The sequence below is a fragment of the Apus apus genome, chromosome 2 (assembly GCF_020740795.1).
Source record: "Apus apus isolate bApuApu2 chromosome 2, bApuApu2.pri.cur, whole genome shotgun sequence".
Lineage (NCBI taxonomy): Eukaryota > Metazoa > Chordata > Aves > Apodiformes > Apodidae > Apus > Apus apus.
In genome coordinates this window covers 71,808,198-71,946,683 of record NC_067283.1, presented here as the reverse complement: position 1 = coordinate 71,946,683, position 138,486 = coordinate 71,808,198, and the positions used below count along the sequence as shown (strand labels likewise).

Sequence of the window (138,486 nt, the reverse complement as noted above, 5' to 3'; positions counted from 1 at the left end):
TCAAGAAAAGGGGGAAATGGGGAGGGGGTGGTGATGGGGGGGGGGGGGGGGGGTTGGAAAGGCGGCGGGGGGGAGGCGAGCAGCCCCGCGCAGCCCGGGCCCGCCCTCCACCGCGGCGCGGGGCTGGGGCCGGCGGCGGGGCGGCGGCGGAGGGGCGGCACTCGGGCCGCGGGGGCTGCTGGCGCCGCCGCCGCCTGCGCGGAGGAAGCGGGCGGGCGGGGGGGGGGGGGGGCGGAGGGATGGCTGCGGGGCGGCGGGCCCGCTCCGCGCCTGTGGGAGGGGAGAGGCTGCTGCTGCAGGCGGCCAGAATGTATGTAAAAAAAAAGCACTAATAGTATTTATTTATTTATTTATTTTAATGGAGGGGTGAAGAGAAGAATAAAGCCCGCATCGGGCTTTTAAAACGAAAAGTGGCCCGACCTAGGAGGACAGGGGCGCCAGGCGGGGTGGTCTGCTCTGGCGGCGGCTCCTGCGCGGCCGCGGAGGCCCTGCGGGGCGGGGGACAGTCGGGGCCCCGCCGGCCGCCTGTGCGGGTGGTCCCCCCGGCGGCGCGGGGTCCCGCACACCTGCTCCGCACACGCCGCCCGCGAGGTTTTCAGGAGGGTCCGTGCGACGTGCGGGGACTTGGATTTTAGGCTTTTTTTGCAGTAACGGGACTCAGTTGTGTCCTCGCGCCAGGCCTGAAGAGCTTTTTTCTTACTTTCTTTCTTTTTTTTCTTTTTTTTTTTTAGATCGAAGAAGGGAGAACCGATCTGCTTGGAGATTAGGTTAATCTGGAGCTTGACCAAAGAAGCAGAGTTAACCTTCAAAGTAGGTTAAACCCACAGCGCTGGGCAACAGTGATGGCTCAGCCCCCCTGCTCCCCCGACAAGTGACATCAGGGCAGGGATGAGTGATGCCGGGACAGCCCCGGCTGAAATGGGGAGCGATCCCAGGGTAAAGCCAAGCGAAACGGGGGTGGGACCTTTCTCTGCTTAATATGAGGGGGGAGAAGAAGAGAAGGCTGCTAAATTGTCTCATGTTTTTTATTTACCTGAGAGTGAGTGGGATGATCATCTCATACATAAACTACCCTGTGAACCTCAAAGGAAGACGAGGCATGAATTAAGGGACACAGGGACTGAATGCTGTCCTTCACATCTCTCTTTCCAGGGTCACATTTCCTTCACACCCGGACCCGTCAAGCGGGGTTCACAGGCTGGCAGCTCCCCTGCTTGCGAAGGCGCCGGAGTGGGGAAGGTGGAGCTCAGAAAGAAGGGGAGCTCCCGGCATCCCAACGGGAAGGATTCCCCGTGCCCTCCTCTCCTCTCCCCTGCCCGCCGGCGAGCCGCGCACACGCAGCCCCCTCCAGGAGCGGCGCTGCCGCCGGCCGAGGCGAGCGGTGCGGGGCGGTGCGGAGCTGCGCGGAGCTGCGCGGGGGCCGGCAGCGCGTTCGCGGCGGGCTGCGGTTGCCCCCCAGCGGCCGCTGCTCGCCCCCGGCGCGGCCACTCACCGTGCCGCGGCAGCCCGGGCTCCCCCGCCCCGTCCCTGGAGCGAGGGGCTCTCCCGCCTCCGGCACCTGCGGGGATTTCGGGGAGTCAGGCGGCGCCCCCTCCTCCTCCGACTGGCGTTCACTGCCGCCTGCTGCCGGGTGAGACCGGGCTGGCGGCGGTGGGCTGTGCTCTCCGGGGTTAAGAGGGACAGGGGTTGCAGGGCAGCAGGTGAAGTGAGGTCAAAAGGAGATGGACGATGCTCTCTCTAAGCAGCCACGGGCTAAGGGCTGCACCCCACCGGGGCATGGGAGTAGCTCACGGCATGGTTTAAAACACACACCTCATTCCCTTAAAAGACTTGGGTGTTAGCAGGCAGCTGAGGGATTGCATCTGCTTGCAGAAATGTAGACAAAGGACCTGTCAGCCAAGTAAAAATCATTGCCTTTACATTCTTGCACCAAAAGAGAAAGAAGAAAAAAAGGTCTCCTCGGAATACAGAAAGTAACCTGACATTTCCATGTAACATGCTATGGTTTAAATGGAGCAAGTGGTACAGAACAGCCAAAGCCAACCAGGCTGCTGATGCAGTCTGTCTGTGCTAGTGACTGAATCTAATGTCGTTGGTCCTGCAACTGAAAATGCATCAGGCACAGATCTTAAGTAACACAGAAAACACTGCCTGGGTAAGCTGCACAACAACGTTATAGCAAGATCGGTTTTAAAGCCAGTTTGAGACTGATGCAGAAAACAAAGATACATATGAAATCAATGGGCTGTTGTAAGGAGAAATTGAAAACATCACTGAAATTGCTTAGGGTATTCAAATGTATTTTGTATGCAGAAATGGAAGTAAGACCAACTAAACCAAAAGAGCATATAAGCAGTAAAATAAAACCGTTTCAGAATTCATAACTGATTATTGATAGAAAGGGGTAGAGCAAAACTTTATGAGATACTCCATTTGGAATGGATTTAGTAATGATGCTTTTTTCCCCACCAGCTCTACATTCAGCACTTCTCTATAGGAATTATAGATCCCAGCTTTTTTAGAAGATTAATAGGAAAATAGTGGTTATGGTTCACAAAAAATGCTTGTTAATGCCAAACACAGCTGAGACTATACAAAAAAACCAACCCAACCAACCAACCAAAAAAACACAAGGGAAAATCCTAGGAGCTTTAAGCAAGGGTACTAGGGATGAGTCATGGGAAACAAAAACTGTGCCTTGAAGAATGACAAATGTGGACTCTGTAAAAAAGTAAAACAAAATTATGTGCATTCAAACAGTCGTTCTTAATGTGTCAAATGCATTGTATCTGACCTGCATATATGGCTGTAATTGCAGACAGCATCATCTTAAAACAATTATAAAGCTACCAGAGTTGAGGATTAACATCTATTAAAGAGTCACAAGTTTGCATCACAGTACTGCTTTCTATCTTGCTTGTTTGAGTTCAGTGGGATGAAACAGCAGTAGTTAAAAAGACATCCAAAATAAAGGCAACATGTTTTGGGGGACAGATAGAAGAAATCAGCAAGAGAGGCTCAAGATTTATCAAAGAGCATGGCATGAGCATGTAAAGTCAGCTAAGAAATCATTACAGTGCTTGCAGGTAGGAGAATAACATGCCAGCTTCTCAGGATCTGATCCTGCAAATCCCTCTGCATGCACATTTACCTTGATGTAAGCTGGCCCACCAGAGTTGATCAGACTAATAGGAATAATTTGCTGTCTAAAGAACCGGAATTATATAATATAATTAGGAATACAAACAGAAGCTCGCATGAAGAAAGCTCCCTTGGCAACTACAGAGGCAGGCGCATTGACAACAGGCAGCGGTCAGGTCTGGCAGCATAAATGATAGATTATTTTCTTGAGATGGTTTACTTGCCCATACTTGGGCAACTGACCAAACAGGCAGGATCCTGCAAAGCCTGCTGTTTCTTTGATAGCTTCCCAGATGCTTGATGTACAGCAGATGCGTTATTAACAAATGATCTAGAAAAGTTTGCAATGCCTGGCAACAGTGAACTTCCTGACAATCTGAAAGTGGACACCTTTTCCCTGTACCTTTTTTTTTTTCTTTCCCAATCTACAAAGATTTTCTATTCAAGAACAAATCAAAACAAACAAACACATCAACAAAAACCTAAATTTGAGCAACACAAAAGTAGCATTTAAAGTGGTATAGGTAAATACAACTATGACCACTAAAGAGGTGATTTGCCTTTTGATGTTCTAGCACAGCTTAAACACTGGCTTTATTGATAGAGCCCCCTAAGATTGTGGGGAATTTACACATATACAAATCAGCCGGCTGCTCCTCGTGCAGCCAATGGCTCTGTAAATGCCTGTAAATGCCTGTAATGCCTGTAGATGCTTGCTGGCACTCTGTCCAGTGAGATGTTTGTGCCATCCATGGCTGTGTCTCCCTCTGTTCCAGGCATTCAGAGCTGCTCCTTTCCACACCAGTGTGTATTTGCTCTGCATGCCTTTGTGCCTGCAAGAGCTTTCTAACTTGCCCTGATTAACCAAGCGCATGATCTTCCATGTTCGCTTCTGTCCATGAGGCCACAACACCCACAGACCTACAGTGTCTCTGCCACCCTGCATGAAAACAATGTTCTTCTTGAGACTTGTAAGCAGGAGTGCGATTCTCTGCTACCAACTGCACCCCCCCCCATTTACTGCTAAGACTCTTATCTGTTTTGCTCAATATGTTGCCCAACATTGCTACTTAGGCAGCCGTGGGCATCTGTCATATACAGTGCTTTAAAAAAAGTTTTCTGTGTATAAAAAATAGAGGGAAAAATAGCATCCATGAAGCCTGGATGTGCATTTTCCTCATTTTTAACCAGGACAGTAGCAGGTTAACCTGAACAGGCTTCCTCGCTTCTTCGGAGTGCATTCCTGAAATGGGAGATTGCCTTTCATCTTGCCAGCACTGCAAATGTCACAGGTGTGGAGTGGATCCTTTTATGGCTGGAATTGCTTGCAGAGCAGAGAATGCTACTATAAAACACTTTAAAGCATGCTCAACCTGCAATTATGGTTTGTTTCATGGAACTTTATTGTATTCATCAGGAAAGGCAGCTGGATGAGATACTCAGATAATATCCTTAGGGTCCCACCTAGCAAACAGCTCCTGACTTTCAGACTCCTTTTACTGCACTCTTCCCTCAACCATCTTCACTTCTTGTCAAGATACAGAGGCCCCCAGTTTGCACTGAAAGGAGGCAAAGCAACTGCACCCAGCTCTGAAAATCCTTCTTTTTGCCACCTCTGCTTTGCCATGTGGCAACCAGGTCTGGTCTTCACAGTATGAGAGCTCCCTCGCCACGTTTTGCAAGATACCAACCTAGTCTTGCAATTTGGGCAATGCTACCTGTGCCCTTTCTCCCTTCTTTCTGCTATGGAGAGAGGAACTGGAGACAAGTTTCAGCATGGACGAACAGAAAATGGCAAGAGTCTGCTGAATAAATAGCAACATCCATCTCTGACCCCTAATCTTTTATTACATAGTATTTCTCCATGCAAAAACGGGGAAAATTTTCTGAGTAAATGCTTTCTAATAAAAAACTACAGACTTCATTTAAACTACTTTCTTTGAGGCACCTGTTAGCTTTGAGAAGGATATTCCCCTCAGTTGCAAGTTACTTAGAACATTTACAAATTTATTTTAGATTTATTTTTATAAACATGATTTACAGCCGTTATCTTTACAGATTTAACACCGTATTTTGGCCAAGGGAGTTGATTCTCAGTGCTTGGTAGCATGACTTAAGTGTTAGTCACGTATATTTTGCTTTCGGCCCTTGTGTTTATCTACATTGCTCTAGCAGCACTATGACAGAACCAGCTTCAGAGTTAGAACTTGAAAGTTTTAAAATTAACACGGGGATTCCCCTCCAAGCTGAAAACAAATTTGTTTTTAACTTAGAAAAGTAAAATTTCAGGCTGGCTCGGTGGCATTCTACCACAGAGGAGGTTTGGCATTACATTCCTTCATCAAGGTTTCCCCCAAGCAGCAAACTTTCTCAATCGGCTTTAAGAAATGCTTCCCCCAGCCCCCTCCATCAAATTAGATATGCATATTTGGAGGTTAAAAAAAGTATTTGCACTTTCCACTTCCTTCAGTGCAAGTTTCTGTCCAAAAGCTTAACACCATCATTCACCCCCCAACCACAGACCCCCACCACTGAAAGATAGGCAAGGTCTTGTTTTTCACCAATTCAGTGCACCTAGGTTGAGAGAAAGGAAGTAGGAGAAAGAGGATGGGAGGTGTCGCAAGACAGGGACCTCATTCAAGGTCTAGAAATTACTTCAAGGGGTTTTACTCCCAGCTTTGACAGACAAACACACCCCTGTTCCTCAGTCTGCTTGGTACTGGCTGCGCACGAAAAAGTTAAAAATGGAGCTACCAGATAATTTAGCCTTGTAGCTGAAATCCAGTTACCAGAAGGAATGAAGAGCAGTCTGCTTTGGCCTGCTACTTTTACTGAAAAGGAAAAATCAGCAACATGGCGTTTACATTCTCCAACATTCTAAGAGTAACATCAGCCTCTCAGCTTTTAAGCAGTTTAGATAGGATATACCTTCCTCAATCCTTCTCTGATTTGGCCCTCTGGTAATTTAATAAGAATGTCTTTCTAAAAGATTTGACTTCAACAATTTTGGATTTACTTTAAGAATAAGTATCTTAGGGCTATTTCTCCCCTACTATTATCTTGGACTTAGTTATCCCCTCAAGCCCTCCTACCACAGAGCTGAAACATAATACAGTAATTTTCTATACAGCTGCATGCTCAGCGGTGGTACAGAAAGACAGCTACCATAACTATTATTTCTATTGTTTCCCATTAGAAAGAATGAGCATCACTTGGCTCATCAGGATTCCCAAGCACTAGTTACATACTGGCAAGCCCCTCCCGCAATAAAGGCAGATCTTGTCAATTTAATCCCACTTTCATGGATGACACTGGATCTGCTCACAATATTCAGTTTAATTCTTTACATCCCTTCACCTGCTGTACACCTCTCTGCCTTAAGCTGCTACATGGAGTGATACACTGCCCCCTCTGCTGTCCTACAAAATTAAGAGGATCCCGCTAAACTAATCCTAGACTTAACAAAAAGGAAACAAACGAATAAAAAAAACCCCACCAAGCCCTGTGAATTAATTTATCCATTGCTCTTCACCCCATCAAAGAACTTAGAATTTACAGGCTTTATTGATTCTCCATTTATTTTGAGAAATATAAAATATGAAAACCAGTTTACAGTTCTGGCACAAAAAATGATGAAGCAATAAGCACAAAGTTTCTTTTTACAAATAATGCTAGATATTTTTTACCATTCAAAAGTGCCTAGAGTTTTTCACAGCAAATAAAGTTTATTTACCTATATATTTTTCTTAGTAAAATATTAAATCTGTTTAAATTGCACATGAACACCTTGGTGAAGTAAACTATATGTAAAGTTTAAATACAGATTTATTATAAGCAGACAGTCATTAGAAACTATATGGAATGGAAAAGACTATCAAAGCTTAAATCAAAGATTGACCAAGAAAACAAGAGACATCACCTGATATGGCACAAGTGATTAAATTATTGACGGTTTGACAAAAAGTACTAAAGCCTGTTTGAAGTTCTTCATGGATCTAATACACTGCTAAAAACATTTCAATGCAGAGGTTTTGTAACATTTAAACTGGCAAAATAGTTTTTCGGCTGCTGAACATTTTTCCACAAGATTACAAGGCATCTCCTTCACTTAATATTTGAACTTAATATGAGTACATTGGTAGACAGGGAACGTGCATAAGAAAAAAATTACACCAAAGGTTGCTCTAGTTGACAATTTACTGTTTTGACAATAAAACAGTTGACAAAATTATCAGTTAAAATTAACTGCATTAACTTGCAACAGCAGAAGCTAGAACATTTTAAAATATTGTTCTTTAGTTGTTCCTTCAAAAAACTTGCCTTGCTCCAATTTCCACAATTGCTGAGGGGTTCAACCTACAGTTTTACTGTCAATACTATGCAAATTTAGGTGTAAACATAAGACTCCATAGATCAGGGCCGTAACTTTCACCCAGTATTCTTACTCCTCCATCAGACACTTGCACTGAATTTTATCAGTCATTATTGGGAGGACTCTTCAGTCAAGAAAGTGTGACTCGTGACCTAAGGTGTCCAACCTGAAATATTTTAGAGACCCTGCTGCCGTAGTGTCCTGCATCTGCTCTAACCTTTTGGATTATGTTTCTTAAACACAACCCCCTTAACATTCCAAGCTGAAGATACAAAAATTCATGTATCCGAAGGCTTACTGATTTTAATTCCTGACCTTCAAGCTTGCATTGATGTAATTTACATAAGCATTTTTTTTCAAGCTACAACACAACTGATTCACTCATTTTTGGTATCTTTTGCAAGTGGGCAAAGGAAGCTTTGATTTGTATCAGAAATCAACATAGATAGTAGGGTCCAAATAGAAATGTTATGTTGCTTTAAGAAAGAGAGCAGCGTTGACAATGGATCTACGATAAATTTTCCATTATGTCATTTACTTGAAGCAGCAGAGGAAACACATATGCACACTAGATTTCTTTGCACTGAAGCCCAGCTGTTTAAAAAATGCAGGAATATACTCTCAAAATTAGTAATATATTATAGGCATGCACAACTTCACATACCTAAACAACATCAAGGGACAGGACCTAAAACATAGGCTTTGTGAAGAATTCAGCAATGCCTCATCGTTTTCAATCTAATGAAAACCCAACCACTTTAAATGAGAGTGCCAATGTGACCCTACCCCAAAAGTATGTTTGTAAATCAGGTTTTAAACAAACCAAGTATTAAAGCAAGTTCAGCCTATGTGAAGAAAATTTAAATCGTGATCAACCAAATTCAGAAAGGGAAAACCAAAAGACTTTAAAATTACTTTTTAAAGGTTCTCCAGCTAAACACTTATTATTGTTCATCTCAGTTTAATTGAATACCCCTTCTTAAATAGATGTAGAGAATATTACAACAAAAACAGTCCATTAGTGCCCAGTTTTATGAGTAATTTTAGACTTAGAGTACTGATTGAAATGGAAAATATGGTATTGCAAACACAGCAGTGCTAACAAATACAAAATATGCAGCTTTTGAAAATAAAGCAGCTCACAAGGCACTTGCTATAGTGGTCCATTACATGAACAGTATATATAGTGCACCCTTAAAATATCATTGTTATGTAGTAAGCTTTTCCAGTGTCAAACTTAAGATTTATTAGAAACAACCACTGGGTTCTGCATATCCTGAAGTAGTTATTGAGCAGCATTGCTTCATATAATGTAAATGAAACAAATTAGAAGTGGGGTATAGAAGGAGAATACTTTAAATAATTTCTTGGCATGTGAAAGTTTTTCCGTGTAGCGATAAAATTAAGCATGGAATGTCATTCTGACACACATCTCTCCCCCTCTCGACCTCTCCGCCCCAAAAGCTACATTCCTACTACTGGAAGAGCCCAACATTTTAATTACAATTGATTCTATCATCAACTACTGGTTTGGCTCATCATTTGCAGCTTTGAAAAATAATGTGCATAAAAGTAGCATTAAGCTACTTTCCTTTCTAGAGCAAAAACTGGCAGATAAGGAAAAGTAAGTACCTGCAAAAATTGTAGATTATTTCAATGGCTTAAAGTGGTGAAAGTCATCATCAACACAGTTGATACTAGCTTGATATTTCTTTTGTTCACAACATACTTCAAAGGCCAGAAGAGTTACAGACCTGATCACATCTCCTAGCATTTCTCTGTGGGAATGGGTTCTTCATCTCCCTTTAGAAAGCATGCATATATTAAACCATACTTTTTAATTACTCCCAGACTGAGAAAGCTTGGATCATACAAATGTATCTCCCATCTTAAGGTTTCCACAGTTGCATGTTGGCTAGAATAAGGAAAACTGTCATTGATGGAAGGATCTGTAGATGGGCCAAAGGAAAAGTTAACATTCTAAATTAAAAACAGTCCCAAACATTAGCAAGAGGTACCAACTTATTCAGGGGACTTCAATCTACTTCAGCCCAGTTATGGTACTTATTTTGTCCATAAGCCTTAGAGTGAGAAAACGTAAGCACTTGTCCAGAATTACTGCACATAGTCCATTTTTACATTCTACTCTGCAGAGCACTTCAAATTTCCTCAAATTCTCTCCAACTCAAATCAGCAAACCCCAAATCTAATCCTCATTCACACTTTTGCATAGTTTGGCATTTTCTGGAGTTGTACTTTTGTTTTCTTTCATAGCTTTTGAGGGACTCATCTGCCACATGTGCAAGTACTTCCAGTCTAAATCCTTCAGGAAAAAAACTTGAGTCCCACTTAAGCAGCAAGCTGTCCAGGACCGTTTGAAATTCTTCTTTCAATTCAAAGTAAAGATTACTCAGTTTTATCTACACTTTCAGATTTTTCCCTTTGCATCATGCAGCGACGAACTATGCTGTCAAAGCTTCCTAGGTAAAACAGGCCAACGATGCGAAAAATGCCCATGCAAACAACCTGGAAACAGAGAAAAATATCTTTAAATTAAAGATCCCAGATTGCAGCATATGACTTATTCGTGAAATAAAAAAAGTTCCAGGCAGGTATGTTATATAATTTCAAGAAAACAAACTCAGGAAAACCATTTTAACTATGTAACAGTTCAAGACTGAGTAGCGGGTAGTAATCTTAGCTTTCCAGCCAACTTGCTGCTTCAGCTTGAAAATACCACTTCAGTTTCCTAAACTCAAGAGCAATTTGATGAAAAAAACATTTGTATAAATGTTCTACATTTCGAAGTATTACAAACAATAAGAAATTGAAAGAGTGGGGCTTTCCCAAATCTTACCTGCTGAAGGCCTTCAGTAATAGAAGTGACTGGTGACATTCCACTTGTCAATATTGATAGCATGTAACCATCTGATCCAACCCAGCTGTTAAAGTTCCCTTGCTGGATGGAAGGAAAACAGCAATTAAGAAAAAAGTAATTTACCCATTGTGGCAAATCATGACGTGTCTTATCTCAACAGCTATTCTTGATGAACATAGCTGACTGATGTCACTAACAGCAAATATTTCTATGTTAAAAAAAGCAACACCAAGTAAGATTCAAAATATTAAAAAATATTTTGTGCTATAAGGTAATATTCCAGAAGGTATTCACTTAAAAACAGACAAGGAAGCCAACCTCTCTTTAAAGAGAGGTGTGCTAAGTAACTGCAGATTTCTTTACAAGGTAGAAAGTCTCTAAATGCTTTATTGAAGCAGGCTTAAGGGTGGAGAAAATGCATGATGGTCTCATCTGTAAATATATTTCTAAAATAGAATTACACCTTAACTCTGTCAGATCACCAACCACTGCTATATTTGGAGAATACTGCTTGCCATTTGTTAAAATTAGTTTGCTATCACATGAGATTTGGCAGGGGGAGTGAATTTCAAATGCTAGGTAACAAGTCCTCCTTCATTCGCATCAAGGACTTTTAACTTGCCCTCCTCAACACCGTGCAGCCCACAGCCTGCTAAGCAATTCAGCTGGTGGGAGGACAGGAGCCAGGAAAAGGTTGTTTTTTGACTGCTCATCAGCAACACTGCAACTCTCTAGCTCTGACTCCCAGAACTGTTCCCATTTGTTTCCAGCAGACTGGAAAACACTGAAACACTGCAGGACTAAACCTGTGGACTGCAGAAGTCAAGGAAGAAGCTGGTGTTCCTGAATCAGTGTTAGCAGTGAATCTATGCAAAATGGTAGAGGATATGAGATTTGGTTATTTTCCAACACACATCTGAGAGGACAGTGAGTTCCTAGAGTACAGAGCTACCTCTCAATTTCTGTTTTAGACTCTCAGCTGATGGCTTGAGTGCGTTAAGACCATGTCTGAACTAATACACCACCCAAAATGATGGAAAGCATGGTGTGGAAACAGTAGATGCTTAAGATTAGAAAGGAGTTTAGTTCTCCTTAAGCCCCAAAGCAGAATGTAAGCTGTACTTGCTTTTAAAACTCACCACCCCAAAAACAGACATAATTTTGTGGTTATGTGCTGTATTTGTGAAAATACTGTAAAAACTTCCCAACTGAACACCTGCTGTAGATGTAAATAATGTTGAAGATCAAGAGTATTTGGAACTGCAAAATATTTAAATTTTAGCATTCAATCACTGTGCTTTATGAACATGAAATGTCATGTTTGTTTCCATTCTAAGGTGCTTTATTAGCATGCAAACATTCTATAGCCCAAAACATTAACAATTCCTCAGAAAAAGCAATACACCTTGAACCACTAAGAGCAGCATTTTATGTACTTTCATCACTCGTAAATCACAAAAGACATTAAAAGCCAACAAGACTAGACTGACTTCATTTATTGTAAAATTATTTTTATACTAACTTGTCTTGAAGAAAAATAAGACAGTCCAACAAGCTTTTGAGGTCAGACAAATGGTATTTGATACATAAAAAGCCAATAGAGTTCAGAGCTTTAAAGTCAGCCATAATCTGCCTTTGAGACATTGCATCATACTGATGTATTACTTTGTTCTGTCTGATGTGCAATTTCAGATACTTTTTAGTTCCAAGACATTGTATAAAATCATTTGTGGGCACAAGGGCAAAAGAAGAATAAAAAAGAAAATGCTTCTTATTCAAACTAACCAGCAAGGATTACTACTTCATGTAAACTGATCTTGCATTTAGCTTAGCCATTGTCTTACAGTCTACAACAAGCATTACATGCAAACTTAGTTTCTCTAACAAAGAACATACTTTTAAAAGATGATTTACTTACAATGGCATCTTTGACTATAACTCTGGCGACTTGTTCTGCTTGGCAAACAGATGACGTTTCAGAAATTAGCTTCGTCTCTAAGGGCTTTAGTAGAAAAACACCAATGTAAGTTTGACTATCAACACACAAGAGAGAAATATATGAAGGTCAAATTTTTGTTTTGGGTCTTCTGTCATGGATGACAATCGTTAGCAATTGGTATCACACTGTCACCTAAAAAAATCCATTAAAGAAAGGTAAAAGCACCTTCATATAGAATAGTCTAATTTTATGAAGGTAAATGCCAAGTTTTCATTGTTTTTTTTTAATTTATTACTAATAAAATATTAAAAAGTGTTTTTTCCAAGTATTTTATTTTCATGGGAAGCTACCAAAATGCTTAAACTATGTCTTAACAATTGTATTAGTTCATTTATGTTTTTTGTCAGAAATGAAGATAAGCCTGAAATATTGTAAGATCCCACGAAATAGTCTTTTTTCTTAAAAATTTTCTCACAACTCCACAACCTGGTATACACCAAAATGCATCACTGCACTTCATTTCTTGGTGTTTTAGAGCATGGATGCTACTTTAGCTCACTAGAAGCAAGCAATTACGGCAGTTATTTTAGCAATCACAATTTCTTTCACAAAAAAAAACCCAACCCAACCCAAACCCAGCCCCCCAAAACAAAACAAGTCTGGTCTGTTACAGAAACAAATGGCAAAAATATGCTTTGAAGTATGCAGAACCATGTCTGTCATTCATATCCTTTTAGCAAATAAAACAACAATGGAGCTAACTGCACAGCAAGCTCAATGTTAAAATGGTTCTCTTGATGAAGAAAAAACAGTGCTAAATTAGGTAGAAAGAGTACTTGGTCACAAGTTGACTTGTTGCAATGGCCGATTCAGTTGTATTTCATAACACTTCAAGAATTCAAGCCTAGCCAAACACTGGGACTACTTTAATTCCAAGATGAATACGTAAAAAAAAAAAAGTATAGGGAATAGGTGAGCAGCTACAGGTTTTTCTCTCATTATCAATCCAAAGTACTACAGAAAATAAATTTCACAGAAACTGGCCTATTTCCAAATATTTTTACCATTCTGAATTCCAAATTCACTGGCAAGGCTCAGTGAAAACTTTTTTCTTTCTGTTTTTTTTTTTTTCCCTAAACTATGTGTATTTTAAGGAGGGGCTGGGGGGAAATCGGTGTCTTTGCCAGCAGAAATCACATACAAACACCTTTTACATGTTTTCCTATAATGATATGGCTTATGTCAGCAGATCTCCATTTCATAACCCCTATGCCCTTTTCAGCTTACTGGCCAGTATCAACCAAATCTGACAGAGACACAGGGATGTCAACAGGAATTAAAATACTGGAAACTGGGCGGGGGAGGGGGGGAAATTCAGGTGGTCAGGAGCTGTAGCAGAAGTTAATGACAGGTTGAGAAAAAGACAGGCAGAAATCAGCCATTGAATACTTCATCTGGCTACTCAGCCAGACAAAGCACAGTTGTCATTTGTAAAGCAGTCACCTCAAAAAACCCACAGCCAATCAAAAAAACCCCATCACCAAACAAAACTTAATGATTAAACAACGAAAAGCTGTATCCTAGTTCCTGATATTTTCTTTCACTGAATTCAGTGATTACAAAGGAAAATAGCCTAGTCCTGAAGAGGTGCAAACCACAGAGACAGATGTCCTAAATGGAGTAATATTAAATAAATGCAACAATAATAAGCAAATATCTGAACTGTCATAGTAGTGCAATATTGCAGAGATTTAAGTTGTACTAACATGACAGGAGCGAGTCACCTGAAGACTTCATGTAGGCTAAAACAAAGCGTAAGTCTTTGCTTGAAATACACCTTTTGACAAATAAGTTAAATCTCACTGAGTCTCTTTTCAAGAGAAATCTTAAGATGAAGAGTGCACTTTGCTGGTGACTATTTCCCTAAAAAGGCTACTACAAAGAAAAAAAATCCCAGAGAATATGCAAACTCTACAAGAATCTGCAGATGTTTAATTCTGACACTTCATATGGATGCACAGGAGTACACATTTAATAGAGCATATCCGCATCAAGAAATGAGGAGGTAAGAAGTGTGTTATACAATCCCTACTGATTCCTACACAAAAGGTGAAAGACAATATGGAGTTCAACCCTAATTTCCTATTATACATAATGGGGCATCTTGAAAAGTCTGATCTGCTTAGATAGGAGGTTTCTAGTTCACAGCATGCAAATAACAACTAGACACATTTTTCTCTGGTTACCTGAGACTTCAGTCTGAACAGGGGGCCTGAATGTAGGTCTTGGAATTATACTTCCCATGGAAGGACATGTGAAATGATGAGAGGAGACTAACATTTTTGAAGGTCAAAACTTTCACTTTCAAGGTAAGCCAACTGAAAAAAACCTACTGCTGACACACCCTTCTGAAAAGAGATACTGTCATTTGCACTACAAACACACTGCAAGAGTTTCCTTCCTACTTTAATACTAGACAAGAGCCACTATTAAAAGCTGTGTAATGACATATATGCATGAAGTGTGTTTAGTTTGCAGACTTCTTTGAAGTTAACTGAGGTTTATGTTGATCTGTCACATCTATGAGAACAACTGCTGATTATCAAAGATCCAAATAGGGTTATTATTTCTAGTGAAAGTAAAGTGAAGCTTTAAAAACATCACAGTATAATTGAAGAACAGTTTACCTTTGTTTTACTTTCTTCTGCAAAGCCAGGTGTGTCAGTATCTGGAGGATAGGCCACCGTTATGTAGATATTATAAGGTTTTACCTGTATTTTACAAAAGGAAGTGTTATCTTAATACTGACAGAGAGTTTACATGTCCCTCAACCTCATTAGTTTCTCTTGTATCATCAAAGAAATAGAACAAGCATTAATTGAAATTGCTTCAAGTGTAAAGTCACCCTCATGTTCAGCATTTTCAAGACTCAGGAGCTTTGTCAAATGAGAAAGCAAAACAGCAAAGACTTTAGAGATGGTTGTGATGTTTTGTTCAACAAAAATATTAAAAAACTTTGCGTTGGGACATAAATTATTTGATGAATCTAGGCGGCTTTTAAGACATTTAGGAGGAATATTAAAGTAGATTAGCTCCCCAATTTTACCAATTTCAATTTAAAAATAAGACAAGACTATTGCCGAACACCAATAGCCAGCATTCCTAAACACAAGGCCGAAAAGGCTTTCACTGAGGCTCATCAGCATGCTTTTTTGTTGTTGTTTATGTCAACATACTATATTTTTGTTCTGGGACAAGTATGAGTAAAACAAACAAAATTACAATTCAAATTTGATCTCTTTAAGAGGTATACTCAAGTCACAAGGCTTTTCAACCCATGGGATAAACTTGCAAGGGGTCAAAATCTAAGGAGACAAAAAATAAGTAGATAGTGTGAAGAAAAATTGAAGGTGTCATGTCAAGGATTGCATTTAGTTTTGTATTTGTATGCATGTGTCATAGAATTACATCACTTATTGCACTGCTATTCATAAACTACTACACTGCAAATCTGCACCAACATTCTATACTGAAAACACTGAAATATCGTTTATCACAGGTCCACAAACACCTTACTTTTAGTTTTGAATAATTCAGTCTTCAAAAAATATCTGTCATCAGTCTGAAGAAAGACCCTGCAGTCACACTGTTCTATTTGGCAGGCCAGAAGTGATTAGAGGCAGTTTTACCCCCCATTCTTACTCTGTTCAAGGTAGTTGTGTGCCTTGATCAGGGTAACAACAGGGACCATGCAAGGGTCTAGAACCAAACACAGACACCTAATATATAAACACTTAACTAAAATATATGTTCTTAATGGAAGAATAGGAAGTAACTTTCAAATAGCTTTTACCTGTCTTACTACAATGTTTGGTTTTTAGTCTTGAATTAAGCATAAGCTTAGATCACAGTACTATAAAAGGCTCATCTATATCAACAACTGGAAAGGTGAACCACTGTCAACACAATTATTTTTTGTGTGGACAAGCCTCAAATTCTAGCTTGCAAGTTTTACTGTTTCATATGGTTCACATACCACTTACCATTGCCTCACAAACAAGTTAGGAATCACTGGCCTGCCCTTAATGCATTCAGGACATCTTTAGCATCAGTATGCACTTAGAGCCTTGAAAAATACTTTTACTCAAAAGACTTAAAATCCAAGACCTTTTAATTAAAATAAAAGAGTAAAAAGATGTCTGCACATGCGGTCATCTTCAATTCTATGGAACAGATTCAATCTATTCCTTCTTAGGCAACTGAAATCAGCTTAGTTTCTGCAACCCCATGCAGAGCAACAGGATTGTGCTGCTGCCAAAAAAGGGCCAACACAGCACATAGACATCAGCGAGGCTGCACAAGAGCAAAAGAGAACCAATTTAATGAAAATGTGCTGTGCTGCTAGTTAAAAAAAAAAAGGGGGGTATTTTTGTTTACAATAGAAAATACTTCAATTATTGCAGACATACCTCCATCTGCAGGGCTTCAGCCAACCCTCGAAGGGCAAACTTTGTTGGAGAATAAGCTGTATAACCAAACAGGCCTAATTGCCCAGCCTGAGATGATACAAACACAATCCGTCCCATTCTTCGTTCCTTCATGGTAGCGATTACTGCTCGACTGGGGTAAACACTACCCAGATAATTGACTGCCATTAATCTCTGTACAAACGATATGAATATGGTATTTGAGCCACAGATTCAGAATCCTTCAGCTGTTTGGTAGTATTTATAAAAAATCCCTGTTTCAGTCTGCATTAACAATGAAGTTCACTAGATCCGTAGTTCTATCAGCTGGCAAGAGAAACCATTGTTGTCTATTCTACAGCTTCACAAACTGTTTTATAACTAAAAATCTCACTCCAAGCCAAAAGAAATCCAGTCTATCTACAAGTCTTAATAGCATCCAGGATACTGATAATACTGTGAACCATATGGCCTTCAAGGAAAAGAGAATATTTGAGGGAAAATCTAACCTAAACAGTGTCCAGGAAGCAATCAATTTATACATGATATATGAAAACATACTGAAATGAAAGTTTAAAGAGCTTTCTAAAACAGGAAATAGGAACAATTCTATGTATTTATGCATTTTAGATATTTTAATCTTTGGCAGGATAAGGGCAAGTCTTTCATGTTACTCTCTAGAAGACCTAAACCACAACTGATAGCCTATAAAAGCAACAGAATGGACGATTCAAATTTATTATAGAAGTCACATCTATTCCCTATTTTCAGATGATTCAATGTTATCTGTAGATGACTGGGGGCTGGAGGGCTGTGGGCATAAAGTAACCAAAATACAGGGGTTTGTTTGGTTTTTTTTGTCTTTTCATCAGAGCAGCAGCTACTCAAGCTGCAAACAATTTGTGCAGCTCAGAGCTGAACACTGTTAACAGTCACATTTTTCCTAGACATGTTATTAATATAAAAAAAAAATCTTCAGAAAAAACTGAGACCATGTGAAATTCAGTGCCTTTCACAGTGCATTAAACAATAAAAATATATGCCAGGCTTTTTGCTATACTGAAGACTCACTTTATCTCCGAGCAACAATTAACTGTTCTGACCCATCAATGGACAGATAGTTAGGTGAAAAATTAGAGGCAATCCTCACAAATCTCAAGGTAGATTTTAATTCTACAACAAACAGCTACCACAAATCAGGTGCACCACTATTCATACGAAGTCTGCAAAGACACAGGAATGCAATCTAATTGTTAGAATGGTTGAATAAGAAAACATCATAAAATAAAAAAAGGATGCTCACTCACTTCAAAAGAATTAACTTCAATATCCTCAAATTTTCCTGTAACTGATGTTCCTGCACAATTTACAAGCATGTCAACTGGCCCCAGCTTCTCCTGAGCCTGGAAGAGGAGAAAGAGGTTAATATGTATTATAGGAAGTTGTTTTTTTCCCTGCTAAAGAACATTATCATTATAAGAAACTATTTCCATGAGAAATACATCATACATAGATAAGCTTAAGATACACAGATGAAGCCATTAGTTCCTCACCTGCTTTAGAACATTCTCCACCTGTTCGTAGTCTTTAGATACATCAACAGAAATACACAGAACGACCTAGAAAAGGAAAATGAAACAATGTTGTTATAACACAGTTAAGTCCAGTAACTGTTGACTCTCAGCCTTTCAAAATGAAACAAAACCCCTAGACCTATCTTTTCCAGGGAAACAAAAACTCTTTTTGACAGGACAGCTCTCACTTCTCCCCCACTGGAGAAAAAAAATCCCTGTCCCCTCTGAGCTCCTCCCCCTCGCATATACACATTCTCATACAACAAAAATTATATTAAGAACAAAAAAGCACTTAAGGATCTTCAAAGCATACATAAAGATGTGCAATGTATAATTTCCAATTTACTGTAATAAGACATTCCATTACTTGAGTTACTTACATAAAGTTTAGTAAAAACTACTCTAACTAAGGCTGCCAAAATTCCACAGTGCTACATTTAACTTTCATCAGTGCTAGACACAAGTCAAACCACTGGTGTGGCTTAAGCTCATCTTTAAAACTTTTTTTTTCCACATCATATAAAGTCACAGTTGCAGAGCATTGCTCTGAAACTGCACTATCAGGGCTGCAAAAAAACTCTTCGAAAAAACATGAAGTGTTAAAAACCTGCTAACTTTGGTACTGGCCATACACGCTACTCTTTATTTATTTATTTTTTATTTTAATATCAGTAATAAACTTAGTTGCATACTGTTTATTTGGGACATGTGAAGGAAAAAAATAAAATAAAAATTATATGAGAAACTGACTAGCTGCACAGTGTCATAAATGCCTAAAAAGTGAAGTAATGTGCGTATGTTTACTCCTTGTCTGGACACTAGAGATTATGGGGTTTAGCTTGAAAGATACAGAAAAATTAAAATAAGCATTGGCCTGGGGTGGGAGGTTTGGGGGAGCAGAGGCAGGACAGAACAACAAAAAACAGATGTCAGTGATATCTAAGCTTCATTGCAGCTAAAAGTAGGGCCCTGTTTTACTTAAAATCACAAATTACTTTCAGCAAAATTATCTCAGAATCTACACTTTGAAGCACCTTCAAATCAAGTTCTAGCCAAAGGCAGCACTGCCTTTGGGTTACCACTTACAAACTGTAAGATCGCCACCAACTCCTGCTTGGGCAGGTATTGACATGAGCTACCCTCTCTGCTGAGCAACCAGCATAGCTCCAGGGCAATTAATCTTGTTGAAAGGAAAAGCAATCTCATCTTGCAATAAAAGGAGAGACTCCTGTATTGGTGTTCCAATTCCTATCCTTCCTGTCAGTTGTCAGTTCTGCCTCTGCAACACTTCTTAGCTGCATAAACAGAATCTGCTTGCCATTCCTGTACAGCAGCTTGGCTTTCCTGCCTCCCGGCATTGTGTGTAGTTGGACATCAGAGTAAACTTGTGGTGTAAGTTATTGGCAGATTTGCATGTATCTCCCTTTAAGGCTTTTATTACATTTTGGAAATATTTATGTTCAAGAACAAAGTAGCAGTTGAACAAAAATGACATTGATTTATTATCTGGATGTCTTTGCAAGATCAGTGAGGAGCTTAAAAATCACAGTTCTCTATCAAAATTGGAACAATTGGTTAATACATCAGATTGCATAATTAGATATTCACACTGTGAACAACACACTCGAGAAATACTACAGCTTTTATTGACTACTATCACATGATACAATTCACCTCTTTGCTTCCATTATCATACATTCCTTCTACTAAAATATACCAATTACCCTTCACTCCAAAGCATGTACTACAGATCCACACCTAGGACACAGAATATGCTGCTAGAAACAGTCTAGTATCCTCAGTTCTATTCCTCACCTTTTGTTTGAAATACTGTATGGTGTTGGATCATTAACAAAGCCTTCACAATAAAAGATCAATTCAACTCCCAGTGAAGCAACTGGGAATATTAGGTGTTAGGAAAGGGCTTAAAAAATACTGCAAAAACCCCAAGGGTTTTGTTCCATTGCACACCTATACCCATAAAGGCTGCACTGTCAGCACTCTGAATAAATTGCATGCAAACATCTTTAAAAGAACATTTGCCAAGTTGAATGCTAAAATGTATATAGATGCCAGACCCTAACAACCTGGTTTCATGTATATATCCAAGAGATAAACAAGAGCTAAACAGTGACAGCAAATGCTCACGTAAAAAATCATCTTTCCTGGCTATTTCTTCGCCTGATATCTAGTAAATCTAAGTCTCTCTGTGTACATAATCCAGATGAGACAGCATCTTCTTTCAGCACTTACACTTTCAGTAATCCTTTTATACAACTTCTCTTGGTTCAGCTACCTTCAATTCCCAGCTTCTGATCTGCAGTTCCAGTGTGAGCTCTGCCTTCGACTCTCTGCTTTTTCCAGTTCTGTTCTTTGCATTAAGACCAGGTGGGCTTCCCTGTGACCTTGTCTACAACCCAAAAACAGCTACAGAAGAGCCAAATGACCTGTCACTGCCTCTGCTTCACCTGGCTGCAAGTCTACAGCTGCTTCTGCAACAGCAGTCCTGTTCAGCCCTCACTGGAGCTTACTCAACCTTGAAGGCACTTCCAGCAATTTTAACTGAAGCTCTCATGAACATGCACCAAGTAATAGCCTTTTTAGAAGTCTGCATCTATCAAGCTTGGACAGATTTTAACAAGAACATCCTGACACAGTGTTTGACAAGGGATTAACTTTAATGCTAAGCCTGGGAAACTACTAGAGCAGCTAAAAGAAAATGGTTATTTGGATTATTTTTTCTTTATGGGCAAAATACAGTTTCTCCTGACCTCAAATGGCTTAGTTTTTCAAATAAAGTTGATCTGCAGCATGCACAGATAAAAAAAAATCAGCTTGAGCCATTTGACAAATACATAAGTAAGCTAAGTGAAAATCTTAACTAATAAATGGAAGTCTTAAGAAAATTTTGTATCAGCTAGTACTGACATTATTGCCTCCACGTATCTGGCTTTTTCCACTGCTTCTTTTCAACAGAATATCTGATTTATCAACTCAAATCCCTTTTCACAGACAAATACATTGCTTGAATTTGTAATTATGAGAGTAACAAAAAAGTTCAGGAACACAAGAAAGGAGAAGTCAAAGATGTTAACTGCCTCAATACTGTTTCCCCTCTCCCCTTGATTATTAGTCTGTGAAAAACTGATTTTAGCATTTCATCTTGAAGGTGTATATTTTGAACATAGCAAGCTTCCCTATTCTAAGTTAGTACCTCCAGAAGCTCTAAAAGAGTGCCTTTATGCATGAGGGCACTATCTAATTACCAAAAAACCTTCAGGGTTTAGAAGTCTGAGAATTTCAACAACTATCTGAACTTATTTCCCAAGACAATCATTGCATCTATGAATTGCAAAAAAAGATTTGAAAAAAATCTGGCTCTTCTACTCCATCTTTAAGAATACAAATGCTTATTGATGGACAGTAAATTGCAGCTATCCCAGAAAGCATATCACACCTACAGCTGAAGACATCAATCTTTTTTGAAAAGCAGCAGGCTAATGCACTAGCTAGACAACATCAAATGTAGCAGAGTTCAGAACATCTCAGGTAAGCAGATTGGTATCTTTTAATTCAAATACCGAGTTCTCACTCTTTTGTTGAACAGTTAAACATGACTAATGAAGTATGTTGCAGAGACTAACTTAAACAATACACACAACCACAATAGCTACTGTTATCAGTGATCTTACCTGCTTGTCATTAACTGAATACTTTTCTATTTCCTTCTTTGTCTGCAACAGCTTGTTCTGAAATGGATAAAAGAACAGCTAAAGCACTGCAGCTCAGAGTAGTTAGTCTTTAGTAAGGCTTAAAAACATGCCCTAAAACCCAGAAAAGGTATCTTCAACTAGTTATAACACTTCACAATTGTAATTTTACAAGTTCATGAATATATGATGAAAACATGAAACCCATCAAGCTATGAAAACTTGCTTATCTGTTTTTTACTTCATCTTCTAAAGCCAGTACTAACTTCCGTAGTAGATGTCATGCTTTTGTTTCATACAAGTACACAAAGCACTTAAGAGACTGTAGGTATTAATTTTTCTCCTGCATTTTGGCAGAGGTTTCTATTTTATATTTTTGTAATACTACAGAAATTATTCTGAGGAGCAATCACTGTAACGAAATGATCATAAAATTAAACTAAAATTTGGTAAATTCAAATTGTCATGCTCCTTTCCAGGAAAAAAAAAAAAAGTGCTAGTTCTGGCTGCATTCAAGGTTATGCAAAGTAAGTTCTCAAGTGTAAGTTACCAAAACCAGCTGCGACTCAGGCCCCCCGAAAAAGTTAACTACTTTCATTTCCTGAATATGTAGGGTTTTTTTCTCTACAAATAAAATAACAACCCACTATGAAAACAGAGTCATTCCAACTAAATTCTGAATATGTCTTACTCAAATAAAACCAATGCAGCTCTCCTCCAAAGCTGTCTTGATGAACAGTTTTTCACTAGTAAAAAGTATGATGTAATGCTGATTAGACATCAAAATATTCTGGGGATTGTCTTTAATCCCCCAGTTGTCACTTACTGTACGGAAATTTTTCAGTTTTAAAGAATACAGGATTTTTCCTGCTTTTGTTCTCTGCCACAGATCTAGACAGTGAAATAATAAGTGTCATGATAGTACTGGCAGAATTTTAAGGCAAGCTACTAACAAATCCATGTTGGGGTACACTCCTTTAAAAGGCAGACACCTCTGCTATTCAAATGCAACAATTTGAAATGCTTAGGATCCCCCTAAAATATATGCTGAAGAAAATATGAAAAATTATTAATTTCAAAATTATCCCCCACCTATATGGACAGTTTAGCTAGTAAAAATAAACACACAACTTACCTCGTCCCTTGCAATCAGTGTTATGAAAGCACCTTGCTTATAACATTCAATAGCAATACATTTTCCAATTCCACTGGAGCCTCCAGTTACCTAAAAGTTATTTTAAAATGGAAGTGTTAGTCCACTGTTCTCATCCGTCTTCCCATACAGTTCAAGTTAAATCAAATTAAAATTATAAAAATTTACTAAGGTTAAAATATCACCCAATATAGTATGAATAAAGAAGGTACACTAACGTTAGTTTACTTACTCAGTATGAATGAAAAGTAAGATGCCAATAGACTGATGAGCGTTTTTTTCCTACCCCAAAACCAGTTTAACCTCGGTGGTTTTTGGTCATTTTTTACAAATCAGGCACACTCAGACCCACTCCCACATTCTGAATGTTATTTCTAAAAGCAGAAGTAGGTAAGAGTTTGAAATCATTATTAGAGTTAGCCACAATAATACAATTACATACTGGCCCTCCATACTTGGTCACCATAGATATTGTTTCTGGAATTAACAATTTTAGATTGCCTGCTGAAGATAACACCACATAAACATAAAATATCTTTTTTCCTATTAAAAAAATCTGGCCAGGGACACTGAGAGTAACAAGAAAAGCATCTAGAGGTACATCAGTGATAAAAGGAAGGGCCACATTGTGGGCCCTCTCCAGAAGGAAACATGAGACCCGGTCATGTGGAACCTAGAGAAGGCTGAAGTAGTCAATTACTTTTTTGCCTCAGTCTTCACCAGCAAGGGTTCTAGCCACACAGCCCAAATTGCAGAAGGTGAAGGCAAATGCAGGGACTGTAAGAAGAAAGATCTGCCCATTGTAGGAGAAGAGCAGGTCCAAGACCATCTAAAGAACATGAAAGTGCACCAGTCCATGGAACTGACAAGATCTATCCATGGCTCCTGAGGAAACTGGCGGATGATGCTGCAAAGCTGCTTGCAATCATATTTAAAGTCATAGCAGTCTGGTGATTCCCACTAAGTGGAGAAAGTGGAACATAACCTCCATTTTCAAAAAGGGGAAAAAAAGGAAGACCTGGGGAAGTACAGGCCAGTCAGCCTCACTTCTGTGCCTGGTAAGATCAGGGAGCAGATCCTCCTGAAGGCTCTGCTAAGGCAGATGGAAAATGTGGAGGTGTTGGTGGCAATCAGCATGGCTTCACCAAGGACAAATCATGCCCGTGACAAATTTGGTGACCTTTTACAATTACTTCATAGCATTGGTGAATAATAGAAGAGCAACTGATGTCATCTACCTGGACTCATGCAAAGCATTCAATGCTGTCACGCAGGACATCGTGGTCTCTGAACTGTAAAGATTTGATGGATGGACCACTCAGTGGATAAGGAGTGGCTCAAAGTTGTGGTCAACAGCTCAATGTTCAAATGAAGACCAGTGACAAGTGGCATTCCTCAACGGTCAGTCCTGGTCAGTGCTTTTCATCATCTTTGTGGCAACATGGACACTGGAACTGAGTGCAGTCTCAGCCAGTCTGCTGATGACACCAAGCTGTGTGGTCTACACACTGGAAAGAAGCGATGCCATCCAGAGGGACCCTAACAGGCTTGAGTGATGGGCCCATGCCAACCTCATGGAGTTCAACAAGGCCAAGTGCAAGGTCCTGCATCTGAGTCAGGGGCAATCCCAACCACAAATACAGGCTGAGGGGAGAATGGACTGAGAACATACACGAGGAGAAGGACTTCAGGGTGTTGGTTGATGAGAAGCTCAACAAGAGCTGGCAATGCATGCTTGCAGCCCAGAAAGCCAACCATGTCCTAGCTGCATCAAAAGAAGTGTGGCCAGCAGGTCGAGGGAGGATGATTCTGCCCCTCTACTCCTCTCTCATGAGATCCTACCTGGAGTACTGCACCCAGTTCTGGAGCCCCCAACACAAGAAGGACATGGAGCTGTTGGAGCAAGTCCAGAGGAGGGATACAAAGTTGACCAGAGGGCTGGAGCACCTCTCCTATGAAGACAGGCTGAGAGAGTTGGGGTTGTTGAGCCTGGAGATGAGAAGGATCCAGGGGGACCTTATAGTGGCCTTCCAGTACCTGAAGGGGCTACAGGGAGGGACTTTTTACAAGCGTGTGTAATCATAGAATCATAGGGGTTGGAAGGGACCTCGAAAGATCATCTAGTCCAACCCCCCCTGCCAGAGCAGGGTCACCTAGAGTACATCACATAGGAACGCATCCAGGTGGGTTTTGAATGTCTCCAGTGAAGGAGACTCCACAACCTCCCTGGGCAGCCTGTTCCAGTGCTCTGTCACTCTTACAGTAAAAAAATTTTTTCGGATATTCACCTTGAACCTCCTATGCTCCAATTTACACCCATTACCCCTTGTCCTATCACTGGTCATCACTGAGAAGAGCCTAACTCCATCTCCCTGACACTCACCCCTTACATATTTGTAAACATTGATGAGGTCACCCCTCAGCCTCCTCTTCTCCAAGCTAAAGAGACCCAGCTCCCTCAACCTTTCCTCATCAGGGAGATGTTCCACTCCCTTAATCATCTTTGTGGCTCTGCGCTGGACTCTTTCCAGCAGTTCCCTGTCCTTCTTGAACTGAGGGGCCCAGAACTGGACACAATACTCCAGATGCGGCCTCACCAATGCAGAATAGAGGGGGAGGAGAACCTCTCTTGACCTACTAACCACACCCTTTCTAATGCACCCCAGGATGCCATTGGCCTTCTTGGCCACAAGGGCACATTGCTGGCTCATGGTCATCCTCCTGTCTACCAGGACCCCCAGGTCTCTTTCACCTACACTACTCTCCAGCAGGTCAGCCCCCAACCTATACTGGGACATCGTGTTGTTCTTCCCCAAATGCAAAACTCTACACTTCCCCTTGTTGAATTTCATCATGTTTCTCCCCGCCCAACTCTCCAGCCTGTCTAAGTCTCTCTGAATGGCAGCACAGCCTTCTGGTGTGTCAGCCACTCCTCCCAGCTTGGTGTCATCAGCAAACTTGCTGAGGGTACATTCTGTACCCTCATCCAGGTCGTTGATGAAGATGTTGAACAACACCGGTCCCAGTACCGACCCCTGAGGGACTCCACTAGTAATGACAGGACAAGGGGTAATGGCTATGGCTGGAAGAGGGTAGATTTAAATTAGACATTAGGAAGAAATTCTTCAGTGTAAGATACTGGAACAGGTCACCCAGGGAAGTTGTGGAAGCCCCATGCCTAGAAGTGTTCAAGGCCAGGTTAAGTGGAGCTCTGACCAACCTGATCTAGTGGGAGGTGTCCCTGCCCATGACAGGGCAATTAGAACTAGATGATCTTTAAGGTCCCTTCGAACCCAAACTATTCTATGATTAAGAGGCTGTAATTGAGAAAATGCTGGAACAAAAAGGCTAGAAGTAATTATTGTAATAATATTCTGCTAATGAAATTAGTTCTGAAATACAGATTTCTTAATAATTGGAAAAATAAGTGATTCAGATTGCTCTGGAAATGGTAATTTTTTTCCTTATCAAAACCTTTCAAAAGACTCCAGAGAAATCAAGTTACCATCACCATTTTAAGTACAAGAAAATGAAGGCACTGAACTCATTAGTGGAAGAACAAAGATTCCCAAAATCTAACTACACACCCTATCAAAAGCCTTGTGTTGTCTCCTCATCTGCCAACACTTCAGTTTTGTTTTCAGAGATGCATTATCCTTAAATTTCTTCCCACTCCTGGAGCCAGTAAAGTCAGTCAAGTCAAAAGAACATTCCCATGAGTCATTAAACTCTTCTTTCATATGAGCATTTTATCACTAACCTTTGAAAATAACACAGTGCAAGTCAAATAATCCCAGCAAACAAAGACATACAATATGGTCCAGGGTTTCTGACTTTTACAGTTTCTGTCTGCAGTCACAAATAGGCCAAGAATGGCCATAACATTCACAAAGACTGATTTCAGCTCTTTAGGCTTCCTCTATTATTAGAGGTAGCTACTGCAGATCAGCTTCAGACTACCCTAACCTTTGGGGAAGGCTCCAAGATCCATGTCCTGTTCTAGAAATGTGAAACCTGGTCTGTAGTGTTCTGAACCAAGGATACTGCTTTCAAAGTTAACAGAGTCCCTAAGAGTGCAAGTGTTAGTTAACGATTTGGGACTTTAGAAGAACCCCAGAATTGATTTAATGCTTTATTATGGAAAGAAGTTAAGAATTTAGGTGTATTTGCAAAATAGCTTGCAAAGATTTCAATACATCTCTGAAAACATTAAAAGACTCTGTTTGATACATTCAGGCAGACCTCATTGCACAGCATTTGTGAGCTGCTTCTACGTATTTTCAACAGCAGCAGGTATAACAGCACACAAACTAATCAATGTGCTTGGGAGACTGCTCCAATTCCCATTTTTGGCACAGCCCTGGGAGACAGCTCATTACTACCTGCACAAACTGCTGAGTATCATGGTCAACAACATTTAACAGGTCAACTGCACCAGCGCTTGAGGAATTATTTGAAGATGAAGGTACTGGCACTCAAACTCCGGCTTTTCAGACAACACTAACACACTGCAGAAAGACAAGGTCTGAAGTCAGACAAGAAATGGAAAAAGGAAGTTTTTATTCACAGTCACACCCAAGAGCACTGGATAGGGCTCATGTCAGATAGATCGGTGACAGAAGACAATCTCGGTTAGCAGGAACTTTAGTGTTTAGGTGGGAGGCTGTTACCACTATGTGGAAGCCTGTAAATAATAAATGCATCTTTCAGGAACATGCACCACAAATGCCAATATAACAGAAAAAACAAACCCTAACACTACTGAAAACTGACTTACCCTTGTGAACAATAATTCTACAGTGCTACTGCATTTCATTAGCTCTAAACATCTGAATTGCCACTGATCCCTAAATCCCACTGATTTCTAAATTTCAGTGTAACCCAGCATCAGAGAGGTTAGCAAAAATAAAAATCTGGTCACAGCAATTTCAAACGCAGAGTAATTTCTGGACAGGAAGGGACAATGAAATCCTAGTATGAATTCAGATGTTCGGAATGCAATACCACCAGCCCTCGAGAAGTGTAACTGAGCTGCTTCTGTGTTTGAGAACACCAGGTACCAAATTAGCCATTCAAAAAAGGGTCTAGCTCCAACTTCTCAAGCTATGATCCTTGATAACAGAGTTCATCTTCATAGAATGATAGAATCATCCTGGTTGGAAGGGACCCTGAAGATCATCAAATCCAACCATAACCTAAACCCCCCTATCATAACCTAATTTACCCATTCAGTGCTTAAATCATGTCACTACGCACTATATCTACATTTATTTTAAATACTTCAAGGGAAGGTGACTCTACCACTTCCCTGGGCAGCCTGTTCCACTGTCCAACCATTCTTTTGGTAAAGCAGTGCTTTCTAATATCCACTCTAGACCTCCCCTGGCACAGCTTCTAAGGAGCATAGGGTTTATTTCCCCCTTGATAAATGGAAATGGGGTGAGGTACAGAGAATTTATATGTTTGACTTTCAAATTTGAGACACTGGAAATACACTTTACCTGATGAGGCAGTCCAGTTCCGAATTAAGAGAACTGTGATGGGGAATGACCAAAATCAAGACTTGACTGATATGGTTTATTGACTGTGACCTAGCACCAGATGCAAGCCAGCTTCATGCTTTTAGACAGTGCTCTGACAGAAGGTACTTAGTTCCACGGGAACAGAACATCCCTGTAATCTGCTCTAAGCGGTTAGTATGCCTGACTAGGCTCAAAATCTCTCTTGTCAAACTATTTGGATACATCCAAGCCACAGATCCTATCACTCCCAACACAAGAGCTATGATGCTGAGACACCAAGATTGGCTGTCCTTAAAGTTGACCACAGTTATCATGTTGGGATATGTAAATAAGTGGTGAAACTACCTCTAAACTAGAGGTGGTCCTTATGCATGTGGATTTGGCAGGATGATCCTGAACTATGTCCAAGCAAAAGGCCCTTTTCAATCTCAATGGGAGACAGTCCCAAGCAGAGAGCATCTTTACATTTCCTGCCATTGGTAGTCTACCAACTTTGATAAACTGCATTCATATTACCAAGATCTCAGGGTTTGTTTTTTTTCACAGACATTTAAACTTGGCTTTAGAAAGATTAAGGCTGAAACAAGAAGGGGAAGGTTAGCGTTGGTACTTCAGCAAGGATAGCTTCTAAACATCACTCATGAAATTTACAGAAGGCTGCTTTTGCCCTAATATCTGAAGTTTGTGTTGCATTCTGCTCCAACAAGGCACGTATTAAACAGATTTTGGTCTTTTTCTGTGAGAAGACATCAGTGTAGTCCTTACATAGTGTTATGGTCCTTAAATATTTTCACAAGTCCCTCAGTCATTTCAGCAGCAGAGAACTCTTACTCCCAGTAGAAGACCATAGAATGGTTAAGGTTGAAGGAATCTTAAAGATTATCAGGTTCTAACCTCACTGCTATGAGTAGGGACACCCCACACTAGATCAAGCTGCACAAAGCCTCATCCCACCTGGCCTTAAACACCTCCAGGGAGGGGGCATCCACAACCTCCCTAGGTAACCTGTTCCAGCACCTTACTACCCTCAGAGTGAAGAATTTCCTCCTGATGTCTTACCTAAATCTCTCCTCTTTCAGTTTAGAATCATTATGCCTTGTCCTACCATCACTGCCCTCTCTGGTGAAAAGTCCCTCCTCAGCTTTTCTGTAGCCCCTTCAGGTACTGAAAGGTGACAAGAAGGTCTCCCTGGAGTCTTCTCATCTCCAGGCTGAACAGCCCCAACTCTCTCAGCCAGTCTTCATAGCAGAGGTGCTCCAGCCTTTTGATCATCTTGGTGGCCCTTCTCTGGACCCTCTCCAACAGCTCCAAGTCTTTCTTATGCTGAGGGCTCCAGAACTGTACACAGTACTCCAGGTGGGGTCTCACCAGAGCAGAGCGGGAGAATCACCTAAGAATTCACTTTACACACCCAATGTGGAATGCCTCCCTGAATTAAATTTCTGATTTACCGTACAATCATCCAATATTTTTCCTTATGCATTATGCTAGAACATTTGAAATTCAAATGTACAGCTGTCCAGTGCTATTAACAGCATATACATATCTAAGACACAGTGAACTCTGAAACAATTGCTCTGTAATCCCTTAGCATGAATACTTTAAGAGCATAAGTCAAAATAAAACAAGCAGTGTTCTGCCAGTGGTAACACAAATAAAATCGTTTACCAGTAGATGTTTGTTTGTATCATCGAGTTAAATATATTTACAGCCTTTTCCTCCATTAATAGATTAATACAGTGATTTCTCCAGCTGGATTTCTGATTTTATGACTTGCAGGAAAATTCTTTTTGAGGCTTCCACCAGTATAAAACTGAGCTTAAACTGCTAATGTCAGCAGCAGCAGCAGTTAATACAGGGAGGTTTCTCCAACAAGACTACTCTCATCATTTTCAGTATGAACTTTTAGAAATGAACTGTTCGGATTAGAAGAACCAGCACCAATACCTTTTCAAGAGTTTAATCACATAAAGAACAGACACAACTTGAGATAATCAAAATAGAATACAAAACCAAAAATAAACCAGCATTTTTAAAAAATAAAATCCATTAAGCGTTTTATTGTTTGCCATTCTACTTCTGCAGAAACATCACAGACAGATCTTAAATCTGCTTCACCTTTGCTTTTACACGGTATTGAAGGGTTCCTAAAATCTTACTGAAGTGTAACTCATTAACAAGCATTATTTCTGTGGGAAGAGCCACAAGCAGAGAACCTTAATGCAAGTTCAAACACACCTCGCACAGCATATGATGCTGTAAAGCCAGTTACAGCACCCAAGTAACAGCTATTGCATAAAGCAAATTGGGAATACTGTTGCAACTTGGAGAGATCTAAATTGCTCTGAGGACAGCTCCATCCTCCAAAGAGGAGCTCCAATAATAATAACCCCAGAACAAAAAGGCATCATATAGACCTCAAAAACAAAACAAACAAACAAAAACCCAAACAAACAAACAAACAACTCAGAGTAGCTGAAAATTTACCTGCATGTAAAAGGTCTAACATGTGGATTATCCCGAACTCCCACTGTAATAAAGAGCATCTGCAAGCGTTACTCACCCCCTTCAAACCAAACTACAGCTTCTCTGTAGAAAACACAACTTAGGGATTTAAACTTCAGTTAAAGGGACTTAGGATTCTAAAATTTAAAAAGGATTCCAGGACCCCAGTTCTTTGAACTGTTTAACTCATTTGCTCTGATGCATCCAAATTCCCTATTTTGTGATCCACCGGTAAGTACCTGGGTACTGTTCCCCTTCCTCCACCCCCAAACAACACAGACACACACACACAACTATTAGCGATGTACTTAATTCATGAACTGTTTCAACAGCATGTTCTTCCGAAGGCTTCCTTCTAAAGACTTATTTCTACCATCTTGCCTACAGACTGTCAAAACATGGCTCATGGACATCAACATCTATGTACTTAATGGCGAAAAGGTTGATGAGTACCATCTGATCGCTTCCTTTATATTAGTCCTCCCACTTCCTCAGCTCTGACGTGTTTGTTTAGAGCATGGAAACCACGGATTCTGCCTTTTGCTCACTGAGCGCACATGCCCCTTAAATACCTTGGGAGATGCTGAAAGAAAACAAAACTCGAGGCAACCGGTAACAAAAGGACATGTCGCAAAAAGTCATCGTTCGGGCTGAAGGCGGCTCGCATTCCTGGGGACTCAGGTGATCGCCCTAAGCCACCCGAGACCGAGAGCGGCTGCCCGAGCCGCCAACACGGGTCATTTTCTTACCACCCGGACTTGTGGCCACCGCGTGCTGGCAGCTGGGGGTGCTGCAGCCCCCGGCCAGGATTCCTCGCCAACCGGCGCCGGGGCAGCCCGCACGCTCCCCCTCCCCAGAGCCGGCCCTCGCCACCAGCCCCCGCCGCTGCCGCCGAACACCGGCCCAGAGGCGCTGCCCGCCCCGCCACGGCCCCCCCCGGGCCCCGACACCGACGGGCTCTCCCCGCCGGCCGCCCGGGGCCTAAGGCCGCCGTCCCTCCCGCAGCCCTGCGCGCCCACCCGGGGGGCAGCGGCCTCCCCTGGCCGCAGAGCCCGCCGCCGTCCCGGGGCAGAGGGAGGCAGCGGCGGGACTCCCCGCCTCGCTCGCTCGCTCGCTCACTCACCACGACGTGCGCGCCGGGCAGCTTGAGCGACTTGGGGCTGATGAGCGGCGACACCATGTAGAGGAGGAGGACGAAGGCCACGAGGAAGGCGGCCGCCAAGAGCAGCATGGCTCGGGCTGCGCCGGCGGAACGGGGTCGCGGCGAGCGAGGGGCAAGGCCCGGCCCCACCCGGCCCGGCCCGGCGGCGGCGGCGGCTGCACAGAGGACGAGCGGAAGGGATGGGGGCCGAGGGCGGGCGGCAGGGGACGGCGGCAGGGCGGGAAGGGAAGGCGGGCAGGGGAAGGCGGCAGGGCAGGTGTCCCCGGGCGCGCCCGCCTCCGCCGCGGCGACCGGCGGGAGGGGGAAGGCGCCGCCAAGGGCCCCGCCGGGAGGAGGGGAGCGGGGTCGCCACGCTGCCACCTGATTGGCTGCCGTAGGCGGGGAGGGGGGGGTGGGGGGGGGAGGGTCCGCGCCCTCGGATTGGCCGAAGGGCGGGGAAGCGTGCCCGCCGATTGGCCGAGGGGCGGGGCGGTGCTGGCGGATTGGTGCCCGGCGGCCGCTTCGCGGGCCGGCGTTGGAGTCGAAGGGCGGCAGGGAAAAGAGGCTCCTTCCCCGGGTCGGGGGGGAGGGCGGCGGCGGCCGCCGGGAGGTCGCCCCCTGGGGGCGAGGCGGGAGCGCTGCGCTCGGCGCCCCGCGGGGTCCCGGAGCCGCCGCACGGGGCGGGAGACGCTTCCCGCCGAAAGGAGGGTCCGTGCGGGGCCGTGCGGCGGGGGGTGGGCGGCGGGGAGCGCTGGCAGCCCGCGGCCGGCTGGGAGCTGAGGGGCCGGCTGCCCCGCCAGCCCGGCTGCCGGGGCTCGGGAAGGCTTCTCCGGGGAGGAGGCGGTCGAAGAGCTTCGGGGAGGAGAGCTCGGCCCCTTGTGGAGGTGTCGGGAGAAGCGGGGCGGCTCGGGCTGGCGGGAGGGAAGGCTGCGGGGGGGGAGACCGGGTGGCGGCCTTCCAGGGCCCGACGGGGCTGCGGGGCGGCTGGGGGGTGACATCCTGCGGGGTCGTGCGGTGAGAGAATGGCTTTAAACCTCACGGGGCTAGAGCTCGGTGAGACCTGAGGAATGCATTCTTCAGGGTGCGGGTGGTGGGACGGCGGCACAGGTGGCTGCCCCGTCCCTGGAAGTGTCCCAGGGCAGGCTGGAGGGGGCTCTGAGCAGCCTGCTGGGACGTGTCCCTGGGGTCGGAGCTGGGCGATCCGTGGGGTCCCTTCCCACCCAAGCCGCCCCTTCCGTGGGGTGACAAGTGCTGGTTTGTGGGGGAAATGAAAAAAAAAAAACCAACAACCCGAGCAAACCCCGTCATTGGTGAAGTATGACAATGTTAAGCACTTATCCGGGCTTCCTTATCTGCTTACAAAGATGTCTTGACTACTAGGCACCTGTTTGAATCCCAAGGTTTTAATATGTTGCCTGGGGGTACCGGCGGATGCGATTAAAATGTCAGAGATGTGTCAGACCATCCCAGGGACATGCACTCGGAAAGAGACAAGTGCAGGGAGTGCTCCCTTGCATGGGAAGCATCATGGGACAGTGACATAGAAAACATGGATGTTTCATGAAGGGTAATTAAATGACTTTATCATGGGTGGGTTTTGAAACCTATTTTACATCATCACCTCCAGTAAAACCAGAGGTAGATTCCGCGAGACATGGGTTTCCAAACAGTTGAGCTCCTCTGGTTTGTGGTGGCTGCAGTGGGGTTAATGCTGCTCCCTTGTTCTAAAACATAAAGCTGAATTTTTTTTTCAGCATTCTGTTCCCTGCTGGGTAAAGCTACAGGGGTTTCATATTATTTGCATGGGAAAAAAAAAAAAAAAGATAAAAGCATGGTTTTCAGCTTCAAGGCATGATAGTAGAACAGAGATCAAAACAAAGAAAGAAATGAAAATAACTTCCAGAGCTGTCCAAATAAAATATTTCCATATATTGGGCTTAGATATTTAGATACTTACTCAATGTAAGTGCCTGCATTTGATATTTTTTTTCATTTATGGTGTAATTATTTGTAACTGAAAAAAATCCCGCAGATTACTTTTTCTCACTGGTAATTATGCAACTGTTGACTTGTACAAAATAGAAGTGTTTACAAAAAAAAAAAAACAACAACCCAAACTTCCCCAGGCAAGAGGGTGTGCAGAAGGGTGTGAAAATAATATCGGAGAGGAGGAGATTAGAACTAGTGAGTAGGCGGAAATGGGAACAGAGATGTGGGCAGGGATTATGCAGTTATCAAGGTGAGAACAAAGAACCTGAATTTGGTGGAGTACAAAGGTGAAAACCCAAGATTTAGCCCTGAAATGGGATTGACTTGGAATATGTCTTTGGTGGTGTTTCGAGTTCAGTGATGCAGAGATATGAGGAAGTGATAGGAGGAAATAATGGATGATAAGGTGCTAGTTGCTGCAGTGACAACAACAGAAGTTGATTAGCGACCCAGGAACAGACAGTACATGAATGATACTTTTAGCAGAAGTCAAAGAAGATGTGGCCTGGGAAAAAGCAGCCATCAGGTATGATAATTTCCTCTTTTACATGTAGGACAGTCTATTAAATGAACACAAAAGAGGAGATTAGTCAGGTAATAACTCGTGTTGGGTCGGTTTGGCAGGGCTTTGGTAGTGGGGGAGCGGCGGCAGGAGTGGCTCCTGTGAGAAGATGCTGGAAGCTTCCCTGGCTCCAAAATCCAAACCCGCCGCTGGCCAAGGGTGAGCTACTCAGTGATGATAGTAGCACCTCTGTGATAACCTATGTAAGAAGAGGTAAAGAACTGCTAGGAAGACCTGCAGCAGAGAGGGGAGTGGAATGTGACAGAAACAGCTGTGGCCATGCCAAGGCCATTGAAAAAGTTCATGGAGGACTGTCTCCCATGGGAGGAACCCCACACTGGAGCAGGGTAAGAGTGTGAGAAGTCCTCTCCCTGAGGAGGAAGGAGCGACAGAGCCAGCGTGTGGTGAACAGACCACAACCCCCATTCCCCTGCATTGCAGGGGATAGGAGGGGGAGAAATCAGGAGTAAAGTAATTTGGGCCAGGGAAGAAAGGGAGTCGTGTGGGGAGGGTTTTTAAGATCTGTTTTTATATCTCATTATCCTACTTTGATTTGATTGGTAAACAAATTAAATTTATTTTTTCCCCCAATTTTAATCTGTTCTGCCCCTGACCATAGTTGGTGAGTGAATCCTCCCTGTCCTTGTCTCAACCCACCAGCTTTTCATTATATTTTCTCCTCCCCACCCCCCCAGGAGAGAGGAGTGAGCAAGTGGTCTCTGGTTCTTGCTGGCTGGGCCTAAACCACGACATGACTATAAGTAGACCTCCACCCAAGAAGACAGTGAGACTGTCAAAGCTCAAAGGATGGAGATAAAGAAAAGCAGACAGAGATAAATTTGTCTTTCACAATGCAGTATCACTCTCCACATCAAGGTGAGATGAGGGCATGGTTGCAAGAAATAGTCTGCTGTCAAGTTCTAGTAAAATGAAAGTGAAACATTGGTAGGGGGCCTTTAAAAGCCTTGAACACATGATATGGTCCTGATCAGTCACAATTATGATCACCTCTTGACAGATTTTAAAATCCCTTCTAGACTAGTGTGGAGGTCCCTTGTAGGAGATTTAATGGAGAAATCTGTATTGTTTTTTCCTTATGGCTAAGAGGCCACCTTATAACCTTCAGGTTGACAATGCAGCTCTGATAATGTCTGATCTTGTTGATCTTGTTGTGTTCCCTGGATTGCAAAGTGTTGTGTATTTCTGTGTGAAAAGTATATTCAAAGGTGAAGATCTTATGGGAGTGGCTCTATATGTTAGGGAGTAAAAAACTGGCAGGATGGCCAGGCCCAAAGAGTTGTGGTCTATGGAGTTAAATCCAGCTGGCAGCCAGTCATGACTGAATATCTGGCATCATGGAGATGTGATGGGGTGGCTCCTGTTACTGGGGCATCAGATTGGAGGGTTATAAACTCTTTAGAAAGGACAGACAGGGGAGACAAGGTGGGGGTTTTGCCCTCTATATGAAAGACCAGTTGAATGCATGGAGCTCTCCCTGGGGATGGATGAGGAACCAACAGAGAGCTTATGGGTTAAGATTAAAGGGAAAGCAGGGACAGGTGACATTACAGTGGGGGTCTGGTACAAGCCACCTGGCCAGGAGGACAGTATAGACCTGGCAGTCTACAAACAGATAGGAGCAGTTTCACGTTCACAAGCCATGGTACTCATGGGGGACTTCAACCATCCCGATACCTGTTAGAGGGACAACTCTGCAAAGCACAAACAATCCAGAACATTCCTAGAGTGTGTTGATGACAACTTCCTTTTCCAAGTAACTGAGGAACCAACAAGGACAGGTGCTATGCTGGACCTTGTTCTCACCAGCAAGGAAGGGCTGGTGAGGGCTAAGCTCAAGGGCAGCCTAGGTTGTAGCAACCATGAAATGGTGGAGTTCAAGATCCTTAGGGCAGCAAGGAGGGCTCAGAGTAGGCTTACTACCCTTGACTTCAGGAGGGCAGATTTCAGCCACTTCAGGGATCTGCTCAAGAAAAGTTCAGCAAGGCCAAGTGCAAGGTCCTGCACCTGGGAAGGTGCAGCCTCAGGCACAAATACAGGTTGGGGTGAGAATGGCTAGAGAGCAGTCCTGAGGAAAAGGACTTGGGGGTGATAGTAGATGAGAAGCTCGACATGAGCCGCCAGTGTGTGCTGGAGCCCAGAGAGCCAAACACATCCTGGGCTGCATGAAAAGAAGTGTGGCCAGCAGGGCCAGCGAGGTGATTCTCCCCTCTGTTCGGCTCTGGTGAGGCCACACCTGGAGTACTGCATACAGTTCTGAAGCCCTCAGCGCAAGAAAGACCTGGAGCTGTTGGAGAAGGGCCACCAAGATGATCAAAAGGCTGGAGCACCTCTGCTATGAAGACTGGCTGAGAGAGTTGGGGCTGTTCAGCCTGGAGATGAGAAGACTCCAGGGAGACCTTCTTGTCACCTTTCAGTACCTGAAGGGGCTACAGAAAAGCTGAGGAGGGACTTTTCACCAGAGAGGGCAGTGATGATAGAACAAGGGGTAATGATTTTAAACTGAAAGAGGAGAGATTTAGGTAAGACATCAGGAGGAAATTCTTCACTCTGAGGGTAGTAAGGTGCTGGAACAGGTTACCTAGGGAGGTTGTGGATGCCCCCTCCCTGGAGGTGTTTAAGGCCAGGTGGGATGAGGCTTTGTGCAGCTTGATCTAGTGTGGGGTGTCCCTACTCATAGCAGTGAGGTTAGAACCTGATAATCTTTAAGATTCCTTCAACCTTAACCATTCTGTGATCTTCTACTGGGAGTAAGTGTTCTCTGCTGCTGAAATGACTGAGGGACTTTGTGTATGTAAAAGGTCTGACTGAGCAGGACCAGCCTGATTGATGGGCCCCTGGTATTAACTAACCAGGTGGCCTTTGCCAAATTTTTGTCCCAGTTTTTGAAAGTTCCACCACCCATTGCCTTCAGGGTAGCTTTCATCAGACCATTTCAGCTTTCCCTGAGGCTTGTGCATAGTATGGGATGTGATATATCCACTCAATACCATGCTCTTTAGCCCAGTCAGTCACAAGACTGTTTCTGAAATGAGTTCTATTGTCTGACTCAGTTCTTTCTGGAGTACCATATCTCCACAAGATTTACTTCTCAAGGCCCAGGATAGTATTCTAGGCATGACATGAGGCACAGGATGTTTCCAGCCATCCTGTACTTGTTTCCACCATTGTAAGCATGTAGCGCTTACCCTGGCGGCTCTGAGGAAGTGTGATGTAGTCAATTTGCCAGGCCTCTCCAAATCTGTACTTTGACCACCTCCCCTCATACCACAAAGATTTCAACTGTTTCACCTGCTTAATTGCAGCGCACGTCTCACAGTCATGGATCACCTGTGCAATAGTGTCCATGGTTAAGTCCACCCCTTGGTCATGAGTCCATTAGTATGTTGCATCTCTGCCCTGATGACCTGAAGTGTCATGGGCCCATTGAGCTAGAAAGAGCTCACCCTTATGTTCCCAGTCTAAGTCTACTTGGAACACTTGAGCAGCCTCATCTGCTCGTTGGTTGTGTTGATGTTCCTCAGTGGCTCGACTCAGAGGCACGTGTGCATCCACATGACGCACTTTTACCTCCACTTTCTCTATTTGAGTTGCAATGTCCTTCCACAGCTCAGCAATCCAAATAGGTTTACCCTTTCGCTGCCAGTTGTTTTGCTGCCACTGCTTTAGCAAACCCCACAAGGCATTTGCTGCCATCCACGAGTCAGCGTAAAGATAGAGTCTCGGCCACCCCTCTCACTCAGCAATGTCCAAAGCCAGCTGGATGGCTTTGACCTCTGCAAACAGACTTGATTCACCTTCTCCTTCAGCTGCTTGTGCAACCAGTCATGTAGGACTCCACACGGCAGCTTTCCACTTCCGGTGGTTCCCTACAAGACGACAGGAGCCATCGGTGAAAAGGGCAAATTGTTTCTCAGTCTCTGGTAGATGATCATATGGTGGAGCTCCTTGAGCCCTTCTCACCACTTCTTGTGGTGGCATTCCAAAGTGGGTGCCTTCTGGCCAGTTTGTAATTGCTTCCACAATACCTGGATGATTAGTTCTTCCTATTCAGGCTCACTGGGTGATTAAGGCAGTCCATTTACTCCAAGTCACATTGGTGGCATGATGGATAGGAGAAGGGTTACTCTGGAACATGAATCTGGTAATCTCGGTGCCAGGAGGAGCTGCGCTTCAGTGCTGATCACTTCTGAAGTGGCTCTAACTCCTTCATATGCTGCAAGTATCTCCTTCTCAGCTGTTGTGTAGTTGGCCTCGGAACCTCTGTAGGTCCGGCTCCAGAATCTCAAGGGTTGACCTCGAGTCTCCCCTGGTGCCCAGGTTACCAGTGCTGAGATTCATGTTCCAGAGTAAGGACCATAACACTATGTAAGGACTACACTGATGTCTTCTCACAGAAAAAGACCAAGATCTGTTTAATACGTGCCTTGTTGGAGCAGAATGCAACACAAACTTCAGATGTTAGGGCAAAAGCAGCCTTCTGTAAATTTTGTGAGTGATGTTTAGAAGCTATCCTTGCTGAAATACCAACCCTAACCTTCCCCTTCTTGTTTCAGCCTTAATCTTTCTAAAGCCAAGTTTAAATGTCTGTGAAAAAAAACAAACCCTGAGATCTTGGTAATATGAATACAGCTTATTAAAGTTGGTAGACTACCAATGGCAGGAAATGTAAAGATGTAAAGAAATGATGGCCTGCAGATGGTGGTGGTTAATGTAGTGTGACTGAAATATGTATCACATCCTGTTGTCTTCCAGGCTGTGCTTCCCCAGACGAAAAACGAGACCCACTCTAGCAAGACAACAGCTTGTGTGCTGGTCATTGCGATGGGCAGAGATCGTACAGTTGTCCTTGTATTGCAAGGCCAAACAGCTCCCTGAGCACTACCCAGGCCAGAACACCCTGTCTAGATACCCTGTCTGCTGGAGAGCCATTGGGGTGATCACAGGAATCTTCCTAGATGATTTCCAATGCTCCCATACTCAGCATGTCATCCAGGAGGCGTTTGCTTGCAGCAGGGACAGATCCCAGTTCTTTCACCACCTCCAGCTACTCCAGGTGCCATAAACTTGGGCAGGGCTGGTGGCCCAGGGCCTCCCACAGAATCGCTTCCCAAGGTTGACAGCACAGAGACAGGTGGTATTTGTAGGCAGGCAGGCAGGGCTCAGGCGGATGCAAGGCTGCCTGCTGGGAGCAGGGGAGGCTGTTGATGGCCAGTCGTGTGGTACAAAAGCAGATAATGCACACATGTATAGTCCAGCCACTCAACTAGTTTCCCAGAGCTTCTACAGGTATTTTAGGATGAACACATTGGAAGCAAGCATGCTGTTTAAATCTGATTATTGTCTTCATACTGTTCTTCAAGCTTGTTTAACTGTTTAATGTGTTTGCCATAATTGTTTAAAAATAAAAGGCAAAACAATATTCAAAATTATCCATTCTTCAATTACAAACCATTTTCTGTTATTTTTTTTTTAATTTATGTTGAAGAAATAGCTGTACTGATATCTCACATATTGAGCAACAGATCTAATGAAATAAAATTAAAGTCAAGCCACTAGTAAAAGGAAATCTCTACTGTCTAGTTTTAAAAAACAGAAATTATACTTGGGACCAACATCACCTTGAATTTCTTTCAGTGTCTTTGTTTCTTTTAATTTGTTACACCTACTTGTACCAGATTTCACACTGAAAGAACTTTTGGTTCACCCTTGGACAAGAGAGACACCTTTAGTTTGCTAAATGTTCCTAGGGATGCTGTGGAATATGGGTTGGAGGAGAAGGCTGAGTGGCTTCCCTCTTGGGTGGCGCAGAAATCACATGGAAAGCAGGCAGGAACTGGCACAAGAGGGAAGAGGCTAGGGATGTCCTTTGCTCTGGAAGGCTCAGTGCTAAAACTTGTAGGTATCTATAAGTGAACACAGGCTTTTCACACAGGGACATCCACTTTGGCTCTTGATGTAAGAGCACCCTTTCTCAATTGTTTGTATTGCCTCAAAAATTATATTTAAGCAGATGCTTACAGTGGCAGTTCATGTTTCAAGACAGAACAAAGTTTGTGTTTGCCTGTCCCAGAAGCCATGACAGCTGCACCACAACCCCACTGCCTCACTGCTCGTCCAACCCTGTCGCACACAGCCCCTGGGAACCTACTGCTGGGTCACCCTGATTTAACACATACAGGGAAATGCATTATGAGTAGATGCAACACACTTGTAAGTTTGAAAATGAAGTTCCACTAAAACAATCTTCTTCTTGGGTGTAGTAAGTATTATTTTCTCCACTACTTGTTCTACCTTTAATACCGGGGAGGAGGATGTTTTGGTTCCTAATAAAATGTGACAGTTTTTCTAAGAGCAAACATGCTGTAGTCTTTATTACAGAAAGCTTAGTCCTTGTATATTGAAGGTCTTCATCCTAAAATGGTCTGTGGAATCATTCTTGCACTAACAGTATTTCAAGGTGACATGTATCTTTTCTGGAGTTGCTCTGGCTTTCCGTACCTTCTTCCTGCAACCTTCCACTTCTCAGCGCTGCAATACAGTCTTTCGTCCTTTGCCAGATGGATCAGATGCTGAGACTCCTACCCTGCCTCACAGTTCTCCATCCTGGTGGCAGCTGTCCCCTTCACTCAGTGTCCTAGGGAAGAGCTGAACTGCTGAGTGCATACAGCAAGGATCTGCTGTCCAGACACAGCAAAGAAGTTGTGCTTCAACCAGGAGTGTATGCTTCAGGGGGATGGAAGAGGAGAAGACAGCAGTGCTGTTCTTACTGTGGGGCGGCACCTACCTCCCACTAGGAAACTGGATAATGAAAAAGGGAAGAGCCTTGCAGACCTAGGAAACCCCACTGAGCCCCTTGTTTAACAAACCTGCAGTGCATGTGAATATAATTTATTTTATTTTAATTTGTTTTCTTGAAACAGTAAGATTGCCATGGTTTCAGCTGCTCTTGCTCCCTGCGTATCCAGGAAATTCACTGTGGGTTGCTGTTACCATCCCTAACCTCACGTTTGATACAGTGACAGGGGGAGAGCTTTAATACAGAATTTCACCTGTGGAGAAATTAGCTTCTTGGTCACTATACAATTTTAGATTTTCAAATAGTAATTTGGTAATAGGTGGACATCTGAGGGAGGAAGCCTTTCCTGACTGTTCAATTAAGTCCTTCAGGAATTACCTGTTGTGCTTTATATCACCCTTTTGGAAACACATGCCTCTAGGTAATCTTTGAAGATTGGCAGGTTCTAAACTTTTGTGAGTTTGTTCTGCTTTGGTCTGAAGCTGCTAGTTCTACCATCCCAAGTCATTCACTCAAGCCGTGTCTATTATGCACCATATGACCCAATTTTTTCACAAAAGATCAAGTTGATGATTTGCAGTCTTGGTAGACATCCCACGCAGCGACGTGGGGTATGGCAAGCAGCTCTAGAAATACGAAATGTTGTTCAAGGAAAGGCATGATGATCTGGAGAGCAATGTGGTAGCTTCACAAGCACAGAAACTACCTAAGATGATCACATACAAAAGATATTTTTTTTTGAGGAACATTTCATGTTTCTAGAGCTGCTTGCCCTACCCCGCATCACTGCGTGGGAGAGCTTTGTACTCTTCCATTGCTCTTTGCTTTGTAGCTGCACTCTTAAAAATACTGGAAGAGCTGAAATAACCTCCTCCAGGTTCATCCAAGGTTGTCTTTCAAAGCAGTCTAGAGAACTTTATTTGCTTAATCTTTAACATGAATTAAATCTGCTTTCAGTTCCAGGTAACACACTGGATAGACACAGGACTGGCAAGAGGCTGGTGTTTATTTCTTGGATGGAATGACACAACATCTGCCCTTGTTATCAGTCCCTCATAAATCATCTTTGGCATGCTCTCCAGAGAAGCTGCTGTTACACAATGGAAATTTGGAAGATCTCTTGTATGTAGCCCTGTTCTCCTCTAACCCAAGAAACAATTACAAAATAGCTTGCTCAAAACAAGCAATTCAACCTTTTCTCTCCCTTGCATTGCTGTGAAATACATCGGAGCTCCTTGCTTCTCCAAGTCTGTCTCCATTCTTTAACAGCACACCCCACTGCCAGCCTGCTGTCAGCCAGGGAAAGGACCGTGGTAGGTCCTGTTGCTTTGAAGGGAAAAAAGGGCAATCAGAGACACACTGTCAGCTTTTGCTTTGCTGCAGATAGGCTTGCTTTGGTATCAACACTAGACAAACAGAGGAACTTAAAGAGCTTTGAAACAGGATTTTAAGAGGAATCGGTGCCTTATGTTCCATTTGAGGAAAAAGAAATGGTGTGAAGGACAGAAGGTAAGTCAGACAAGAAAAGAAATAAACTGAAACTAGGGAGAACAGTGAAAAAAGAGAATACTACTGATTGCCAACTGACATTTCCTATCAAAGGAAAATTCTAATAAAAAGCTATTTCTTCTTCTAAGAAGCATAATGCATTTCCAGTGTCTACTGCAATGAAGCAAATTACTTACAGAAAAGACGACCTAAGAGAATAAGCCTGTAGTCACAAAGCTTATGGAAACGATTTTACGCGGCTGACAGCTAGGACAAAACCAGGACAAAACCCCCTAGGAGCCTAGAGCATCAGCATTGCTGCCCTTGTTCACCAGACAATTTCCACCCCATGCCAGCAACAGGAGACCTGAGGAACAGACCAGTGTCTTTCTCCCCATACACGTCTCTGTAGATGCCTTTACCCCATCTAGAGTCTCAGACTGCCCAGGAAGAACACCACCACTGTGCTCTCCCCAAGAAATTATCCTGAAATGCTGGACTGAGCCCATCTAAATCTGGAAGGAGGAAGAACCTCACAGTGCTACAAGTGCTGGGGGAAGATAACTTTGCAGTGACTACTTGTTAGGCATTTGGTGGGTTGCCGCAGAGGTACACACACCTTCTTGAGGTGTTTGTAACCAGCGTTCACATATAAGGCTGTGCATGCGTATCACAGCTTTCTGTGTGCACTTAGGCAATGAGAGCATCTGTTTATATGAGCATCCCTGCTCTGTCCTGAAGCTGGGGAAGGGACAGTGAAGGACAGAAGATTTTAGGCTCTGCCAGCAGGCTCTGTGGCTCCCAGGGAAACTATTGCTATGCTGCAACTGCATAAGGTTTGCTGTCAGGCAGACAAACCACCTGCTTGTTTCCATACTGACAGTCGACACATGTATCATGGGCATGAGGTTTTCAGGCAGGTAAAAACATACTAAAAAACAAAACATGTTTAAATTATAGGGACAGAATAAGGTTGGACACAAACACACAAGCCCACATCAAAACAACAGCAGGTACAAAGATTTAAAAAAAATAAATTGTTTTGTTGTTCAGTTCTGTACAGAGCAATTCATGGCTGTGATTAATTCATTAAAACTTCATTACATCTCCAAGTGAGCTCAGGCTCAGCTAGGCAAGAGCATGAACATTTTAACTGCCATTTTAAATGCCACATTTGAAACCAGCAGTCAGCTACTTTTCCAGATTTTCTAAAATCTTACCTTTAAAAAAAAACCAACACAAGTCATTGAGAGGTCAGTCTCCCTGTTACAGCCCGTGCTCTAGCCTTCAAGGAGGGGAGGAAGGGGAAATGATCATTTGAGTTGGTATATTTTAATTTTCATTTTTTCCTAGCTTTCTATTAGGCAAATAACCCACTTGACTCTTCCAGAACCCAAGTCACAGCTGTAACAATGCTCCTTTGCCCTTGTATTTGCTGTGTGAGGTGACAATGTTTGTAGCAACTTTCTCAGTCCCCTGCCTAGCCAACTCATTATTGAAGAAACATTGACAGCACAGTAGCAGAAGGCTACTACTCCAGCTGATACTTTTTGTAACAAATTACCCACAAACAGTCATCAGCCAACAACAGTGAGTCAGAGGAAATTATTGTTTATAGTTTACAGAGCGCATGTGACACCAAGCATGTTTGAAAGTGAAGTCCTGGCCGTGAATAGCTTAGATTTAAATTAGCTGAGGCAGCAGAGGAGGAGGGAGGGCAAGCAAAAGCAAGTCTTGCCAATTCATGGTGCAGTACCTGGTTATAGGTCACTAAACAGGAAAGAAAACCCTGGCTTCATTGTCAACATCAGGTCTGCACTCAGGTGTCGATAACTTACTTTCTGGGGATGTCTCAAAACACAACCAAAGCCTTTGTAGAAGAGATGCAGATAGGATGTTTTTTGTTGTTTTCATGACTAATGGTTGAGAAGTCCAGATAAATGAAGCCTGAAATGTTGAGTATTTCAGTGAAAGACCAGCAGATTGTACACGTGGTAGGTATTGTGCACAGATGGTATGGACAGATGGACTCTGGCGTCCCCAGACAGAGCTGATGCAATGAAAGGAAGATGTATCCTTGAGTGTTCATTCATCAAGTTGGAGCCTCTTACATGGGATAAAAGATATTAAGGTGAGTAAACAGAAAATGGCACAGAAGAGTGACCTAGCCAAAAAGCTACCATCAGAAGGGTGTGTGTGTGTGTCTGTGTATATGTAAAGGTAGGGAGGGAGAGGAAGAATTGTAATTAGGTCACAGGGACCAAAAGACAACAGAACAGGCTTATCTAATAACCTGGGCTGTCAGTACGTTAATGGCAGGATGAAGAATGAATGAACAATTAAGAGTTTTTAAACAGCTCATGATGACAACAGATTTATGGAATAAAATCCCTGGATTTAAATATTATTAATAAAAAGCTAAAGAAAAATCAGAGGGTAAAACAGTGGAGCTATGCCAGAAGAGATAAAACAAAAGCTACCTGCTCAAGAATAAAAAGAACAGTGTTTTGATCAGAGTTAAGTATCTATTGGAAAATCAGCACAGTAGGAAACAAACAATCCACCAAGTTCTTGCAATAGTTTATGTAACCATGATTACTAGGATGAATCTGGTTAAGACCAAAAACATGCATGGAAGCCACTAATGAAATAAACCTGTCATCCCAGAGGAAGGAAAGAGTAAACAGCAAATAAAGATGTTCTTGCACAGTTCAAAAAAATTCAGAACTATGAGAAAGTTTCCTGTCAAGATAATCCTTAGAAATAACATGGAAAAAAAATAAAATCAGAATATATTCTTGTTAGGAAGAAGGCTAAAGAAACATAGGAAGCCTGATCAGGAACATTTACCAGCTTTTTTGCTTCAGCTGAAAAAAAGCTAATTACAGTTGACATCCCTGAGACAGAACATGAACAAAAGCTGATTGAAGAGGATCTCCCTAAACTACATGTGTTCTGCTCCACTAATTAAACCAAAAGCATATGTAAAGACCAGCAGATAATGTGGAAAACAAAACCAATCAAACAAAAAACAAAGGAGAATTGTACAATTTTGTTATGCTAGAGAATGACAAAACAAAGCTGACAGGTAAATCAGGGAAGAAATAAGACTCTGGAATCTGGCCAGTCAGGCAACATGGGAAAAAAATACAAGTTAATTTACCGAGCTTTTCTAACCACCCTATGAGTATATGCATAGAGATGTACATAAATGACAGGAAAAACAAAGTTTAGTGTCAGTGTGAAGAAACCACCTCTGACAAAAAGGCACATAGACAACTGATTTAATTGAAAAACTATTTTACCTACAGGAAGGAAAGAAAATGGCATTTTTTTATATTGCAGTCAGAATAAGCAGTAACACCAGAAGTTAGTAAAAAAAAATTTAAGATAGCTAGCTAAAGATGAGTCATCCATCAGACCTTACAAAAAATGTGCAATTAATTTATCCAGTATTTACAGACATTTTGATTATGTAAAGCAAGTATAACCTTCCATAAATTCTTTAATTTAGTATTTTCAATTAGCACTGAAAATTACAAAGTGATCTTGCAGCCTCCTTACCCCCTGCATTTGGCTATAAATACTCTGGGATAACTTAGCTAGGAAGATCTGTGATATATATTATTCACATTTTACAAAGACAGCAAACCAAAAAGTTGTCCTGGTAGCTGCAATTCTAAGCAGCAATGTTTATTTGGAATACATTTTTAAAAACAACTTTAAACATCAAACATTAATGGTTCTGTAACAGATGTCATCCCACAACTGAGCAAGCAGCAAGATGTAAATTTAAAACATACAGTATACTTTTCTTCTACATTAAAGATAGGAGATTACACAGTTAAGCTTACGGAGAATCTATTGGACACATCAGCCAGCCACAAAAAAAACCAAAACACGTTCCTGAGAATTTTGAAGATTGCAGTAGGGACTCTCCTTTCAAAAAAGGTCAAGAGACAAGTACTTCAGACAGTAGCTTCAGTCCTCAAGAGTGAGAGCCCTGCCCGTATGTGGCTCATTTCTAAAGCGTTCACAAGAGACAACTGCAAGAAAGCAATCCTGTTGCCACAAGTTTACTAACCATAGTTGCCTGCAACTAGACTGGAACTCCTGCTGCACACACCTCCTCTTCCCTCCCCCCCTCAAAGCTCCAGGGAAAGATTTGCAGCCCACTGATTCACATTTACACCTTCCAACAAAAGACAAAGGTAAAGCTGTGTGTAACTGTACAATTTGGGAAAGAATGTTTCATCATGTTAGTAAACAAAAGCTCAGCACCTTGCAGGTCAAATAATTTTTAACTAAATATTTTGTTAAGGTGATAAACATAGAAACCGAAGTCTAAAAAAAACCCAAACTACCAAAAACATAGCACTGAAGAAATACTCAAAGAACACAGCTGATGTTATACTGCAATGTTTTACTTCATTTAAGTACAGCAAATTTCACCCATCCTATGATTTATACAGTACATAAAATATGTACATAAAGGAAACCAAACCCCATCAAAAGATGATCATACATGTGTATATGTACATATAACATACACAAAATGTGCAAATTTCTTTTAATGCAAGTTAAACAAAGCATATGCAGGATGAAGTTGTACAATTATAATGGAACATAGGGTATTCTAGGTAATGATGTTTTGAATCTACAGCCAGTGCAAACTTACAAGGCACAAACTCAGCACTGACACTGTAGTGTTGTAAGTTACATTCAGGCACATCTTAATGTGTAGTTCTTCAGAGAGAGACCAATGAAGTCCCACTGTACTAAAGTGCCAGCCTTCTCTTACAGTTTAAGCTAAATTGAAGTAACCTATATGCAAGAGTTACCTGAAGGGTTCAGAGTGAATTTATCACTGGAAAGTCTGTGGCTAAAACATCTGTTACAGTCTCCTTGCATATGAAAGTATGCTTTTCCCCAAAAGACCTCCTTTGGAGACCTTTTTCTCCAAAGACTATACCTTGCCAGCCTTGACATGTGGCATCTTACAGGATATTACTAATGCTTTTTTCTAATGTTAGTCAAACTCCCACAAAAAGTAAATCCAGATTTAAAAAAACAACAAAACAACCCAAGACCAGTCAGCAAAACACCTTCTGAAATACTTGAATTTAACCATCTCTTTCCAGATTGCATAGTGACAGTGTGTAACAGCTAATAAAGAGTTAAAAACAAATGCTTGCTGTCTAAGGCAAAATTTTAACACAGCGGAGCAGAAACAGCCAAATACTAGTTCCATTAGTATTTAAACAAAGTACTGGCCCATGTAGTCATATCCTCACACTATGTTTTCTTACTTTAATAGCATACCCACACTTGCAGTATGTTTGATTAGCAAACTGTGTTGCATTTTTCTAAATGAAATGAGAGCAATTAATATGTAGGCTGATTGACACTGAAAACACCTGACAAATACATTATGTTCTCTTCCACCCTTCAAAAAAGGGTTTTATGAGCCTACTGGGAGTTTAAAACTCACTTGTACCCAGGTTTAATGCAATACCTAAAATTGACCTAATAATTTAAAGTTTTCTAGTATTTAATAGACGTTACCACATCACTTTTCTGTCTTGCCCTAAAACTGCATTTTCATATTATTTTTCAGTAGAAGACAATTCACAGACATCTGAGGAAAACAATACAATATAAAAGCTTAAGGGTCTTTGCAAAAGTACCTTCTATTCCTTCTGCAAAGGAAGAAGGGAGTGATTCCATTGGCATTTAGTTGAAGTGCCATCCATAAAGACAAGATTTCTTAAGAAAGACAAAAAAAGTTCTAATGATCCACGTATCTCTTTGGTTTAGCCTTCCTGACCAAAGTCTTCTGTAAACTTCCTTAACTTCTCCAGGTCCTGTTCATTAACTGTTGGTTTTGTGCTAGCAAGTGAACTGAGCATATCCGCCTGTCAGACAAAATAGACAAGTGTTTTCAGAAACAAGTATAGTACCACTGCTAAGAATCTTGTTGCCAAGACAAATGTGTGTTAAAAAGCCCAGTAAAACAAGAGGAGCATCGGAGCTCCTATTTACACAAAACTTTAAGCTAGCCTAAACAAGAGACAACTGCTAATGAGCTTCCCTAATAATGAAACCACAACCTCAGGTTTAGGTTTAAATGACTCACCCATTCAAGTTTTATCAATCTCTTCTTACTGATAAGAACCGAACTTCCCTAGTTTTTTTGTCAGTTACTATTTTCAATCCCTCTTTAACTAACTACAGGAGTTTAAAAGTGGAAAATAATCCGATGTTCCCGTGCACTCTTCATAGTCCAACAACATGGAAAAATAGTTTGTCATTAATCTCTAACAAAGTTTTGCTGCTCATGACCAGTAATTTCTCTCTCTTCAATTCAGTAGTTTCCTAGAGACATATTTAGATACTAGGAAAAGGAGTTCAGAAAAACTTAAGGTCTGTGAAGTTGAAAGCAGCAGTTACAACACCCTATTGAATAAAAAGGGGCAAGAAAACTAATCAAGACCATGCCAATGGCAGCTGAAAAAATGAGATGCCCAACACCCCATATTACTATAAAATTATGGGTAAACCCAAAAGTTACTATAACGATTTTCTAGTCTTGGGAGTTGTCTCATCAGACTAAAGAAACCCTGCTTAGAAAGAATTTAAGTCTGATCAGGAAAATAACTGATTTTGGACACTGAAACAACTACCAATGCAACTATAGAGCATTAAAGCCCAGGTACCATTAGAAGCACACAAGGAATTGTTATGTCTAATTCCAGGAAAGACTGATTAACAATCTGCTTAGACCATGCAGGCAGAAGTATTAGGGCAGACTTGCACCTGCAGGCATTCTTTTGTGCTTCCTCAGTATGCAAATACGCACAGAAAATTATCTTCTGAAATCTAGTGATGGTTATATTTACAAAGCAGTGCCTACTGTTTTAGAGAGTTGTGATCCCCGTGAAATACACCAATTTCTTTCATTCATTACAGGACTGTTTCACATGACTGCCCACAAGAAATGACAGCAGCACAGATTTCTTATTGAGTCCTTCCCTCAAACATTACACTTAAATTCAGAATCTTCTTTTTTGCTCTTGGGGAAAAATACAGAATGAGTGTCCAGCAACTATTATTTTTTTAAGCAGTGAACTAAGATTTCAATGTGTCTTAAAATGACATATTCTGTTCTCTAGACCAAAATAAGTATTTTAACATGAACCAAGAAAATAGCTGAAAGAGCTGTACCACCTGTGATGAAATTGAAACCAAACTACCATTACATCCACTATCTTTTCACTTTTAGTATTTATGCTTGTATTTATTTCATGGGCAATATTTACTACAGCACATTACTTCCAATTTATACTGAATATAATTTTCCACTTCCCAGTATTAGTATTAATGCTATAGAGTGATGGGAAGGAAGCCTATCATAGGGCAGGGGATCCCAAAGGTTTTAAATAAAAGATGAGTGCAAGAGCAGTCAAAGAACCAGATGCTGTCTGTGGATAAAAGGACAGCAGCTGCATAGCAGCAGACAAGAACAATAAGAAATGCTTATCAGGAATAGAGAGCTGGCTTTTTCACAAGCATGCTGTACTGTAATGGTGTATGTTGTGAATTCAAATGTTATCTGCCATGTCCAGCATTTCTGAAATCAAACAACACAGTCAATTGCCTTGCATAACTATTTGAAAGAGTTTTTTCCTAAAGTCTTTCCAGAGTTCTGCAAAGCAGGAAAGAAATGTTACCAAAAAATGCCTACCATGGAAACTTTAGGCTCCATTAATTTATCACCTGGAACCTCCATCCATGTCATTTCGATGGCTGCAGGATCACCTGGAGAGCAAGGGGTGAACAAATCTACCATCATGTTTGGATTAGACAATGATGGTCCTTTTACCTAAAAATAAAAAAATAATTTATAGGAGTTACAAATTTAAAAACAAAAGACAGAAGCTGAACAGCATTTTTAGAGCAAAAACATTCCTCAGTTATACGCAGATGTCACTTTGGCAGTTCATTCATCACTGATTACCAGCTTTCTAAAAACTTATCAATAATTATCCTTGAGTGCCCCTCAAGTTAGGAAGCCAGAAATGGCTTTTCAATCTTAAAACAGAATGCACTCCGAAGCCCCGAGCACTTTTTCTGACGCCTCCTCAGTACTCGATAGAAAGCAGGGCCATCTAGTGGGAGAACAGAAAACATTCTTTTTTTCCAGACACACGGACAGACTCCAAAAAAGCTGCACCAGTTCCCTTTCTGCAACACATTATCTAGGACCCACAGTTTTATTTTCCTTTGTCGTTACCTGAAGCATCACATCCACAGAAACTCAAACCATATGCAAAGAATGAAAGACAACACACTCACTGGCTATTTTTAACAGCAGGGAACTGGACTGCTGTTCCAAACTGCATTTAAAGCACGACATTGGGAGAGCAGACTGCAATATTCAAAATCAACTCTGACAAACTTGTATTATCATACAGAGCAAGGGATGGTCTGCAATGAATTAGTAGTAGTTGAGGAAACTACTGTTTAACAGGGACAAGTTGTCATGATGCAAATAATTGACAAAGCTAAGATTTTGCTCATAAAAACAGGAAAATATGTCCAATTGAGGTACTAACAAAAGAGGAATCAACTTGGCTTATGCCAGGGCCCTCAAAGTACTGCAGTTACGGGGTTTTTTCCCTTCCTTTTTTGGGGGCAATAGAAGGTAAGAATTTATTTTGGGTTGCTCCACAAACTGTGACAACTGAGGTTATTTCATTGTTCCATGGTAGTCTTGAGACATGCCTTAGGTTCTTCTAAATCTGAACAATAGGCTAAAAGGTAACAGCCCTTCAGCCAGAAATGTCAATGTCACTTAAAGTCAACAACTTCAGGCAGCACTGCTTAAGGGTAGGAAGCATCTGGAAAATCCTTGATACATCAAAATAGCTGCCTATTTTTAAACAAGTATAGTTTATATCAGTGTCACTGCTGAGTTGCCCCCAGAAGAAACTTAACCAAATCAGTATTTCAAAATACTTGTTTTGTTTTTAAACTGGGAAAAGCTCTTCAGAAACCCTTTAAGATGTTTTGGGGGTTTTGGTCTGGCTTTCCCCTCCCACCAAAATGACTGGCTGCAGGTTTATTTTACCAAGTTTTCCTAAACACAGACTCTGGGAACTTACGGATTCCTCTCATATTCTGGACCGTATTGGATTTAAGTGTTCCTTTCTCTTTGAATTTTAAGCTCAATGTGTTCCTTGAAAGAAACTACATGGAACAAAAGAGCCTATCTTCAACTGAAAGTAACTGTAGATGTTCAGTTTAGGGCCCTTAATCCTTTTATGTCAGGCTGAGTTACTGGTAGAAAAATTGCAACTGTAACTGAGATGACAACTCAGTTGTCAACTGCTGCCCACACAAGTTACATGGTATGTATCTCTTGACAGCTTAGGATTTAAATTTTTTCCTACCATTTCGAACAAATGAAAACTTCCCCTTACAGCAAGCAATACCTTGACCTTCACCCAACATACATTATTTTCTGTAACATCAAAGTCTGCAGTAAAAATGAAACAAAAAATACTCTTTTGTATTTTTTGTATAAAATAGTCTGGTTTACCCTAAAAAAAGCACACAGGGAAAATATAATTTTATTTAAGCAATATACATTGTATGTATTTGGAACTTTGTTTATAGCCATTGATAACATCATCATACTTTCTTTTTTCTCTCCATTGAAGAGCTTAATAGTTTATAGAGAACAATTAAGTTGATTGAACAAGACCCATATGTGCAAATTCTCCAAGGGAAAAAAAGCATTCCCAGATGTAATGGATTTAGATTAGTGCTAAAGAACTCTACTTGGTTCTTTGTCAGATAAAAGTTTCTGAGATCCAAACACTTAGAAGACATGTTTCTTACGTCAGTACACAGCATGTAGAGATGACTACAAGATAAGCCAAACAATACAGACCAAGTGTCTCTTTAGAGTGCACCTAAGTAAGTGTAAACTAGTTTTCATATTATGGCAGCACCCAGAGGTTGCTGCATGCTGCCCAAGCAATGAAACACAGACCTTGCTCAGTTGTCTTGCATCTTTACTACTGTCACAAGTAACAATGACTCCCTGTTTTTACCAGAACTTTATAAGAATCTTAATTTTTCAGTTTGAAAAACACACCACATAAGCAGAATGTCCATTCCCATGTGGATGACAGATACATTCATTTAAACATGCTAGAAAAAACATGAAGATTCTCATAACTCAATCCAGGAAAAAAGCACAAGCCTTTTGAGAAGCATCTGGAAGAACCGGAGAAAAGGAGGCTGAGGGGAAATCTCATCACTCTCTATAACTACCTGAAAGGAAACTAGTGAGGTGGGGGATTGATCTGCTCTCCCAAGTAACAAGGAACAGAACAAGAGGAAATGGGCTCAAGTCATACCAGGAGAGGTTTAGATTGGATATAAAGAAAAAAAGTCTTCACTGAAAGGGTAATCAAACACTGGAAGAGGCTGCCCAGGGAGGTGGTTGAGTCTCTATCCCTGGACGTGTTCAAGAGGCGTGTAGATGTGGTCCTTAGGAGCATGGTTTAAGCACTGGACTTAGTAGAGTTAAGTTAATGGTTGGTAGAGTTGGGCTATGGTTGGACTTGATAATTTTAAAGGTCTTTTCCAACCAAAATGATTCTGTGAAAGAGCACTTTAAATGTTCCCATTTAAATTACATTTTGAACTGAATGCTTTTAACACTACCTAAAGATATGAAGCGTCATCAGATCTTGGATTACACAGCATGAATATCCAGAAGGTAGCTCCACCAGACTTATGGCAGGACTGGGCTTGGGGGTGGGGGGGCAAGGAATAGGGGAAGGGGGAAAAAAAAAAAAAAGGGATGAATACCCAAGTTCTTCTCTGGTCAATAAAATGGACATTCATAAATGTGCAGTGTTACCACAAACCAAACTCAGTTGACTTGCAAGGAATTTTCAAATTAAGGTAATTCTCAGAGATTAAATAACTTGAAAAAGTTTTGATTCCTACTTACTTTTTTAAAGTGAGTTGCTGATTGCACCTTTCTTACAGGCTGCATCAGTGCATCACGTACAATGATGCTTATATCTGCCCCAGAATAGCCATCAGTTTTCTTTCCAAGCTCTCGATAATCTGATTCTGATAGGAGATTTGGAGTTGACCCAAGGTGAAGTTTGAACATTGCAGCCCTGGCATGGTCTTCAGGTAAAGGAATATAAATACGCTTCTCAAACCTGGTTTAAAAAAGAGAAAACAAGATGTTCCACAGATGCTAGCTCATGCAGGTGCACAGTGGAAAGAAACTTATGCAAATAAGTATGCAGTTTGTTCCTAACAACACCAGAAAGAAGCAGTTTCAGTATTATAAACCTTAAAAAAATATATCTAAGGCAAATATTCAACAACCTGTTCTCATAAATAATACTGTAGCTACATAAGCTGACATCCGGAATATAGCAACTACTTCCTTTTCATGACAAAGACCTTATCTTCAGACTGAAGTTTTTCCAGATTCTCTCCAGCAGAGTTTGTGTTTTGAAAGAAAAAAAATCAAGGGGGGAAAAAAGCCTTTAAGTGTTGAAGTATATTTGAACAGTTTCCACACTCAAAGAAAGAATTGCCTGATAACAAGCTAACACAACTACTTCCTACAGTCTGCAACTAAGTTAAAGAAAACCTCATAGTCAGAAGCAAATTTGAAGTCATATTCTCAAAACAGTTGTCAGTAGAAAATGTTGGTAACTGCAGTTCTTCCTTTGAAGCAGCATCTGTTCTCACAGTGGGGATTACCCCCCACCAACCAAGTAAGAGTAACTCCAAAATCTGTAGAAAGTAATTAATTTGATATAAATGACAAAGTGGGCCAAATTAATGAAAAAAAAAAAAATTCTGCCATTGTTGCACAGGTTCCTTTAAGTCTTACGGACAGGAATTAGAGACCTCCTCTTTCACACTGCAGAGAATCAGAAAATGGTTTGGGCTGGAAGGGACCTTACCTTCAAAGGTCATCTAGTCCAACCCCCCCTGCCATGGGCATGGACACCTTCCACTAGACCTGGTTGCTCCAAGCCCCATCCAACCTGGCCTCGAACACTTCCAGGGAGGGGATATCCACAATTTCTCCAGGCAACCTGTGTTAGCGTCTCACCACAGGAAGCCAAGAAATTGCTTCCTTATGTCCAGTCTAAACACACTCTCAGTTTAAAACCACTGCCCGGCATCCTGTCACTACAAGCCTTGGTAAACAAATACACAACATCTCTCAGTCTTTCTTATAAGCCCCCTTTTTATACTGAAAGGCACAACAAGGCTGGTGCAGAGCCTTTTCTTCTCCAGGCTGAACAATCTCAACTCTCTCAGCCTTTCTTCACAGAAGAGGTATTTTGACCCACTTCTGGACCCACTCTATCATGTCCATGTCTGTCTTGTACAGTGGACCCCAGAGCCAGAATTTAAAGAATTACCTGAAATTTTAAGCAATACATTCACCTTTAAAGCTGTCTCACACAAAACTATGGTTGTACAGGTTGGAAGCAACCTCCGGCGGTTGGTCCAGCCCCCAAAGTATGGCCAGTTTGAATTAAGTGTAGAAGTAAGTCAGTGACAGACAAAAAAAGGTAATGTTTCTCTAGCCAACAAAAATAACCATCATCCAAGCTGTGTCCTCATCATAACAGTAATATTTGTCACATGGCTGTATTTGTCCTGTGCTGCTTCACAGCTCGAAGAAAGATCCAGCTACTCAGATCTACAAAACAGCAGTTAAAACATACACTGAAAGATCACATATTATGCCTCACCAGTAGGAAAACATGGTGTTTCTGTGTAACATAAGGCTACATTTCCATGAGGGAAGCTACTCAACAATTTGTTAACAGCTGAAAAGCAAAGCTCTACCCCCTCTTGCCATTCTGAATTGTGTATTTTGTAACTCACCCTGCATGCCCACCAGAAAACCAACCAACACAAAACCAGAATGATTTTCTGCTTTCTCAAGCACAATCATAAAACCAAGACATCAAACGAACTACAGAGCAAACAGAAGAGTGAAAAACCTACCTCTTTAAAGGGGCAAGGGGCTACTAGTTTGGCTCACTCCATCTCATGGAATTGAGTCGTAGAACAATAGCCACGTCTGCAAACACGAGCTGGATTACTACCTCAAATAGTCTCAGATTGAACCCTCACAATAGTTGCACACTTCCTACCATGAAAAAAAATGGTATCATACCTTCTCCTGATAGCAGAATCCAAAACCCAGGGTATGTTTGTCGCTCCTAAGACCAAGATTCCTTCATTGTCAACACCAACCCCTACAGCAGGGCAGAAATCATTTCACTGTTCAGATGATACAAACTGTTTTAAAATGTCAACATCTAACAGGATGGAACTGCAGATATTTTTAATGTTCTCATGCAAGCTATGCTTAAAATACGAATCTTAATTCCTTTGAATGAATGTGAAAACCAAGTAAATTTACCTTGCATCTGGACTAGAAATTCTGTTTTTATCCGTCTAGCAGCCTCACTTTCATTTTCACTTCTTGACCCGCAGAGAGAATCTATCTCATCAATGAAGATAATAGAAGGCTTGTTTTCTCTGGCCAACTGGAACAAACTTTTCACTAATCTTAAAAAAGAAAATAGCTTCAGTTATCTTGATGATTACACCAGGAAAAACACAAGATTATGATACAATCACTTCCTTTAGAGAAAGCTAACAAAGTAGAAGGATTAACGTAGAGCTACTCAACATTCTTCTAGCTTCAAGACTCAGTACATACTGAGTGAGATAGCCCAGCATAAAGGGAGCTGAAACCTCTTCAAGCACTCCAGGCATTGTTTTGCAAAAGCAAGAAATTTTTTGGTTTACCTTTCTACAAGACAGCCTGGCATATACAAAACCACCACTCCAGACAGATTCAAAGAACATGGATTTCTCTTATTTCATATTTGTAACCTAGTGAGATTAACTCTAGAGATTTTCTAAGAAATAACATGTACATTTGCTTCACATGACTTTAAATACTTTATATTACAAGAAAAGTTGGTTTGCAAAAATAATAATAAAAAAAATAGCCTAGCCTTATTAACACATTTTATTAAGTTAGAAAGGAAAATAAATAGGAATATGCTGGGAAAATCTTCACAGTACCAGTACTAAATCTCAAGCAATAGCTTCAAGTGAAGTGAAACAGAAAAAATGCCAAGGTGGACTCCAGTTCTGTATTCCTTTTGCAACAGAAGAAAAGCAGCTAAAGGTTTCCAGCTTTTGGGGGAAAAAAAAATCCAGCTCAAACACTTTATCTAACGGTCTTTCTTACTCATTCTATCAGCTTTAAATAGTGTTGCTCACTTGTCCCACACTTCAAACTGTTAAAGCGTGGTTTTGACAAGGATTATAATCACACGAAAATCCTTCCTGTACAAACCCAGAGCTTTTTCTTAATTTGGGAAATCTTCACTGGAAGCCTAAATGGACAAATTCCTGCACTTCTAGACTACACAAGTGTCAGTTCAGGCTTCCTAGTTTTCTTCACGTACCAAAGAGTAACAGATTAAGAGTTAGCATGGAGAACTATGAAGTTTCATGGTTGCTCCTCTCCTTCAGCCTCTTTTTCAAGGTTCTTAAGTCTTCCTGATTTTTGGTTGAAATCAGGATAAAGAAAGAACACCTCCATATGGACAAAGAAATGCCACATGCCAAAAGCCAAAGTCTCCCAACAGTTCAGACTGATGGAGCGTGCTGTCACAGCTGATTTCAGTAGGGGAATAAGCAGTATGGTAGTCCCAAAAGCTTTCTGAGCTAGTTTTGAAAACTATCTTGAACACCGAAGAGAGGTCCAGCTGCACAGAACACAACACAAGATGATATTTTCATGTGGCACTGTAGCATGAAGCTTAGAAATGCCAGAAATTTACTTTTAAAATAGACATGACCCTTCCCTCAAATTCACTTTCTTTACAGCAACTTATCTAGCTCTGAATTATTTTTTTCTTGCCAGTGTTTTCCTGGAACTCTGGCAACTCCAACTTACTTTTCACTTTCGCCTAACCACTTTGAGACAAGGTCAGAGGAAGATACTGAGAAGAAGGTAGAGTTGTTTGCTTCTGTCGCCACAGCTTTTGCTAAATAAGATTTTCCTGTTCCTGGTGGTCCAAATAGGAGAATCCCTCTCCAGGGTGTTCTCTTTCCTGCAAGACAAAAAGCAGCAGTCATCAAAATACTGTAGAAAGGAAGACTGAACCTATTGTTCTGATTAAGTCCCTCTCATTTCTTCAGAGGTTTTCCCCATCTACCCATGAAACTTCCGTCAGATGGGATCAGTGTCTCTTTGTTGAGAGCTCAGCTTGAATCTCATACATTGGCATCACACTCTTCTCAGACCCTAGGGCCCGTCCTGACTGGCCAATAGCAAATAAATGCTGTAATTCTGACCTGTAAACAGGTGTGGAAATTTAATGGGCAAGATCACTGCTTCTTTCAGTGCTTCTTTGGCACCTTCGAGGCCAGCAACATCACTCCATTTGACATTTGGTCGCTCCATAACAATTGCTCCTGTAAGAAAAGATTACTAAGTTAGTGATGCACCAATCTTTTTCACAACTTCAATAAATTCCATTTGGAGAAAAAAGATAAATTAAAAAACTAATGCCCATGTCCATACTGCATAAAACCAAAGCATTTTTAAATAGATCTAAGCATGGAATACTGTTAGACACATGGATGTTATTTCTATAGAAATCTGTCACATTGTTTTACCATAGTAAGCCGTGGAAAACCAGTATACTTGAAAGTTAGTGGAAGTCCTGCAATGGTCAACGCTAGTCCATAACTGATCAGGAAGTGTGCATGTAGTAGTCACAGATGAGTACCTTCCATAATAGGTATTCGGGCACTATCTCCTCATTAAACCACCATTATGGGTTCTGAAAAATTTGAAATTTCATTTTAAACTGCACTAGTCCAGGATTTAAAAGACTCTCCAGCAGATTAAGTAACTTGTTGGGTATCTCCAGATGTGCAGCAAACAATCGGATCATCTAATGGTAAAGCACTTTAAGAGTTAGGGTTGAAAGCATCAGAAAAGTTACATGGAGCCTGCTTAGCTGCAGAAGTATCTTCTTAGTCTAGCTACATTCTCTCAAAAATTTATCAAGTCTCATCATGCTCAGTCAACAAGTTCATCTTGATTTTAGCTGAGTTGTAATTTAGCCTTCTCTTTAGACTTCAAAATGGTTAGTCTGACAGGCTAAAAATGATTTTGTGTTGACTGCTTTTAGAGGAGACGACTCTAGTTGTTGATCTGAGCTAGTAATTGAATATCAGATCTTGTCATCCTAGCCAAGCCAAATCCTAAAGGTAAGATAACTCAGATGAATAAATGCCAACCAATCCAATGCTTATCCAAGTACTGGAACATACTGTAGAGAAATAGGGCAACCAAAACTTTCAAAGGGATTTCTATAACTTCAGAATTAGCTTTCACCTGCTATTTTTTTGACACTTTCACCTTACGCCTTCAGTGCTCTGTGAAGTAATTTAAGGCTTTTTTTCTTTTGCAGGATTAAAAGTTTACTGTTACTCACAGGCTAATGAATAAAGCAATTAAGTCTGGCTTACTTTCAAAGTATCTCATTTGAGATTTTTTCTTTGCTGCATTCCTTTTCTATCAGATCAAAACGAGCAGTATCTGTTCACAACTGCAAGTGTTAACAATTTGGAATTTAGACTCCAAAAGCAACATCATATTGTCAAATGTGTTAAAAATGTTATAGAGAAAGCTGATGGCAAACTGTCTTAGCTTACCATCTATATGCTCGAATTAATGCAATCACTCACTTCCAATGCACTAAATTCTTTTGCTGGATTGATTACACTTCAGCTTTTCTTAAAGTAAGCAGAACTATGGGCTCCATCACTAAAATAATTAGCAGAACAAGTAACAGTTCAGATAAGAACAGGAGATTATTTCAAAGTTGAAATATCAGTTATCTGCACCAGACATACCATAGTAACTGAAATCACTGCACTGTAAGATATTACCTGTACCAAGAAAACAAATGGAACTGGAATAGCAGGCTTCCTAATTTTGTAGGTGTAAATTAATAGCTGGAAGCTTAAGCAAAAGAATGCACAACGCCTTTAAATTTCTAAACAAGAATACACGACAATAAACCACTACTATACAGTAGACAGCTGGATAGCAGAACTACTAGGCAACTACTATCCAGCCTGAAAGCTACCAGCAACTTCTTCCACAATGAGCCAAGTTGTTATTATAATTAAATATTTATAAGTAGCCCCAGACTTGGGAAAGTTCCATAAGATCAAGTCAACTAGGAATAACAAGGCAGCGAAATTAAATACAGGAAATTTTTGTGGCTGTTGTGGGAAGCAAAACGAAAATGACTAATCTGGAGGCTGCCCAGAGCTTGTATTATCTGAGTAAAGGATTCCTGTGTTAAGTTTAAAAGGCCCAAGGATCTCACTCCTTAGATTTTCAAGCAATTCAACGTTTAAGCAAGAACACTATAATTTTGTAGAAAGTATCAAAGAAGTGGTGGATGCATTAAACTATTTCTTAATTCACGTGGGAGGAAGCAAACTCCTCATAGTGACAGACAGGATAAGAGTCCAGTGCTCATCATTCTGTTATTTTAAATAGAAGAAACTGTCCCATATAATTGTGCATAGGACTAAATAGAAGTGCAGAGAAGCAGAAGTAGTATGGTGCAGTTTCCAAAGATCATGCAATAGCTCCTGAAATTACACAGGTAGAGTGATCTGGTAAATACGTTTTGTCTCTGTTACACTAAAAAACAGGAGGAGAACAAAGAAGTTTTTTCAGATCCTTAAGCACCTCTTGGCAGGGAAGCTCTTAACGATTCTTCACCCTTAAAGGATAATAAATATCAAACAAACCCTCTGTTTTACCACATAGAGAACTACTGGTAGCTGCTATATGTTTATCACTGACTGTATTCAGCATCTAAGTTCAAAAATGCAAACTATAATGTTACTCAGCTGGGAGAACATCACCACTGCATATGAGAAAATGCTGCCTGTTATTACAAACAAGGAAGAATCTGTGTTCCCAACTCCTGAACTTGAGCACAAACTTTTTTTGTGAAAATGGTCCTGCTCACACCAGGTGTTCATATGAGGTCTGTTACCTTAGCCTCTAGGCAATACTATAACGTACTTACGAGTAAAAAAAAATACTGATTCGGTTTAGCTACCTGTGATCTTGCAACTTATTTTGCTGGAAAATTCTATCCTGATAAATGGTACAATTTCAACATGAAGCACAGGGTACAGGAGATAACATTTCAAAATAGTCAGGGCATAATTTCTTGGCACACAAAGCACGACTTCCATAAGGAAGTCGTATGTGAAAAGTAAAGAGTAGTTGAGCCGCTTACAGACAGTATCTTATTCCATAAGTTTAGGTGGCAAAAACATGGGAAATTGCTTGCCTGAAGTCATCCCTACTTAAAGGAAAGGACACTTGAAGATTACCTTGAATTTGATTCTGTAGCTTCTTTTTTTCAGGATCCTCTGACTCCGCTTCCCCATCACTGTCATTCCTGATTTGGAAACAAGAAAAAATGCTGAAATACAATAAAAGAGACTGCTGTCTTAGGATAAAAATCAGAACGCAAGAAGCAGATAAATCACCAGTCTGAGTAATGAAAGAAATGCTGAGATGCTTTCAGACCTCTACAAGTTTACACCATTGTACTTCTGCTTTTCTACACCACATTATTTTTAATTCACCCTCCCCACCATTTCAACTTCTTATGGGTCTGAGCCCTCTTAACACACTTGTACATGCTTTGAGCCAATCTCTAGGAAATAAAAACCCTTGTATCAAGAGCAACACAGAAACAATAAAATGGTTTATTTGTAGACACTGGCACTCATTCCCTATCTGGAATTGCAACAGGACTTGGTCAATTCCATCTAGTACTACGAAACTCTACACTCTCATCTTGCAGGAGCAAAGGAAACTAGAAGTTACAGAAGGAAAAAAAGAGACTAGATAGTGAGAAACTGGAGTGGACATCATGAAAATACATGTAGCCTCTGTGATATTACCAGTTTCTTCTATTACAAGCCAGCAGAAGACAGTGAGACAAATAGACAATGAAGGAGATTGAAAATTAGGCGAGGTTTCAAGAGACAACTGAGCAACTCTAGCTGTTCAGGACTGCTAAAAAGGGCAATTCTATAAGAAGGTATCATTCTGAACTCTTCCTCCCTCCTACCCCCATAAAAGCAGTAGCAAGTGCAGAACAGGCTCGGCTTGTTCAGGTGTCTCTGTTTGTTCAGCTCTCTGATACACAAAATGAAAACCAAGACTAATAAAAGGAAAGCAGTGGAGCGACTAGGCAGCCGCAAGGCATTAGAGGGATTCAGCCCATCTTACAGAACTTCACCCTTCATATAGCTTTGCACCTCTTTTCAAGCATGAGAGAGATCAACCTTGGGCCTCGATAATCAGTCTGAACTTATTTTCTAGTTAGTAAGTATTTAAATGTGGAAAAAATTTGAAGGTTAATTGGGCTCCTTGCCATTAAATCTGATCATCACACATTAGTCTGAAACAGCTTTCATTCTTCAGTGAATTTCCCATGCAAATTTTAGCACATTTTAGTAAACAACCAGAGATATGCCTGTGATCCTAATAAATCTGATTTTTCCTTTATTAGCCACTGTATTTTAGCATCAGTAGTCGTTCAAAGCATTTAAAAAACACCAGTTAAAATAATCTTTGAAGAGTGGAATTTTAGAATAAGCCGAGTTCAGGAAGTATTTTGCTTTACCTTCTCCAAAAACATACCCTTTTCCATCAGCAGGACCAGACTCTTTAACTGGTTTTGGTGCAGTTTTCTCTTTTTTTTTCAGATATTCTTTCAGCTTTTCTGCTCTGTCCAAGTATTCTGCACATTTCACTCTAATACTGTGTTTTGCTTTATCACTCTGTGTATCATCTAAGAGTTTGAAGAGAAAAAATGCTTTGGTAACACGTGCACTGTAAAACAAGACTAAATTTGTCTTCTTTATATCTTATCAACATACATCTCACAGGACTCACGACATAACCAAACACCTCAAGTACTTAGTATTCCACTATAGCATGGAAAGAAGTGACTGGAAGTCACCACCTACCAGAAATAAAATATACACCTGAACACTGCTTGGGCTTAAAATTTGACTGTACAGGATTAAGGACAATGGCACTGGAAGGTTTTCTGTCAGCCTTTCAAGCAGCTATACACGGTCTTGATAAATCCTTTTCTAAAATAGCTCATCAAGAAACTCCTTGTGCTAAGTGATTTTTATTTGGAAGCATAGATTATTTTTCCATAGCCTGCTAATTTTAAAATAAGTACACATCATAAAGAAAAAATAATGTAAAATGTCTGAAAGAGTTAGGTGTGGTTCAACAGCCACTGTTCTGTTAGTCACTATTACAGTGCTTCAAACCAGCAATCAAAACTTAACACATTAGGCTTACTTGCTAAGTTTCCAAAAGTACATCAGTATTGTTAAAAGCACAGAAAGTGCAGCAATATTCTGACAAAGTCCGTATGATATAAATGGATAAGAATTGATAAACACAAACAATCCTAAATGCCTATAAAGAAAATAGTGTTTTTTTCAAATTGTGGTAACCTCCAAGTGCATGTCAGGTGAGCAACCCTAGCCCACTGAGATGAAGGCTGCACCTAGGTTAAGAAAGCCCCCCCCTTGCATACAAATGCTGGACATGACACAGAAGTGGGAAAAAGCATAAAATAATGAGAACATGGAAACTGAAGAAAAACTACAATGTACAGATCTATCTCATACGTTTTGTTGGCCAACATGAACAGCCAGACTATGGCATTAAGGAGCACAAAAATTGCAGCAGAGGTTGTAGAAAGTTAAGTGGTGTGAGTTAAGGAGACACACACGCTCTGCAGGTACAAAGACTTTCTGTTTAACAGATGGTTTTCAGCACAACAGAAATACAAGGATCCCTTCTCTTATAGTCACATTTCCTCATGCAGTGGCCAGCTTGAAACAACGCTACAGAAGTTCAGAGGAGAGACAGCAAAACCTCCCTGTCTTAAAAAACCCTAAGACAAAACACAAGTTCAAAATAATCTGGTTTCTTAAGAGAATGGAGCAGCACAGAACACAGTAAAGGCAAGAGCTGCAAACTACACGACCTCAACTAAAATCAGCAAGTATTACCTGACTATAAAAGTAAAAATTTAAATAGTGATGTCAACACGAGAGATCACTCTGTGCAATTTGACTACTACACTCTATTTAATCATCCAATACACTTACATTTAACAACATGGAGGAAATACTCGACAGCATGTTGGTACAAGAGGAAGGCTTCCTCATAGTTTCCTGCTTTATCTTCTTGTGCTGCCTTGGTAGCAAGGTCTATTGCTTTCTGTAACATAAGCAAATAATTAAGTGCTGCATAAGAGCATCTTGCACAACCAAAGAGGCATTTTAAGCTGCTGCTCTGTTTTTTGACGGCCAGTTTTTCTGTTCTTCAACGTTTACCCCAAAAAGTTGAAAGCCGTTGATTGCAAGTCTTGGGTGGTGCTTTGTACACGACAAAATATTTCTATCCTTTTATGAGCAACAATTAACAAACTGCTGAAATTTACTAGCACAGAAAAAAAGTGTGAGAAGAACAAGTTTCTACGTACTAAGCTGGAACTCCTACTTGTTTGTCTATGCCGGTTTTCCTACCAATCTCTTGCATTTCTTATGGAAAGATTGGGAAATCCATTCAAAGTGTATTTTGCTTGTTTGGTTTTTTTGTTGTTGTTTTTTTTTTTTTTATATCCAGACCAAGACACTTTCAACTATGACTAGTGACATCAGGAATCCCAATCAACAGCAGAGTCAATAGAGGAAGCATGTGATTACAATGCACTGCAACCAACACTATCACTTTTCCAACCATATGCTGGGAAACATCTTCCAAGACTGACTGGCAATTATTTGACTTCTCTAGAAGGATTTAGGTTCTCTGTATCCAAATGGGAAATTCTAATTATGACTCCAATGGAAGGGGAGAAAAATACCCCAACAAACAGAGACTGTACCCAAATTATGAACATCAACAAATGTTCTAGAAGTTATGGATGATTTTTAACTTGTTGAGCTAATTTCAAATAAAATTGATATTTCAGGCATTGTATTGCATACACTGGATTTATTGGTACCATCATTATTCCTTTGCTGTAAAGTACTTACTACCTTTTATTACACTTTGGTCCTTGGAAATCCCTATATCCCTTCAGGACAATTAAAACAACTAGTTCATGCAAGTTTAAAAAAGGCGGATGGTTAGCCAGAATTAACCAACATTAAGTTTTCTGTGGCCCCACATGTACTTTTCCACATTCAGTCAAGTTCTTTTCCTAAACATTGTTAGTATGTTCAGGCCAAGTATGGTGACATCAGGGAGCAAAGTGCAGAAGCTCCAGCAGCATGGAGCTTTCATGAGACATCCCAGTACAGACACTCTTGTCTCTATCCAGACACTGACATGTTCCAGGCAAAACAAAGCTACTAAACACTAGCCATGAAAGAAGAAAGGGCAACATCTTGCATTCTGTTGCTTTGTGTTGCTGTCTCAGAAGCAAAGACCACCTCAACAGACCTACCCAAAATAAAAGTGTAATTTATTTTAAAAAAATGATCCAATAAAGCAGACTCTACAGCTCTGTTGTGGCAAGTGTTGGAACACTGTAAGAATCTGGTTCTTTGGAACAGAAATTAGTCTTCCCTTTCTGGAGCAGCCATGAGCTGATCAGCAGTTTCCCATGTATGAACGGTCAGTCCCCTCCTTTCTGCTCACCTTGTGCTGGCTCTGTTAGGCCTCTCTATGCACCATTCAAATCCAGCAAAAGAGCAAAAATTAACCCCCAAAAGAAGTTCCATTCTTCTTAAAGTTAAGTCCCTTCAGTGGCTTAAATTACCACAGAACAGTCCAATGATTCCTGGATCCAGTATAACAAAGAGTGATGCAGGCAACAGTAAATCCAAAGAATAAATGGCAAAGACCACCTGCTGCAACAGAACTGTGAGAAAACAGGGCATGTTGCAGCCCTGCTCCGCTGAAGTAGGAAAAACTCTACATCATGTATTAGCGGGTTTTGGTATAACCTGTTTTTGTAAACACCCAGAAGACTATTAATTGGATATTGGATTCTAAGCTCTAGGACTTCATTACATCAGCAGGCATCTTAGCCTCTTACTGCAATGAAGAACACCAGCATCAAACAGGAAATAATTTATTAGAAAGTTGTGTGAACTAGGGCATAGATGGTCAGTTCTAACTACCCTTGAGGCTGTATTTATCAGGCTACAGTTTGATGAACATCACCCTCAGGAAAACCATCAGCTTTAACAGGTTTCTTTCTCCTTCTGCATATTCCAGACCCTGTGACAGCTCCCCTAGCTTTGCCAGCATAAGCAACACTTGGCCATGATGAGCTTACAGAAATGATCGCGGTTCAAAACAGCTGCAAAGAAAACGGCTGTTATTAACAACTTCTGGATCCGTTCTGCCGACCAGCCACGAACCCGACTGTACAGCCCCAACGGAAGGTTAACGCGAACAGCAGCACAGCGCAGATGGAGCCTCCCCGCAGTCAGCCGTCTCGGAAGAGACCCGAGCCGAACTGCGCGCCGGGGCCACAAGAGGAGGCAACACAGCGCCCCGGGAGAACCCCAGACCCCGCGGGGCCGGCGGGGCTGCCCGCCTGGCAGGTCCCCGGCCCATCCCCAGGGCCTCGGCGCCCGCCGCCAGCAGCGGCCGGTGCTGACGAGGGGACTGACCTGCGGCCTCCGACGCTTCCCAGACCCCGGCCAAGGCCCCTCGCCGCGCCACAGGCCGCCCCGGGCCGCCACAGGCCGCCCCGCCCTGCCCGCCGCTGCCCCGGCCCCTCCGGCTGCCCTCCCTGCCCCCCCCAGGCCGTCGGCAGGCCCGGCCCCCCCGGCCGCAGCCGCCGCCGCCTCCCGGCCTTCGGGTCCCGGTCGCCCTACCTGCAGGTTGCCGTTGCTGCCCGCCATGGTGGAGCGGTGGGGGAAGAAGACTGAGGAAGAGAGCGCGGGCCCGCAGCTGCCAGCGCTGGAACCGAACCGAACCGAACGGAACCGAAGGGAACTCGCTCCGCTCCCGCCGCCGCCGCCGCCACCGACCCGACACGGCGGCCTCCAGCGGCACTTCCGCACCACCGCCGAGCAGCTTCCGCTTCCGGGCGCCGCCCCGGGTCGGGGCTGGGCCGGGCGGCGGGCAAGGGCGGGACCGGGGGGGCCGGGGCGGGCCCTGCGCCCCGGGGAGCCTCCCCATCCGCCCGCACGGCCGGGGGACGCGGTGCTCCGCTTCGTGTGGCGCGGGCAGCGGCAGCTGCTGCCCTCGGGCCTGCTGCGGGGCTGGGAGGAGACGAGGGTGCCGGGGGTTCCGCCACGGCAGCCGGGCTGTGGGGAGCGGGGCGGTGCGGAGGGGCTGCGGCGGAGGCGGCTGCAGGAGCCTTGTCAGGCCCCGCAGAATGAATCCTGTATCCGTTTCCTTCTAGTTCCGTCTTCAGGCAAAACCATCCTTTTCGCCCTTTGGCAGCTGCTGCCGCAGCGCCGCTGGGCTGCTTTCAGCCTCCCTTTTATTTAAGGTGCCCCGCCGCATTGGGGGTATGTTTTCCCTTCTGTTTTTTACCTTCTCCTTCCGGTCAGTGTCGCAGAGTATTCTCAGATACGCTCCTGCTGCTAACGTTTCTGGCTACGTCGTTTGTCCCTATGATTCTTAAATCCGTAACGTTCCATTTAGCTTTTAGACCTAGGTCTAAACCAACAAATACGTCAAAGAAGCGTCAGTAGTTAACGAGTCTCCAGTTGCACTGAAATAGCTTCTGAAACTCCAGAAAGAACAGCTGGTGGGTGAGACTGCTGGCAATGACCTGACAAATGTGAATGAGATAAAATAAATAAATCAGAAAGGGCACTTGTGTCTTTACAGGTAACAGGCTAAATCATGCACTCCTTAAGTTTCACTCGTGCAGTATTCCTACTATAATTGGACCTTGCAGCTAGTTTTGCCTGAGGAGAGACTGGCTGAATGCATAGTAATGACATCAAGATCAATTCCTGAGAAGGTAATGAAGTGTCACATCAAGGATATTACTTCAATCTGTGACGGACCAGTTTGGTCACATTATCTAATACTTCCCAGAGCTGAAGTTCCTGTGTTACCATATTCTAAGAATCCATATTATAGTGATGGTGTACAACGAAGTGTAATGAAAATAAAACATACTAAAGATGTTAAGGCAGGTGCCTGTTTGCCTCAGCTAAGCTCATCTTCTAATTCCTGGGGCGTTGTTCATCCGGTGGCTAGGGTGTTAGATGGCACAGGCACTCGTGATCTCCCGTGTTTCTTAAGGCTGAGTGAGCTGTCCTGGAGAGCACGTCGTGCTGCCGCCTCTTGGTATGGAAGGAAGGGGTTCACACGGCGTGTTGTGTGAACACACCTTGGGCCAAGAGTGGTTGGGTATGTCAATAAAACAAGTCATGCCTACAGCACAGCCTGGCCTTGTATCTGTGGTTCTTCTCTGCGGTGGCAGCTGAGAGGTAGCTAGAGATGAGTGGTGTTACTATCCGAGTGAGACTGTGGTGTTAAGTAGATGACTGGTGAGCTATGCAGCTGGGGGAAGTCACTGCCTTCTTGAACTTCATGGTGCAGGCAGACAAGGAAGAGAAGAAAGGTAGGAAAAAAGGGACTGGAGCATCTCTCTTGTGAGGAAGGGCTAATATACCTGGGTCTGTTTAGCCTGGAGAAGAGATGACTGAAAGGGGATCTTACCTAAAGGGCAGGTGTCAAGAGGATGGATTCAGGCTCTTTTCAGTGGTGCTCATTTAAGATTTCCTATTTTGCCAGTTGGAACTGCCAGCTGTTCTACCCATATATGAGTTCAGGGAGGGATTTTGTGCTGTGCATTGTTGAGTTTGGTGTGGCAGACTTTTTCTTTGGAACATCTTCACAATCTCAGCATTAAACAGGCTTACTTATCTCTCACTTCAGAGATTTTATTGTTAAAAAAAAAAAAAAATGTTTCCCAGCCAGTGTTTCTTCAAGTTTAGAAAGCTTTGAGTTTGGACTGTGCACTTTTGATTACTTCACATTGCTTTCATTTGAGATTTTGATGATCTGTAGAACCTTTGGAACAACTCCTATGGATATTGTAGATGTGCTCTTCACCTGGGAGTCTTTTTTAATCACTGCAAGTTTTTTCAAAAATGTATGCTGTAATCCAAAGAGAAATATCACAGGTCCCATAAAATTGGTAGATCAGGTTCTACAGCCTGTGTTATGCAAGGGTTCAAGCCAGCCTTGTCACAGTTTGTGTCTCATTGTCTTTAAAAGACACAAATCTGTGAGTTGATTCAAATTTTCTTTCTGGGAATCTGATATCCTAGGCAATAAAAAGTTGGTAGTGTTTACTGTTGCCAGAGTACCAGAAATCTAAATTGTGTTGGGCAGTGAGAAGCAGAAAAGCAGTCCCACTCCAGTAATTACTTTGAAAATGATTACCAGGTTCCTATACAGGGCTGACAGGGGAATAACTTTTGCCATTCCAGTATACAGCAGAATAAGTGAATTTAGCTGTTGCAAAACAGAGATTCACAGTGCATGAGTAAGTTTGAAAACCAACGTGTTACCTCTGATGCTTCCAGCAGATTTTACTCTCCTGTTAAATTCCAAGTGTTTTTTGTCTGTGTGACTGTAGAGAGCAGTGTTTACAACGTTACTGAATGACTTGCAGTCTGGATGGGGAAGGAGTTAAAGAGGGAGAGAACTGGTCTGGGACTAGACCAAACCACAGCTCCTTCAAATAATTGTTCTTCTAAATGGCAGTTTCTTCAGAATGGTATTTTGAGAAGTAAGAGTTTAAACGTACTCTCTGCTTCAAAACCACAGAAGATCTTAAATACAGAAAAACTCTTGCAGTTCTTTAACTCATGGGTAGGTAGGAAGAAATGGGGCCATTCGAGGTGTCTTTGGTGGAAGATGCAATGGTGGTGTACTGGTTGATGTCCACTGCAGTGGTAAGACACTTGCTGCTGCACCTCTCACTTAGGAAGGCTCAGGGGAGCACGAGGAAGTCCCACAGCCACCACAGGCCATCAGCTGTACTAGGAGTAGCAGGCTGTGCAGCTGCTGCAGTCTGGTTTACACTAGATTTCTGGGCTAGCATTTCCCTCCTAAATCACTCTTTAATAATCCCTAAGCCTTTTAATTAGGTCTTCTATGGAAAGGAGCAGAAACTGGATGGAGAAGTCATTTAATTTACTCTTCATCCAAGCCACTCTTAGCAGAATAAATTTCATCTTAAGCAGGAAGCTCTTTGAACCAGGCTATTACTTTACTATAAGCTGTCTATGATACTTTCACATGTACAACACTTTCTCCACACCTTTCAATACAATTCTCACTAACAAGTCTGTTGCCCTATTTTACCCCAAACCCACCAGTCAGGAGGCACCTTTGCAGTGGGCTTTGAATCTTGACCTTAGGTGAACTGCTAGAACAAGTTCCTGTAGACCTAATTACGTCTCTATGTCCTACTGCTGTTATATACATGTTAATGTTATTGTGCTAGGAAGTTTATTAGCTTGCTGGCATATGCATGCAGTATCCTCTGAAGCCTGAGCTTCATGGAACCATTAGATCTCAGGACTGAAGAAAACTCCTTCTCTGTAGGTTACCTGTCACCTGGGTGAATGTAGCTAGGAAAATGAAAAGGAAGCATTCTATTACCAAATCCTAGTACTTTCTTTTGTAACATATAGCATTTTTTATTTTATTTTATTTTCAATTTACAACTTTTTTATACTTCTCCTATTCATGTAATATTCTTTTCTATGTGTTTTGTGAACACGTAAGTCTAGCAGTCCTGGGTTCGTGGTGATAAGAGCCGAATCAACTGCTGAGTTTGGGAACAGCTCCCTTGCTTTCACGGGCACTAACTAGTTTACATTAGCTGGGTTTTTGGACCATTGTTTGTAAATTTTACATCTGGAGGTCAGAACAGGTTTGCAGGTATAACTTCTAATTTAATAATTAAATTTATAAGTACATTTATTAATTTACTGATCGCACAGACAACATGCAGGGTGTGTTCCTTCAAGCAGTGGATAAGAATGCACACTGTGGTTTGGTTGCCCTTAACAGATCTGCCGAACAGCAACCAGAAAAGCAAGAACTAACATGCTCACCCCTCAGCTGCATTCAGGGACAAAGGCCTTCACTTCATTCTCCACTGAAAACACACAATAGGAGAAAATTCAGCCTGTGAGAAGGCACACCCATTTCCAGTGAAATCTTCAGCAAATATCACTTCTAAGCTTTTATTTTATTTTAATACTCATATATTCAGGCTGTGAAACTGCACTAAGCAACTCTGGGAAAGTGCGTGCCTTCACCTGCATTAGTCATACAGACAAATACTTGGATTACAGAAGTGACTCATCTGCTGATGAATGGATAAAAGAAAGAGGGGGAAAAATCTCTAATTCTTATACCCCCTTTCTCTGAACGTCGTAAGGAGACACTTAAGGGAGTGACACAAAAACAGAGCTCGGAGGGAAGCTGTATGTCAGAGTCCAGGTTTGCTATGGTGGGCAGAGAAGGTAATGTTATCCCTTCCAGAAACTGCTGAAGCTCTGAGTTAAAACAAGTTTTGTGTCTATGGGAGGGGGCTGCTTGGTCCCTTTACTCTTCTTGGGAAAGGTAATTCTGCTAATTTACCTCTTTAGAGTTTCCACATTGATCTAGTCACAGGAGCAATCCTGCCCCCATACGTATTTTATTTTGCTAGATGAAAGAGGGTAATTCTGAAATTGCTCCTATGCTCAATTAGGAACTTACTAATGGATTATTATGCTGTCAATAATTAAATGGATGAGGTCCTCCACAAACCTATAATCAAGCACAATAAATTGTGGATATGTAGAGAAACCATCTTCAGCAACCTCCCGTGGTGAGGTGGTTTCAATACGTTGAATCCATCAGTCTAAACAATCCTAGGGAGCGTCACTTCAAAGGTTTGAAAATATCAATAAATGAAAAAATAAAAAAGACTGAGAAAACATGACAACTGTGGGTTTGCATTTTTTTCTGGGACAAATGTATGGCAGGTGGTTATGAGTCATAGTTCCAGCCTGGCAAAGGAAGCCAGTGCAGTAACTGCAGGCATCCGTGACGAAGAATATTATCTGTTATCTGTGTTCCTGGGAGATGGCACCCTGAACCAGCAGTGCACACAGGGACGGGTTAGAATTTTTTTTCCTTCCTGGTAGGAGGGGATCACAGATGCTTTAGCGAGAAGTAATTAACCAAAGCATTGTCTCTCTGCTTTTGTTTCACAGAAGTTAATCTTAGTCTTTGTACAATAGGAAAAAAGATACGTTTTCAGCATAATGTGTCAAGGGTTTTTGTCTCTTTTACATCTATGGATTTCCTTTTTATATTTTGACTTCCTAGTCATATTGTGAGGCTATTTTGGCAGGCTCTTCCAAGTAGTCAATCAAGTCTATTTCTTTATTAAGCTAATTTATTTGTATTACACCAAGCGCTAAGTGTTGGGAGCAACACCTTCAGGGAAAATAGTCAGATCCTCAACAGCCTGATTCCAACAGATGGGATCATTCATTTCCCATTCACCACATTAAAGACTTTGTTCTCATTGAAAGCTGTCAGCTGTTTGGTTGCCTATTTAATTTTTTTCCCCAATGAAATGTATACCCCAGTCCAGAACAGCCTCACTTTAAAAAAACCAAAACCCAAAAGTGAGTACATGTAAGTATGAGAAATCAATTCCTGTCCATTATTAAAAGTAATTACTGGTGAGTAATAATTCTATGTCAGCAAACATGTCTGAATAAAACTGTATAGCTACTGTACACATGGAATCGGTGGGTTGCTGTGTGACACCATCCTCTGTGTCTGTCAGTGCAAACACCTCAGGAAGAAAGAGAAAAGAGCAGCTGGTGACTGTTCAGTTTGTGTGTTCCTCTCAATGGAACCACAGAATAACACTTTATTATTATATGTGTTATTTTAATTTCAAATTAACTCGTGGTTTATAACTGTTGGTTGGAAATTTGCTAGCATTTCTTATGAAAATGAAAAATACTTTGTCTATGACTTATTCTTGCTCCTAAATAGCAATCTAGACCATGTTATGAGGGTAATATGAAAAGTTCTTCTGTGTATACGTGTTTACAGACACTGCAAGCTTACCCTTAGAATTTTTCTAATTGTGTTAAAATGGTAGGTCACTGAATAAAAACAAAAGCGTACAAATTACCCTCTGTCATTGGCTTCCTTGCAAGATCCAAAGTTTGCTGTGAAAGCTGGAACTCGATTAGAAGACCTTTCATGACTAGCAGTGTAGAAAGAATGCACCAGCTTGTTCTATTCATTATTCAGTTCCAATTGTAGATGGTTTGCCGTGTGGTCTCCAAAGCACGACAGCATTAATGCACTGAGCATTAGTGAGTTTGGGGGAAGTAAAATAAAATTTTACAAAAGGCTACAGTGGATACTATGAGTCTGTGAAAGAGTTGAAACAGTTCTCCATGCTGTGTTGAGCAGCAGGAGTGTTCACTCTCCTGGGATGAGCTTGTTCAAAGAGCAGAGAGAAGGTGGCTGTGTTTCTTTCCAGCAGCATGTAGGAACAGCGTTCCTAGGAGGTGTTCAGAGGGAGTGGCAAGGAGAGGTGGGGAGCAAGGGCAGAGAGCAGGCTGAGTAACAGGAGAGTCACCTGGCTGGTTGCATCCCTCCTGCAATTAAGCTGTCTGGCTCACTGGTTCATAGGTGATGACACACATCTGTAACTGCTGGGTCCTAGTGTCCAGCAAGGTCTTGGTTTGCATTTCTCCCTGGCCTATTAAAGATCTGGAAGAGTGGGGACAAAAGCCCAGATATTACTCTGTCAGTAGATTGTAACTTGTGTGAGTTACAAGAATTCAGATTTAAATATTCAGTGTTCCATGTCACCCCCCCATTGTTTCTACCTTATTTCTTTACCTTGTTTCCTGAGATAATATCACAGTAGGTGTACAACTCACAGAGGGCTTAGAAGAAGTTCTGTTTTTTTTTTTCATGAGGAAAAATCTTGGTGTTGGTTCTGTTATTTTTTAAACTTGGTGATAGAAATACAGGTCATAATATGTGTGTTGAAAATAAAAACTTTGAGATTAAGCTGAACAAGACTAATATAGTGAAAGGTGAATGCAGAAGGTGGTGAAGCTGATGCAACTAGTTTCCATTCAGTCAGACTTCAGAAAGTGTTCCTGGACTGGGGGAGAACTGCTTCACATATAGTCCCTTGCAAATCTCAATACCTGAGGCTAAGGATCTTCTGCTTTTCATGTTAGTATCTGCTTTTCCACATTTTCTAGGCTGGGCTGTTTGTAAGACTCAGTCATAAGTCAGGAATTCCCGTAAGTGTGAATAAGAAGCTACCGGGAAGTCACAGTTAGTTTAACATTACCTCCAACAGTAAATGAACCCAAAATATCCATTCCCAGGGGAAGAAGGACTGCTCTCTGAGCCTCCCAGTTTCCAGTGCCACTGTGGACTACTTCATCTGAAGCATCACAGTTCCAGCAGTGATTATTAGCTTCATGGCATCGTGGCCAGAAATAGTTTCTCAGCAGTAACTAGATCAGGCTGAAGGATTCTAAACAGCTGTGTAATGCCAGACTTCAGCCATCAAAGAGCAGTTATCTAGTGGAGGATAAGTGATGTTTACACACCTCTAGCTTGGCAATGTAGAGTCCTTCCCCTTTTCCAATGCCCAGCCTTTAAAAGAAACGGGTGCCTTTATTTACATATGTATTTCTTATGTATTACTAGCAAGGAAATGGATCTGGTGAGACATTCTGTCTCTGTCAAGGCAGTCTGTTTGTTGTTACTCTCCCTGCTGTTTATCCAGAAGCTCCTGAGCCACTTCTCAGTGGCTATGCTTGGTAGTCCTGGGTCTGAAGGGAAGTTTGCTCCTGCAGAGAAGCCAACGTTTGGCTTTAGATTACCTGCAGACATCTGAGAAGAGTCTGTCAGCCAACATTATTGTGGATTTTCATAAAAATGTATCTTACAGAAGACATAATTAGATACATTACAATGATGGCCCAGATGGCACAGTTCAGTCAGCTGGCCTGTATCTTATTTTAATTACTTAAACATATCCACACCCTGTCTTTGTTATGAGCTCACTTATGGCAAAGCATACAAATTTTAAATTTCCTGTCTGGTAATGATGGAAGGTGAACCCCATCTGCATAATAGCAGAAAGTAATGTAATTTTCTCTGAGCAATAAGAGCTGAGGAGCCTTTTGGAAAGAAGTACAGGTAGGATCTGATCAGGACACGGTGGTGTGGGGTGATTTATGCTCAAAGAAAAACAGGAATGTGTGATTCCAGGAGATAACAGCTGTCACCATGGAGGCACCGTGTTGGTGAAAACACACCCTTTGGCTTCCTAGCCCTTGCATTTGGGCAGCTGGGCATGCCAGCACTGCAAACCAAAAGCAAACTCAAGTGTCTTGCATTTACCTTTTGTAGCCTAAAAGTATGCAGGGCCACCTGGGGTTACTGAGGTGTGAACCTGAGCTGTGCCTGTGGTGTGTCACACCGTTTTGTCAAGGGACTGAAGTGTAGCCATGGTCTCCCAGGAAATACTTGCTGGTGTTTCCCACTGTGGGCAGCTCAGCTGCCTGACCAGGGAATGAATGGTGTGGTGCAGGGATAGGCCACCTCTTCCTTGCATACTTTTTTCAAATAAAAATAGACTTGGTAGGCTGCACCATCACCTCTCCCTCTCACTTTCTTCTGCCGTTTCCACCGGACTTACCAGTAGTAACACGGACTGTACAACATGAACAAGCAGCCCCCATCCTGGAGGTGAAAGGACGGGAGTGGCTGTTCCCCTCCCACCTCTGGGGACAGCTAGCAGCAGGGAAGGCTGTTTCCTTGCAGGGGACCTGGCTGCCTATGGTACAAAGCTCTCACTTTACAGTAACAAGAAGAGCAGATATTTTCCCTTGAACATTAGCTCCAGTCTGGCCTTAGGCTTTTAAGGCAACCAAATGAACACATACACCTCTTACAAAGGCAGAGTTAAGACATTGCCTTAATGCATATACAGATGCAAAGTGCCCAGCCACACACTCCTACACATTGTGGTTATCTTCCTGGGTGTCTTTTTCACAGTCACAATTTTTCTGGAAATAGCAGCAATTCCAATGTAACTTGCAGTGCTGGTTTTGTTCAGAAGGTCTTTTAATTGCTTAGCCACTGTGGTATTCTCTCCTTGGGAGCCTGCGTTCATGCTTGTCTGGTGCCTTTTGTACTGTGCTTGCTGAAGGCAATGTGCAAAGGCTGCTCTTTCCTGCCAGAGCTTGTTGTTGTCTTCAGTGGCTGGGCAGGCAAAGACAACTCTGGTGTGAATCATTTCACTCCTCCAGTGTAGGAGTTGCCATCAAGAATGATTAAGGGGTGTGTGTGTGGGGGGAAGTGAGAGTGAGAGGGAGTGTGTGCGCACACAAATTAAGGTTGGGAAAGTGGGAGTGGTGTCAATGAGCAGGCAAAGCTACCAGAGTCTTCTGCTCGGCAAGGTTTCACCACGGGCAGCTACTTCTTTGTGCTGTACCCATTCCATTGATTCGTTTCCCAGGATTATAGCCTTATAAAGTGAGTACAGCTTTTTCTTCCTCTGATACTTTAAGTAATGTCTAAATAATAGTTAACAAATCTCCATCTTGAAACATAATCATGTAGAGGGAGTGGGATAAGGAAATTTATACAAATAGATATCATGTGCAATTAAAGGAGCAAAACAGCCTTCCCCAGCAACAATATTTTGGTTTCATCCCAAAATTGCTGCATTTGTCATGCTGTATTTCTTCCTCCTGAAGAGATTCATTAGAAGTGGTGAATAGGATCTGACAGGTGAGACAGCAAGGGTGTTTGAAATTATTAAAATATGATGGCTTATTGCAATTTACTTTCCCCATATCAGAAAAAGCAGTTTGTGTATGATGCCATGAAAATGCTCCATGTGTCAAAGTAGAATTTGGACTGTTTCATGAGTCTCTGCTACAGAGGAATATTCCTTTCATTTTCTGCAGACGTGTGTACACTCTGCTCTGTTGGGTTTGAGTTATTAAACAAGTGACTAATCCACAGCTGTTTAAAGTGAAGAGCAGGAACTTAGGTCCAGTAATTACCAATTTCTTTTCAGGGTGACCATTTAGTTTGAGGAATTTGCTGGCTATTGAGGTGCAACAAAGCATATTGCAGTGTCTTGTTTCTTTCTTTCTTGGAGTGACTTTCCCTGCTATATTGCTGACAGCGCTTTTTTCCCCAACCAAACGAGACGCTCTGGTCCCACATCAGTCTGAGGTCTTGTGTTCCTCAAAGAAAGTTCTGCTCAGAGGAGATTGTATTCTTGTTGCATAGCCAGGTAGTCTGCCAGGTGTAGAGTTGTCATTTGTGTAGAAGTATGTAGAAAAGCTCATGGAAGTATTTTATTTATTTTTTATATTGCGTTTGCTGAGTAAGAGCTGAAATGGGGTCATACTTGAGCTAGTTTCAAAGGCTAATGCCACACTTGTGGAACATGCATGTGGGTTCTTTCATATAATTCATCCTCTCAGTGGAAGTTTGTTTGAACTGGAGAGCCTGCAGCACTTGCACTCACATATCCTGAGCTGTAAACCAAATAAACCTGCCAGCACTGGATGTCCAACGCTGTCCATGCTTTATGTGTGTGGGGAACAGTCCATCTTCTCTCCCCCCACGTAAGACTAAACAAAATGCCTTTCAATCCAGCAAAGCAAGAGCAGTGTCTTTTTGCTGATTTAGCCAAGGATAAACTGGAACAGGCCCCTTGCTCTACCAGGTAAGTCCACAGCAAGAAAAGAGCATAAGGGTTATGATAATCGGTAGCAAAATGGACAATAGGTTAAATACTGCCTCTGACAGAACATGTACCTGGCCAGTGCTAATTGGCTAATTTGAACAGTGATACCTAATTTGAATGGTGATCTCTGATAGGCATCGGCTCACAACAATCTGCCCCAGGTGGGTTCTTCTGGAAGGACTGCTTAACCAAGACAAGAATAAAATAAATACTGATTCTGCTTTATCAGATTATCCATACAATATGGCTAACTTGACTTGTCAGACGTTTCCACACAGACATTGGTATTTTCCTGATTACACTTTTACAAGATAAGCTACATTTAGCTTTTCTCTCAGTAAGCAGATAGTAAACAAAGCCTCTCTGTTGTTTGTTTTTATTTTTTGTTTTGTTGTTGCATTCTAGAGTGACTAAGCAAAAATAGTGTCTTATACCAATAAACAAGTTTATATCAGGCTTTTCTAAACTGGTTTTGTAGCCCTTCAGCTCCTTTCTGTATCTCACAGTGTTTCTATAATGCTGTGGCAGAGTTTTAAGCAAAGCGGGGTGGATCACAAGCTACCTGTGCTTAGATGTCCCAGGCCGCAGGCCTGGAAATGCTCTGAAAATGCTGACACACCACTTTCCCAGGAAAGGAGGGACTCAGCAAGAATCCATGCAGCAGGCCTTTTAAAAATTTAATTTTCAGTTTTTTGACTCCTCCCTGTTTGAAAGCGCCCTGTGATTACTGACTCAGGAGCTGCATCTGTTTTCTAAGACTGCGAATGTGCAGCAAATGGGCTTTCCTCTTGATGCAAGCCTCAGCCCTTCTCACTCTGCTGGAACTGGCTTTAATGGATTCACAAAGTTTGGAATACATAAGAGTCCCAAAGATTTGCTAATATTTAATACAGTAAATACCTTTCAAGAATATGAGCTCCTAAATATCATATCATCATTAATAAATGGAGCATAAAAGAGCTAGCTGACCAGATGCAGTTGAAAAAGATGATGAAATTGAGATTTTTTTTGGCTACCTGGACCATCATTCAAGGTTAAGGGTGAAGGTGAACATTTTTTCCTACAAAATGCCTCGAATGGGCATTATTTCAATAGTAGCACTAAAAGAAAGATATTATAAGAATGGAGAGCTTTACCTCTACCAGAAATAGTTTCACTCAGCACGAAAAGAAGCTTGGAGAATATCAGCAGTTACTGGATGAACAAAAGAAAAATATAAGGTTCACCACAAAATGCCTCTAGTTTTTCCTCACTGAAAAAGAACATGTAAACTTTATAGAAAATGATCTGGCATGAACAGTATCAGAGTTACCAATGAGGACAGAAAATAAGATTTTCTAAATCGTGGCACAGTGTTTCACTGGCATAAGGAAGAAAAGTTTAACTTAATTTTGCAACATTTCCTGATTGATTTCCTTACTTTGAATCTCCTGCAACTTAAGGAAGCAAAACACAGGTACTACACATACACTACCCATCTTAAAATCATCCTAGGTGTGCCAATATAACTGAGAATACTATTGTTAGAATGACAGTGTCACATTAGCATGATTAAGCCAGAAAGAAACAATAAGTATTTTTAAGTGGTTATGGCTGGCTTAGATAGAGTAATATCAGGCCAGCCAGCACTAAAGAATGATGTTCTACCCCACCAGCAAATAGGATTTGTTTCAGGTGAACTGCAGGCCTCATTCTGAATTGGGAGATTCTCCATATTTTTTGTCTTGAGGGTGGTAGATGTCAAATGACACATTCTTAGTTATCTGTATAATTGTCCACCAGCTCCTCAGTAAGAAATACCCGGGAACTTGGTACTTGCCCCAGATCTTCAAATTTTAGTTGTGAGAAGAGGGTAGGAGAGAGAGAAGGAGACAAAGTATATGTATGTATTGTGTGTTCATGTGTGAATGGTTGAGTTGATGGGGAAGATAAGATAGGTAGCCTATGCTAGGGAGTTTGTTTAAGGCATGCACAGGCACAGTGGTGCACGTCTGGGATGAGTAATGACAGAGAGACATTTTGAAATAGGATTTTCTCTTTGCTCCTTTGCCTCTGTTTTTCCAAGTTACTCCCTGAGCAGCAGTCTCAGTCCTTCAAATTTGTTTTAACTGTCTTTTGCCACAGCTTGGCCCAAAGCTGTCCTCCTATACGGTGTATGTTGAGCCCATGGCTTCTGGCAAGCTTGACTTTTCTGGTAATTAGTGCTTTCACGCATGAGAAATTGTGACTACGTCAATGAGACACATGGTTGCAGTGCTGTGCTGGCGCTTAGTTCTCCCTTTACACTCGTAAGTTCTCTGAGACACGTTTCCTGAAGCTCACTCTGACATCAGCTCAGTGCCTCCTGACACTGTACAATGGGATCTCACATGGATAATCTCTCTTTCCCAAGCAGCTGCTGGGCACTGCCAGGCTGCTGGAAGATGGACAAGTTCAGCCAGATCCATTCTGAATTCAGGATCTGGCAAAACCTCTAGATATTGCAAAGCATACTCCTCTGTATTTTTGTGTAGGGATAGCTTTCTTCAGTGATGTACATCTAATGTTGGTTGTGTTTTTTTGTTTTGTTTTGTTATTTTTTTCCAGTGGGAGGGGATTTGTTAGCAAACAGTTTGTTGCTAATACCAACAGTCAGAACATTTTGTGAGAGTGCAGCGCTGATTGGGTGTGCTTTTCAAACATGGATGTAAAAAGCCTTGGTTTTATGCCAGTATCTTTTTTTTTCCCTACTTAATTAGATTGTGCAATGCATTTCAGTAACCTTTTATACAGTCTCTTTTAGCCCGATACAATTGCCAAGTAAGCTTGTTGCCTTACCAAATAGCTCCAAGAACATGTATAAGTTAATTAAAATAAAAATAAAGACATTTATTTTGTAAAAGGCCTTCTCCAATCAAAAAGGCCTTACAAGTACATCAAAGTGTTTTCTCCACTGTGTCACAGGCAAATTATGTACCCATTCTGTTACTCCCATAAAAATGTGTGAATAACACTTGGAAGTAATTCACTAATGTCAAGTATCACAACTGCTCCACAGCATCTCTTTATGATGGTGTCAGATGTGCAGCTAAGTTTGAGCAGTATGACACATGCACTCAAATAGGAGATTCTTCTCATTTAAAACGCCTTTCCAAACTGGGATGAGAGTGAATGGTCAAGAAAGGTACCTTGCTGGAAACAGTTCCCTGCTCATATGTTCCCTCTTCTCCTTTCCGTCTTCTCATACCTTGCTGCTCTCACCCAGTGACACCTTTCTTGGCTAGAATGCAAAGGATATGAACTAGGTAAGAAGAAAATGCTCAAAACTGCAGTATTAAATAGTCAGTTAGTGGAGAGAAATCTCTGTCCTTAAGGCATTTTTCAAAAGATTAGCAAACCTCCTACCAATGTAAGAAATAAGTGACTTTTCTTTTCATAACAGGATAAATTAGGACCCCTAGGTCTACAGTATCAGAGCCTGAAATGCAAAAGTGGATAGGGATGTGTCTGGATAAGAACACAGCTTTAAAAATCACATTTCCACAGCATATTTATGCTGCTGTTTAGCCATTTTTCCTGGAGAGAGCAAGTGCTGGTGACAGCTTTCAGGTTCTGTGTGAAATCCTATGCCTTTTAAAAGTCTTTCCCAATATTAATCTTTTCCATTTCCTTTCTTTCTCAGTCAATAGCTTTGATGGAGATGTTTAACACCAGTTTTAACAGATTGCCTGTCTTTTAGGGATACATGGTAATGGGGGCAGAGTAGCATCAAATTCACTATGCCAAAGGGGTTGTCTTCTGTGTGCTTGCTGGCCTAAAGCCAGACTTGTGCTATTGACCAAAATTCTGTGATTTGTGCTTGTTAGCTTGAATTTATACAAACGTGCTTACACCACAGTGCAATATTTCAGTTATGTGAAAGTAGCTGGGAAGATAGGAACACTACCTGGAGCTTTCCCAGGGGACAGACTGCAGCCACTGTCCCTTGAATGCTACCCGTCCCATTCCTAACTGCACAGATAATCTAACAGTCCTGTGGCAACTGTAGTTATTAAGAACAGCTAGGAAATTATTTGCAGTTAAAACAGTGTAAGTGATGAGTGGGCACACACCAGTATGCGTTTAGGAGGTCTCTTTTAAGTTTCTAGGACAATCTAAACTTACAGGATTAAACAGCTTTCTGGAGATGTCTAGCAAGGCTAGGGAGAGTGAGGAATCATCCCCTAGAGGAAGGACATGTACCAAAGCTAAAGCTTTAATGATTAGCCATGAAGCAATAGACAGAAAAGGTCACAAGACTATTAAAGGCCTGTCCGAGAGCCAGGAGAGGCCAGTGCATAGGCAAAGTACCTTAGAAGTTGGCATAAGATTTGAAGAGTATCAGTTAAAACCAGACTAAATTCATATGTGGTCCAATTTGACTCAATATGCATGAGTTGCACTGACTACCCAGATTTCCTCAAGTGATTCTGGTAATACTGACTCCACATAGCACATGGCATTGCCAACACTTGAAGGAAATGGCTTTTACTGAACCCCTCACTTTTCCTTGGTTGGACATGGATGAGACCTTCCCTTCTCCTCTGGAGCTGCCAGTGTGCTCTGAAGCTGAGTGGACTTGATCAGACCCTCTCCTCTCCTCTCCTCTCCTCTCCTCTCCTCTCCTCTCCTCTCCTCTCCTCTCCTCTCCTCTCCTCTCCTCTCCTCTCCTCTCCTCTCCTCTCCTCTCCTCTCCTCTCCTCTCCTCTCCTCTCCTCTCCTCTCCTCTCCTCTCCTCTCCTCTCCTCTCCTCTCCTCTCCTCTCCTCTCCTCTCCTCTCCTCTCCTCTCCTCTCCTCTCCTCTCCTCTCCTCTCCTCTCCTCTTCTCCAACATTAAAACTCCCCAATCCCCATACTCCTTCACTATTCTGACCCAGCCCACCACAGCAGAAGCTTGAATTACACCCTGAGTCATTTTTCTTTTCCCTTTTCTGTTTCAGGATGACGATGGATGCTCTGCAACTAGCAAACACTGCTTTTGCAGTTGATATGTTCAAAAAAATATGTGAGAAGGACAAAACAGCCAATATTATTTTTGCCCCACTGTGTACCTCAACATCTCTGGCTCTGGCATATAAAGCTACGAAAGGTGATACTGCAGACCAGATGAAACAGGTAAACTCTCAGCATCCCATTCTGTGGCCGCAAAATTATATGGTGGTTGGAGGTGGTTTTCTCATTTATTCTTATTAATGTTCTACTGGATGTCTGGTTCCCATGTAAGCCAGGCTGCAAACCATCCTTCTGAAATTCCTGAATGGTTCCACACCTCCACAAAAGAGATTGAAAATCTGGCATAAAGAAAAAGCTTTCTCAGACGTGGAAGGGGACATGGCAGAATCCTCAACAGCTGCATTAAAGCCTTGTCTCCTTTTGGCAGAGTGTTGATTGTGACTTGAAGTCATAGTCGAGGTAGTGAGGGATAATGGTTTTTTTTCATTATTCAAGAATACCTAAGCTTTACAGAAATGGAAATAATTTTGCCATTAATTGTCAGCAGCAAGTCTGCTTAGCAGCCCTATCACTGACATCATGCCTTTCTCCTGCAATACAGCTGAAAGGAGGCTCAGGCAGTAGAAAAGGGCACAACATGAATGTTTCCAACAACACAGTGCAGGGTGACAGCCATGATGCAGTCAGTTTATCAAGTTCACTCTGGTGCATGGAGGCAGCCTTGCAGCCTCTTTTGCTGTGTGAACAGAGATCTGCATACTTCCTTTTTATGCTAGTGAGAGTGCCCACAGTTTCTGCAGTTACCTAGAGGTGAAGGAGAAGCAATTCAGTATGCATTTATGTGCTGATTATCACTTTGCTCCCAGGGGCTTTCTACATATTTGAATACATTTTCACGCCTTTGGGAATTCCTCCCTGTACTTTTCCTTCACGGAAGGCCCCACTGAACACAACCTCCTGTGCCCCTCCTCATGCCACAGATTACACTGAGTCTTGTGCTATTCACAGAGCTGCACAACAATATATCCATGAAGATCTTCTAGGTATTGCAGATTTTTCCAAACAGGATGGCTTTTTAATTTTATTTTTTTTTAAATGACATTCTTCAGCTTTCTCACCATTTCAAAATTCAATTGCTGTCTTTTTAATGGGAGAGTTCAAAATATTAACCTACCCTTCATTTTGTTTTCACTTGTGTCTGCAATTTGCCTGGAACCACCCACTGATAAATTAACTTACACATCCACAAATGGATTTCTGTTACACAAACCTGTTTATGTTTGATATTTCTCAAGTAGCATATAAAAAGTGAGGACTACAGATACTAAGAAATACTTGGGATGTTTTAAAATGGAATCTCTCCTATTTTCCATGTCTATTCTACCTTCTGCTCCTGAGTTCATGCTTGGGTTTTAAATACTAGATACAAAATAAAACAGACTGACAGTCTTACTTTGAAATATCAGTTAATGAACTTGTGCCAAAAGCTCTCCCAAGTAGAGAAATTGCAGTAGTGTAGCTTCCTCCCCAAATGTGGTTTCCAGGCACAGAAGCTTTCTGCATTTAACATGCAAAGAAATGAAAGTGTTGGAGGAACACAAAACAAGTTGAGAAAGTTGTTTCTGAGGAAATAACCATGGAGTCTGACTATGAGACATGGGCTGGTGCTGTGTCCTGGGGAGCATCTTTCCTTCTCCTCCCACTGAGCAAGGAGAAGGGAGGACACAGAGGACTGGCTAAGGCGGAGCAGCTATTTCTTGTGTCCCTGAAGGTATTATGTGTTCAGGGAGAAAGAGAAGGAGTGAGGGTCAAAGTGGAAAGTAGGTTGCTAGTACCTGCTGTGCCTCATGTGGGAGTCTGAGACAGCGGAAGAGGGCTGGGCAGGCTGCCTGTAATGAAAGAGTCACCACCAAAGACCTGTAATGAGTGGGCATAGAAGTTCAATTCATATTTACAGAATTATTTTCAAACAAAACCAACAGGAACGTCTCACCTCTGATGCCTAAAAGCAGTGAGTTTTAGGTCACCCCAGACCTTTGCAGAACAGAACTTGTCAATCTCAGGAGCTGGGAGGTGGCCAGGTGTGGGTCAGCAGCCCTACCTCCAGCTTGTGCTTTGTCTACCAAACCAGACATAGTTATCTGATGAAGTTTTGCTGAAATATCATGTGATGTCATGTTATCAGTCACAGAATTCAGAAAACTTGATCTGTTCAGCATTTTTAAAGGTGTAGCCCACTTCCAGAAAGGAGACTAGCTGGGGCCCTCATTTGTCTGGCTTAAAAGCTCCAGGTTTTTGGACAGGAATTTAAGTTTGTTTGAAACATTATCACACCATACTGCAGAGTTTTAATTTATTAAGTCACATCACCAGCATGAATGGGTCTATTGATTTTCTTTAGACTGCTCACAGGAAAGAGACACATTTGGTTAAAGTTCTGGTGGGATCAAGTTTTTAGGTTTATGTGAGGATGTCAAATAAATAAAAGGGTTTCTGAGTAAGAGGCTGTGTTGTTAGCTTGAATATGAAAAGCCATAGCTCTGGTCACAAACTAACATATTTTTTTCTAAGCTGTTAGGAATGATATAATAATAATTTATTATTTTTTTTAAAAAATATACTATTTTATTATGTTCATTTAACAGGTACTCCACTTACAAGATGTCAAAGATGTGTCTTTTGGGTTTCAAACAGTAACTTCAGATGTTTCCAAACTCAGCTCTTTCTTTGCACTGAAAATGGTCAAACGGCTCTTTGTAGACAAGTCTCTCAATCCTACCACAGTAAGTACTGCAGAAAAGCCCCAGTGCTATGAATTGCTTGGCCAGCAAGTCGACAGGTTGTGGTGCAGACTTCAATGTTATTGTTCTCTCACTTTTGGCTGTTACTTGAGTAGTTTCAGATTACTGACAACATAATGTTCTCTGCTGCCATAAAAATCTGTGGGAGGATGAGTGTCCTCCTTGACCCCAAGCTATGCAACTATTACAACACCTGTAATTCTTTCATTAATACACTTTAGGTTAGTAGGCTCAGTAAGTTTTGAATGCAATGTGACTTCTATGCCACATCAAGGTCTTTGCATTTTAAGTATGAGCAAAAATGAATTTTAAAACAAGTGGGTAGTGCAAGTGCATGTCCAGTTCACACACCCAAGTAAGTACTGCATAAATTGAAGTTTTCTTAATCTGCCTGAGAATGCAGAAGCCTGGCTATTGAAACAACAAAGGTGAGGAAGGTGTTGTTTGGCCTTATAATTTATGAACCTTGCAAACAGCAGAAAAATGTCATGGGGTCTTTTTTTCCCTCAAAGGCCCCCAAGCAAGAGCAGTGTCAGCCTAGAAGTGATGTTTCAGAAAACTCTCAATATGCAAAATGATGCTATGATCAGATTACCTGCTGTTCAACCTTTGTTGCTTACCCACAGCAATAAACATCTCATCTGGTGAGGACAGACATGATTTGAGTAGCCCACGGCCTTTATCTCTGTCCTTTATCTTACTCAGGCTTGGACTGGGGCTTGTTTTATCCTTTTAAGTTCATAGAATCATCTGCCGCGTGCTCTGAGGGAGCTGCCGAGATGTTCTGGCAACATTCTCACTCCTGCAGTACCAAAGTTACTTTAGGTGCTGATGTAATGCCACAGGACTGAAGACACCCTTGGGAGTCATATGTTGAATGCAGCTGTGCGTGCTGATTGTCACCAGCTGTTATTTCATAGATGTCCATCATCATAAACTCCCCAACTATCTGAGGTGAAGCTTGGGATGCCAGTGTGGTGGGCTGTGTAACAAGTCATTGAGTGGATGGCGTTTAACTGTGGATGACTTTGGTACCTTGTGTCTTTCAGGACTTTGTCAACTCCACAAAGAGGCCTTTTCCATCTGAACTGGAATTAGTGGAGTTCAAAGAAAAAACTGAGGAAACCCGACAAAAGATCAACAAATCTCTTTCAGAGCTAACAGATGGTGAGTCCAGCTTAACACTGGGGATGTTGTTTACCACATTTAAGAAAGAGATCTTTGTCCTTATGACACCTCTTTACTAATGCTTTTAGAAATAAATACATAGTGAAAGCAGTGGGACATACTATTTGGATTCATGAGACTGACCTCGCATTAGCCTTGGGGAAAGCTGCTGACATTTGACTGCAACAGGACAGTCTGCTAGAAGGACAGCTCCTGGCTATGGAGCTTCACAAACATCTGACATCGATACATCAAGCCCAGGCCCTGGCTTTCTTTAAGAGTTTTATTCCAATGGGAAGTATTTGCGGGACTCTGAATTTCAGGCCATTAATTAATAGTTCAGCTTTTCCCACAGCACCGCTGAGCCACCAGCCACTCAGCCGAGTCACAGGAGATGCACATCAGTGACCTGGAGGGTGCCCAGGCAGAGCCTGCCCAGTCTGGCAGAGGGCAGAGGTCTGGCCCTGGCCTGTGCCACCACACAGTGCCCACAACAGAGCCCGTTTTGCAGCCTGTGCACAGGCAGCTCTGGAGTCAGCTGATGCCTGTTGCCCTCGTGTGGTACAAACATGAACACATGGCTGTACGAGTCATAGAATCATAGAGTAGTTTGGGTTGGAAGGGACCTTTAAAGGTTATCTAGTCCAATGACCCTGAAACAGGCAGGGACATCGTCAAGTAGTTCAGTTTGCTCAGAGCCCTGTTCAATCTGACCTTTAATGTTCTCAATGATGGGGCTTTTACCATCTCTCTGGACGATATGTTCCACCCTTATTGTAAAAAAATTTCTTCCTTATACCTAGCTAAATCTGCACTCTTTTAGTTTAAAACCATTATCCCTTGTTCTATTGCAACAGGCCTTGCTAAAAAGTCCTTGACTTTCTTAAAAGCCCATTTCAAGCATTGGAAGGCCACTATAAGGTCCCCCTGGTTCCTTCTCATCTCCAGGCTCAACAACCCCAACTCTCTCAGCCTGTTTTCATAGGAGAGATGCTCCAGCCCTCTGGTCAACTTTGTGTCCCTCCTCTGGACTTGCTTCAACAGCTCCATGTCCTTCTTGTCTTGGGGGCTCCAGAACTGGACACAGTACTCCAGGTGGGGCCTCACAAGAATGGAGCACAGGGGTAGAATCACCTCCCTTGACCTGCTGGCCACACTTCTTTTCATGCAGCTTGGGATACAGTTGGCTTTCTGGGCTGTGAGTGTACATTGCTGGCTCATGTCCAGCTTTTCATCCACCAGAACCCTCAAGTCCTTATCCACAGGACTGCTCTCAATCCCTTCATCCTCCAGCATGTATTTATACTGGGGATGGCCTCCATCCAGGTGCAGGGTGTTGCATTTGGCCTCGTTGAACCTCCTAACATTCACACAGGCCCACTTCTTGAGCTTGTCCAGGTCCCTCTGGATGGCGTTCTGTCCCTCAAGTGTGTCAACTACACCACTCTGTTGGTGTCATCTGCAGACTTGCTGAGGGTGCACTCAATCCCACCGTCAACATCACTAATGAAGATATTAAACAGTACTTCTCTCAACATTAAGCCATTGACCACTAACCTCTGGATCTGACCATCCAACCAGTTCCTCATGTCTGGTCCTTCCCGGGCTGGTAGAGGTGGCTGTGTGGAAGCACCTTGTCCTGCCTATGCAATTGATGCATGAAGGCAGCACTTGCCTTTCTAGTGCTCTTGATTCAGTTTCTTTTAGGGCAGTGCTTGAACGAGTCTGAAACAGAGCAAGAGGGATGACACAACTTTTTCATACCCTTTTTGAAGTCTGTAGCAGTATCTGGTTATGAACTTTAATCATAGCAACATTTTTTTTTCTTTTGGTTATTTTATTCTCATGTATCACTCTAGAAAAGAATAGCTGTTCAGCTGGAATCTGGCTCTCCAAATGACAAATGTTGTTTTTGCTCACACGCATTGACTTTCACTTCATAATGTGGTACGTTCTTTAAGGTACTGAACAAAAGCAGTAGACATATTTTTGATTCCATGCTATATAAGCCAAGAAAGTATATAATTTGGAAGATCTTGATCCCGAATCCCATTTCAAACACTGTGCAGCAAACTTAAGTAAATGCTTCTTTTTAGAATTTTTCATTAGATTTTTTTTTTTTTTTTTCCTGCGAGGTGCAAGACACAAATCTTTTAATTCAGTGAAATGTTTACATATTCAATTGAAGCAACTGATATACTGATAATGTATTATTTAATTAACAACCGTCTTAAACCTGTTCACAGGCAAAATGGAGAGTATTTTGAATGAGAGTAGCATAAGTGACCAGACTCAGATCCTCCTAGTTAATGCAGCTTATTTTGTCACAAACTGGATGAAGAAGTTCCCAGAGGCAGAGATCAAAGAATGTCCTTTTAAAGTCAACAAGGTATGTTCTGAAAAAAACTAATAAAAAAATAGAGCACTGTTTCCACTCAAGACTATACAAACTTTGAGTGCCTGGCCCTGTGCTTTCCTCTTCAGCCACGGTGCCTCATCAATCTCCCTCTTTCCTGTCAGGCTCAGGACTGGAGCCCTCTGCATATCAGCCCTGCTTAGCCATGAGGTCCAAGTGGGTGCAGCACCCATGGCTATTGTCTTAAAAAATCTGTGTCCAGTGATTAATATTGTGATCAGTCAGCTTTAAACCAAGATGTAAAGCTGGGCAACGCTTGTGAGATGAAGATATTGTACTCCAAATATATACATAAATATATACATATATATGTATGTGCATGAGAAAAAGTGAAGTTTTGGTTTCATTGAAAATATTAATAAATTATCACATCAGCCAACAGTTTCAGCTAAGAAAGTTTTTAAAATTATAGAATCAATACAAAAACTTTAAAGTGAAATATCTCGAGTTTTTTTTGTTGTTTGTTTGTTTTCCTAGAGTAACATTTTCCTATCGAATTTGAATTTTAAATCAGTTTCCAGGTGAACAGAACAGTTTGTAACTCTTCATTTGTAAAAATGAAATGAAGAGTTTTGTTTCATTAATGAAAAGCAAATGCAAAAAAAAAAAAAAATTTTTTTACTGTGAGAGTGACAGAGCACTGGAACAGGCTGCCCAGAGAGGTTGTGGAGTCTCCTTCTCTGGAGACATTCAAAACCCTCCTGGACGCCTTCCTGTGTGATGTGCTCTGGGTGACCCTGCTCTGGCAGGGGGGTTGGACTAGATGATCTTTCGAGGTCCCTTCCAGCCCCTAGGATTCTGTGATTCTATGATAGGAATTCAGTTAAGTGTGAAATTTTTTCTTGTTCTGTTTCAGCGCCTGAACCAAAATATCAATTATTCATATGAACAGCTTGACCTTCACTTTTGAGATGTGCTCAGTGCTTGATACTTGCTGGCATTAAGATGCTCTGTAGACAGTATAGTATGTAGCACTCAGTGAAACAGGCATGAAGGGCCATCGATATTAGGTATATTTCTCTTTTAAGGCACATCTCCAATATGTTGCTATTGCATTAAACAGAATTCTGTTCCACTTCTCTTTGGAAAGCTGCCTAATGTAAAAAGCCAACAGAGGGTCTATTACAGCTGGTAATATTACCCATGAAAGCCAACAAATTCCCTGGTGCTAACTCCACGTACCACTTCGATGCAAGCTTACAAGCTTTCCTCTCTTGCCATCTTCTTTGTGAGTTAAAAGGAATGCTACATCGTTTCCTCTGTTTTGCAGACTGAGACTAAACCAGTGCAAATGATGAACCTCGAAGCTACTTTTTGCCTGGGCTATGTAAAAGAATTAAATGTTGCCATCCTTGAGCTTCCATGCCTTAACAAACATATAAGCATGCTCATTCTGCTGCCCAAAGAGATTGAAGATGAGACCACTGGCTTGGAACAGGTGAGAGAAAAAAATAGAATTGCCATGATGCTTCCCTTGGAAACAGCAGCTTATAATGCCATATGCTTAGGGAAGACTTTTGTTAATTAGATGTTACATGGAAGGAAATAAAAACTGAGTTTCCTGGGAATTTACCTTCTCATTCTGCTTCTCTTTTCCTGATGTCCTATTTGTGAATCATTGTTTCTACTATGCCCAAGTGTAAGGTTGTGAACAGGATTTTGTTTTAGACATGGTGTGCACTGAAACAGTGTAAACTGCAGAAGATGCCCATGAAGCATGTCAGGATTCTGCATCAGTTTATCTGGACCCCCCAAATAATTTTCATCTGAAGATTTTTGTTCTTGCTATAGTAAAGGGCTTTAAGTCATACTGGGTACTCAGTAGTGCTGTCTTTATTTACCCTGGTGTAATAATTTTTTTCAGTTGATGTGTATCCATAAGTGATTTTACTAAGGTCTTATGCTTCTCTAAGTTTTAATCTTGAGCAGAGGTACCTGAAAATGAGCCATTTCTTGATTACAATTGCACATAAATTTAAAAATTAAAAGGCATTCCCTAAAGTAAAACAGTTTCTTATACAACTTCTCTATGAGAATTTTAGAGCATGTTTTCACCTCTCTTGAAAGTTTAAGGCTTAAGAGACAGACGATCATGCAAGTCTCCTTTGTAATTTGCTGCAACTGGCTGTACATTTTAAAGGCAGGAGGAATCTGCCTTTGCAGCTGTAAGCTACATTTATATGTAGGAGTAAACTACAGAACATGCATATCTTAAAATGAAAGTGAGGTTTTCCCTGATACCAGTTTATTTTGGCCTCAAATTCTGCCTCCTTGCTTCTTAGTTTTTAAAAAATTGCTCAAACAGCTGCATGTTTGATGGAGCTCAGGCTCTGGATTTGCAGGCTTTTTCTGTCCTAAAGACCAGCGATTTCATTACTCTGTGGGGTCCAGAATCAAGACCTTTGGATGTACCAGCTGGCCGGGTGTAACCAGGGTAGGGACTGTGTTTCTCAGGTTCCTTCACATGGTTGGTGAGGTGACTGCCTATCAGAAGCTTGTAAGGGGCTAACAGTCAGAGCATGCAGGTCTAGTGTGGAGTTGCTCTAGAGGCCTGTCCTTAAATCTTACTTGCATCACTGTAACTGAGACTATGTTAACCCTGAATGCTACAGCTGTGAATTCCAAAGCAAAGGTTGCCTTTTGGACTTTGTTATTTTGGGGCTTGATAGGAGTGGGAAGTTCAGGAATGGTCTTTTTTGTTGTTGTTCTTTCTTTGGACTGCTCATTAATTTTCTTTGTTCCTTTATGTCTTCAGCTGGCAAAGGCACTTACTCCTGAGACATTATTACAGTGGACCAATCCTAGCATGATGGCCAACACCAAAGTGAATGTATTTCTTCCAAAGTTTAGCGTGGAAAGTGATCATGACCTTAAGCCACTTCTGGAAAGCTTGGGAATGACAAATGTCTTCAATGAGAGCGCGTCAGATTTCTCTGAGATGTGTGAGACAAAAGGTGTGGTTTTGTCAAAAATCATCCATAAAGTATCTTTGGAAGTAAATGAACAAGGTGGCGATTCCCGAGAAGTACCAGGATATCGGATTCTGCAACACAAAGATGAATTTAAAGCCGACCACCCATTTATCTTTCTGTTTAGGCACAACAAAACTCGCAACATAATTCTTTTGGGCCAGTTCTGTTCCCCTTAAGCAGAGTGTATGTATTATGAAAAAGCACAATTACATTTATGGTGGTGCATGTTCCTGTAAAGCTTGGCATCCTGACTATTACCCTTGAAAGGAAATCTAAGAGGTTCATAAATCAGCTGGGTAATACGATGTACTCTACATCTGCAGCAGAAATAGTTTATCTCTTTATGTTTCATCCCCTAAAGCTGAAGGATTCCTACTGTGAAGAACACATATTATTTTACTGAGAAGTATCCCAGCCTCAGCAACAAGTGTATTTCGTTCCTTTGTGACATCTCTTTCCCAAAATGAAATGAACTGAGAGCCTGGTTTAGATCGACCAGGACTTGGAAAGGACTCTGGGAGGAAGTGTTGCTCCCTAGCCAAACCACTCACCCTCATGACCCATGCTCTGCGGATTCCTCCTGCCTGGAACAGGAAAGTCTGGACGTGTGGTGTGATAGCCCTCCCCTTGTACCTGGCTACATTTTGGTGGTCCAGGGTGCCCTACCAGGCCCTACCAATGCCTACTGAAAGAGTTCCCATGTTCTGTGGCATAGCAAGACCATTCAGGCCAGCATCAGAGTTTGCATCTGTGAAACAGCGGTTGCACTGTGATCTGTGGGTGCAAGAGGCAACAGTCATGGTGACAAAATGTGTACCTCAAAAACTCTTCAGCACAGGGCATGTCAGTTCATAGACTGGGGAGGCTGGACTCATCTGCATGGGATTTTTTGGCACATCACCCTTCAGAAATGAAGGAGGGAGCCAGTTAACAGCAGCTACGAGGAGCCCTATTGCATATATCCTAAGAAAAAGAGCATTATGCAATTCTAGGAGAGAAAGCAGTTGGACTAATACTGGAAGTACCACAATTTTCACACACAGATTATCTGCCATTTCTAGATCTGGATTCAGTATTAAGGAGACTCCATACAATTACTTAATGTCTGAGGCCTGAGAGAGAAATAAAGACTTCAACTTAAGAGAGATTAAAATTGTAATTAACAGTCTCCAAATCCCATAGGAAATCATGGTAATTAGATTTCATTTCTACCTAAAGACTGCCTGCTGCATATGTTCAGTACTGGTTTACCTAACTACTGTTCAGAATAAAACACTATAAAACCCATGTCAAATGTCTGCAGTACCTCCAGTGTCAGTCTGTGTGCTCACTCTTATTCCTTAACCTCTAATAAATGATAGGAATGGTAATGGACAGATTCACTTAAGCCATAAAGTCACAATAAAAAACTAAAACAATGTTTGGATTGCCCTTCTGGACCACATGATGATCATTCCCAGTAAGGACTATGTTACTAGCTGGTCACAATATACAGAGAATTCAATTATGTAACTTAAAAAAATTGGAGTATTTTATTTGAGAATTCCTCTAAGTGCTGCACGTCTGAAAGAAACTGGAAAGAGATTTCAAAGTGGAAATATGTGACTCCTAATATGCATACTTCTAACAGCAGATAAAAGCATGGTGGTTATTGTGAGTTTGAAGACAGGATTTCTGTTTTGATTCTTGACCTTTCCAACCCGTGAAAAGCCTTTAGTCACGATGATTCATTAGTTTTGCCAGTTTCTTTCTCTCTGTGGACCTTTAGTAAGCTCTAACACATTTTAATAATAAAGGGTTAACTGGAGTCATTGGCCCATGTCTTTTAAGGTACTGAGGGAACCAACTTCCACCAAAACCAATGAGAGGTGAGATCCTGAATACCTCTGGGATTCTTTGCTGAAATAGATCAGGTGTCCTGATATATGCATAGCTGTCAGAAGAATAATGCAACATATAACAATTACTTTGCAGCTCATCCTGTCTGAAAACAAATTGCCTGCAAAGACCCTTACCAGCTCAATAACTTCAGTGACAGCTGAATGACTGGGAAATGTTTTATGCACCCCATCATTGTCTGATCTGTTTTGGAGGCTGGGCTCAGAGTTATCCAGAGCTGTTGTCACTGTGGTTTCTACTGGTTCCCCTGCAGGATGTGGGCCAGGGCATTGCACGTGGGGTTGACAACTGACTAAGCAGCTGCACAGGCAGTCCATCCATAGGCAAGAAGGACTACAGTTACCCATATTCTGTACAGTTTGTGTTTGGGCACTGACTCTTGGTCAGGTTGTTCCAGTTGTCCCGCTGGCCATACCACACTTACTGATATGCCTGTGCTGATGAGAACCTTTGACAGTTTGCCCTACCCCTCTTTTTCTGCCGGGGTGAGATTTACCGAAGGGGAAAAGGTCAGACATCATTCTTTCAGGTTTTTGGGGTTCTGAAAGCATTCTAGTTCATGAGCCAGTCTTCAATTGGCGGAGGTCAAACTCACAGAGCACTTAGCACATCCACACAAATTTATATAATGAAATCTTCTCAGGGAGTTCCTCACGATAGCTTTGTTAGGAAGGGTTATCCCATGAAAGCAGAGAGAAACACTGCCTCAGGGTGGGGCCCATCTTTCTCCACCTCCTGACTGATGCCATGGTATCCTAGCCTATGCAAGGCAAGCACGTTAGAGATGCAAAGCTTAGTCTACAGAAGGTGAACCCTTTCATTGGTCATTTATAAATGGTGTAGACTTCCCATTAAAAGCTTGGGTTCGTTTTTCACTTCTGCCTCTTCTCTCTACCAGTCCCAGTAGGAAACCTATCTCTCTAGCAACATGACGGGGAGAAGTATCAGTAAGGTTCTGGTGTGAGAAATGCTGTCACATCCTATTGTTTGGTTCCACCCATGCTGGCTTCTGGGCCTTGGGCAAGAAGTTGCGTGGAAGGACATGGGAAAACGTGTGTGGGAGCTTGTGTATAGGAACACTTTCATGCTGAAAGGCGTTGGTTACAATGGAGAAAGTGAACATAGCTGAGGACTTGCTCAGGTTTCCAAGGTGCTCCACCTAACCTTTCAACAGAGCATTACTATCTGGTGATGGGTGACGGCCCTGATGGAAAAAAGCAAGCCATGGCTGGCTTTTGCAAGGCAGTTGCAAATTGCAGTGTTGTGTGTCTAGTCATCTCATCACTTGCTCAGCTGCATAGTCATTGCCCACTTCCTGCACCCAGCGTTTTGTATAAGGGAAGGAGTACATCTTCATGTCTTGTGATAACACAAGTTTTCTGTGAGTGTCCTGGTTTTGCTGGGACAGAATTTTTAGATAATTTTTCTGTTCAGAGGAACTGTAGCTTTAAGAGGCTGCAGAGTCCAACTCTGTGAGAACAAAAGAGATGATGCAACACAGGAAGGACATGGAGCTCTTGGAGTGAGTCCAGAGAAGGGCCACAAAGATGATCAGAGGCCTAGAGCACCTCTCCTATGAAGACAGTCTGAAAGAGTTGGGTCTGTTCGACCTGGGGAAGAGAAGGCTCCAAGGAGACCTTATAGCAGCCTTCCAGTACCTGAAGGGGCTACAGGAAAGCTGGGGAGAGGCTTTTTACCAGGGTGTGTAGTGACAGGACGAGGGATAATGGTTTTAAACTGGGAGATGGTAGATTTAGGTTAGACATCAGGAAGAAATTCTTCACTGTGTGGGTGCTGAGACACTGGCACAGGTTGCTCAGGGATGTTGTGGATGCCCCCACCCTGGAAGTGTTCAAGGCCAGGTTGGAAAGGGCTTTGTGCGACCTGGTCTGGTGGGAAGTGTCTCTGCCCTTGCAGGAGGATTGGAACTAGATGATCTTCTTAAGTTCCTTCCAACCCAAAACATTCTATGAGTCTATACTGAGCTTTGGCATGCAAATTTCCATAGCAACTAGGGTGAAGGGTAGTTCTGAGCCATGCAGGAGCAGTGGGCTGGGAGGGGCAAGCCCAGGCTAGCTGATCCAAGCTGACCAACCAAAGTATTCCATACCATTCACCATCACTATAAACCGGGAAGTTTGTGGAGATGTCTAGGGCTTCTGCCATGGCTGCCTTCCTGTTCACTATTATAATTCTATTACATCTGTTCTAATTTCGACCCACGGGTCTCCTTCCCTTTTTCTGATTCTCCTTCTAGAGTGGGGTCAGGTGATAGAACAACTAGCCAAACTGAGACAGTGAGGAAGAACAGTTTGGTTTTGAAAGTAGAAAAATGCTCCACAGAACAAACTTGCCCCACTGGAAGAGCAATACAGTTTTGAACCCTGAATATGCTATCCTAAGGGCCCAGAAAAGACAGAATTTGCACATACATCAGCATTTCCTGAGGCAAAACAGTTAAACTGATGTAAAGGAAGTTCTGTGGGGATATGTGTAAAGAGCCAGTAAAATAAAACAGTGGAGGAACAATGTTAGTATAGGAGGGAAGGGGAAAGCACAGAGACTGGAAGGACAAAAGTCTTGAAAGATACTCAGAAGTACTTGGACTGCGTTCTGGTTTGAGCCAGGATGAAGACAATTTCCTTTTTACTGATTTTTCTTTTTTCTTCTTCAGTGAGCTCTCTTTTAGCTAGGAGCAAGTTTTCCAGCTAGTGGACTGATAATACTGGAATGTTTATTCTGAAACATCTGAAAGTGCTGAAACATCAAGGATGCTTTGCTCTGTGGCCTCAGCTGCTAGAGGAGCAAAAGAGCTGTATCTGCAGCCCTCCAATAGGGAGGCAGGCAATAGAGGATTGCACATTCCTGCACATACCTGTGTATAATGGTACATATTTTCTTTTGTCATTAGTGTTTGATTAGAGCTGTCTCGTTTAGTTTTCAATCCAGAAAGTCTCTCTCCTTATCTTTTGCCTTCCCTACCTGGGTGGTAGGGGGAGGGGATCGAGAGCATTGTTGTCACTGGTTCAATTGCAGATCCTGAGTCAGACCATGACAGACTGCCACTGAAAAGGGGTTAGGACTCGTAAAGGCAGTGGAAGAAATGATACATGATATGGCAATGTGCAGAAATATAGGTAAAAAAAACCCACAGAAAAAGAGACAGAAAGAACTGAGGAGGAATCTAAGGAACACTACAGAAACACGCAGGAAAGAACAACAGAAACAAAGATGTGAAGGGCAAGTGGAAGGACTAAAATACAAAAATAATGAGGTAAAACCCCACTAATTTTATTGTTGCATCTTGGTTTACACGTTTTACAAATCTCTCTTTTCGATGGGCACTTGGGCACTGGAGCTTGGGCAGCCAGGCTAAGAACTTAGCAGAAGAGCAGGGAACAGCAAAGCTGGTGGGAGCTGCCCATGAGGAAGAGGGTGGCCCACCTTCAACACTAGAGGGGGAGTGTGGGAAGGACAAGATGGTGCTGGGAGATCTTCTTCCTCTTTCCTTCTTTCTCCCCTTACAATGTCTGATCCCTCAAATATCTGATGGATCCAAAGCCAGTTTTATGCTTTGTAGGAGAAAAAAGAGGTGAGAAAGGAAAGACAGAAAATTTTCTGGGTTGCAAAGCCATATACAACCTCAGAGGACTTAATTTTGACTCCTGAGTCCAGCTGCCATAAGACTGAGTTGCACCTGAGCTCAGTGGTGCTGATTAGGGAGATCAAACACTGTGCTGGTGCAGCTCCCTGCTTCACATCTCTTTACTTCCATCTCACTTTACACTGGAGACATAAATCAAGTGATCAATCACTCCTAGTATTCTTTTATTCTTCACTCAAATTATTTGAGTACCCCCTGGCTGGAGATTCCTTTTACAGTTCAAGGAAACACTTATTTCCCTCCCTAATTAAGCTCCTTCAGTACACATAAAGCTGACTCCTTACCTGAGAGGGCTTCAGGCAATGTAAAGCTCATAAATTTCCCATTCATTTGCTTTATCTCTGCAAGCAAGCTCAGCTCCAAACAAGGCTTCTCTGAATCCTGGAATTAAATGCTGCACTCCCCTGTGTCCACTCCAGACCCCATCAAACTTGAAAGGGATTATACACAGCAGTGCAGCAGTGGATCTCTGGGGTTAATGCCCAGTTTTGCAGCTCAGGACGACTTGGCACTGCAATCAGGAGATGCTAAGAGCAGATATTGCTGGCCAAACTGGTTGGACAGCTTTGAGAGAAGTACTATTAGTGTATTGCTAGATACAGGTTTCTCAGTCCTCTGCTTGAAACTTCATGTTGATGGCATTTGCATTAAATTGCAACATGCTGCTATCATCAACAATTGCTTAGAGGACGTACGTTCCCATAAGAGTTTTTTGCAATACAGTATTCACAAGAACGTGCTCCAGTGCTCAGCTGTTGTGCTCTTCATTTAACCTCTTCAGGCAAGAAGGTAAATAAATCTTTGTTTCTTTGTTTGTTTGCTTGACAAAATAACTTGTGATTTTTTAATTTTTTTTTTCTTTTGGCAGATCCAAAGTAGTCTACAGGTTAGTAAAATAACATCATGTATACAGATGGGACAGAGAGGGAAATACCTTTACAGGCTGCAGGTAGGAAAACACATTGTTAAAATCCAAGTGGCTCAAGAGCTCACACAAAGGGAGCTGGTCTTCAGTGGAACATAGATGAGGAATTTAGGAACACATGTCCAAAGCTATGAATCCAAAGATTTTTTGCCTAAATTTCACAGACTTTTTTTCTGAAATTTCCCCAGGACCTCTTTGGCCATCCAGAAAGCTCTGACTGGCACAGGACAAATCAGCTCACTGGCTTATACCAGAAAGCAGATGTTTTTCTGCCTTCATCTCCAAAAGAGTAGGCTCTTTCAGAACATCTCTACCCACTCTGGTAAAAATGGGCTTCAGATAAAGTGATGGTGCAGATGACCTGGGCAAACTCACCCACTAAGTGGGTTAGTTTCCTTTCTTTCCTTGGTTTTCCATGGCATAAGACAAAGCCTTGAAATCTTCACTAGATGAGAAAGAGGGCATTCAGCTCTTTGGCTGGGTTCTGAGGTGTTTCCCCTATACCTTGTTTCTTACTGCCAGGGGATTGTTTATGCTGTTAAACAATGACTATATAAAATAGGAAGGGTGGAGTGGTATTCAGATTTTGTTTTGTTAGTGGGGATGCTATTAACATATTAGCTCTTGGGCACTGATGTTTAGAAGCTTGCTGAGAAGCCTGTGCAGCTGCACACAGACAGAGCAAATCACTTGCCACTCTAGAGCCTGTGACAGGGCAAGGTACATCCACATCTGTTTATGCAGGGATAATTGGCCTAGAAAGAGGTAGAAAAGATACATCCTGGAGGTACAGATGAATATAAAATAATGAAAACAGTCAGAAAAAGCCCTTTTTGGCATAAAAGTAGCAGACTGAGAGGCCAAGTTGTTTAGAAAATTAACTTGGTAACCTTGAAAAGTTATTTTATACTGAAATGTATCGATATTTAATTTAAACCATGTTACTTTGGGAATGTTTTGTGTCACATAGGTTTTAGAATTTCTGTGTTGTAGGAAGTTTCATTTTTCTTATGTACTGCTTGTCCCTTTCACTCCAAATCAGCACAGAAACCCTTGGAAACATGTTTTTGTATGATGGTCATGAAAAATAAGAAAGTCACTTCTACCAATCATAGATTTTTCATGTGAGGAGTATTACCTGGCATGGTCTCCTTTTCTAGGATAGACACGTTGTAATTTCTGTCCTTTGTGCATGAGAAATGAATATGCATTAAAGCACCTTAATGGGAAGTAGATTGAAAAAGTAAAGCGTGCAATGGTAATTATCATGTGGCATTAGGGAAAACAGGTTTCTTCTTGCTTTACCTTGTATTAAATATAGAATTACCTTAAAAACAAGGCTACAGCTCTCTTAGCCTCTCTCCCCTTACTGACTGCCTCCTCCTGTTGACTGCATAATGTAATCTAACTCACCTATTAATTAGGAAAGCTTTGAGCACAGCTTTTTATTTGTTGAGAATTTTTATCCTGATTTCATCTACCCTTAGCTGAAAACAAACTGTAAAGAGAGAACATATAATGGATAGTCATATAAAAGGACTGTTCCTCATTTCACACAGCCATGGAAGGAGTTTGTCATCTTAACAAGGTCTCTGGTGTACAGTGATTTCTTCTGAAGGAAGCTCTTTTCCTTGGTAGCTTCTTTCTCACCTATAACAGCACCAGCAATTTCTATCTGCTGGACTATGTTAACAGCTGCTGAACACCATGCAGAGCATCTACCTTCGTCAGCTGTAAAGCCCCAACTCACCTTGCTGTCTCTGCACTATCGCTAATGTTCAGTGCAGACACTTTGGATAGTGCAGAACAGCAGCTGTGATTTTCCTGGAACACTTCTTTGATCTTTTCTCTTCTCTCCTTACCACTCCAAGGTTTTTAAAAAGTAACATTGCTATTTGTTGTCCACCACGTAAGTGTTTTCCAGACTCCAGTGTCCTTGCAGTAACCCCAAAACTCTTACTGCTTAAATGATTACACAAATTATACACATGGCTTTATGGTATGGAATAATGCATATGCTTGTGCCCTCCCTGGTTGAGATTTAAAAAGTCCACTACATCCTTTCATTCTGTAGTAAGAAAGTTCCTCCACCAGCCCACACTCCCCTCCTTCACTTTGGGTTTCCAGGGCAGCTCTCTAAATAGTTCCCACTGACAAAATCATGAATTTGGCTGTAGTGTTTGCACCTTGACGTTACCCTGACGACAGCCTGCTGCTTTTTCTAAAGACCTTTTTCTAAAGGCCACCTCCACGTGCAAGGAACTCCATTTTAAAACCTGTTCCCAGCTCCTGGGTACTCCCTCCTTGCTTGGCAGTAGGTCCTCTCCCTGCAGGGGGAGGTGGAGGTGCCTCCTCCCTGCTGAGAAAGTTTATTCACTCTTTTTTTCCTCCTTGACTTGTTCTGAGGTTTGGGCACACCTACAATATGCCTCATGACCTACATTCACTCTGAACGATTTCACAGCTCCTTTCCAGATCTTTCAAGAGGCGTGGAACAGTAGTAATACAAACACTACAGCAGCACTAAAGAGGTGATGAGTTTTGTTTTCAAAGGGTTCTGGATAGTACTTAATGAAGGTGGAAGGGAAGAGAAATTACTATTTACTGCACTTTTTTTTTGGTGGTAAGATGATTGTGTTATTAAAAGCAAAACGAAAGACAAACATACAGAGACACAAACAGCAGAACTAGAACAGCTGTTTTCAGAATTAATGAGATATAACTCATCTTTAATTTGTTTGTTCAGAGAACCTTTTGGGTATTTCTCCTCTGTTTTTCCCATTTGTATTAGGTCTTTATGTGAAGTACTTTATGTGAAGTTTTACTGGAGTAAAACAAATGTCTCAGTATGAAGCATGTATATGAACTTTCTCTTTTGGCATCGCAGGTTCTTTCCACAGAGCAGCAGTCAGAAACATGATGAAGCATTGATTATTGCTGTGCTTTTCAAGCTAGTAAAAAGGCAAGAATCATCCCCGTTTGCCATATGTGGCACCTTCATGTATTCAGCAACTTCTCAGCTCTTTCAAGCCACTGCAGCAATGTCTCTCAGGCTAAATCTGGTTTACTGTCAGCTGAGCTCATTCCCATTGTCTGGCATTTGCTGCAGGCTAAGATGGTTTGCAGAGACAAATGCAGCATCTCAGCTGAGCCATGTCAACTCTATGTTCTCCTCGCTCTGGTGCCTGGGCCTCAGCTTCTCATGCAAAGTTCATGTCTGGCTCATAGCTCAGCCAGAGTTGGTGTGTGCTCTGCAGCACTGAGGACAGCACGAGGTATTGTGAAGGGCAGGCTCGGGGGATGGGGGCTGTGGCTGTGGTAGAAGGTCTGGGGCCACAGTGGGGGAGTGGGGTGGCAGGGGAGCATTGGCTGGAAGGGGATGGGGGTCCCTTGCACAAAGGAGCCCCTTTCTCAAGAAGGCTCTAGAGACCCGTCTCAAAGTAGCTGTGGACACTGATAGCCCAGGGCAGGCTGCACAAGAGCTCTGCTAATGAAAATTCCTGAAGTTAATCTTTGCCCTACCCTTAGCCTTCTGGTGGCACAATCTGGAGCTCCCCACCTAACATGGCCTTGTCAGCAGCAGCAGCCGGGAGCACAGGTCTGAGAAAGAGCAGCTGCTGTGCCATGGCTTTCTGTGAGCAGTGAGATAACCACCTGCTGTGCACCCACCCATCTTTTCCACAGAAAGGACCTCTGGCATCCTCCTATGGACTCCACCCACACATCCTGATGCAGGCTGAAAGCTAAAGCCAGCCAGATCTATGCTGTGGGAGATGTGAGGGCCTTCTCTTTATAGTGTGGCTGTGTATGATCCCCTAAATAAAGTGTTTTTTCTGGAAACAGACCACAGATACTCATATCTATGTTTGCAAGCAGGTAGGAGTGTATGCTTTTCTTTTCACACAGAATCATGGAATCACAGAATTGTCAGAGCTGGAAGGGACCTCTAGAGTTCATCAAGTCCAACTCTCCTAATGCAGGATCCCCTAGAGCACATTACTCAGGGCTGCATCCAGGCAGATCTTGAATATCTCCAGAGAAAGGAACTCCACAACTTCCCTGGGCAGCCTGTTCCAGTGCTCTGTCACCCTCACTGTAAAGAAGTTTTTCCTCACATTTAAATGGAACTTCTGAAGTTCCAGCTTGTGCTCGTTGCCCCTTGTCTTCTCATGGGGAACTACCGAAAAGAGTCTGGCTCCATCCTTCTTGCACCCACCCTTTAGACACTTACAGGCATTAATAAGGTCTACCCTCAGCCTTTTCTTCTCCAGGCTAAAGAGTCCCAGCTCTCTGAGCCTTTCCTCATAAGGCAGATGCTCCAGTCCCTGTCATCTTGGTTGCCCTCTGCTGGACTCTCTCTGGTAGCTCCCTGTCTCTCTTGAGCTGGGGAGCCCAGAACTGGATGCAGTATTCCAGGTGTGGCCTCACCAGGGCAGAGCAGAGGTGGAGAATGACCTACCTTGACCTGCTGACCACACTCTTCCTTATGCACCCCAGGATTCTATTGGCCCTCTTGGCAGCAAGGGCACACTGCTGGCTCATGGATAACTTGCTATCTACCAGGACTCCCAGATCCTTCTCCTCAGAACTGCTTTCCAGCAGGTCCACCCCTAACCTATACAGGTGCCTGGGGTTCTTCCTCCCCAGGTGCAGGACCCTACACTTGCCCTTGTTGAACCTCATTAGGTTCTTCTCTGCCCAGTTCCCCAGCCTATCCAGGTCACACTGGATGGCAGCACAGCGCTCTGGAGTGTCAGCCACCCAGAAAACTTGCTCCTGCTGTGTAGCATGGACCAACAGATGTGTGCAGAGTTGGCAGTTTCAGACTCTCAGAATTTAGCAATTTTCTGTTAATTAGCAACCAGTGCAAAAAAATATCAGGGCAGATAGATGCTTCCCACTGTGATCTAGCTCAGCAACAAGCTGCATTAACTTTGTTCTTTCTTTTGTGCTCCCAGCCAACAGCTGCTTCATGATGGGCTCCATTTCTAGACCAATTACTGAGTTTTGCCTGGATCTCTACAATAAGCTCAACAAAAACGTGAAGGACAAAAACATCATTTTTTCTCCAATGAGTATCTCTGTTGCCCTGGCCCTGATCTATCTAGGTGCAAAAAACAACACTGCTGCTCAGATAGAGAAAGTAAGTACTAATAAAACATGCCGAGATACTTCCACATTGCCTGCTGTTCCCTTAATGAAATTTTGGGCATCCTAGCAGGACACGTGTGTGAGGGTGTCAGAGGAAACAAGCATGAATGCAAGCACAGGTGCTGCCTTCACAGTCGTGCTTGGTGCACTATGATCCTTGCCATCTGCTTGTGTGAGTCACACCATGCCCTCAAGCAGGCTCAATAGCAAGAGCTGAATGAGAGGAGGTGACACTCCACAGCAAGGTGCTCTGGCTTTCCTCAGCCTGCTGCCAGAATGTCAGAATTTGCTTCATAATTACAGGCAGGTGCTTCCTCTCCAGGTTTCTATGAGAATCCTGAAAGTGTGAGTCTGGGTGGGTACTTGGGAGAGCTGCAGAAACCTGAAGTGATTGCACCTGGGTGGCAGGAAGCATTACCTCACTTATCATCACTTATGACATTCAAGAATCAAAATGTCTCATCTGCAGAGCTCACAGTGACCCAGGTGGGCAGGGAGGGAGTGAAGACCACCTCTCTGATTGCTGTGGCTTTACTTTCTGCAATGCAAGCTCTACTTTCTACAATTCCTCTTCTCTTTTTTGTAGCCATGAGTGGTAAAAGACCAATAATTCTAAGGCAGAAGGTCTTTTCACTAGCTGGCTTTGTACTAGTAGATCTTCATTTATGGCATCCTAACACTGCCATGTGCACAGTCTGCCTGCTGGGTCACCTGCAGCCAAGGTAGACGTGTCCACCTCTTGAGGTTCCCAAGCTGTGGAGGTTGACTTTGGCGGGTGGCTGCCAGGTGCCCACCCAGCCACTTGATCACTCCCCCTCTTCAGCAAGGACAGGGGGAGAAAAATAAGATGAAAAAGCCTGTGGGTCAAGATAAGGACAGGGACATAACTCATTAATTACTCAAAGCAGAATCAACTTATTTTGGAGCCAGCTGGCACCAGCTATGTTTGAAATGTGGGCAGCCCTTGATCTTGTCACAGATAAGCCACCTCTGCAGCCCCATGGCTACCATGACCTTCTGACATAAACCAAATACACAGTGACTCTTGCTTATTTTAGGAAAGCCATGGGGATTCAGTGCCCTCAATAAAAAAGTCTATAAACGATGCAGCATTTTTATGATGGAGAAGCTGCTGGAAATTTTTCAGTGAGATATTTGCACATTAGAAAAAAAGACTGGTTTCCATTGAGAACACTGGTTTTGATATATTTCCTAAGCTGATGCAAAAATTAAGTAAGGCCACTTTTGATGTTTTCATCTAGAGAACTATTTTTGTCTCTTTGCCTGAGGTAAGTTTTTGTTTTGAAAATTAAGGTAACTGTAGCAATAAAAATACAAATAAAATGTAAATATTTAGAGGTAGAGGAGAGTAGCTTTTTAAGGGGCTAAGTGCAAGTTCTTCTTGGATTGCTCATATAGAAACATGAGTTTGAACATGAATATATGAACAATTTCAAGCCTGTCATTTCAGCCTGACCAAAGCTGAGAAAATATCTTTCATAACTCTACACATTTATCCAGGAGAGCATAGCAAATCTTTTAAACAAGAAAAATGCTTTTATCTTAGTTACAACAGCCATAATTTGACATCTTCCACTACAGGTGCTCCATATCGGGAAAGATTTAGGAAGAATGAGCCTTGGATCTGAACTTGAGAGTGCAGCCTTGGAAATGGAGCCAGAACGAAGCCGGGAAAGGGAGGCATCCCTCTCACAGGTACCTCCTCGGGTGGGCAGCTCAGAAGCCTTTTCTTCACCGCACGGTAGGTTAGTAGTTATAAAGCACTGGAGTCTGCCACTGGAGGGAGACAAGATCACACGCACAGAGTCTGCATACTCCACTAAGGAAAAGCCTGAGGCAAGGTTGTTACCTTATTAAGGGCCAAGTCTTCCATGTAGTCAATACCAAATCCTTCAGTGATCTCATCTGAAGAATGATCAGGCTATAAGGCTTAGAGCACTTGGATTTAAAAATCAGCACAACAGGAATTAGCCCTATAGTGTAATCTAAATAAGACACAAATTGACAACCAAAGCTATTCAGAAGAAAACCCTAATTGTTGTGTTTGTAATATTCCTAGTGTAACACGGATGGGGACCTTAATCATAGAGCATTCCAGACACTGCTTTTACAGCTACAAAATCTTGGTGAAAGCTATTTTTTAACCCTGGCTAACAACCTCTTTGTACAACACGGATTTGAGCTCCAGCAGGTAAGTTACATGTGTCAGCTAACTGCTGTGGCCCTGACCTCAAGCTTCCCTGGAGATGTGATCCTTGCTGTTGCCCCCACCATGTATATTTTGGAGCACGTGATGTGCTTCTTGGAGGTGTATCTTCTGGGACTGGTGGGAAAGAGAAGAGAGTGTCAACTTTCAGTATCCCCCCTGTGGATATCAATAGCTGTAGAGCAAAAATAATGCAGGAGTCTCTTTGCTTTTGGCATATGTCTACATTCAGCCAGAGGTGTGACTAGAGCCAAAAATGGCCTATTCAAGCTTTCTGTAAGCTACTTACTTCTGGGCTTCCAAATGGCATGAGTTTGGCAGTAAGTTTGGAGAGGGCTTAGTTTCATGTGTAGAGCTGCTGTGCTGAACTTCTTACTCCTTTCTTAGGGGATGGCAGAGTGATCTCTAGATTACCTAGCATGGGTCTCTTGCTAGTCACATCTTTGCCTTGCTGTCTAATTCTGTTGAATTATTTTGATAATTAATTATTACACAGCACATCTTGCATCTTCTCTGTGATGGTGTTGTGGGTGGTTTCTTGTTTTTGTTTTGTTTTGTTTTTAATCTGGACATCAGGTATTCAGTTCTCAATGGAAAGGCTCTTTCTTATGGCTTTCTTTTAGCTTATTTACTTTTTTTTTTTCCCCCCCCCTGTGTCATAGAATGATTATCTCTTATTTGAAGACTCTCTGAATAAACTTCAGATAGTTGATGTTTCCAAAATGATATTTTGCCTTATGGAGGCAACAGACCCCTCACCCTTACCAAAGTAGTTCTGAACCATTGTTTTATTTAAAAAGGGAATAAGTTCTTAACAGAGTTGACCAATTAATAATCTTTATTTTGCTCTACAGCAATTTCTAATGTGCTCTAAGGAACTGTATGGAGCAGTGCTTCAAATGGTGGACTTTCAAGGTGCTGTTGAAGCTGCCAGAATAAAAATTAATGCTTGGGTTGAAAAAGAGACACAAGGTAAACCAAAACCAAATCATAGACATACTATCCCTGCCTTTTTTTGCTGCCTCAACAAAAGAAATTTCAGGGTATGAAAAGCTCATGTCTCTAGACATTCAATCTTATGCCCTTTAAAGATAGTTTCTCTTCCCATCCAAATGTTAGGGTAAGTGATCAGCTTACTTATTTATGAATTAAAGGTGTGTTTGTTGTGAAATACTTTTGTTTTCCCACCCTGATGCCTGACATGATAATTGCAACAATACCTAGAAGGCCTGATCAGACAAATTGTTTTCATAAACCACCACACATGCAGATACAGGAGAGCAGGGGTTGGAAGCTTTGAGCTTCATGGTGACACTGGGAACAATCTGGGAGAGAAGAGAGAATAAGCAAGGACCTGGTTATATGTAGAGTGATGCCCACAGAGATGAGAGATCTGACCTCCAGTGAGACTTGCTAACACAAGGGACAATCAACCAGCTCTTGCCCTTAACAGGCTAGCAGAGGCCATTGGCTCTTGCTAATTAGACTAAGCATGATATATGCCATTTTCCTTTAGTTTTGCTAGACCTGCAGTAGCAGTGGTTTGAGAATTTTCTAAATCCTCTGGCTGAACATAAACCAGAACTTACTGATGGACAGGCAAATAGATTTGAGGGCTTCTGTAATTTATCAGTTGCCCCTCTCCTGACCAAGCCTGTCCTTGTACTAGCAGAGTGGCATGTGACTGGTGTGGGAAAGAGCTGTTAACTCCAGTTGGCTTTCAGTAAGAGGGCTGAAGGTTCAGAAGCCACCTTGCAGAGTGTCAGGAGCCATTGTTGTGCTGGGTGCTCATATGAAACCTGTGGACCTGCTAACTCCAACTTCAGCCTCTTTGTAGAAAGTCAGAAGTCCCACAGCTGGTTAACTGCTGCTCTTGGTGCAAAGAGAAAGATGTCCTCATGTAAACCGAAATATGTGATTAGTGGTGCTGCCTCCTTCCTCATGGTTAATAAAACCTGGCACGCGTGTGTGGCCACTGACACTGAGAGCTGACTAATTTGGTGACCCCACTCCTCACTGGCCTCCCTGTCTAGTAACAGTGTGGCGGAGGAATCAGCCACATGTTTGCCCATGTTGTCCCTGTCCTTTGAATAAACCAAGAACTTGACTTCCAAGTTTCTCAAAAACTAAGTTCATAGACAAGTAATCGAGTCTCAGTCCAAAGCCTTAATCACAACTAGCAAATACTTGTGTTTTCCAAATTTTCCTTTAGGTAAAATCAAGGAACTCTTTGCTCCCGGTGTGATCAATACGCATGCGTTGCTGGTGCTGGTGAATGTAATCTACTTCAAAGCATCCTGGGAACATAAGTTTGAGGAACAAAAAACAGCACAGAGATATTTTAAACTGAATCAGGTACACCTGCCTTCTGTAAACTTTAACATTATTTACTCTAGATACTGTGGGCAATGGAGCCAAGCATAACACAGAAGCACAATATCCAGCACTCAGCTGCCCCATGAGTAATATGTGAATGTGCTAGGATCTTAACCTGTCTCTCCTGTTGGGTAGAGGTGGCAGGAGGGTATTTCACAGAAATGTTCAATCTTTGCTAAAAAAGTGTGCCAGACTCAGAAGCTAGGCCAAAAAAACTCAGTCAAATAGTAACAAGCTACAAATATACAGTTGCAATATGAAAAAGGAAAAGTTACTATAGGGTATTTTGGTTTATTTGGAGTATTTGCAACATTTAAAGGTCTATTTTAATTGCATTTTAATTTTTAGCCTTTTTTTTTTTTTTTTCATGCCATAGGGACATCACCAAATCCTTCATTTTTTAACTAAGGTATTGTCAATATGACTGCAAAATTAGTTCTTTAACAAGCACATTGTATATGCCATTTTAGTCTAACTGATGCAGACAGGAAAGACTTCAATTTAATTCAATAATCCAGTTTTGTCTTCTTTCCATATCTTGTGCCAATATTGTTCTCATATATAATAGTTCTCATCCATAACAAATGAAAAAACCCAATAGATTGAAGTCTGATCTCAGACTGCAGAGTTTTGTATGGGAAGAAGTATCTTTTGAGTGTTTCTCATAGATCAAAGGAAAGGGTGAGAAACAGATATTTCTAGTTATCATGCTGCATTCCACTGTTAACACACTGGTAAGAAACTGTCATATTGAGTACCAACATTTGTAGTATTATTTATATCTTTGAAAAAGGATATTGACAATGGTCTATAGCTGAGAACATTTGGTGCACTGCTGCAGTAGACAAATATGAGATAGGGAGAAGCTGTACAGATTTTTCTGAAGAATATGCTAATCAATACTAGCAGGATTTTTGCTAAAAACACCTCATCTACCAAAATCTTTCTTTCACTGCTTTAGAAGTTAGCTAACTGTAAAAGGAAACTTAAGTCTTTACACAGCTTTCGAACAACCCCATTACAAAAAGGCAAGATAACAAGGCCTAGAAGAGGATGCCTGAGAAACACTATGATTTTGCTCTTAATCTATTTATTGCTTCCTGTCTAATCAGGATTATAAATGACAGCCTGATTCTTATAGTGCTGTATCTCTTTATCTCAGTCCAAGTTAGGATTTGCAAATCCAACCAGCATCAATCTGTTTGGAAGTGGAACACTATTAAGCAACTTGAATGCTATTAACCACCTGATCACTTGCAGGGAAGTTGTTGAGTTTTGTTGTTTGTTTGTTTTCCCCCAAATAACGATCTCCTTTATTTATGCATACCAAAGCTGATGTTTTGTGTGCCACTGCAGATGCAACAAAATAAAGAATGTTTAGCCTGACAGCAGTTACTGCTGAAACCCTCACTACTGATACTACACCTACAACAAGTTTAAATGTTAGCTGCTAAATTGCTTAAGTGACCGTACGATTTTCTTTTAAATAGAATGAGAAGATACCTGTGCAGATGATGTATCAGAAAGGCATGTTTAAACTAGGCTACATTGAGGAGGTGGGTGCTCAGGTCCTTGAACTCCCTTATGCTGAGAAGTCAATGAGCATGATCATCCTGCTGCCACATGACATGGCTGACAGATCTACCAGTGGGCTGGAGCAGGTAAGGCAGTATGGCTGGAAATTGGCTCTTTGAATTAAGACCGGGTAAGAGATCTAAAATTTTCAAAGCTACCCAACTATTTTAAGCTCTTTTTTCCCCCATCTTCTAGATTGAAAGCATAATGACCCATGAAAATTTAATGCTGTGGGCCTCTTCAGAGCACATGTATGAGACACAAGTGGAGGTATACCTCCCCCAGTTCAAGCTTGAAGGCACCTTTAACCTCAATGAGGTATTACAAGAGATGGGGGTGACTGACATCTTCAATGAATCAAAAGCTGATCTTTCTGCAATGTCATCTGCAAAAACTCTGGTGTTGTCAGATATTGTCCATAAGACGTGCGTGGAAGTCAATGAGGAAGGCACTGTAGCAGCAGCTGGTACAGGAGCTGTCATTGTGAATAGGTCTCTTCCTCTCACAGAGGTGTTTATGGTTGACCACCCTTTCTTATTTTTTATTAGACACAATCCTACTGATACCATTCTCTTCTTTGGCAAACTCTGTTCACCTTAAAATCAGGGTCATTCTCTAACATTGTGAGGAAAACAGGGATGAAAAGAAAAAATAGTATTTTTCCCCCAATGCATCCTTATTGCTTTGACAACTAATTTCCATTTCAAAGTAATCATTACAAGAAGTTTAGCTTAGATTGCATCAGCCAGATGTTCTGTCACTAGGCTCCTTGAATTGCAAATATTTTTCTGAATCCAGACTATTTTGCCTTAACTTCACTGGATTTAAATAACATTTTTCCTCAATGCCCATGTATGCTTATGTATGGCTTACAGTTCCCCAGCCCAGCCATGTAGTGTAGTTCAGCACCTTGCAAAGGTGGAGTTGGTTTGCTGCTGTCTGAGGAGGATTGTTGCAAAAATTTTCAGTAACTGCCAGTAAAAACAGAGTAGCCCCTGCCTTGAATTTTTAGATTCTTGGCCAGCTGGTCCTGGTTAGCAGAGAGGTGTTTTTGAGTGACTTTTTCCTTATCTGCATTCTGGAGCTGTGGCAAATCCTTTGCACAATGGACACCTGGAAATTCCCTTTCCTTTAGCAACTGTCACATAGGAGGTAATAATTTACAGCAAATGTACCTATTTACTGATAACTGTAACACCCTGTTCCCATTGATGTGTACTGGATTTGCCCTTGTGCTGTTTTGCATTATATAAAAAACTTATGCTAGAAGCAGCTTTGGCTTCATTTAGTGATTTAGATGTACACCTACATCTAAAGTGTAATCTTACCCACTGGAAGAGTGATGTGACATGAACTCCTTTCGTGACTTCTGGATCTTTTTGTGTGACTTTTTATGATAATAACAGTAGGAATATTCAGTCAAGGAAACGGACAAGGTTCTGCCCCCGTGGGTACCCCTAGAAAGGGAGTTGATTATGACAGTAGTGATATACACAGGAGGACAGGTTTTGTGCCCCAAGCACAAATACAGGCTGGGCAGACTATGGATGGAGAAGAGCCCTGAGGGTAAGAACTTGTGGGTGTTGGTTGATGAGAAGTTCAACATGAGCTGACGACGTGCTCTTGCAGCCCAGAAAGACAACTGTGTCCTGGGCTGCATCAGAAAAAGTGTGCCCTTGCAGGGGGATTGGAGCTAGATGATCTTTAAGATCCCTTCCAATTGAATGCATTCTATGATTATGTGATTTACTGGACTTTTTCCACATTTATTTTTGAAATAATAGCTCACAAAACAGCTGAGGTCGGAAGGAACCCCTGGAAACCATTTGGGCCATGTCCCATGCTCAAGAAGGGCCACCAACCACCCATTGCCCAGGACCATGTCTTTTGGATATCTCCAAGAACAGGGAGTCCACCACTGCTTGGCACAACTTCCACTAAGCCCCCACTTGGCTCTCAAATTACTACAAAGAGAATTTTCTAGTCACAGTGTCCTCAGGAACAGGATACAAAAGCATGCATTTCTAAAGAGGGTGAATTATGTGTACATAATAGAGAAAGCTGCCTTTCATATGGGGATAAATATCAGAATCACAGAATCATTCTGGTTGGAACAGACCTTCAGTCTCAAGAAGAGGAGAATGGTCTAAAGCACCCCATTGTAGTTGCTAACCTAGAAAACTTGCTGACTAGTCTGTGTTTTGTTATCTAAAGCTGCCATCATACAGTGTTTACATTCCCCTGGGAAGTGCTGAGCACTGCAACCTCAAAAATCAACAGTGATTCTGAAAAGACATGAATGGGGATTTCTTTGATGAACTGGAATATGCCACAGGGGATAGAAACCTTCCTGTTATTCTAATCTTTTCTCAGAAATGAGGCTTCAGTCCCCACCCCTCAGCATACCCTTTTTGCACCCTTGAGTTAAAACAAGTGTTTCCGACAACACCGTGGACTGGCAGGGGGATGGATCTGCTCCTGTTATCCGTGATATCTGTGAAGAATGTAGGAGCTTAGTCCTGAAAGTAAAAAAAATAGAGGGGGAGGTTTGCAATAAAAGTCTCTATTTAGCACCCCGTGAGCTGGGTTGTTCCTGTGCCTCCAGAGCAGGAGAGCCATGAAGATGCATGGTGAGCCCTGTGTGGTGTGAGAGATGTGGCTGGGCCATTTCTGGGATGTGCCATGGGTGCAGTTTTACTACTGCCACAATCTCATGAACTAGGAAAAAAGATTAATGTTGTGAAGGAAAAAATCCAAACATTTATGCAACATTATTTTTCCCCCCTTGGGGCAAGCTCTACCAAAGGGAGTGCCTCTCTCTGCCAGCACCCATCTGTGCAAACAAAGTTCAATGCCTCTTCTCTGCCCAAAGCGGGCAGCTTGCCAGGGCAGCAGGCATCCCTTTGGCAATGGGCAAGGTTCAGATGTGTTTGCTGCTCTGGCCAAGCCACCAGAGATGGACTACATGATCTTTAAAGGTCCCCCTTGGTTCGAACCCCATTTTATGCCTATGTGTCTTGACACTGGTTACCTGAATTTGGCTAATGTCACTCAGCTCTGGTAGGTTACCGATTTAAAGCTGGTCAAACTGGCTTATAAGAACCACATTGTGTCATGAAACAGCTGTGTCAGTGAAAAACAAAAGTTATTTGATATTGTGTCTTAGACCCAAAACATCCATGCACTTTTAAAATCCCAAGCTCTGCTGACTTTAATATCCCATGTTCTGCTTACTGAACTGTGTAAAATCTGCCTTGTTTTCCTCCTCCTGTCTGGAACTGGACATAGGAGAAACTCTGCCATGATTGGAATACTGGTTGTTGGCAAAATATATAGCTTTTAATCCACACAATGAAGAAATACTCCTTTTCAGTGGTCATGGCCTGAGACTAGACTGAGAAAAATGAAAAACATTGAAAATTTCACTTTCACGATATTGGTTTTCATGTTTGTGCTCAGTCTCAGCTAAATTTGCATGCAGTTTCCCCTCAGTGTGAGGCAAGCAGTGGCAGCAGGAATTTACACAGCAAGTCTCTGCTGCTCCTGTGCAGGATTGGCACAGTGCATCTGGGTTGCACAGCACTTCTTCCTCAAGTTGCCCTTCTTAGAGGATTCATTAGCAGCTGTGGATGCTCTGCCATGTCGTGCTCATCATCTCACTGAACTAGGTACTCATTTTGTACCCGGTATCCACTGAGGGGAGGGCCATAATTTGGCCCTGAAAGCCACAAAATCATTTGCTACCATATGAGCAGTCGATTGTAATGCCTGTCCTGTACACAACTCTTTGTATTATTTGCTTATCTTGAAAGAAAGATAAACTTTACTTCAGAAACCCATTCAACATGTATTTCAAATCTGATGAAGATGGCATATGTACATTTCCAGAGGAGATGAGACCCTCAGAGGCCCTGTTGTACACAGCTTCAGCACTGATTTGGCTCCTGGGGACAGCTTTCTTCCAAAACCTAAAAAAAACCCCAAGCTAGAAAGGGTTCAATGAGTGCACTTCAAGAAAGGCTGCTTCCCAGGGTTGATTTGACCTGTTATTTCCTTGGCTGGCCCATGTACTGTTACAGAAAATGAGGTAAGTATAGTAATTTCTCCTGACCTTAAGACTGAACACAGCAGTATCATTAATAAAAATGCTAACAGTAATGCAAAGATGTTTAGAAGCAATCCTGTGGCTGATTTCTTACAAACATTCTTATCTCCCGAACCCTACAAAAACAAATAAAACCCACAACCCCAAACAAACAAACAAACAAAAAGTTATCTCTTTTCTATCTGATGTATTGCAAAACATTTACTTTCACAGAATCACAGAATCACCTAGGGTACATCACACAGGAAGGCATCCTGCTCTGGCCGGGGGGTTGGACTAGATGATCTTCGGAGGTCTCTTCTAACCCCTAACATTCTGTGACCAAAAAATCCTAGGGCAGGTCACTCAGAAAGTCATCCACACAGGTCTTGAAAGTCTCCAGAGAAGGAGACTCCACAACCTCTCTGAGGATCCTGTTCCAGTGCTCTGTAGCACTCACAGTAAAGCAGTTCTTCCTCATGTTGAGGTGGAACTTCCTGTGCTCGAGTTTGAATCCTTTGTCCCTCGTCCTGTCGCAGGGCACAAGTGAAAAGAGCTTGTCCCTGCCTTCTTGATGCTCTGTTGCATATCTTGATCAATGTCTTCTCTTGAGCAACACCTCGTGAGGCAGCTGGCGTTTGGCACAGCACTTGTTGCCTCCTGCAGCCTGGCAGCATCAGCCTCAGCTCTGCCTCTGTTGACTTCCCTGGCAGCAACTTGTCCAAGGCCCCCGCCCTGCCCAGCCTGCTCCTCTGCCTGTCACTTCCCTCCCCTGTCATCTCTCAGCACAAAGCAGTCCCAAATGCAGGCCAGCAGTGACCGGTCCTGCCTTTGCCACAGCCCTCAGCCTGCCGAGGGAGAAAGGATCTTGCTAAATGGTAGAGGGGTGACCACTGAGGGAAAAGGCTGTCTCAAGCCAGGGTTTCGTAGCAGGGGCAAGTCCCAGACATTGTATTTAAGATTACAGTAACACAATCTGTACGCGGTATCTCTTTGGGAGCAAGGAGCACCAGCTGGAACGAAGGAGCTGCTCCAGGTCTGTGCTCTTCCCTGCACGTGTCCAGCAGAGCTGGCCGTGCTGAGCTCTCCTACACGGGACTGGCAGTGCCCTCTCTTCACCTCCTCTTGCCCTTTTCCTGAGTGAGGTCAAGGAAAAAAGGCCAATTACCTGAAATTCTCATCATAGGAGAACATCCTGGTGCCAAGGTCTGTTCCCAAAGCTGTGTAACTTGGCCTCCTTCTGCTCTCTGGACCAGATCCTGTAGCACCTGGCTAGGCCTGCCACCTCCTGACCCATGGTCTGGGAGATGCTCAAAACCCAGGAATGGAGATGTTTCCGAAGGCGAGCCTGTGCTCCCTCTGCTCTCTGGCTCTTGCTGCACAGGAAGAAAAATGTGCTGAGACCCCTGGGACAGACAAGTGACCATGCTGAGGCAGCCCCACCCAAGTGTAGCCCTCAGGCAGAGAATCTGCTGAGGCACTTTCTGGATCACGGCACCTCTCTGGAAAGGCCTGTGTTACGGAAGAAATAACCTGTTGTGATTATGGGCTCTATCATCTCCTGCAGGACTATCAGGGCTCCCCACGAGGCAGAGGTTATGTAAGATACATAAGTACTTCAGGGAGAGGTGCTTCTCTGGAGGCTGTGTATCTGAGTCTTCTGATTTTTTCTTTTTCCCTCTTGCTGTGACTGTATGCTTTCTGCAGATGCTTGCCATGTCTTTGAGATGATGCAGTGGAGCAAGCCAATGAGATGCAGCAGCATCAAGAGGGTGCCTCCTCTCTGGGAGGGAAAAAAAACCCTATTTCCTTCTTTCACTACTTTTTCAGAGAGTGAAAAGCAAGAGAGACTGGCTTGTATCTCCTACTCTGCTATGGGATGCGAAAAGCCATTCTCCTGGTACTCTGTCTATCAGCCCTTGGTTTCCCTGGTCACACTCCAGTTTCAGTAATAACCTGGGCAGGGAGACAGACTACACAGCAGTCAGCTTTGATTTAAGACAGGACAGGACACCACCCTTCATCAGCGAAGAAGCTACCAGCATCAGCTCTTTCCAGGAGAAGGTAACTTTCTCAGCTTCAGCTTTCCTCAGGGTGGCCGCGATACTGAAAGCCCGTGGATGTGACAGTATGACAGTAACTCCAGGAAGCAGGAAGAGTGTGGTCAAATTCTTTGCTGGAGTGAACAAGCTCACTCAACAGCATGAGTGAATCTGGTAATATTGTCACAAGGCAAAACGAGACAAATGGCAAGGCAGTTATCTTAGATATGCTGGGACATACATGAACTTGTTACCTCAAATTCTGGAGGTAAAGAAAGGTCTTGCCACATTGTTGTTTGGCTTTGGCTTGGTGATATGAATCCCTTGTCTCTCTGTTGAGTGTTTTCATATAATGTGTTTCATGTTTTACAGGATATGTACAAACACAAAATGTTTTTAGACAATCTGCTTCAATGAAGCACAGTTTCTGAGGGCTGAACAATGCTTCTAAACCATGTAGCAGTTCTTCAAGGAAAAGCAGGATGCTGGCTAAGTGGCCATGTTCACACAGCATACAGCCTTTAGAAAAACACTGGAGGGTGTGAAAGTGCGTGTGGAGATAGCTGAAGTGGACGAGGGGAGATCAAGAATAAGACTAAAGGGGTGATTTGCCCAGCAGTGATTGTTTGGGTCAGGGTGTGGGATGCACTTTGTTATGAAGTGCTAAGCCTGGTTTGAAACCTGCTCCGGGGAGCAAGATGGTGCTGGGGGTACTGCTTCCTGAGCAAGGATCTGCCTTTCCAACGCTCTCTGCACCAAGTGCTGTGACTGTGGCCATGTTTGTGAGATGGATTATGTAGTTGTCCTGTTGTAGGCCTTGATCACTCCACGACGGGGTCCCCCAGTGCAGCAAACACCGAGTTCTGCCTGGACTTCTTCAAGGAGCTGAGCAAAGAAAGAAGAAATGAAAATATCTTCTCCCCACTGAGCATCTCAGCTGCCCTGAGCATGCTCCAGCTGGGTGCCAGAGGCAACACAGCCAATGAGATTGAGAAGGTGGGTTTCTTCCCCTTCTCCTGGAAACTGCCATTAGTGGCTTACCTCTGGAAATGGAGAAGAGGCAGGAGGCTTCTGGCAGTCTGGGCCACGTTCTTCACAAATAGCAAACTGAAAGAGGTGGCAGCTCTCCTTTCCAAACACTCTCTGACTTGTACCCATGAGGCTGCTGTGCAGTCTCAGTGCCTTCTTTGTGTCTTCCTGAATCTCTTACATAGCTTTATGTTGCATGTGTATTGCAGGTGCTTCATACTGATGAAGTGCTGAGTGTGGCATGTCCAGGAACAAAGAGCCCCACTGGAAAGGTGAGACAGTATTTGAAGTGTGTGATAACACTGACTGGTAGCATGGAGTGAAGCAGGGAAAGGTAGGCTTACCTGCCAAATGGCAGCATTTAATCCAAAATAAAGGGAAGAGAAGAGTCCAGTCCTGTTTTCTTCTCTGAAATCTGTGTGTGTGCAGAAGAGACCCTGTGGCACTGATTTTCTGTGATAAGAACTGTTATCTCAGTTTACTCAGCTTGCTTCAGCATAGCAAAGCTCATTTTCTGCCTGTACAAGGAGTGAGTTAAGTACTGCAATATATATAGGTTTTAGTGAATATTAGTAACTCCAAAATTTTGGAAGCCTCCAGTCCTCATTGTTGAGCATCACAATGGGGACAGAGAGAATGGAGGAGCTGTACCATAAAATTAAATTGAGTCTAATACTGGTCTCTTCTGCCTGTACAATTTTCTGCACTTACATGGTATGCATTTCTAACCTACAAAAATGTCAGTGACCTGATATTGGGAGAATTAAGATAGATTTACACTCATGCTTGAGAACAGAACTCAGCCCCAACTCTCTGAGTTGTTCAGACATCTGTGCATACCAGGAAGAAATAAGGGCCACCATGAAGTCTCAATTTAGAAAGGAACTCACGTGGTTGTGTTTCTTCATGTAGATAAGCACACAGAATCATAGAATGGCTTGGGTTGGAAGGGACCTTAAAGATCATCTAGTTCCAAACCTCATAGACTGGGACACCTCCCACTAGATCAGGTTGCTCAGAGCCCCATCAAACCTGCCTTTGAACGCTTCCAGGGAGGGGGCATCCACAACTTCCCTGGGCAACCTGTTCCAGTGTCTCACCACCCTCACACTAAAGAATTTCTACCTAATGTCTAACCTAAATCTACCCTCTTCCAGTTTGAAACCATTCCCCCTTGTCCTGTTGCTACAGCCCTTGTAAAAAGTCCCTGTCCAGCTTTTCTGTAGGAAAAAACCCCAAACATTTCTTTACTGGGTAGTACACTGCAGCTCTGCAAATGAAGATTTAGGTTCAGGTTTTTTCCACTCTCAAACGAGAAGGCTGGCAGGGTTGGAGCTTTGAAGTCAACCCACAAGCATTTGATGGTGTTCCAGCTCCTGTTTACCTTCGTGGTAACGTTGACTTAATTCAAGATGGAGGTTTAGGAAAAGGATCGGAGGGCACGTTCCACTATCAGCTGCAGTGGTTGTGTGTGCTGCTGTACCATGGGACACTGTTCCACTGGCCCATAAATGAAGAGCTGTGTGGGAAACGTTGTGTCATGATTTCCCAGACACACTTCATGTCCCTTCATCAGCATTTTGTAGTCAGATACCTGCCTTCATCTGGAACAGCATGAGACACTTCTGTGTGTGAATAGATTGCATATGAACATCCCAGGTCAAATACCAAATCTATTGGACTTCATGTTCTGTCAAGGTGTTCTTCTTCATATCCAACAACAAAACAAGACCAAAATAGCACGGAATACTTTGGGCATTCTGCATCAAATAAGGGTTCATGGAAGCATATGGCTTTAAAGCCAGCTTTTCTCTGCTAGCTTATTCTGTGTAGTAAAAGTATCTTGTTTTATGAAGGTTGTTGGTGATATTGGTTACAGATTTTACATGAGATTATACAGAAGTGTCTATGACCAGCTGGGATACAAGCATCTGGTATTCACAAGGTGTTGTGCCTGGATTACAGACAGGTCAGAAAGGAAGAGTCTGTCAAATTATATCTAGGATGAGAGTAACAACTTTGTCAGGTATAAATCAGTGCAACTGAGAGAAAGCAGAAATAGGGAGAGCTGTAGAGAAGTTTTTTTCAGGACACTACAGTAGTCCTTGGTTACCCCAGATATGCAGTTAAGGTATTTGAATCATAGAATGATGAAATTATAAATTCTACAAATTCCACGGCAGGATGGGGAAAATATAAGCTTTGCACATCCCCCTTGTTCCGTGGCCTGAAGAAGAACATTTTTCCATGGAAACAAATTCTTTTTTCATACTTCCTCTGGAACTGACTCAGTTTACCTTGGCTAAAAATTTGACCCTGTGTTTTCAAATTACGTGCCTGCTGGTTCTTCACAGGGCTTGGCAGTGTGGGAAGGATATTTCTAAATTTTATTTTGTTTTGAGAAACTCAGTCACTAACAATATGCGCACGATATTGGCTGTCAGTAACACTCTGTTCCTTGATCACCACCCATCTGATTTCACTAGCTGTAAGGACTGGCAAGAACAACCCCACACTAACTTTTATGCTAATAACATTAAACTATCAAGCAACTGCACAATTTGACTAACTATGGAAATATGGCACAAGGTTTGTTGCAGGAATCAGGAAGAACAATTACTTGTAACATCCAGTCTTAGGGCCAAAGGCAATACTTTTCTCCTCAGAACTGTGAAAATTATCCAGTGTTCTGCAGGGCTGAGTAACCCCGAAGCGCGTTTCAAGTTTCCGAGTCCATAATTAGTTGAAGTAGCTCAGTAGCTGACAATACCCACAATGTCTTGGCTAGTGTGATTAGTGTGATAAAAAGATCTTGATCGTGAACACATCTACAATAATTACATTTTAGGACCAGAGAGACATTCCCAAACACTGTGTATTGTGCAAAGAATAACTTGAATACTAATAATTAATACTAATTGCACAGCTGGATGTAACTGGTTTTCTCATCTACAGTCTGGATGATTTAGGACAGAGAAGAGTTAAAACTCCAGGAATAAGGAAGCACTGAAACAGAACAGAGGTTTTGGAAACTCTTTGCATAGAAGCTTCTTTAAACAGGGTTAACAAACACCTATCAACTGTAATCTAGACAGCTTTGACCCCGCCTTAGGGCAGCAGATGCACTAGACAATCTCAAGGCTCCTTCCATTCCAATCAAAGCTAATTGATAGCTACACGAAGTTGCGAAAGAACGGCAGAGGTTTTCTCAATGTATCTGTTCAAAGTTACTATCAGGTGTCTTGGTGGGAATAGATTTTTCATTCCTTTTTCACACATTCCTCTTGGAAACTTCATTTGCCATATGGACAACAGAATTGCGTATCAGCTTCTTTGACCCTGAAAGAATTTGCCAGTCCATTGTGTTTTCCATGGTTGGGTACCAGAGCCCCAGAGCAAGGAGCCTGCACAGCATGTAGGTTGTGGTCAGTGGCTGAATGCAGATTTTGCATGAAGTCTTTCACATTTCTTTATGTAAAAACTGTTTCCCATCAGTGCTTTATTATTTACAACTTGGCTCCAAGAATAATGTGAAAATGAACACTGATCTGTGTTGCATGTCCAACAAAGTGGGCATGGCTCCCCATATTAAATATCACATCCCACAAAATGGGCATGGGTAGAGCTCCCCAGATATGGGGGCAACCCAGGGAGATTCAGATCCAATTCTCTCTTAATTAATCTCTTTTACCAACCCAGTCAGTGAGATTAGCCTCTGGAATTCTCTGCATGGTACTCTTAGAGTAAGACCATGACCCAGGAGGCTTATACAAAACGTTACTTTACTTAAAATTGAGTAAGATTATAAAGCTTGTAAAAACCAAAGAAACAAACACAACAACATCACTCTCAAGCAATAGATTACAATCAACAGAACTTAGCAAAATGGTACTCTCAAAACAACAGGTTACAACTGGAAAAACTTAGCAAAATTAGAAATTATGTTATACTTATGTGCCAAGAATAAGGTTAGAAACAGAGAAAGACATTAAGAGAGACAGAGGTAGAGACGAAGGAAGAGGGGACAGGAAAGATACCACCACCCTCGGATCCAGCGACGATCTCAGCCTGATGCTGTGGTCCTTGGATGGCAGGCGTGCACCTGGAGCATTTCGAGTCTGCCTCTTCAATGGCAGCTGGCTCTGCCTCTCCTGGTGAGGCTCAGCCTGCTTTGCACAGACTCAGTGTTGGATTTGGAAATCTGGAAATGAGTTGGTGGGCAGGGGGGTCCAGGTGATCACTTTCCCCCCCATCGGGGTTGGCTGAGCAATGACCTTTATTGTCACACATCTGTTCTGTCCTTAAACAGGAAAGTGTTCTTTTGCAACGTGGTCCTGTGCCTCCAGGGTCTCCTCTTGCTGGACACTGCTCCTTATCAAGTGAGGACAGTGTCCCATTTATCAGGGTGGCTGCCAAAGGAGGGGCTCTCCTTGCATGAACAGGGTCCAGGTGGCTTATTGAATGAGGATCCCACCCAAGCACAATGTCCAGTTTGTCAGCCAGGTGGCTGTTTTGAGACAATCTTTCTTCTCAGGACTCTACAGTTGCATTCTCCAAAACATATGGGAATTCCTCACCAATTTCATAAAAAAAAGGACTGTATATATTCTTGTGGTAATCCCCAAATCAATGCCTTCTTTGCCTCAGTCTTTAGTAGTAAGACTAAAGATTCAGTTGTTCTCAGGGTGTGCAGCCCCCTGAGCTGGAAGACAGGGACAGGGAGGACAATTTCCCCATAATCCAAAGGGAAATGGGTGGCAACCTGCTACACCACTTAGACACACACAGGTCTATGGGGCTGGATGAGATCCACCCAAGGGTACTGAGGTAGCTGCTGGAAGTGCTCACCAAGCCACTTTCCATAATCTGTTAGCAGTCCTGGCTAACTGGGGAGGTCCCAGATAACTAGAGGGTAGCAAAAGTGACACCCACCTATAAGAAGGGTCAGAAGGAGGGTCTGGGGAACTACAGGCCTGTTAGTCTGACTTGGTGCTGGGGAAGGTTGTGGAGCAGATCATCACGAGTGCTGTCACATGGCACATGCAGGACAACAAGGCTATCAGGCCCAGCCAGCATTGGTTTATGAAAGGCAGGTCCTGCTTGACTAACCTGATCTCCTTCTATGACAAGGTGACCCACTTAGTGGATGAGGCAAAGGCTGTAGATGTTGTCTACCTAGATTTTAGTTAAGTTTTTGACACAGTTTTCCACAGAATTCTCTTGAAGAAATGGTTGAGTGATAAAACCCAAGGAATTTCCTTTTCACAAGTGCATAAACATGTCTAACTCCCATTTCTGTCACTTGAAGCACCCCAAAGTACACCATAATTATGATAGACAAGTTTGACTTTGGATTTGTGCTCTAGGCTTTCACGACTTTCTGGGCTGCAGGGTGACTGGTTTGGAGGATTCTCCGGGCTTTAGCAATGAAATAATATGAACTAATGTCCAGAGAGACCACTGCAATACAATCTGATGACTGTTGCCTAGATTGAAATGCCAAAATCCTGATGTTTCCTCTCATCAGAATTTTAATTAATGCATACATTTCTCTGTTAAAAAAAAAAAAAAAAAGAAAAAGTAGCTGTTACCTTTTTTATGAATAATCTTCAAAATGCAAGTCGATGTCTTTTGCAATCTCAAAAAAACCCAAACAACAGTTCCTTTGCATGGAAATATCTGTTCTCTTTTTCAGTGTTTCACCAATATTGACAAATACCTGATTTTTTAAATGCAAGAGTTTTCTATCTTCATCACTGCACCCCACAATGATGACTGACAAGATAAGCTATGCATCAAGATGAAAGGAAGTTTAGCTACTTGACATAGAGCTAGGAGAGGAATATTGATGGACATTCTGAATCTCACAGCTTAAAAAAACTACTGCGTTTGTTATTTAAGTAACAAAACCTAACATAAAGTGATTTAAACTGCCACAAAGGAATGATATCCAGAGACACTGTGAATGAGACCAGTCACAAAGCCTGGATTAGCCAGCATTATGAAACAGGCTCATCATGCAGATGTATTTATCTGTCTAGCCATAACCTCTTGCTCTGTTGAAGCCAGTCAAGAAGACACATGCAGACATCCTTGCTTAGAAATACTATTCCCTGTTAGTCATGGCTCATGAGCAGGTGGTAAAGGGTGTGAGCAGAGAAGGTACAACAGACAGAACTGGCTACATTGCTAGAGGTTTTTTTGGATGCTGGTAAGATAAATGAATCAAAGATGAAAAAATTTGGGATGTTGTTTTGCACCATATCTAAATCTCCCTGGAGAGTTAAAGGGTCCATTGCGATAATGGAAAGGCTTCTAGTGCACAAAGCAGCTCAAGGGTTAAAAAGCAGTGTTGGGCTCACCTTTTCCCTAGAAAGTTGAATGACCAGATGAGGTGGCCCAAGTCTCTGCAAAGTTGACACTCATCAACTTCTGCACTCTTGCCAATGAACTCAGTAATTAATTCAGCAGTGTAATTTAGAAGGTAATTGCTTTTCACTAGGTTCTTGACTCATAAAGCCCCAAAATGACAATAATATCAGACTTTGCTCCTGATGCTTCCCAAATGAGCTGAGACCATCAACAACTTCTGACGTCTCTCCCCCTTTTTCAAGGTAAGAGGTATTTCTCTGTCATGCAAAAGTTGCTGTGTATTACCACGGATGCTTTATCAATCTAATTGCTCTGATATGATGCATAAGGTTTGTTATTTTTTGTGATGCTTACTTAGCAGATGTCTAGAAAATAGGGTGGGCCCTTGTGGTCCTTGGCTCAGTAAGAATCCTGACAGGAGACTTTGTTTTGTTCTTGCGATTCATCAACTCTATTTATCCAATGGTACCTTTATTACAGGGAACCACAGACACATCAGGTACTCTGTAATTACCACCTGAGCAGTCTCAAAGTGGTAGCAGAATGTGCATTTTGTCAGATGAAAGGAACAAGAAGAGCCTTTGCTGTCAAGCTTGAGATCAGCCTCTGGTTTCTCAACAAGAATCTGCCTCCCTGCTGTGTCCTGCAGACATTGACAGCAAGAGAAACGTATGTCTGAAAACAGTGAGAAAAAAGCCAAGGGGGAACTGTAGCCAACCAGGCTTCTGCTTCCAGTGCACTTGCAGGAAAGAATAATCACAAGGGACATGCTGATGGTCTGTTCCGTACCAAGGGAGTCATTGCTTTTTGATGTAAAACTGTGTTCTGCTGATTTGTGTCACTGATGGGATCTCTTGCTCCTTGTTTTGGCCTTCCTCTACTTATCCCACCCATGTAATAAAAACTCTTTGCACTTTATAATTTATACACAGCAGTCATCATTCCCTTGGCCATGGCCCCAAGGCCATGAGAAACACTAATAGAAATGTATTTCATGTTGTTCACTGGTAAAGTAACAAGAATTTTGAGACTTTCATCCAAAATGTCTGCAAACAGGTAAACAGTGCTGAACAAAACTTGCCCCTAAGGATGTGGCCCTGTTTTCAGTATTACCTAAATGTGGGAAATTTTAGGGGTAGGAAGCAGCTCAGTCTGTGATCTGCTCCTCCATGCCTGAGGGCAACATTACCACCACAAGATCTGACCACAAGGTAAAAGGGTTGTCTTTGAAATCTGCATGCTCTCCAGAGTAGTCTAACTTTGAAGCAAAATCTGCTACTTCTTTTGCACTTGCAGTGCTTTTACATCTTCATCTTCCTTTCCACACAATGTGTCTCAGCAACTGCTTCTCTGTAACCTTTCAAAAAAGTCTCCTTATTTATTCTTTCCTGTTTGGAGGCTTATCCTCCAAAGGAATAAAGACAGTCTTCTGATTTTGAGACTGCCATGACCATCTTCAATCCTCTTCATTTTCCCCTGGCCAGATATGAACCTTTGCATTTTCCAGGAGCAAGAAGGGAGCTAGGAGGGATACTAGTCCACCTAGCAGTCCAAAGTGAGTCCTAGTGCAGCTCCCTGTCCAAAGGCAGGATGAGCTATAGCTTTGTCTTTCTCAGCAGGCATTTGCATACTGAGTCTCCTCAGAACCTACAATGCAAGAGGTTCTTCAATCTATTTGAACAAAAACTCCTGTTTCCCAGTCATGCCCATTAGAGAACTATGCCTGTCTAAGCCACTCTCTAGTCTGCATTATACTAACCTAGAAGAGTAGAAAATATAGAATCACAGAATAAGTTATGGATGTGTTTGGCTCTCTGGGCTCCAGCGCACGCTGGCTGCTCATGTTGAGCTTCTCACCAACTACCACCCCCAAGTCCTCCTCCTCAGGACTGCTCTCCAGCCATTCTTCACCCAGCCTGTATTTGTGCCTGGGGTTGCACCAGCCCAGGTGCAGGACCTTGCACTTGGCCTTGTTGAACTTCATGAGGTTGGCATTGGCCCACCTCTCCAGCCTGTCAGGATCCCTCTGGATGGCATCCCTTGCCTCTAGAGTATGAACTACTCAAAGGAATAGACTAGAAGAACAGCAGAACATGCTTCTTTCTGGAAATTAATGCCAGTCCAGGTACTTCTTTAGCTATAATTTGTCCATTTGTTCTGTGTGGAACAAACCTCCACCAAATGGAGCAATAGAGTGACAGTTAATCTCCAGAGTCACTCAAAATGTAGTATGAACAGAATGACCTAAAGAAACAGAGAAATAACAAACAACAACAAAGAAACCTGTTTGTTTAAGATGGTCAAGAGCTCAAAAGTACCAGAAAACTAACCAGGGCTAGTAGCGTAGTGTTACACTGTGCTAGCATATTAGAGCACTTGAACTTCACCTTGACAGATTTATGCACAGCAGAATGAAATTTAAGGGGACTTGTGGCTCTGGCACACACCCCTGTGCCTGAAGGACATGATTTGTTGTGTTCCAGGATTATAATTTTCCATTTACTGTATTAATTTGGATTCAAAATTGCCAGTATTCCTGAAAGAGAAATACATAGTTGTGTCTTGCTGCTTGGAAACCATCTCCTTTCCTCTGTTCTGGGAGATGACTGAATGCTCCTACTTGCATACCTTCTGCTCTTCTATTCCACAACAGTTTTCCTCCAACTGTGCTATGACTAGTGCCAAAAATAAGAATGAAGAGAACAGGTCACCACTACAAGAGAGGGAACAGCATCTGCCTCCTTCTGATCTGCAGTTTCCTTTAGGCAACAACATGATTAAGTGGCTGAGGAGCCTGGCTTTGAAGGGCCTGTGTGGAGAGCATCCACTTCCTCAGCAGAAACCAGAAAAGCAAACCAGACACTTCTTTGGGAAGTTTTTTTGCCTCAACATTAAGCAAATAAAACCAGACTCCATGGCTTTCTTCACTTCAGGCAAAATCTGTGCAGCTCTAACCTTCCTGTCCTCAGGGCCTGAATGAAGAGCATGTTTTTAATTTCTATTTCCTCTAAGAAAAAAAGACAGGAAAATTCAAAAAAGGAATACAAATTAACTGACAAGTATCTTGTGACTGATATGAAACAGCCTCCAGATCTTCCTAAATACCAGAGAGGACTGGTACCTGATTGGGTTGGGATGTAACTATATGTTAGTAATAGTAACTTGAGTACTTCTTACAAAACAGTGTTTGTCCTTGTATGCACTCATGCAAATACTTGCCCACCCACACACCATATCAACCTAAATGTGAAGGATGATTTTTTTCAAGGTAAAGAACTCTAAAAACATACCACTTCTTATAATTAGGTTGCTCTTTCCCTGCTGCCTACGCATGCTGAAGCAACATAAGGCAAGAACCAGACTTCCCCAGAGTTACTGATAAAAATGAGGAGGAATGTGAAATCCTGGGCTAAAAGCAGCTGACACGTCAATGTCTTGTGGGACAGCTGCTTGAACAAAACTCACCCAGCTTTCCTGTAAACACATCTGCAGAATGCAAGATTTGAAAAAAGGTTATGTGGACAGGGATAGCTTCTCTATGTTTTGCCTCTTGTGCCACAAACTTCTTCCTCATTTGCAGAAGATACATCAGGAATCCTCAGGAGAGGAACAGGGCTCTCATATTTCCATCAGGAGAACCTAAAGAAATGCAGATGACGCATGGGAAGCCCCTACCTGCAGTGTCTCTGCAGGAAGCACAGCATTCCAGAGCTAGTCTGCACATACCATGTGGTTTGATACAAATGCACAGGGCCTGTGCTGTATCACTGCAACAACTGCAGAGCGCTCAGCTGCAGAGTACCTGATGTGCACAACTGGCACTGTTGTGCTATGCTACTGTTTGTTCAAGCTGTTGAGTATTCAATAAACTCTGGAACAAATGGCTAAGTTCCTCTTCTCCATTAAGGACAAAATTCCCAGCTCGGGGAGTAAACTGGCAGGAAAAGCTCCCTGGAAGGGATCCCTGAAGAGAAGCCTTCAGAGGCGCAGAACTGGAACAGGTAAAGGGAATTGCCTACCTCCACTCTGGAACCACTGACTTATGTCACAATTGGCCAGGTAGATACTTTTACATTTTAAATTTTTCTTTCCCTTGCTACTCTGCCAACTGCAGAGGTTTCATAATAAATTCCTATTACAAAAACATATGTGTTTGCACTTGACGGTGCTACTTCTTACAGTAACACACATCAAATTTGGTAGAACTTATTTTTTACACATAAACCCCTTGAAATCTCCTTTGTTTCTAGGAGCTTCTATAATGATGGAGAATTTTTTTATATCTCGGTATGAATTTAAAATTGTGAGTTGTTTCTGAAGTGCTAGGGATAAGAAAAAATTATAGATTCCACAAAAGGTCCCATAATGATACTAACTGGTTGCAACACACAGTAGTGTGATTCATCGTGAGTAAAAATGATGCTGCCACTGGGCGTGGCAATGGCTTTATATCTCATTGCTCCAGAAGTCCTGTCATCAAGCCCAACAGTCAAGTTGACACCATCAGTCCTGAGGAGAAGGTAAATATCTCTCTGATCTCTACTCCTAACCTTTAAGTTACAAATGATATAACTATGAAATGTCTAAAGATTGATACGTGCATATCTGCTTAGTACTTACATGCTATCTATAGCATATTTTGAGGAAGTGAGAATATTTTCAAGATGCTATGCAATGTTTTGGATTACATAAAAGTGGATGGGCTTTGTGATGAAGCTGTGCTGAATTTATACAACGGCTTTGCCAGGTGTGTTCCTAAAGAAGATTAAAACTAAACCTTTTTCCACTTCTTCTGCATGACCCAGATTGGTAAATCACAAATGCAAAATCTTTCTACACCATTCTATCTTTTAAATATTTACAGGAATAATTTAATTCTTCTTGTCTAATGGGGGAAGTTATCTCACACATCTATGGAGAAAGTTATTCAGACACAGCAAGAATACAAACAAAAATGAATTAGAATAGTGGAAACTCTAAAATACTGAACTGGCTCTCTAAGGGATCAGATGCCTCTACATCACTTTATTGGATAAGCCACTGGGAAAAGGCTTTCATGGGAAAGGCACTCTGTTCTAGATGTAAGATGTGAAGTTTTGCAGAACATTAAAGATAATCTGCTAGTATAATTGTGATTGTAAGTGAAGTTTATGATATGCCAGATGTGGTGAATCAGGAATCTTCCATGAAGTGCTGAACAATTCAGCAACACTACTGCAGAAGACCTCATCATGCTCCAAGGGTTCTAAACTTAGCAGGTGTAAGGATGAGCAGCCTAAATCTTTGTTTCCCTTGTTGCAGGTGATCACAGCACCACAATGTGCTCTCTCAGCACAGCCAATGCCAAGTTCTGTCTTGACTTTTTCAGAGAGCTGAGCAAAAGAAAAACAAATGAAAACATCTTCTTCTCCCCACTAAGTCTCGCAGCTGCCTTTGGGATGGTTGTTCTTGGAGCCAGGGGCAGCACACTCAAACAAATTGAGAAGGTGGGTTTCTTTTGCTGTGAAAAGAGGACAGTGGCAAGATACAAGTCAAGAGGCTGGTAGTACCACTGGATATAGTTCCTAAGCATTCGAAGGAGTGATGCAGACAGACAACCCTTTAAAAATACCTTCTCTTATGCTATGCCTAATATCACACTTTTTCAGACTGAACACTATTACAGTAATTGATCATTCAATAAATACATCAATACTAAAGGAAAAGTTCTGGAGATATCCCTCAACTCCCCAGGGCTCAGAAGTGATGATTCTCTTTTATATGGTCTGGATACCCAAAGTCTTCTTTCTCAGGGAAGAAGATTTCAAAGACTTCATAAGCTCATCCTGTGCAAAACCTTCTTGTTTTGTTTCAAGGATCTCATGATAAAGGACAAACAGGACTTTCTCTGTTGACTGTGTCTGGCTGCTTTTTGGAATAGGCTTGCAACACTCTCTTTTAGCTTTGAGATACCGTAATTCAACTGCATTAATCCAACATTTACATTGCAGGTATTTCATTTCAGTGAAGTTTTGAGCAGTACAAGCCAGGGAAGTCAATATTCTTCTGAGAAGGTAAGACACAGCTGCAGTTCTGAGACGAAGAAACAGGTGCTGGTTTGTCAGCCCTTCTCCTTGCAAACTATCACTTAATCAGAAAGCAGGGCAGGGCTGAGCAGCCTCTCTGTCTAGATTTACAGACTTGCTTATTACTGCTCTTTTATTAGTTATTTAAGGGGCCTTGTGAGATCACACATGTCAACAGCTAAGCCTTCTCATTACAGGTTTCCAACAAAAACACACAGTACTAATCTAAAATGTGATAAGCGTTTAAATTGCCACCTGCAAAGGTTTGTCTACAGGGTATGCCAAAGATACCTTGGAGCTTGCTCCTGCCAGGCTCTAGCCCAGCAGGTATTTGCTCAGTGTGCACTGTAGGATACAGTGTGATTTGGAGTTGGACTAGTGTGGGCTTGAAGGGGAATCGTTTTGGCATTCCATACATCTGGTACAGGGGGAGTTGGGGGTGGTGTCCTGATGCATTTATTCCAATGCCTTTATTAACTGGGTGGAGCCAGACTTCTCATGCAGAGCGAGGCTGTAGTTCACCCACAGGTCCAGATTAGCACAGGAAAGCTCAAAGCCTACCATGAAACTTCTGTTTTCCTGCTTGAAGTGCAAAGAAGCTGAAGAAGTCCATTCCCAGTTCCAGGCTCTGTTGACTGCAATCAGTGAACCTGGACCAGGTTGCTCTCTCACCATTGCCAACAGGCTCTTTGGAGAAATTACTTATCCATTCTTCCAGGTAAGTGGAGTCCATTTTAACAGCTCCTGGGAGATAAGAGCTCAGCAGAGCATCTTCCATCATAAAGTCAGAACAGAAACGAATCAATGGTGCAGTCGAGATGTACTGCCAAATGGCTGCATTCCACAGCTCTTGAAGTCCAGGAGACCTTTCATCTCAGTTGCCCAGTGGTTAGACATGGGGAACGGCAAAGCACTGGGAAACTGTGACTTAAAAGCTTTTATGTAAAGAAACAGATCTGTGGTAACAGTTTTTCCTGGACATCCCAGAAAACTTGTTAACAGTACTCACTATCAATATATCCTTGCCACACACCTTGTGTACAACAGAGCTGCACTTGCTGCATCAATCCTACCCAAGGAACAAAGATCCATGACCAGCAGAAGACTATTTTTCTCCTCGAGTGTGTTCTAGAAAAAATTATTTTACTCACTCATCCACATTTCCTTCAAACCCTATGCAAATATGACACTCTCTGATTCCTGCTGCTTTTTCAAACAAGGCTTAGAAGAGAGAAGCATGGTTGAGATTTTTGGTAACTACTCTAATTAAAGTGGCATTGACCATCCCAGCACATTCCCGTGGAATACCGACAGCTCAAGTAATACAAGTGCATACAAATAATTTCCTCAGAAAACCAGATTTAAGGTGTTTGTAAGTGTATAGGTAGAAACAGCGTTTTTTTATCTCTGTAACCACCTCTTTTCAAGTCAAGATTTCACCTTGTTTCCCAAACTTTGCACTCTGGGTAAAGAGAGATCTTCAGAGCCAGAAAAAGGTGATCAACAGCCTGGAAAAGTTTTATACTTAATACAAGTTATAAGTTTTACAGTGTATGCATCTACACAGACTAACACGCATGCACACCTTGTGATATTATCAGTCCTGGTTATTTGTTCAAAATAAGGCAAACTTCTTCACTTGGTGGTTGGGGCAAGTCAGGCAGTTTAACAACAATATATAAGCTTACAGAAAGGTACCAGGTTTTGATCTTAGATATTTTTTACAGCACTGAGACATTTCTGCTGCTCAGTACAGCTTGAAAATACAAAAAAAAAAAAATTGCAAATGCATTTTTTTATAAATAATATCTCTCTAAAATCATCACATTGCGATAAAATTGTCTCATTTTTACTTTCCAGCAATACTTGGATTCCACAAAGAAATTCTATCGAGCAGAACTGGAAGCAGTCAATTTTAAATACACTGAAGAAGAAGCCAGAGAGAAGATTAATTTCTGGGTGGAAAATGAGACAAATGGTAAAGAAGACTATGTGCGAGTTGTTTGGTTTGTAATCCAATCAGTTAGGAATATTATGTCTGAATTGCAGTTCTCACTTTTTCATTTTTATATTTATATATATTAAACACTTACTGCATTTTTTTTGCTCAATAGGAAAGAAATATAGGAAGAAGTACAAAAATGCCCTGAGTTCCTGGCATCAAAAGCTGCACATAAACTTGTTGTTATTTGTCTGACAGAATTATACTACTTTTCAGATTTGCAGCAGTAGTTATTAATAGTCAAAGGCTGCTGACTGCCTGAACAAAGTAATAATTCTTCTTAATTCATTATTTTTAAAGGTAAAATCAAAGACCTGTTTGCTGCTGAGTTAATTGATCCCTCCACTGTTCTTGTCCTGGTCAATGCTATATATTTTAAAGGAAAGTGGGCAGCAGAATTTAAGAAAGAAGACACTAAAGAAACATATTTCCAACTGAACAAGGTACAGTATGAGCAAATATGGACCCAAATATGAGGATTCTGTTCCTCTGCTACTATTTACCAATACTACAGTGGTTTTTTTCAGGAAAAAAAAAATGAGCTAAAAGACAAATTATCTCAGGAGAATTTATACATTATTCATGAAGAATTTAGGTTCATGGTTACATCAGGTGCATCAGTCTCCTCATCTGACATGGCAGAAAAATGAATGACATAAAAAGGGAGTTGTGAGTACAGTAATCTGGCACCAGTAGGAATGGAAAAGTAGGTTTTATGCTTCTAAGATGGATAAATTCATTGGAACTATAGTTAAGAAGGAAGAACACATCAGTGGTATAAGTACATAAAACCCACAACCAGTGTACATGATATTTGTTGGACTGAACTCTAATCTCAATACTGAAACCAGTTGCAAGCAGAGTGAACATTTCTGTATTTTCAGTTTAATATGTTTCATGTGTTCCAGAATGAGAAAAAGACAGTGCGGATGATGTTTCAAGAAGGTTATTTTAACATGGCCATCATAGATGAATTGAAAATGAAAGTAATAGAGCTCCCATACTTTAATAATGAACTGAGCATGTTCATTCTTCTTCCTGAAGTTGTCTGTGAGGACTTTACTGGCCTAGAACAGGTAACACTTATTTTTTTCTCTCTAGTAGCATACATAAGGGGCTGCACACAGAGCAATACTTTAACTGTGTTCCAATGTGGTCAGACAACAAGCGGGAAAAACGGAATCTTATTATTTTTTTCCTTCCACTCATTATGGTGTCCATCATTATTACCAATACTGCCTTGCAGCTTGAGCGCAGCCTCACACATGAAAAACTAGCAGGATGGACCAGCTTGACCAAGATGCAACCACTGAGAGTGAAGGTGTACCTGCCCCAGTTCAAGATGGAGGAAAGTTACGTTCTCGACAAAACTCTCCAGGAGATGGGAATGATGAATGTTTTTGACTGGGGAAAAGCTGATTTGTCAGGAATCTCTGGGAAAAATGGTTTAGTTGTCTCCAGAGCCATCCAGAAGTCATTCATGGAAGTCAACGAAGAGGGCACTGAAGCAACTGGTGGCATGGGACTTGTTGCAGTACCTCTGTGTCGTCCCATTTCTTATGAGTTCAAAGCTGACCATCCATTCCTCTTCTTTATCAGACACAACCCAACCAACACCATTCTCTTTTTTGGAAGATATTCCTCCCCTTAAATGGAGGTTATTTTAGAAATTAGATCTTTCTCCTCACATCTGCATTTGCAGGCACTGAGGACAAAGACAAACGTATATTTGCTTGGTTTCATTGTAATGTGTTAATTTGCTGTAAAAAAAGGCTGTCCGAAAAGACTCAAATTAGAGATGAAAGCCTAAAAACCATTACCTCTTTCCTTTCTAACATCAATTTCAATCAAGTTTTACTTTTAGGAGGTTTTACTAAAATGACATCTACCTTAAAATACACTATGAGATACTTGCCAAAGAGCTGTAGGCCTGTAGATACATCTGCATGGAAAATCTTGTTTTGTTCCTTACTTAATGTGGCATGCACCACATAAATGTATGATTTTAGTGCCCGAAAAATGTGTGATAGGTTCTCCCACATGAAGAACACAGGAGAACGGGGATCTGCATTAAAGGATTAACTTATGTACTCAGTCTGTTTTAGCTTTACCTACCCAGCCTCTGTACAGGGCTCAAGGAAAATGCCACTGTGGATGGAATAGGAATAGCTCAGTATTCCTGTGGGATCTCTCCTTTAAATGTTGTTCAGGGGTAATGGTTCAAGCTGGAAGGAGGCTTTTGGGGTTTGTTCTCAGAAAGAAGAGAAAGGAGAAGACTTTTCTCGTGTCATCTTGCTTGTTCTCAAGCAGGACAGACCCATTTCTTATTTATCCCTGTGAGAAACCTGTATGTGCTAGAAAGTTCTCTAGCTTCTTCTCCTTGTTCTTCAGGGTTTCAGAATAATGCAGAGCCTTTCCTTACAAGGCCTGCTCTGTGAAGGCTGTGAATTACACACTTAATTCTCACACAAAACTTCAAGCCATAATCAGCCTTTCTTGCTTTAAAAAAGCCCAGCAATCCCAGCTCTCTTTCTCTGTGCCTTAGATACCATGAGTTTCTTCTTCCATCTGTTTTATTCCTCACCAGCAGAAAAAAACCCAACAATAACAAAACCACAAACAAACAAAAAACATTTATAGTGAAGGTATTTGGATGGGTTGCCTGTATTTGTTCCATTTATCACCATAAGACCACTGCAAACTAAATACTGAATGTAGCCATCTGCAGAATTAAGTAGTCAGAGAAGTAGTGCAATCTAGCAGGTAAAAATAATGATAAACCTTTCAAAAGTGTCTAAGTGACACTGAAGTCTACCTCCCATTTTTAAATATTCATTGTGCTGAGTTTAGGCCCTGGACAACTTGGATGGATAGGATGGATAAACCCTGAACCTCCTCTACTGCTTCTGTCTTGCACTTGATTTTACCAGGGAATTGAGAGTGTCATTTTAGGACACGGTTGAGCCAGTCTAATGCCTCTGAAGAGTACGATGCTGCCCCCCTTGTCTCCTTCTTCCCATGTGCTTCTGCTCCCTCCCTTAGGCCACCACTGTTACTTACCTGATTTGGTAGTGAACAGTTCTCTGTGACCTTAATCCAAAGGAAAATTTTTGGTAAAGATGTTTTTCCTGCTGATGACCTAGGTCTCTAAACCACCTCCTGGATGTTGTGGAGTAGGTGGTGGGAAGACATAGACAGGGGTTACGGAGAAGAGAGCAGCCCACCCAGTTTGGCAGCCGACAATGCCCAAAATTCACAGATATATGAAAAATACTTGCTTTTAAAATAAGGACATTCTGCCTGTTAAGTCACTTTCCCTTTCCAGTTGCTTTCTGATGGGAAGAAGGTAAACACTGGGAGCATACCAGTGCCATTTCAGAACTGCCAATCCAAATGGCTCTTGCAAACTCTGAGATCTGCAGGGAAAATCACAGTAAATTACAGCACTTGATACAAATTCAGTTGCCAAATAAGGATGACTTATAGTCTGTGGAGCAGTCTCAAATGGCTGCAGTTTCAGTATTAAATACGGCCTCAAATAGTAAAATTACTAGCAGAGGCACAGTTTTCATATCAATTTACTGGTAAGAGAAGAGAAAAACTATGACAGGCTGTGGGCTCTTCTGATGAATGCAGTATGCAAAAAAAAAAAAAAAAAAAAAAAAAAAGCAGCCATGTATGTTTTTAAATGACTGTAATTTTTATTGTGGATATATCTGGTTTGTCCCAGATATAAATTCCTTGCATTTTAAAAATAAAAAAGTTTGAAATGAAGATTATTAGACTTCTGTGTGTGAGCAAAGGAAAAGGTGTGGCTGAAACAAGAATTGTCACTTAGCTTGCTGCAGCAGTAGTAGTCACATAAAATTTTAGTTTTGGGGTGGTTTCTTTTGGTGGTGTTTGTTTTGTTTGGGTTTTTTTTGTTTGTTTTTGTTTTTGTTTTTTAAACTTGCTCCGGAGATATCTAGAGTATTTCAAAACCAGGAAAAAATAGAGTATATAGTAAAAATATAAAGATCTCTTTTCCCTTCACATAGTCTTTTTCATAATTGCCATTTTAATTCATAAAGTATCTAAATATGTGATAAAAACTACTTGGAGCTGCAAAGTAGCCTGCTGCTGCTGATATACTGGTAGCAGCTCCCAGTGCAGAGGGCAGTGTTCCTGCAAAATCAGAGAGATGTTTGCGGAAAAATAGAAGGTAAACCCTCCATTTTAGCAACAAGAGATTCTCCTGTGGGGAGCTGTAGCTTGTAAATGTGCAGTGACAAACAACAGAGCTTGCAGAGCAGGGAAAAGCCAGAGACTTTAAATGGTGCCTGGAGCAGACTGAATCCCAAAGGGGATGCCACTGCCTCTTCCTCAGGGACAGTTTTGATGCTGAGTGTTGCTGCACAGCCTGTCAAAGCTCAGCAGCTTACCTCACAACATAGCTGGCAGCCTACAAATACCTACACTGCCAAAAAGTGAAGCAAAAGAAGTCTAATATTATTTGCATGAGCATCCATGGAAAGGTAACTCCCATTTGTCCCACACGGGACAGATCTGTATCTTTCCACAGTCTGATTACTCAGTAATTCTCAATTTACACATTCACCTCTCCACAGGACTATAATTTCTCTGATGGTCGTGGTTCTCAGTATTCACTGATATTTTGCTTCCCTGTAAACTGTTTCTTAGTAACTATGTATAACATAACTGTTACTATATCTTCAAAAGATTTGCAATGGATGGACAATAAGGGCAGAGGAAGAATTTTTGGGCTGTCACTGAAAAGGTCAAAAAAAAGCAGTTTTGAGTATTTTTTTTTTCCCCCATATGGAAGACTAGTGCTCATTTCCTTCAAACTGAAGCTGGTAGAAGCTTTTATACCAGGAAGTTGTGGTACCTTAGGATCCCAGCAAGAATAGCACTCAGATTAGGTAAGGTATCACTTCAAATGCCATTTATTGGAGCTAAGATTATGAGGAAAAAGAAAAAAGTATTGATAAACTGAGGCTGCACAGATGAGCTACTCAGCAGCTGTGTGCACCAGGCAAAGAGCAGCACGGCTTGCCAGAGAGTCCCAGGAGCATGACACTGTTGCAGTGGGTGAGATCCAACTACTCCAGGAGCAAGAAAAGAGCAAGATTTTCCTTTGTTTTGTCAAGTGTGTGCAGCAGAAAAAATAAAATAAAGAAATCACCCTTTTACTACTGCTTTATTAAAACAAAATGTGTCATTGCCAGAGCCAACTGGCAATCAAGGGGCACAGAGAACTGGTGGATGTGCTTGGCCTCCTTTTACCTGAGGTTGCTGTGCAAACACAATACACATTGACATACCAACTGCTATGAGGTCTGAAGGGGAAAGGACACATTAAGCACTAACTTTAGCCCAGTCCTGATTAACTGACTCTCTGAGAGGTTTAATACGAGGTGCTGGTGGTCTTAGAAGTGCTAGCACCAATATTGATGGCAGTCTGCCATGAAGAGCTGATCATCTTTCTCTTCTAGGGAAGCTGGGCCTACAAAACATTTGTTGAGAAAATCTGGGACAGTAGGCAAAGAGCTGGCTGTCTGTGCAGGGCCATTTGTGTCCTTCAGGTGCACCCACCACAGATGTCCACACAGGGCAAACACGTTGAACCAGAGCATACAAAGGAGTGTGGGATGGCAGGAAAAATCTTCATGGAAGTGTGTTTGAGCAGCTGCTGACCAGTAGCTCTAACTCTAATGTGAATGTGTGAAAATGGAAGAATAGGAAAGGACACGCTTCAGCTCTTTCCACACAAAACCTGTGTCCTTGGGCAGGAAGGTTTGATAGGACAAAGCAAAAGCTACAGCAGCACAGCTCACAGGATAAGGAACTTGCAACAAGGTGAGAAGAAAGCTGCTTACTGTCTTTAAATGTTCTCATCCTCATTGCTGCTGTAACATCTCCAGAAAAAACCCTCATTCTGAGTTGGGAAACAAAGCCACCCCAATTATCAGGCCCTGCACATACATGCCTGCATTTCAGCAAAACAAAACACACTGTTAAGGGTAAAAGAGCTCCATTTCCCTCTCACAGATGGTGCACCTACCACTGTATGCTCTGTAACTTAGTAAGTACAGATTTGGGATTCCTGTTATTCACTCACAGGGCCTTTACAGATGCCAGATTTGTTTCTTTACTGCTCATCAAGTCTATTATTCAATAAAGAGTAATAGCTTTTTACAATTCAATTATATTTGATATTGTGCATTATGATTGTCTAACAGACCATGAATGTTCCTGCAGACAGATTCTGTAGTTTATTCACCTGCCATAGTAAAAAGGTAGGTATGGAAGATCTATGAGAATGGCCTGTGCATGTACCATGGGCCTTGTTGCCATGACCTGCAGAGAATGAAAATTAAAAGCCGACTCTCAGTCACCCGTTTCTGAATATCTGAATACTTTGGGGTCTGACTTACAATGTAGCAACTGTGTAATTCCTGACTGTT

The 138,486-nt window shown here is 42.0% G+C and overlaps 5 protein-coding genes across 6 annotated transcripts; 3 read left to right on the top strand and 2 right to left on the bottom strand.

Moving 5' to 3' along the window:
* Positions 1–6,701: 6,701 nt before the first annotated feature.
* Positions 6,702–32,724, bottom strand: KDSR (3-ketodihydrosphingosine reductase). Of its 2 annotated transcripts, none has more exons than XM_051612784.1 (10): positions 32,384–32,724; positions 23,216–23,305; positions 22,063–22,119; positions 18,350–18,415; positions 18,104–18,199; positions 16,800–16,991; positions 15,018–15,101; positions 12,310–12,393; positions 10,371–10,472; positions 6,702–10,039 (listed from the first exon to the last, which is right to left on the bottom strand). In XM_051612784.1, the coding sequence occupies exons 1-10, from the start codon at positions 32,489–32,491 to the stop codon at positions 9,920–9,922; spliced, it is 999 nt and encodes a 332-aa protein (XP_051468744.1). In that variant the 5' UTR covers positions 32,492–32,724; the 3' UTR covers positions 6,702–9,919. The 2 variants fall into 2 exon arrangements, with proteins under 2 accessions (XP_051468744.1, XP_051468745.1); XM_051612785.1 differs by lacking the exon at positions 32,384–32,724 and adding an exon at positions 31,714–31,837.
* Positions 32,725–47,660: 14,936 nt separating this feature from the next.
* VPS4B (vacuolar protein sorting 4 homolog B) lies at positions 47,661–67,525 on the bottom strand. Its single transcript, XM_051611312.1, has 11 exons — positions 67,345–67,525; positions 64,618–64,729; positions 63,119–63,269; positions 61,795–61,862; positions 58,711–58,830; positions 58,310–58,466; positions 56,753–56,901; positions 56,504–56,585; positions 54,287–54,506; positions 51,002–51,139; positions 47,661–49,172 (listed from the first exon to the last, which is right to left on the bottom strand). The coding sequence occupies exons 1-11, from the start codon at positions 67,369–67,371 to the stop codon at positions 49,071–49,073; spliced, it is 1,326 nt and encodes a 441-aa protein (XP_051467272.1). The 5' UTR covers positions 67,372–67,525; the 3' UTR covers positions 47,661–49,070.
* Positions 67,526–76,914: 9,389 nt separating this feature from the next.
* On the top strand, positions 76,915–92,784 carry SERPINB5 (serpin family B member 5). The gene is made up of 7 exons (XM_051610981.1): positions 76,915–77,050; positions 83,240–83,414; positions 85,898–86,035; positions 87,103–87,220; positions 89,467–89,609; positions 90,907–91,074; positions 92,392–92,784. Exons 2-7 carry the CDS (start codon positions 83,241–83,243, stop codon positions 92,782–92,784), a joined length of 1,134 nt encoding a protein of 377 aa, XP_051466941.1. The 5' UTR covers positions 76,915–77,050; position 83,240.
* Positions 92,785–103,725: 10,941 nt separating this feature from the next.
* Positions 103,726–111,049, top strand: LOC127380400 (leukocyte elastase inhibitor-like). Its single transcript, XM_051609225.1, has 8 exons — positions 103,726–103,743; positions 104,055–104,239; positions 105,850–105,963; positions 106,328–106,459; positions 107,329–107,446; positions 108,687–108,829; positions 110,341–110,511; positions 110,621–111,049. The coding sequence occupies exons 2-8, from the start codon at positions 104,069–104,071 to the stop codon at positions 111,023–111,025; spliced, it is 1,254 nt and encodes a 417-aa protein (XP_051465185.1). The 5' UTR covers positions 103,726–103,743; positions 104,055–104,068; the 3' UTR covers positions 111,026–111,049.
* Positions 111,050–129,270: 18,221 nt separating this feature from the next.
* Positions 129,271–133,670, top strand: LOC127380402 (serpin B4-like). The gene is made up of 7 exons (XM_051609227.1): positions 129,271–129,438; positions 129,943–130,005; positions 130,607–130,735; positions 131,878–131,995; positions 132,320–132,462; positions 132,928–133,095; positions 133,266–133,670. The coding sequence occupies exons 1-7, from the start codon at positions 129,271–129,273 to the stop codon at positions 133,668–133,670; spliced, it is 1,194 nt and encodes a 397-aa protein (XP_051465187.1).
* Positions 133,671–138,486: the final 4,816 nt, after the last annotated feature.

Coding starts and splice junctions, on each gene's coding strand:
- KDSR (XM_051612784.1), bottom strand. CDS start 32,491: ATGCTGCTCTTGGCGGCCGCCTTCCTCGTGGCCTTCGTCCTCCTCCTC. Junction 10,473..12,309: donor TTATAGTCAAAGATGCCATT/GTAAGTAAATCA, acceptor CCTTCCATCCAG/CAAGGGAACTTTAACAGCTG. Junction 10,040..10,370: donor TTACTGAAGGCCTTCAGCAG/GTAAGATTTGGG, acceptor CTCTGTTTCCAG/GTTGTTTGCATGGGCATTTT.
- VPS4B (XM_051611312.1), bottom strand. CDS start 67,371: ATGGCGGGCAGCAACGGCAACCTGCAG. Junction 61,863..63,118: donor GGTCCTGCTGATGGAAAAGG/GTATGTTTTTGG, acceptor TTTCCAAATCAG/GAATGACAGTGATGGGGAAG. Junction 49,173..51,001: donor TGGAGCCTAAAGTTTCCATG/GTAGGCATTTTT, acceptor TTTGTCTGACAG/GCGGATATGCTCAGTTCACT.
- SERPINB5 (XM_051610981.1), top strand. CDS start 83,241: ATGACGATGGATGCTCTGCAACTAGCAAACACTGCTTTTGCAGTTGAT. Junction 87,221..89,466: donor TCTTTCAGAGCTAACAGATG/GTGAGTCCAGCT, acceptor ACCTGTTCACAG/GCAAAATGGAGAGTATTTTG. Junction 91,075..92,391: donor AGACCACTGGCTTGGAACAG/GTGAGAGAAAAA, acceptor TTATGTCTTCAG/CTGGCAAAGGCACTTACTCC.
- LOC127380400 (XM_051609225.1), top strand. CDS start 104,069: ATGATGGGCTCCATTTCTAGACCAATTACTGAGTTTTGCCTGGATCTC. Junction 107,447..108,686: donor GGTTGAAAAAGAGACACAAG/GTAAACCAAAAC, acceptor ATTTTCCTTTAG/GTAAAATCAAGGAACTCTTT. Junction 110,512..110,620: donor CTACCAGTGGGCTGGAGCAG/GTAAGGCAGTAT, acceptor CCCATCTTCTAG/ATTGAAAGCATAATGACCCA.
- LOC127380402 (XM_051609227.1), top strand. CDS start 129,271: ATGTGCTCTCTCAGCACAGCCAATGCCAAGTTCTGTCTTGACTTTTTC. Junction 129,439..129,942: donor CACTCAAACAAATTGAGAAG/GTGGGTTTCTTT, acceptor TTTACATTGCAG/GTATTTCATTTCAGTGAAGT. Junction 131,996..132,319: donor GGTGGAAAATGAGACAAATG/GTAAAGAAGACT, acceptor TTATTTTTAAAG/GTAAAATCAAAGACCTGTTT.